This window comes from Oncorhynchus clarkii, chromosome 6 (genome assembly GCF_045791955.1).
Source record: "Oncorhynchus clarkii lewisi isolate Uvic-CL-2024 chromosome 6, UVic_Ocla_1.0, whole genome shotgun sequence".
NCBI classification, from domain to species: Eukaryota; Metazoa; Chordata; class Actinopteri; order Salmoniformes; family Salmonidae; genus Oncorhynchus; species Oncorhynchus clarkii.
The window spans coordinates 37,342,523-37,465,115 of NC_092152.1; the positions used below are offsets into that span (position 1 = coordinate 37,342,523).

The 122,593-nt window shown below is 42.4% G+C and overlaps 2 protein-coding genes across 4 annotated transcripts; one reads left to right on the top strand and one right to left on the bottom strand.

The window, feature by feature from the left end:
- Window positions 1-13,783: 13,783 nt before the first annotated feature.
- LOC139411088 (substance-P receptor-like) lies at window positions 13,784-48,684 on the bottom strand. The gene is made up of 5 exons (XM_071156933.1): window positions 47,981-48,684; window positions 36,829-37,023; window positions 24,631-24,781; window positions 21,712-21,908; window positions 13,784-19,938 (listed from the first exon to the last, which is right to left on the bottom strand). The coding sequence occupies exons 1-5, from the start codon at window positions 48,388-48,390 to the stop codon at window positions 19,569-19,571; spliced, it is 1,323 nt and encodes a 440-aa protein (XP_071013034.1). The 5' UTR covers window positions 48,391-48,684; the 3' UTR covers window positions 13,784-19,568.
- Window positions 36,106-93,932, top strand: LOC139411089 (tetraspanin-15-like). Of its 3 annotated transcripts, XM_071156934.1 has the most exons (9): window positions 68,760-69,064; window positions 71,858-71,893; window positions 81,606-81,791; window positions 82,161-82,235; window positions 82,451-82,546; window positions 85,374-85,490; window positions 87,142-87,192; window positions 87,923-88,039; window positions 89,991-90,812. In XM_071156934.1, the coding sequence occupies exons 1-9, from the start codon at window positions 68,978-68,980 to the stop codon at window positions 90,345-90,347; spliced, it is 1,122 nt and encodes a 373-aa protein (XP_071013035.1). In that variant the 5' UTR covers window positions 68,760-68,977; the 3' UTR covers window positions 90,348-90,812. The 3 variants fall into 3 exon arrangements, with proteins under 3 accessions (XP_071013037.1, XP_071013036.1, XP_071013035.1); XM_071156936.1 differs by lacking the exons at window positions 68,760-69,064; window positions 71,858-71,893 and adding an exon at window positions 36,106-36,267; XM_071156935.1 differs by lacking the exon at window positions 71,858-71,893 and having other exon boundaries at window positions 68,721-69,064; window positions 89,991-93,932.
- The last annotated feature ends 28,661 nt before the right edge of the window (window positions 93,933-122,593 follow it).

The window sequence follows — 122,593 nt, forward strand, 5'->3', positions numbered from 1 at the left end:
GCTCTGGTGCGGGACGATAAACTCGCTCATCCTGCGGATCCAGCCATGGACCCAAGCTGAACACTGTGCCTGGACTGGACCTAGATGCTGAGGAAGGCTCCTGCCTTGGAGCAGGACTGGACGCCGTGTCTGGACTGAACATTGGCGCAGGGGAAAGCTCCCACCATGGAGCGGGACTGGACGCTGTGCCTGGACTTGGCACCAACGCCGGAGAAGACTCTGGCCTTGGAGCTGGACTGGACGCCGTGCTTAGACTGGGCATCGGTGCAGGGGAAGGCTCCGGCCATGGAGTTGGAGGTTTCGGATCGTGGACCATCGCAGGAGATTCCGGACCGTGGACCGTCTCAGGAGGTTCCGGACCAGGGACCGTCACAGGAGGTTCCGGACCGGGGACAGTCTCAGGAGGTTCCGGACCGGGGACCGTCTCAGGAGGTTCAAGACTGGGAACCGTCACCGGAAGCTCTGGACTGGGAAGTGTCGCCGGAAGCTCTGGACTGGGAACTGCCGCCGGAAGCTCTGGACTGGGGAGGCCACTGGAGGCCTGTTGCGTGTGGCTGGCACAGGTGGTGCACCTGACTGGAAGCTCTAGACTGGAAGCTCTGGACTGGTGACACACACTTCAGGGCGAGTGCGAGGAGCAGGCACAGGACGCACCTGACTGGCAAAGCGCACTTGAGGGAGAGTGCGAGGAGCAGGCACAGGACATACCTGACTGGGAACACACACTCCAAGGAGAGTGCGAGAAGCAGGCACAGGACGCACCTGACTGGCAAAGCGCACTTGAGGGAGAGTGCGAGGAGCAGGCACAGGACATACCTGACTGGGAACACGCACTCCAAGGAGAGTGCGAGGAGCAGGCACAGGACGTACCTGACTGGGAAAGCGCACTTGAGGGAGAGTGCGAGGAGCAGGCACAGGACTACCGGGCTGTGGAGACGTACTGGAGACCTTGTGCGTATAGCTGGCATCAATAGTCCCGGATCATTAACACACTTCGCACAGAAAGTGCGAGGAGCTGGCACAGGACGTACTGGGCTGTGTTTGTATATTTCATTGTGTTCTCCTGTGTGCTCCTTGTCTTTTGACCAGGCTTAAAAGAGATAAGTCTGAGGTTTTGGCTAATGGTGGAGAAGGAGAAAATAAAACTTGTAAACTTGCAACCTGTTGTTGACTTCTTTATTTTTCCACTCAACCTAAACTTCAAGAAACTGTATGTATGTTAGGCAGAGTTCCTCATGCTCTTGTTTAAACCTGGGGTGGCGTAGGAGTTGCTACACTTATTTCTCTACTGCCTTACAATAACCACAAACCTCTAACTGAGAAAATGACTGATTACTGCTAGACACAACAGCAAATAATCCACCAACAAAATGATGATATTAATTCTATATAGTTATTGTCACTGCATGGGGCATAGCTTTAATCTATTTAGCTGCCATCCCGGAACCCGTATGTCATGTTGAGATAGAGATGGAAAATTGCTTTGCAAACAGACTTACAGTTCCTCTATTTATACAACACTGTGTGTATATGTGTGTGTGTATATGTTTGTGCGTGAGTTTACACAGTATGTTCTGACCTGTAGTTAGTTGGCATTGGAGATGTGGGGATGGACGTTTGTGGGGTTTGCAGAGTTTTCTTAGTAATAGGATTGTATAGATTGTTTTGAAATCATTTCTGTTTTTCAAAAATAGACAAGATAGGATTCCTGCAACATTATTTTGTTCAACTATAATTTGATCTCTGCGAAATTCAGCTAATTGATTGCACCCAAATTGGCCATTTTAATGTGTAGGATTCATATAATATTCAATAAATATAGCACCTAACATCTGATTTGGGAATTCTTTAAAAATAATCACCTAATAGCAGGAACAGCACCATCTACTGGTCAGAACCTGGTAATATCAGGATGCAGGATGGCACATAAACCTAACAACTTCAATCACTAATTTCTTTGACAGGGGGGGAAAAACATAACCAAATTCAATGAGAAGACATTACATAGGATAAGGAAACAACACTCCGAGCTCCATACAATTTCTGAAACATAGAGAACTGATATATACTTGTTGTTGGGGTTGGATTGTCGTGGGGTGTGGGAGGTTTGTGGATGGATTCTGACCCCTTCTTTGGATTCCTTGTGTCTTACTCATTGTTAGAAAAAAGTTTGGTCCAAATCGAATGTTAGGTACTATAATTATTGCATATTATATGAATCCTGTGAATTAAAATGGCCAATTTAGGGGCAGTCATTTCCCCAGATAATGTTTCCGGGAATGCTTATCTTATCTGTTTCTAACTACAGGAACTTTTTCATATTAATCTGAGATGGTGGTTGTAATGGCTTGCTGAAATGACATGGAATGACCTTCCTATGTCACTATCCATTAGATTTCGATGAGTCAGCACCGGGAGAAAACACATACAAAACATGACATTGACTTAGTGCTGCCCTGCCAATGCTGTGCCAGTGCCTTGCAGGGCAGAAATAAACTTCTTGGATAGAGCCTGCAGCAGCCATGAACACACAGCACAGCAGCACCAGGCCCTGTCGCTTTCAGGTTGCTCACTCAGACAGACAGACATATTGTAGCCCACCATGCTTTTGTGACTTAATGGATGCATCGCAAATTGCATCCTAATCCCTATTTAATGTAATACTTTTATCCAGGGCCTATATGGCACTGTGTAGGGAATAGGGTGCCATTTGTGAGGCATCCTTTGTGATTCTGATTCATAAGTCAATAGGTCTTTCTTGGGAGGGAGTGCAAAGAACGAACAGCTCTGCTCTGCAGCATGGCTGCTCTGCTCTGTAGCATGGCTGCTCTGTAGCATGACTGCTCTGCTCTGTAGCATGGCTGCTCTGTAGCATGGCTGTTCTGCTGAGCATGGCTGCTCTGTAGCATGGCTGCTCTGTAGCATGGCTGCTCTGTAGCATGGCTGTTCTGCTGAGCATGGCTGCTCTGTAGCATGGTTGCTCTGTAGCATGGCTGCTCTGTAGCATGGCTGCTCTGCTCTGTAGCATGGCTGCTCTGTAGCATGGCTGATCTGTAGCATGGCTGTTCTGCTGAGCATGGCTGCTCTGTAGCATGGTTGCTCTGTAGCATGGCTGCTCTGTAGCATGGCTGCTCTGCTCTGTAGCATGGCTGCTCTGTAGCATGGCTGTTCTGCTGAGCATGGCTGCTCTGTAGCATGGCTGTTCTGCTGAGCATGGCTGCTCTGTAGCACGGCTGCTCTGTAGCACGGCTGCTCTGTAGCATGGCTGCTCTGTAGCATGGCTGCTCTGTAGCATGGCTGCTCTGTAGCATGGCGGCTCTGCTCTGTAGCATGGCTGCTCTGCTCTGCTCTGTAGCATGGCTAATCTGCTCTGCTGTGCATGGCTGCTCTGCTATGTAGCATAGCTGCTCTGTAGCATGGCTGCTTTTCTCTGTAACATGAGCATGGCTACTCTGCTCTGCTGAGCCTGGCTGATCTGCTCTGTAGCATGAGCCAAGTCATCTAGTAGTTATCACTCTAGGTCCCTGAGGTAATTTATCTGGGGACAAGTATGAGGGGGTACTAGAGAAATGACTTTAAACAGAGAATAAAATGGTTGTAATAAGTAATAAGGAAAACTAGTCCCCGGCCTGAAAAGCTAGTTGCTGACAGTGATGCATGTAGATGGGGATAATAAGATACAATGATTCCTAATTAGAGGGTATTACCTTGTTGTAAAAATAGTTTGGAGTGAGGCTGGTGTATGGATACTGATTATGGATACTGACAGTCTCCAAGTTGATGTGGGATATGCTGTTATTTGTATACTGATCTCCATCTCTGTATGGACACTGATTGGTTGCATCCCAAATGGTACCCTATTCTCTATATAGAGGGCCCTGGTTAAAAGTAGTGCACTATATAGAGAATCAAGGTTGGGTAGATTGCTTTCTAAACGTTATCCGTTACTAAACTTTGGGACTACCCACAAGTTAACTTTCTGTTACTTTTGGATTACTTCCCCCTTATTAAGGGGGCATTAGAAGACAAAAGGGATCAATCAAACACATTTGGTGTGTCATCATAGTGTTCAGACTTGTTCAGACTTGCTCAGGCAGAACTCACTTAAGATTGTGCCTTTTTTCAATGCTGAATATTATGTCATTGAGAAAACAGAAAGGTGTTCATTAATTTTTCCTCAAAATCCTTCCTGAATTTAAAAGTAATCCAATAAGTAATCATCTAGTTGTTCAAGTGTCTGTACTCTGATTACAATATTTTTGCTGGTAATGTAACTAATTACAGTTACAGTTATAAAAAATAATATCTGATGAATCAGTTACTCCCTAACCCTGTAGGGAATAGGATGCCATTTTGGATGAACTCTATTTCTGTTTGGATAATGATCTGTCTCTGGGATGATGACTTGGAATATGCTAGACCGTTAGGATATTTTATGACGTCAACTTGCTCTGGCAAAACTCTGGCATTGCCATACTAGATTCCAGCAATCCAGTAATTTAATCATAACTATGACTAGTTGTGGCTCTTTGTGTAATATGTTGTGGCTCTTTGTGTCAAAATATTTTAAGGGAAGGTGGATTATTGGCAGCATGTGGACTCACTATGCTCATTGAATTATCCTCTCACCAGGGTATGTTTGTTTCTTTGTTTGTTTGCTTCATAGCTTTGATGAAGTTCTTTTGAATGGTTTGATTGAGATTCTGGTCACCGTTGGCTGAATGGAGGAAAACATTGGCTGATGGCTATTCTATGAAATGTTGATTGTGTTTACTTAGTCTGAAAGAAAGAACTTCACTTGACACAGGATTACAAAGCCCTACACACACCCAGAGAGAGAAGTCCAAGTTTAACTCTGAATAGTTAACTGCTGTATAATTTGTCTGTGTGAGTACATGCACGTGTGTGTGTGTGTGTGTGTGTGTGTGTGTGTGTGTGTGTGTGTGTGTGAGTACATGCACGTGTGTGTGCAAGCGACCCTGTTAGTTTTAATGGGATAGATGCTTCTGCTGGTATTTGCTTGTTCATAAAATTTGTGCAAGTTTACATGAAGGTATATTTACTTTGCTCTTTCTGCACTTATTGTGCATGCATGTGTTTGTTTAAACACATTTAAACTGCTTTTCTGTACTGAACAAAAACTATAAATGCAACATGCAACAATTTCAACGATTTTACTGAGTTACAGTTCATGTAAGGAAATCAGTCAATTTAAATGAATTCCTTAGGCCCTAATCTATGGATTTCACATGACTGTGTAGGGGCGCAGCCATGAGTGGGCCTGGGAGGGCATAGGCCCACCCACTGGGAAGCCAGGCCCAGCCAATCAGAATGAGTTTTCCCCCACAAAAGGGCTTTATTACAGACAGAAATACTCCTCAATTTCATCAGCTGTCCGGGTGGCTGTCCGAGTGGCGTGGTTACACGTGGTCTGTGGTTGTGAGGCCAAATTTTCTAAAATGACGTTGAAGGTGGCTTATGGTAGAGAAATGAACATACAATTATCTGGCAACAGCTCTGGTGGACATTCCTACAGTCTACATGCCAATTGCACACTCCCTCAAAACTTGAGACATCTGTGGCATTGTGCTGTGTGACAAAACTGCACATTTTAGAGTAGCCCTTTATTGTCCCCAGCACCTGTGTAATGATCATGCTGTTTAATTAGCTTCTTGTTATGCCACACCTATCAGGTGGATGGATTATCTTGGCAAAGGAGATATGTTCACTAACAGGGATGTAAACAAATTTGTGGACAACATTTGAGAGAAATAAGCTTTTTGTGCATATGGGATTTTTTATTTCAGCTCATTAAACATGGGACCAACACATTATATTTTTGTTCAGTATAAATATAGTAAATGACCTTGGCTGGCAGTGTTTGAACTCTCACTCCCATTTAACTTGAAGGAGCTGGTGGGCAGGAATAGTTGATTTTCCACATCTTAATTGAATGCTTTTGTTTTGAATTGGTAGAAGAAAATAAAGAATAGCTGAAGGGTGAAGGATGCCTACACTCAATTCCAATCCAGAAAGAGAAAAGGATCGATTTTCTAAATACAATTGTTTCAACGGCAGCTCCTAGCTTCACAGCCTTGTTTGTGTTCTACTAATACTGCCAGGTGTCTAGGTTTCTTTGTAACTCAAACTGTAGAAGTACCAGAGAGGCAAGAAATAGCGTTAACTAACATGATTAGGTTTACTTAACTCTAATATGAATTACATTTAAATAGAGTTGCTTGAAAAACACTTTCTCTTCCAACATAATGTGGGCGAGTTCTCCTGCAAATGTATCTTTAAAGTATGTAATCTGTCAAATTTGAGATGCAGTAGGTCTACACTGTCAGATGTATCAGGCAGACCATTAAGGCGGATAAAATCGTCCCACAGACATGCAGAGTAGCAAGTATCAAAATGTTTTATAGCACTAAAACACTAAATACAATTCTTAATTTCACCAGTGATGGTCGTTGTGAAAATTGGGGCCCTTCTCACGTATTTTACTCCCACTCTCTGCTGGTCAAGCTACGAGAATAGATATCTAACTTCATTAGAAAAGGAAGTAGAACTGAGAGAGAGAGAGAGAGAGAGAGAGAGAGAGAGAGAGAGAGAGAGAGAGAGAGAGAGAGAGAGAGAGAGAGAGAGAGAGAGAGAGAGAGAGAGAGAGAGAGAGAGAGAGAGAGAGAGAGAGAGAGAGAGAGAGAGAGAGAGGTGTGCAGAGAAAAAGAGAGGGGTGGACAGAGAGAGAAGAGGACAGGAAGAGAGAAAGAGGAAGCTTTTTTATCTTGGCCTGTTCATGGCGTGCTCATGAATTCTGTAATTACTTTGACTCAGTGTCTGCCTTTGTAGCCCACATTTGAACTATTTCTCTATCCAATGGGACGTGCCGCCACACTCAAATACTTGGTCTTATTTACCAAGCCACAGGCCCCAACTGAAGAGCCAGCCGCGTTCTGCTCTCTGCCTGGTGTGATGTGTTAAGCCCATGGTTTAACCCTCCCTCCTTCCCTGCCTCTGTGGCAAGAGCGCAATCGCATGTCCTTGCACAACTGACACCATCATCAACACCTGCCTGTGACTCGGAGAGAGAGAGAGAGATCCCTCATGGTATGGCTGGTATTGATCTGTTTCTCTCTCTCCTCCTGAGACAATCCCAGCTAACCACCACCATCGTAATCGGACATTTAGCTGACTCCACAGTATAGTTGTGGTCCCTCTGACTCCTCTACTCCTGGTTGCCAGATTGCGCATCGGTGAGGTCACTCACCTCCATAGCTTAAGACAGACTTTCGTTCTCTTGCTCGCTTTCTCTCTTGTCCTCTCTCTCTCTCTCTCCATAGTTCAAGTGACTGTCACAAGGAGGGAGCTCTAGATTTCGTTTCGATGACTGTTAGCAAGCTGGACAGAGTAATGAGACTATAAATGTGGGCCAATGTGGGCCAATTATAACATCTACAGATTATTTTTAGTCGGAAACAACAAAAAACAAAACAAATATATTGTCACGCCCTGACCTTAGAGAGCCTTTTTATGTCTCTATTTGGTTTGGTCAGGGTGTGATTTGGGGTGGGCATTCTCTGTTTTGTTTTTCTATGATTTTGTATTTCTATGTTTTGGCCGGGTATGGTTCTCAATCAGGGACAGCTGTCTATCGTTTTCTCCGATTGGAAACCATACTTAGGTATCCCTTTTCCCTCCTTTCTGTGTGGTAGGTTGTCTTTGTTTGTTGGCACTATAGCTTCACGGTTGGTTTTTGGATTGTTTATTGTTTTGTCGACATCATACAAATAAAGGAATATGTACGCTCATCCCTCATGACCTAAGGCTCATTCTGCTTCAAGATGTCTGTCTAAAACACTGCAACTCTGTTGGAATCTGAATATGGGGGAAACAGAGATGGAGTCACATAATATCAACAGACACAGACAGACAGAAACCCTCTAAGACAGAACAAAGAGAGGACAAAATTAGAAATTCAAGAAGAGTAGATCAAGGAGGATGTACAGATGTCGGATATTAATGTGACCCATTTCTTCGTCGTCGGGAAAATAATCCTGCAGCAGGAGGATTCTAATAAATATTTAATCGCCACCAGGGGGCAGCTGGAAGCGGTGTTTGTAGGCTATACAATGCAATACTGTACCTAGGGGGCTATGGTTTGGGCAAGGCTCTGCAAAACAACTGGCCTCATACCATCAAGCAGTGGCGACCCGTCATTCAGGGCCGGTGGGGCACCTGTTTTGAGCCCCACACTTTTAGGTTAATTTATATACTGTATATACATTTATTTATTAATAAAAAAATTGGGGGGGCTTGCCTGTTTTGCTTGTTATCTTGGCATTAATACATGTCACTCATATCAGTTTGCAAACAATGTAAAAAAATTAAATAAAGCCGCATACAAACATGGTCTCTTTTTTGCTTTCTTGAGTAAGGCAGCTCCAAAATGCAGGTGGTTCAGTGTTTCAGCCTAGCTCAGTGCTTTCTGTGGTGGTGGGGCCAGCCAACAGAAAATACGGAGCATTGCGCCTGATTGGCTAAGTTTTCTGTCATGAATGGCTCAGTTTTCTGTCACTCATGGGACAGTATGTCATCCCCAATTCTAAGGTTAAAGCTCTAAAATTTTAGCCCCTCGGGTTCTGCCATATAATTATTTTAGAAGTGCCCATCCAAGAAGGCACAAGGTCATTGGCCACATAGATAGAATGACATAAAATCACATTATATGTACAGTAGTTTTGATTGGACTGACATTGGTCAACATCATACTTCAAAATCTTAGCTAGCAAGCTAGCAATCAAATCCTTTTCAATCCTTGTCATATGAAGAGAAATTAGAGATAAAACGTCTCCGTGCTCATCGGCCATTGGACATAAACATTACACAACAAGTGTGAAATTCGCAAAATTCAACAATGAGTGGTTTGGGAAGGAATCAGTGGCTAACTGTGAGTTCAAGACAACTGGGAACGACTGGGAAAATATGTTTTGAGAGGTCATTCAATTTGGAATTGTAAATCCGGCATCTTTCTCTTTGATGACAAAATTTGCCCACGAAGAACCGCCACGCCACTTTTCTGTTCAAGCACATCACAACGTGAGTCCAAAAATGTCTTATGCTGCTTCACAAATTATATAGGATGCCAGAGAGATATGTATACTGCAGATGAAGTAATACTAGTGTATGTTGTGTAGTAAGCTGTTAGTTGCATGCCAAATGTTAGTTGCATGACACATGCCAAATCTTTTCAGTCTCCTGATTGGGAAAAGGTGTTGTCGTGCCCTCTTCACGACTGTCTTGGTGTGTTTGGACCATGATAGTTCGTTGGTGATGTGGACACCAACGAACGTGAAACTCTCGACCCACTCCACTACAGCCCTGTCGATGTTAATGGCGGCCTGTTCGGCCCGCCTTTTCCTGTAGTCCACGATCAGCTCCTTTGTCTTGCTCACATCGAGGGAGAGGTTGTTGTCCGGGCACCACACTGCCAGCTCTCTGACTTCCTCCCTATAGGCTGTCTCATAATTTTTGGTGATCACTGTTGTGTCATCAGCAAACTTAATGATGATGTTAGAGTTGTGTTTGGCCACAAAGTCATGGGTGAACAGGGAGTACAGGATGGGACTAAGCACACACCCCTGAGGGGCCCCAGTGTTGAGGATCAGCGTGGCAGACGTGTTGTTGCCTACCCTTACCACCTGGGGGCGGCCCGTCAGGAAGTCCAGGATCCAGTTCCAGAGGGAGGTGTTTAGTCCCAGAGTCCTTAGCTTAGTGATGAGCTTTGAGGGCACTATGGTGTTTAACGCTGAGCTGTAGTCAATGAACAGCATTCTCACATAGGTGTTCCTTTTGTCCAGGTGGGAAAGGACAGTGTGGAGTGCGATTGAGATTGCGTCATCTGTGGATCTGTTGGGGTGGTATGCGAATTGAAGTGGATCTAGAGTATCCGGGAGGATGTTGTTGATGTGAGCCATGACCAGCCTTTCAAAGCATTTCATTGTTACCGACGTGAGTGCTATGGGGCGGTAATCATTTAGGCAGGTTACCTTCGCTTCCTTGGGCACTGGGACTATGGTGTCTGCTTGAAACATGTTGGTATTGCAGACTCAGTCAGGGAGAAGTTGAGTACACGTCCTGGTAATGCTTTGAGTACCCGTCCCGGTACTTCGTCTAGCCCTGCGGTTTTGTGAATGTTGACCTGTTTAAAGGTCTTGCTCATATCGGCTACCGTGAGCGTTATCACACAGTTGTCCAGAACATCTGTTGCTCTCTTGCATGCTTCCGTGTTGCTTGCCTCGAAGTGAGTATAAAAGGCATTTAGCTCATCTGGTAGGCTTGGGTCACTGGGCAGGGGTGTTTCACGCTAATATTGCATTTGAAATGAGTTGGCTTGCATTGTGACTAATTCATAAAACTATCAACCCTGTGCATTTCTTATCAAGATCGGGGGTAAAATAACCCTGGACATATTTGAAATGGGTAACTACATCAAGTCTATTGGAGGATTTATTTGTGCCTGTTAGAATCAAACCCATGTCAACACAGTAGGCCTATATGTGCACACTGAAGGCAGCGGCCTTAACTGCTAGACCACGCCAGGCCATGATTGAACTACGAACTAAGGGTCGTAACCTTAGGATACACTAGAAACTTGTATGTCCTAGCCTAGTGCAGACCAATATCTATCTTGCATTATTAAGCTGTATGAAATGATGAGTGGTCAAGTTAAGAGCTGACATCTGTAGAGAGAGCCAAGGAAGGAGAGAGAGGGAGTGGAGTGAAATAAATAATGGTTGAAGAGACAAAGAAACAGACAGAGAAGCACCAGAGAGAGAGGAGAGTACACTTTATTATTCTGCGGGCTTTGCCTTCAAGAGGCAATTTAATCTGTCATGTTGAGCATGTTTGCTGTTGGCAGAGAAGAATGCATCATTGTTTTTATTATTCAAGCAGGTCTGCAGAGCTGCTGCTGTTGTTGGAGGAGTGTGTGTGTGCGTGTGTGTGTCTGTGTGTATGTGTGTGGGTGTGTGTGCGTATGAGTGCGTGTGCGTGCATATGTGTGTGTGTGTGTGTGTGTGTGAGTGAAGGAGCAGGGGGATGCACGCTCAGTTAAAAAAGAGCAACGGGAGGCTTCGCTTCCCATGCCTCTTCACACTTGGCTCCATCTTTGTTTCTGACATCCACTCTCCCTAGAGCAGAGTTTGGAGGACATTTCCCAAATAGACATTCTAAAACAGTCACTCTCTCTCTGCCACTCATGGGGTTACTTCCTTCCAACTTACTTCTGCTGATAACAACTCAGCACTCCTCTTTCTCTTTGCACTGTAGTAGCTAATTGTCTCCACTGCATAGTATATGTGACCCAACACCTCTATGTAAGCACATTGTCATTTTTTGATTTTATGTGAGAAGAATCTGACAGCGTAGGGAATGTTAAGTTTGTCAGTCCTTTACCCATTCAGAGGCAGGTGACTGATACATATAGTGTATTATTATGGTGTTACAAATAATAATGTAACCTTTATTTAACTAGGCAAGTCAGTTCAGAACAAATTCTTATTTACAATGACAGCCTACACCAACCAAACCCGGACGACGCTGGGCCAACTGAGTAGCGCCCTATGGGACTCCCAATCACGGCCAGTTGTGATACAGCCTGGATTCGAACCAGGGTGTCTGTAATGACGCCTCTAGCACTGAGACGCAGTGGTCTCTTGGGAGCCCAAATGGTAGTAGTGAATGTTATATATATAAAAAGTGTATTATTACGATAGCAGTGAATGGATATATGTCTCTGCATGTTCATGTGAGAGAGGGAGATCAAGAGTCCTTGTATCTGCTTCCTATGCATGCCCTTAGGACAGATGGACATGTGAGTTGGACCTTCTCAGACAACTGCCCGGTGTGACTCACCCTCTCTTTATTCTCCTCTATCCAAAACTGCACTGCCCACTAAGGAAGGGGGACATGTATCTCGGCGAGACCTTGTCAGAATGCTATGGTAATTTCAGTAATAGTGAAAGAGGAAGAGGAAATGCTAATGAACGCAGAAAGAAAGCAGAAAAAATAGTATAAATAAATCCTCAATATGATACAGTATATAAGATCAATAGTCATAGTTAATAACAGACACAGTTTCTCTCAACAAAAGGAGCCTTTATTGGTGGTTGTTTCATTTAAATACAGTTTGTACATTGTTTGAGTGAACCACAACAGCACAAACCTTTACGACAATCAGAGCAGAACATCTGAAGAGAGACATACGGTACCATCTAAGGGCCCTCAGATCAAGTCCCTTCTTATGCACATCAAGATGAGACAGAGAAAGAAAGGAAGAACACAGATACGAACATAGATCCACTTACACTGCATGATCACACGATAATGTATGATAATGAAAGATGTGCTTGATAAGGGAACGAGGGAAAGCGGAACCCCTACCGCTCTCCACCACCTGCCACTCAGGGCTCTAAAGTGAAACCATTTTAGTCGCATATGCTCCTAGATATTTTGCTTTGCGACCTGACATTTAGTTTGCGAGCACCAGTGTGACCACGAAAATAAATCACCCCAGATAATAATTGTTGTGCCCTCGAGAAAAAAGCAAGTGAATATTAGTTCAATCCAAAGCCTACATGTAAAGAATATTAAAGAATGCATCAGCGATTTGTATTTCTTGCAACTTTCTGAAGATGTTAACCGCAAACTAGGCACACCGACACTAATCACTGCACGGACGCTCAGGCCACTAGAGCCACACACACCTGTTCTCTGGGGAAGAATCTAGCTTCTAGTCTGTCTGTTGCCAGCCTCTCTCACATTTCTCTGTGAGTGGGGTGATAGGCTTCTGAGAAGAAGTGAGATAAGTGAATGAGGAAATCAGGATTTATTTACATGAGCTGCAGCTCAGTCGGGCTTTCAAACAGAGAGGGTGATCCAGACGTGATAATCAGTCTCAGTATGGGTTCCTTTATACTCCCCCGTCGCCTTCTCTCCTCGGTCAGTCTCTCTGTCTCCATCTTCTCTATCACTCTCTTCATGCTGTCAATATCATTTTTGTATCTCCTCATTGCCTATGCTGTTCATCTGTCAACTTCACTTCTGTCTCCTAATGCATTAGCAACTGAGGCAATTCAAGGATCGGGCTGCGGTTCGCTCGCTCTACAACCAACACATTCCTCACATTAACACCATACAATGCTGTAAAAAGTATCATCAGGAACATTCCGGTATATCATATTTTTTATATTTTCCTTGAAATAGGATAGATTGTTACGGTCAGATGATTCTTAAATAGACTGTCTGAGATTTGCACTCTATTCCCTTTATAGAGCTCTGCGTTTGACCAGAGCACATATGGCTGCCATTTGGAACGTATCCCAATTTACGGATAAAGTACATGGCCTGTGAGTCACTGCTGTTCTGGCAGGTCTACAGAGACATTGACAGACGCACTCTGTCCAGACCCATGCAGTTGGACTGGTGTTTAATATGCACAGACTGCCCTCTGCTCTCCTTTTACAGGCAAAAAACAAAGGTCCAGTCCAAACACAAACACGCTTCATCTGACACAGGGCTCTCCGCTCGCCGATCCCTCTCCTCTCCCTCTTCTCTCCTTTTATCTGTCTGGTGAGGTCTCCACTGGAGGTCAGGAATTATCATGAGACCATGCCAAACCCAGAGCGAACTGTTGTCTGTGTTGTTTTAGTAATTCCCCGGCATTATTTAGCACTATTTCTCTGCTGAGTTCTGCAGGGGTGCTCCTCCATTCACTCTATATATTTTAACATTGTTTAGATTCTTTGTTTGAAGTCATACTAAATACTATAGGCTACAATATTCTCGACAAACTGATGTTGGATTAAAATAGTAGCAACAATATGAGCAAACGTATTCAAAACATGAACACAATATTGAGAATTGCATGAAAACAACGAACAACATAGCAATGTGTTAAAAGGCAAAAGAAACCCCAGAAAACACCTGAATATGTACATCAGAGATAGTGGGTTAGTGTAAAGCAATACTAACACTGTAAATACCTTTGCTCTTTTTACATTTTTTTTTTTACTGATGAATCCTGCTAAAATAAATATCTTGACACGACTGCAATAAGTGCGTTCACAATGTCGACGTAAATCTCTCAACAAGAGTAACAAATACATATGAAATACACATGTCTGAAATAACACATAATAACACTTATGAAAGCATAACCCGAGAGAGTAAGTGGTGTAACAGAGGTGGTTTGGGATAGTTGCTGATAATGGCCAATGCAGGGGACTCAGTCAGGTAGAGGATGTAATGTGGAAACTGGACAGTAATACATGCTGCTCTGTTGAAAACAGAGATCTTCCACCAGGGATGCTGCATACTGGGCTAATAGTTCAGTCCTTCAGGGTAATTGTCTGACAGAGTGTTCAGAAATGTTCAACAGTGCCTCAGACAAGTCAGCAGCAGGACAAGTGAAGTCCATTTGATAGATCAGTGCAATACAAACAACAAAGTTGTTTTGTTCAATGGTTCATCTTACCATTTCTCCCATCCTGGTCTCATAGACTAGATGTAACATAGTGCATGTAAATCCAGGACACGAAAATTAGTATGATATGTAACGTTTGGTATGGTTCAGTGGAGGCTGGTGGGATGAGCTATAGGAGGATGAGCTCATTGCAATGGTTGGAATGGTATAAATGAAACGGAGTCTAACATGTTGTTTCCATATGTTTGATACCGTTCCATTAATTCCATTCCAGTCATTACAACCAGCCTGACCTCCTATAGCTCCTCCCTCAAGACTCCACTGGTATGGTTACATAAGACAAAAGGTTAATTAAGGCAAAAATAACGCAAATGTCTAGCAAACCAAAAGTTGCGTATTCGAATCTCATCATGGACAACGTAAGCATTTGAGCTAATTAGTAACTTTGCAACTACATCCTACTTTCAACTACTTAGCATGTTAGCTAACCCTTCTCCTAACCTTAACCCTTTAACCTAACTCCTAAACCGTAACCCTATAACCTAACTCCTAACCTTAACCCTAACCACTCACCCATAGCCTAGCAAACATTAGCCACCTAGCTAATGTTTGAATTAGCCACCTAGCCACCTAGCTAATGATAGCCACAACAAATTGGAAATCGTAACATATCATACATATTGCAAATTCTTAATATATTGTATGAATTGCAATGGGTAACTTATAACAATTGTAATTCATAACATATCACACGAAATGGATAATGGATGTCCACAAATGAATACATACATACGAACATACATACGTAACACATTATGCTAAATGGAGTGTCTCGTATAGAATAATATGAAATGCTCTGAGACCAAGTTGCAGCATTTCTCCCTCCAGCAGCTTGTAAACCACATCAGCTGCAATAGTTGGATATGTTCAATTGCTTTCATGTGCTGTTTAGCGTGACAGATGTATTCAAAACAAAATGTACAACAGAGACCAACACAGACCACACAAGCCAAGCCATGTGCAGTAGCAGTAAATGAGCAAGTGTTTGTAACGTTGCAACATGGCAGCGGTAGGCAACTAGATTCAGCCGTGGGACAATTTTTGCCGAAGCGTATGGTTGGAGGGCCAGAACCTAATAATAATAATCTGTATTCTGCAAATTGACCACAACTAAGCCCCAAAAGAGGTTGTATTTGAAAATAGCATTCATTTCATACCTTAATTGTGGGGGGAAATCACTTGTGGACAGGTTTTGGCCCGTGGCTCACCTGTTGCCGACCCTTGCAGTATGAGTTCATCTGGTATGCTTAACAATGACATTTCAAAGAAACAACAAAGTTATACAGAGAACCAACCAAACATAACTGTACTATGTACAAGGAGGTCCACACAAGAGATTAACTGATCCTTCAGCACTGTATCAGAGAGCATTGTGTGTGGCACCCTATTCCCTATGAGCCCTGGTCAAAAGAAATGCACTATATAGGGAATAGGGTGCCATTTGGGGCGCAACTGTGACTGTGGTAAACTACAAGCAGTGTGTGAGCTGCTGTCCAGCAGTACTGCTGTAATCTTTGCTAACCCAGAAGTAAAATCTCACGTGATTTGGTCAGCTGCTTTATAAACTTCTGTGTTCGTACGTGTCTCCACCCTCGCAAAAGCAAGCTCTCTGTCTTTGCCCAATCCTGATATGTCCAAATGACCAGTGACGAAAAACTGGAACTGATGCTGCTCGGCTCCCACCCATCCCATTCAGTCCTGGCAGATTCTCTCGATCTAAACGCATCAAAGCAGTAGCCACTCAGATCACTGTAGCAGAGATAAGCACATCTCATGGTGCGTTGCACCAGCCAGAATCCATCATGTAGATGGTAGGCTCATACATACAGGTAAGTGAAAAACACATCACATCATTAAGGCAAAGGAGAGATCTGCTCTTTTTACCCTGTGTGTGTGTATGTGTGTCTGTTTGTGTGCATTCGTGTGCATGGATGTGTCTATATGTGCCTATGTCTTTGTGTGTGCTTCTTTCTGTATGTGTGTGTACAGCTGTTCTGTCTCATTCCATTCCGTCTCTCTCCCCTTGTGGGTAATTAGTGTGATTGGAGAGAGATGGCGTTGATGAGGACATTCACCCAGTTGAGTAGACAGCATGGCGCCAGCTCTCTCCCAACCCACGGGAACAAGGCCAGCCTATTGTCTCCATCACTGCAGTGATCAAAACCAACACTGCTTTCTGAAATAAGCAACCACACATCCTGCAACATTGTCAATTAACAAATATTTTTTGAATGAGGTTGAGTACACATTCAGCTGCCTCTCTTTGGCATAATCTTCTCTTGAACCTGCCATCTGAAATGTAAAAACATTCTATTGAATTTAGACATTGAGTGTTTGGTCTATTTTTGGTTTCAGTATTCATTTCAACTGTATGGGAGCTACCGACCTTTTGGTTTAGGAGGGATGCCTTTTTGGCTAAACTAGTGTCTGCCTGAGAGGGTTTGTTAGGACAGAAAAATAGGCTATCTGGTTCCCCATGTTAAATGAATCAGTTGCAAGGCGTGTTTCTTGAGGAGAAATGCAATGTCTGAGTGAATCCTGTCCTCCTCCTTACAGACTGTATCCACTGAGACGTGTCTCACTCACTCACTCACTCACTCACTCACTCACTCACTCACTCACTCACACACACACACACACACACACACACACACACACACACACACACGCACGCACGCACGCACGCACGCACACACACACACACACACACACACACACACACACACACACACACACACACACACACACACACACACACACACACACACACACACACACACACACACACACACACACACACACACACACACCATTAACTCTGAATGAATCTTAGAAGTCTACCAGACACAGTAACATAGGAGTGGCAAGGCAGAAAGAATAGGTATCTAATTACAACGGGATAGGTAGATATTCTACACCTCTAATGATTTACGTTTTTGAATTCAGTACTCCCCAGATTCAGATTCAAAACAACATCCTGGTACTTTGCCAACCAGGAAAGGTAGAGGAGGACCGATAAAATCAAACTCTCTCTGTGGTGAACAGAAGCTAGCGGTATCAAAGGAGCAGATTCTGTTGGTTTCTGAAGCCATTGTGGTATGTTGAATTTATTGTCTTCCTAGAAATTTGGCTCTAGGGTTTTAATCGTGGGCAATACGCTTAGCCCATTTCTGAAAGCTAATACTCTCCGGAACATGCATGACAGAAGACTGTGTTAGCCCACATAGGCATATGTTCAGGAAGTTAACGTAAAGGATAAATGCAGTACTGTATCTACCATATTGACACTGAATATAAATATAGAATATGGAATTAAATTGAAATGTAATTTTAAAACTTAATGCAATATTCATTCAATTCCGTTTCAAATCATCAAATACAATTTGAATTGATGAATTCAATTATTCAATAAGGCATTACAAATGCAAAAATATTGATCTAAAATGTAAAATGTTAATACAAACGTAAAATTGGGGAATTTAAATACATGTGTGTGAACAGCTGTGGGTGTCTTTGGGTCTGTGTGAGAATGTGTGATTATGTGTGTGCTGAACATCATACATACATAAGTGTACTCGCTAGGTTTCAGATGGTTGCATGGCAAAGGGCACCCTCTGGTCAAAATGCACTATCTAGGCAATAGGGTTCCATCTGAGACCCAGAGGTTTTATACAGAGATAATTGCCTCAAAGCTGCCTCCCTTCCTCCCTCCCTCAGTGCCATTATGCTAAGTATCCAAACCCATGTTCCCTTCGCTAGTTACAAGAACTAACAAAAGCCTCGCAGTACAGTTTCTCTTTGTTTATGTAATCACACTACACTTCTCCACTGTCTGATGTCCTGCGAAGTACACAGCTGACTAGCACTCTGTTCAGGTCTATCCCACATTATTCCACTGAAGTCATGCTGAAAAGGCCACCAGCTAAACACACATCAGCCCCAGTAGTCTAATTTAGTTTCCCAGTAGTCTAGTTTCCCATGGAGTGCTGGCTTGTTAACCCCGGGCTTCGTTTCAGGGTCTTAGGCTATGCAACCGGAATACCAAGCTTATCATAAACATGTTCATGAGAACTGACTGTGCTCCCAGCAATCACACACTAATGCATCATTCAGAAGTACTGGTGGTAATATGAACATTAGAAGCAACTGATAATATGCTAGGTAAGTTTTAGGTAGATTCTGTTAATTGAAGCTTTGTGGACAGTGTAAAGGTTCTAGGGTTCAGTTAGGGCTGGGTAATGTATTAAGATTGGTTTCTGTATTGATCAAGTCTTGAACCCAGCCTTTAGCTCTGCGGGCTATAGACGGGTTGGCTGTTTAGCAACAAAACCGACACGTGTGCAACTAATGGGGCAAAACAGACAGGGTTGGTTTAAATTTCTGACAACATGTAAACTAAATTTTGTCTCCAATGTTTATTGAAAACATAAATAAAGTTGCACAATGAGTACATGTTGTCTCTCAAATACATCCTTACATTTCTTGGTTAGCTAGCAGGCGAATTTGAGCCATTTTAGCATAGACGTGACAGCAGTCAAAAACCTCAAAAAAGAAGGTAAAACTGGCTGAAACGAGCCACTCACGATTCCCCACTTGTCATTGTTGCTAGCTACCTGGCCATCCAGAATCCCAACAATACACGGCTTTCTGCCCCATTGAAGCGTGCGCATCGTTTTCGTGACGTTCTCAGCTAACTCGTGTACAGCAGGTACCAGGTAGTGTGGGCTAGGTATGCCTTATGGCCTTAGTGTCTACTGACTCCTGTTTAGTTTGAATCAGGGCACACTGGAAAGCCCTCTGAAGGGGAACCAAACCAAGCCTTAGTCACAGGCGGTAGACTTGATGCCCAACATTCAATGAAAGGACATCATCCACATACATGGACGGAACCCACGCACCAACTCAAATGTACACTCACACACAAACACGTTCACGGCCACAAACACACAAACACACATGCACACGGTCCCCATTGGCAGATATTGTGAGAGAGTGTTCAGCGGTGCTTGACTCTACTCTCCCCTCCCTACTCAGGCAGGTTGTTGTAGAAGCTGGAGGTCTCCGAAACGGTCTTGGAGATGCTGCGGGACGAAGAGCCATTGGAAGTCAGGTCCAGAGAGGAGCGCCTGGGTGCCGCCGCACACAACCCCACGCCCCCTACGCCAACCCCCCGCGCCCCGGCCTCACACCCGGCCCCAGATAGGGCCCCGAACCTGGGAGGCTCCAAGTCGTCGACCACGTGCGGCACGGCGGACACAGCGGTCTCCATGCGACTGGTCTTATACATGCTGGTCTGGGTCTGTAGGTAACGTGTGGACTTGAGCTCCAGACCCTCGTAAGAGCCAGCGGGAACACAGGGACAGCATCGGAACGCCTGCTTGAAGCCAGCTCGGAACCTAGGGAAGGACAGAGAGACAGATAGCACAGGACAGACAAACAGACAGACAGACAGACAGACAGACAGACAGACAGACAGACAGACAGACAGGACAGACAGACGAGAGACCAGGAGGACAGATTTTATTTTAAAGGGGAATGTGAAAAAGCTGAGGATATAGTAAGAAGAAGAGGAAAGAGTTTGATGGAAAATGAGTGGAGGCAGATGCGGAGAGGAGAGGGATGCTGCAGAATGTTTCATGACTTAGACCCTGGCAGTTCTCTAGCAGTGTAACTAACTCTCACATTTTTGTTTTGTACTTTAATGACACTCAGCCATAACCTAGTGTGAAATAGGCATCTTTCAGAGACACTAGACAGCCGGCAGGTGGTTGATAGGAAAACCAATGGGAGGTTGGTTCTTCATAAAATGTACCACCACAGTGAATTAAACATATTTACAATTGCAAGAAATGTAAGATACAGGTTTCAAAATTGCCATTTGAATTAAGTATGCTACAGTACTGTAAATTACAGCACATTACACTGTTTTCACATTTGGCAATACACTGGTGCTCTCGTGCATGCTTCAGTGTTGCTTGCCTCGAAGCGAGCATAAAAGGCATTTAGCTCGTCTGTTAGGCTCTTGTCTCTGGGCAGCTCACGTTTGGGTTACCCTTTGTAGTCCATAATAGTTTTCAAGCCCTGCCACATCCGACGAGCGTCAGAGCCATTGTAGTATGATTTAATCTCATGTGTGATCAAAGCTGTGATCATTGAAGACATCTTTCACAATGTAATCAAATGAAAGACACGAAATAAACAATGTTTAGATGCCACTAGTTTGCATCAAGCCTGTCTTGAGCATTTGGCCATAGGTTCTCCTTGAAATTGCAGTAAATATCTTCATTGTTCATGCACTTAGGGAAAAACCTTTTGGCATGGCGAATCCAAACCTGACATAGGTCTGGATTGAAATCTTTGTATGCCTCAGCGAATACTACAGTAAAGTCTGAAAAAACACTACAGTGAATATTATAGTATTCCTCCCACAGTACACACTATATTATTTTTTCATGTGGGCTTGTCAATATCAGATAAAATAAAAATCATAATAGTCATCATCATAGTATTACGTTCAAGCATATCATACTTTCATGTTTCTACTTTACAGACATACATATTCATGATCTAGCTCTCAAAATCTGCAGTAGACAAACCAGTTTACATCTATAGGTGTTACCAAATGTTTAAGTGATTGTCAGTCAAATGAAGTAATAGTAAAATGTTTTCAAAATAGAAGAGAATCATATCAAAAGTAATGTGAGCTTTGCATTGTGAAAGGCAATTACTTTATATGAAAATGTATTGCAACGTCAAACATATATTTCTAGATGAAACACTGATTAAGTTTGGTGAAAAACGTTTGGTGTGTTTAGAGTTTTGAAACAACTGCCTTTTTGATGACCTGTTTTGAGTTTTGTACCACACAATTGTGAAAATTGCACCAAAGCGATAAAAAAACTGAAACAAGTCACATTATAGCAAGCTGTTGTTTTTCATGCAGGAATTCATTATTTTTTTCATTTTCCCTTCACCACACAAGTAAAGGTTATGAGTAATATGTGATGAATGTTCCTCAACATATAAATAATGCAGTGAATAAATAATCTACCTAATAAAAAACAGGTAAGAGAATTGTAAACCATTTTGATTCACCCATTGTGTGTGTGTGTGTGTGTGCCTGCATGCGTGCCTAGGTGCCTGTGTGTGTTCCTCTGTAGTGTACCTACCTGTCGTTGAGACAGCAGTAGATGATTGGGTTGTACATGGTGGAGCTCATGGCCAGCCACATGACAGCCAGGTAGACTTGTTGGATGTAGAGCGTCTCAAACAGGAGGGGGAAGAACAGATGGAGCAGGAAGTACACGTGGTAGGGCAGCCAGCAGATAGCAAACGTGCACACCACCACGATCATCATCTTCACCACCTATCACAGACAGAGACACAGATCAACCGCAGGATTGGGGTTCATTCAAATTCTAATGACAGAGATCCTATTAAATTAGTTCTGTAATTCCGAGTTCGATTCAGTCATTTCAGGAGGCATTTCCATGGTATACATGGCACTTCTCCATTGTTGAATCAAAATGTAATTTTAGATTGTGGGGTCAAGACAACAGGAAATAAAGTGGAATAGGGTATGTGTGAGAGACATAAGAAAGTTCTCCCTGGCTGGACCTGGAGGTGATGAAGCCAAGTTCAAGTTTTTCTCCCAAATTACACCATGTTCTCTATAAAGTGCGCTGACTTTGACAAGGGCTCATACAATTGTGCTTTTTTTGAACATTGGGCAAACTATCAGAGTTGGGATGCCTCTGTAAATGCAGCCATAGAGGTATACAGCTAGCCCCATAAACTCCACATACTCTTACTGATAATTCACTTGGGTCATTTTGATGTACAGTAGCTAGCAGAGCATGTACACAATAGGTTACCATGGTGTAAACCCATGCATACTTACTGTACTCAATTCTGACATAGTCTAATCTTTCCCAGAGCCCCACAGTAAATATTTACCCTACAATACCCCTGATTTGTTAGTGTACAGATATATGATCTTAATTTGAGCCAGTTTGCTACAGCAGGAAAATAATCCTGCAGCAACAGGAAATGTGAATTATTATGTGGATTATAATTAATGGACATAAAAATTTAAAACTCAAATACACTACAAGTTTAAAATGTCCTGCAACAGGGTGATCAATGAAGATCCTACTGTACCTTGCATCCATGATATAATACTATGGTCAACGCTATTTCTTTAAACCTAGTGTTACTGTATGGTACCTTGTGGTTAGGGTTAGGTAGGGTTAGTGTTAGGGTTAGGGTGAGCTGGGCTGGTGTAACCCAGGGTTACTGTGCTGTACCTTTAATTATAGTGTGCTGCACCTTTTATTATGGTGTGCTGCACCTTTTATTATAGTGTGCTGTACCTTTTAATTATAGTGTGCTGTACCTTTTATTATAGTGTGCTGCACTTTTTATTATAGTGTGCTGCACCTTTTATTATGGTGTGCTGCACCTTTTATTATGGTGTGCTGTACCTTTTATTATAGTGTGCTGCACCTTTTATTATAGTGTGCTGCACCTTTTATTATAGTGTGCTGCACCTTTTATTATAGTGTGCTGTACCTTTTATTATAGTCTGCTGCACCTTTTATTATAGTGTGCTGCACCTTTTATTATAGTGTGCTGCACCTTTTATTATAGTGTGCTGCACCTTTTATTATAGTGTACTGTACCTTTTATTATAGTGTGCTGCACCTTTTATTATAGTGTGCTGCACCTTTTATTATAGTGTACTGCACCTTTTATTATAGTGTGCTGCACCTTTTATTATAGTGTGCTGCACCTTTTATTATAGTGTGCTGCACCTTTTATTATAGTGTGCTGTACCTTTTATTATAGTGTGCTGCACCTTTTATTATAGTGTGCTGCACCTTTTATTATAGTGTACTGCACCTTTTATTATAGTGTACTGCACCTTTTATTATAGTGTACTGCACATTTTATTATAGTGTGCTGCACCTTTTATTATAGTGTGCTGCACCTTTTATTATGGTGTGCTGCACCTTTTATTATAGTGTGCTGCACCTTTTATTATAGTGTGCTGCACCTTTTATTATAGTGTGCTGTACCTTTATTATAGTGTGCTGTACCTTTTATTATAGTGTGCTGTACCTTTTATTATGGTGTGCTGCAGCTTTTATTATAGTGTGCTGCACCTTTTATTATAGTGTGCTGTACCTTTTATTATAGTGTGCTGCACCTTTTATTATAGTGTGCTGCACCTTTTATTATAGTGTGCTGTACCTTTTATTATAGTGTGCTGCACCTTTTATTATAGTGTGCTGTACCTTTTATTATAGTGTGCTGCACCTTTTATTATACTGTGCTGTACCTTTTATTATAGTGTGCTGCACCTTTTATTATAGTGTGCTGCACCTTTTATTATAGTGTACTGCACCTTTTATTATAGTGTACTGCACCTTTTATTATAGTGTGCTGCACCTTTTATTATAGTGTGCTGCACATTTTATTATGGTGTGCTGCACCTTTTATTATAGTGTGCTGCACCTTTTATTATAGTGTGCTGCACCTTTTATTATAGTGTGCTGTACCTTTTATTATAGTGTGCTGCACCTTTTATTATACTGTGCTGTACCTTTTATTATAGTGTGCTGCACCTTTTATTATAGTGTGCTGTACCTTTTATTATAGTGTGCTGCACCTTTTATTATAGTGTCCTGCAACTTTTATTATAGTCTGCTGTACCTTTTATTATAGTGTGCTGTACCTTTTATTATAGTGTGCTGCACCTTTTATTATAGTGTGCTGCACCTTTTATTATAGTGTGCTGTACCTTTTATTATAGTGTGCTGCACCTTTTATTATAGTGTACTGCACCTTTTATTATAGTGTGCTGCACCTTTTATTATAGTGTGCTGCACCTTTTATTATAGTGTGCTGCACCTTTTATTATAGTGTGCTGCAACTTTTATTATAGTCTGCTGTACCTTTTATTATAGTGTGCTGCACCTTTTATTATAGTGTGCTGTACCTTTTATTATAGTGTGCTGCACCTTTTATTATAGTGTGCTGCACCTTTTATTATAGTGTGCTGCACCTTTTATTATAGTGTGCTGTACCTTGCGTTTGGCAGTGAGCTGCTCTTTGTAGCGATCAGAGGAGTCTCCAGGTATGTTACTGGCCCAGAGAGTGAGGCCCACCACCAGATAGGCACAGCCCATCACCAGTAGAGGCAGGAAGTAGATCAGCACTGTCACGCACATGTAGTACCTACAGGGCACGACAGGGAGGGGAAGACAAGATCAGCATGCAGCACTGCTACAATTGTACCTACAGGAAAGGGGAAGAAGATCGGCACAGTCACACACACATACAGATAACCTCATAAATATCTTGGAATTTTAATTGATGACGGCCTCTCTTTTAAATTGCATATTCAACAACTTACAAAACAATTGAAGCTGAATTTGGGATTTTATTTTAGGAATAAGGACTGTTTTTCTATTGAAGCCAGAAGGAGGCTAGTATCAGCTACATTTATGCCTTTACTAGACTATGGGGATATTTTATATACAGTGGGGCAAATAAGTATTTAGTCAGCCACCAATTGTGCAAGTTCTCCCACTTAAAAAGATGAGAGAGGCCTGTAATTTTCATCATAGGTACACTTCAACTATGACAGACAAAATTAGATTTTTTTCTACAGAAAATCACATTGTAGGATTTTTAATGAATTTATTTGCAAATTATGGTGGAAAATAAGTATTTGGTCACCTACAAACAAGCAAGATTTCTGGCTCTCACAGACCTGTAACTTATTCTTTAAGAGGCTCCTCTGTCTTCCACTCGTTACCTGTATTAATGGCACCTGTTTGAACTTGTTATCAGTATAAAAGACACCTGTCCACAACCTCAAACAGTCACACTCCAAACTCCACTATGGCCAAGACCAAAGAGCTGTCTAAGGACACCAGAAACAAAATTGTAGACCTGCACCAGGCTGGTAAGACTGAATCTGCAATAGGTAAGCAGCTTGGTTTGAAGAAATCAACTGTTGGAGCAATTATTAGGAAATGGAAGATATACAAGACCACTGATAATCTCCCTTGATCTGGGGCTCCACGCAAGATCTCACCCCGTGGGGTCAAAATGATCACAAGAACGGTGAGCAAAAATCCCAGAACCACACGGGGGGACCTAGTGAATGACCTGCAGAGAGCTGGGACCAAAGAAACAAAGCCTACCATCAGTAACACACTACGCCGTCAGGGACTCAAATCCTGCAGTGCAAGACGTGTCCCCCTGCTTAAGCCAGTACATGTCCAGGCCCGTCTGAAGTTTGCTAGAGAGCATTTGGATGATCCAGAAGAAGATTGGGAGAATGTCATATGGTCAGATGAAACCAAAATATAACTTTTTGGTAAAAGCTCTACTCGTCGTGTTTGGAGGACAAAGAATGCTGAGTTGCATCCAAAGAACACCATACCTACTGTGAAGCATGGGGGTGGAAATATCATGCTTTGGGGCTGTTTTTCTGCAAAGGGACCAGGACGACTGATCCGTGTAAAAGAAAGAATGAATGGGGCCATGTATCGTGAGATTTTGAGTGAAAACATTGAAGATTGAAGATGAAACGCATTGAAGATTGAAGATGAAGATGGCATTGAAGATGAAACGTGGCTGGGTCTTTCAGCATCACAATGATCCCAAACACACCGCCCGGGCAACGAAGGAGTGGCTTCGTAAGAAGCATTTCAAGGTCCTGGAGTGGCCTAGCCAGTCTCCAGATCTCAACCCAATAGAAAATCTTTGGAGGGAGTTGAAAGTCCGTGTTGCCCAGCAACAGCCCCAAAACATCACTGCTCTAGAGGACATCTGCATGGAGGAATGGGCCAAAATACCAGCAACAGTGTGTGAAAACCATGTGAAGACTTACAGAAAACATTTGACCTCTGTCATTGCCAAGAAAGGGTATATAACAAAGTATTGAGATAAACTTTTGTTATTGACCAAATACCAATTTTTCACCATAATCTGCAAATAAATTCATAAAAAATCCTACAATGTGATTTTCTTGATTTTTTTGCTAATTTTGTCTGTCATAGTTGAAGTGTACCTATGATGAAAATTGCAGGCCTCTCTCATCTTTTTACGTGGGAGAACTTGCACAATTGGTGGCTGACTAAATACTTTTTTGCCCCACTGTATGAATGCTTCCGCTCAGTGTTTGAGATCAATAGACACCCTTTACCATGGCACTTTGAGATTTATTTTAAACTGCAAAACCCTTACGCACAACTGCACTTTGTATACCAGGGTTGGCTGGCCTTCTCTAGTCACTCATAGACTCAGGCACTGGTATACTTTTATTTTCAAAGCCATTTTGGGTTTACTACCTTTTTATTTGGGCATTTTTATTGTTCAGAAATGTGGTGGGTACTCTCTTCGTTCACTGGACTTTATCCTGCTAACTGTTCCAAATGTCCGAACTGAATTTGGTAAAAGGGCTTTTATGTACTCTGCACCATCGTCTTGCAACGCCTTACAAAATACTTTTAAACTGGAAGAACTTGTCCCTATTGGTATTTTTAAATCACTGATGAATGGTCTTGAGACTGATTCCCTGACCTGGCAATGTTTTTAATTTGCTGTTTTTGATTTTGTTATAATCTTGTGAATTCTATGGTTTTTACTAGATTACTGGTAGTTTTTCATGTTGTTTGTCTGTAATTTTTGTAATGACTTGGTGCTGTCTATCTTGGCCAGCACGCTCTTGAAAAAGAGATTTTAAATCTCAATGAGCCCTTCCTGGTTAAATAAAGGTTCAATAAAAATAAAATAAAAAATAAAAACTGCCAAAATAATGGAAACACTTTACTAAATCATGAATAGAAAATATATTGAAAGCAGGTGCTTCCACACAGGTGTGGTTCCTGAGTTGATTCAGCAATTTGATGATTTGATGAGCATGATAGCGTTGTAAACCATATGCCATGGCCGTCTCAGTCACCAGATCTCAACCCAATTGAACACTTATGGGACATCCTGGAGGGGTGCCTGAGACAGCGTTTTCCACCACTATCATTAAAACACTAAATTATAGCACTTATCATGGAAGAATCCCTCCAATAGAGTTTCCCAAATGTGGTGCATGTTCTTGTTTAGGCCCTAGCAATACAAAGCTGATTCAAATAATCAACAAACCATCACTCTTTGATTATTTCAATCAGATGTGTGGTGCTAGGGTGAAAACCAAAACGTGCACCCCTTTGAGAAACACTGATCTATGCCAAGGTGCATTGAAGCTGTTCTGGGTCATGATGGCCCAATGCCATATTAATACACTTTGTGTTGATGTTTCCTTTATTTTGGATGTTACTTGTAAACAACAGGGAGCTGGAAGAAAAGCGGAGACAGGGAGGACATCAGTGAACGATGACATAGAGTCAAAAAAAAAAGGGATCAGGTAGGTGTGTGGGTTCGAATGGGATACTTATCAGGTCTTATCAGTATCTTTACGACAGGTGCAACAGTAATAGGGTATGAATAAGGGCCTCCTTATCGAGCAAACATGTCTAATACAACTATTCTGAGAACATTTTTCTATATTTACATGGCAAAGGAACTAACTCCCCCCATAATTAACTTTCCAATAATAAATAACAAATTAAGACAGCTAAGATTCAGTTAATATGAGCTAATGGCTTGGTTATCAGACACAGTAGCCGGTCTCTCCTCCCCAGAGACTTCCATGGAAGTCTGTGTGTTTTTTATTTATTTTTAAACAAGGAAAATTCTGACAATTATTATAATCAGATAGAATGCCCAGGAGGACAGAGACACAACACCAGCCTTCAGGCCCTCCTACCGGCCTACTGAGCAAAATGCAGGTGCACCAGAGGATCAAACCTGGCACACACAGTACACAAGGCATAAGAAATGAGTCCAAAGAGAGAGCAGCTGCAATTCAACCAATTGACTTGAAGGCTTATCTTTTTTTTGCATCAATGGTTTTCCTCCCCAAAAGCTCTGTTGTACCTTTTTGTTCTTTAGTGATGCATGCAGTGCTTTAGTTTTTTGGAAATAAAAGGTAAGACGACTGTGGAAAGCATCTGTTTGTGTTTGCTGAGGAACCAAATATTCAAGGTATACTTCTGAATTGTGTCAGTGAAGCCGTTTATCTACTTCCCTAGAGTCTGATAAACTCGTGGACACCATTTTTTTTGTCTCTGTGTCCAATATTAAGGAAGTTATAGGTAGTTTCGCGAATCAATGCTAACTAGCATTATCTCAATGACTGGAAGTCTACAGGAACAGCTAGCATGCTAGCTGTTCCAGTCAACAATAGTTAGCAATTGCGCTAACGCAACATAGCAACTTCCTCAGAGAGAGACATAAAAATGGTATCCATGAATTTATCTGACTCTGGGGAAGTAGATAAAGGGCACTGCCAACATCCTGAAATATCCCTTTAATGGCATTCACAGTCTGTTACCAGTGATTATTACAGTGAAATGTTTGGGAACTGCATGAGAGAGTACAGGCAGCAAATTGGTAATGGGTGGGCTCCTGTACAGACTTCCACTGACTTTTTTGTCTGAGATGTGTGAAATTAACGGTCACAGCTCCCTAATACTTGCTTTTTGTAAATAACATGATAGGAGGAGGGAAATGAATTAAATGCAAAGGAGAACACAGAGGAGCAACATCGCGAGACTGCTGGTAACACGTGTGAAACAGACCAAGCAGACCAGGGCAGGGTTTGGGGTTTGAGAATTATATGAGAGAAGTTAAACAAGCTTCCTTACTTGTTCATTTTCTTGGTTCGAGCAAATGTCTTAGTAAACAACCTTGTTAAAGAGGTAAACTGATGTTATTTTAGTCAAAAAACAACTTTATATTGAAGAAGTGCCTTCGATTTGATGGCCTGACCACACGCAGTTCGGCGCGAGACAACCGTTAGACCCGAAGATGTGTTTCTGCACATGAGCTTAGCAAGCTCGCAAGCTTAGCATGACATCGCCTACAAGTGTGATTGGGGATTTCTATTGGAGAAGCCGGGGAAGCCGTTTTCTGCCTATCTGCATACTGCACTGTCTTTGGAGAACAGGTAGGCAGTACTTCCTCAGATAAAGTCTTGTTTTATAGTAAAGAGAAATATAAAAGCAACATGTAAATTGTTGGTCCCTTGTTTCATGAGCTGAAATAAAAGATCCCTGAAATTGTGCACAAAAAGCTTGTTTCGCTCAAATTCTGTGAGCACATTTGTTTGCTTCCCTGTTAGTGATGAAATTGTGGGTTTGCACAACCAAATAATTTTGGCAGAAACCGTCTCAGAGAAGTTTATCTACGTGCTTGTCGTCCTCACCAGGGTCTTCACCTGACTGCAGTTCAGCGTTGTAAACAACTTTGATTTCCACTGCACAGAGCAGATAGCGTGTATGGTGTTGTGTGGGTGAGCAGTTTGCTGATGTCAACGTTGTGAACAAAGTGCCCCATGGTGGCGGTGGGGTTATGGTATGGGCAGGCATAAGCTACGGAGCACGAACAAATTGCATTTTATCTTTGGCAATCTGAGTGCACAGAGAGACCATGACACAATCCTGAGGCCCGTTGTCGTGCCATTCATCCTCCACCATCACCTTATGTTTCAGCATGAAAATGCACGGCCCTATGTCGCAAGGATCTGTACACAATTCCTGGAAGTTGAAAAGGTCCTAGTTCTTCCATGGCCTGAAAACTCACCAGGCATGTCACCCATTTCCCACCAATATCCAGCAACTTCACACAGCCATTAAAGAGGAGTGGAACAACATTCCACAGGCCACAATCAACAGCCTGATCAACCTTATGTGAAGGAGACTCTATGCATGTTGCACTGATCCATAGATTAGGGCCTAATGAATTTATTTCAATTGACTGATTTTATTATATGAACTGTAGTTCAGTAAAATCTTTGAAATTGTTGCATGTTGCGTTTATATCTTTGTTCAGTGTATTTGTAACAACAGATAAACCAATAACAACAGTGCCATATTTTCATCCCTCTCTCTCAACATGAAAGAATTCTCAAATCGCACCCTATTCCCTATATGGTGCACTACATAGGGAATAGGGTGCCATTTGCGACGCAATCTGAGGGACTTCCAAATACGGACACATAGAAAGAATGTGTATATCAGGCCAGCTTTTCCATTCTTACCTCCCTATGACTCTGTCAGCAAAGCATGTGTTTAATTTCTCTGACAGTTTTCAGGGTTGTTGTTGTCACTAGGATAACTATTTTCTTCAGGGGAATATTTCAAAAGGTAGCAGGGCTTGTCAGTGTGTTTTGGTTTGGCAGGCTGAGGATCTGACTGTTTGCAGGTCCTTATCAGGGTCACTTCACTTGGAGACTGTGAGTCAGACAGCATTTTAGTATTTTGCAACACCCATCACAAGCAGCTGAGGATATCATATGTCGTCGACGCACTCATGCAGACACACTCGCCAGGCAGACCCATGCATTTGACACACATACATGCCATAGACATACACAGAGAAACACACACAAATGCATGCACACAAACTGGCAAACACGTACAGTTACACACATACACTAGTAGAAAAAAAAGGTGCTATTTACAACCTAAAAGGTTTCTTCAGCTGTCCCAATTGGACAACACTTTGAAGAACCATTTTTGGTTCCAAGTAGAACCATATTGGTTCCAGGTAGAGCCCTTTTTGGTTCAATGTTGAACACAGGAGGTTGGTGGCACCTTAATTGGGAAGGACGGACTCGTGGTAATGGCTGGAGCGAAATAAATGTAATGGTATTAAACACATGGTTTCCATGTGTTCGATGCCATTCCATTTGCTCCATTCCAGCATTTATTATGAGCAGTTCTCCCCTCAGCAGCCTCCTCTGATGTAGAACCCTTTCGACATGGATCCCAAAAGGGTTCTATCTGGGTTCTACCTGGAAGTGTACAGATGTAAGATCTTTTAGCCAGTTTGCTACAGCAGGAAAATAGTCCTGCAGACACAGGAAATGTGAATTATTATGAGGCTTATAATTATTGGACATCTTTGTAGGGGTTGATACATATTTCATAAGGGAAAATTAAGTCTGAGATTTCAAAGTGGAAATTAGAAACTTCAGAAGGTCTCCTGCAACAAGGTGATCAAATTAAGATCTTAAGATGCTTAAACGCACACACACACACACACGCACAGTTTGGTGGGAGTTTGTAGAAAAATGTACATTTGGTTATAAAAACTATTGTCCGTCTAAAGAACTGTCAGTACTTCCAGGAGAGCCTGTTGTGGGTATAAGGCAATTTACAAAAATCAGTGCGGCCTTGAGCAAACTTCCCCGGAATACGTAATGAGCCCGGTGGCTGCCTGCATCCTGCCTCTCCTCTCCCATCTTCTCATCTCCTCTCCTCCTCTCGTCCCCTCTCCTCTCTCTCTCCCCCATCCTCTCGTCTCCCTTAAGCCTCCTGCCCCCTGCCTCCTGCTCGCTGGGCTAGCAGAAAAGAGAAGTGAGTGTCTGTCACCTAACTGTCACAGCACAGTTATCAATAAACATCCTGCCAAATAAAGTGACACTGGGAGGAATGATACATCAACTTTACAGTTTACAGTTACACCCAGCACATCAAGGTCCAATAGCCCATCCAGAAAATATTCACCATATACAGTACTTGCTGCTCATTATTTTTCTGTCTTCTCTTCCTGCCTGACTGTCCAGCCAAGCTCTAGACTGCATCTCAACGTTTGTCTGTGTTCTGTTGCGCCATGTGTGGGCCGCTGTTGCTGTTCTTTTGACATTGCTGGGAGAAGAGAATGAAGCCTGGGAGTCTGCAGAGGGAGATGAATGTAGTGGCTGAGGTAACATGACACCCTGCACAATGCTGCTGGTTTACTGGCATAGGTCAAAGACAAGCTCTTTAGGTACCCAATTTAGGAGACGGGGGGAACAGAGAGAACGGGGTGTGCTTGCGCAAGATGGTCTGTGTGTGTCACTTTGTGTGTGTCTTTTTCTATTTTTCTATTACTCACCCTCTCTTCCTCTCTCTCTCTCAATGTATGTGTGTGTGGGGGGGGGGGGGGGGTCACTGTGTGTCTAACTATCTGTGTATGTGTGTGTGTGGGGGGGGGGGGGGGGGGGTGGGAGGGGGTGTAACTGTGTGTCTATCGCTCTGTATATTAGTGTGTGTATAGAAAAGGTCTGTGCACAGCTGTGTATGCGGCTGTGCTCAAACCCGCACACGGGAGTGTGTGAAGGTCCAGCCTACTTGTCTGAGTGTGTGATCATACTGTTGGAAACTGAATCTTCGGTAAGTTTGTGACGTTGCTATTTATACCCTCCCCGTGGCCTTACTCCCTAATTCCTGCTCACTGAGAGGGGGCCATAGCGACGGTGGCAGAGGGGCAGCATACACACACACAACCACACACTCACACCATCCCACACATTGCTTGGACTGGAGGGTCAGCCATAATCAAATGTGTCAATTACAGCAGCGGACACGCTGGCTGAATTACAACCACACCAAAGCTCCGCTCACTTAGCCCTCATGTGTCAGTGATTACAGTTTCATTGAAAAAGTAATAAGTGCCACAGCGATTCCTACATGAACATTCTAATTGCCATCGTGCTATTCATGACAAATGGTCACAATGTAGAAGGGTGGGAGCCTGGACAGCCAGACTGAATGACAATGGCATTTGGAGACAAAGAGAGCAACCCTAAAATGCTGTGGTGTTGATGTGCTGAGAGCAGAGGGGCTGCTGTTGATCAGATCAGAGCTGGAGGCTGTGCGTTTATCAGCTCACTGGATGTCGGAAGGTAACGACTGCAGTCAAACAAATACATTAATGGCCACAGGGGTGGGGAGCACTTTCCCACTGTTAATAGTAAATGTGCCTTACGCGTGCTAGAATCATCCCTTGAATCTCCAGGTCTCAGGCCTCTCTCTTTGTCACTCTCTCTCTATCGCACTCTCTACAGTGTGGCCATCAGAGGATTTCAACCTCCAGCTGAAGCTGCCATACACCTTCATGGCTTTTACACACACACACACACACACACACACACACACACACACACACACACACACACACACACACACACACACACACACACACACACACACACACACACACACACACTGTAATACATTTTCACAGCAGTGGCGGTCGGTGACGTTTACAATTAGGGAGGACGATTCATTTTTGTTATGAGCATGGCCTTATTTCTATTACATTATATTGGATGACTGTCATTCATATTCCATTCACCCAGCTCAATGTTACATCGATGGGTTTAGGCTAGTACATTATACTCAAATGTTCCCTATACCCATCATGAGTTGCTACAACCTAGCCTATGAATGAAGGTTTACAACGTAGATGCACAGGTCGAAAGAACATTTTTAGTAATCAAGGTGACAGACAGTGACACATTCAATACTGCCTTGCACACTCTTGCCTGCATCTAGCTCATCTAGGATTTAATTATTAGTCCAACAGTTGCAAACAAGAGGTTCCATTGGACAAATGCAGGTATGTTTATCCCCGCTTTATTCCGTTTGCTTACGTTTTAGAAAGGTTTTTAAACAGAATCGGCAGAATTAACACACCTCTTATCACACACAAACACAGTTCACTTTAATAGCAGCCACATACAAACAGCATGATAATTTTGCTCGTTATATAATTCCTTCTCGCATCTACTCGCTCTCCTCCTCTAACTTTTGTGGACTTCAGTGCACAACACATCATCTGTCTGTGACCAGGCAAAAAAAACTTTCCAAGCCAAACCTTCATATCATAACCACTAACTGCTACACACAGCCTATATAATTGTCACCATATTAGCATATTAGCATATAACGTCATAGTCAACATAACTACTAGAACTAATGCATTAGTAAACCCGCTACAATCACACAGTACAGTCAGCAAGCAGTTTAGCAGTTATACCGGCGGGACCCGGTGGCAATAAATTAATAAAACCAAAAGCTTACCTTGACTTGGAAGAGTTCCAGTGTTGGATAGGAATAGCCAGCTAGCTAACATAGCATCCCTCTCTGTTTGAGCCGGGTGTTTGAGTAGGCTAAACTAGCAATTTGCATTCGCTAGCTTAGTGAAACTGAAAGTGAAAAAATAAATGCTACGAAATATCTCTCTCTCTCTCTTTCTCTCGCTCTCTCTCTTGCTTCTCCTTCATTTTTAAAGAAATGTAATTGTTCAAAACTATTGCCTATCTCTGAGTCACTTACTCACCACATTTTATGCACTGCAGTGCTAGCTAGCTGTAGCTTATGCTTTCAGTACTAAATTCATTCTCTGATCATCTGATTTGATTGACAAAATGTCAGTAAATACTGCAAGAGCTCGGAGGATGTCCTCTGAATGTTGACATAATTACTGTGTAAGTCTATGGAAGGGGGTGAGAACTATAAGTCTCCTAATTTTTCTATTGAAATCAACGTACCCAGAGGAGGACGGAAACTAGCTGTCCTCAGGCTACACCATGGTGCTACGCTATAGAGTGCTGTTGAGGCTGCTGTAGACCTTCATTGCAAAACAGTGTGTTTTAATCAATGATATGGTGATGTAAATATATTTAGCATAGTTTTATCTAATAAGGATAACTTTTAAAATTTCACAATTTTTATTTGTATGAAATTCACTGAGGAGGATGTGCCTCCCCTTCCTATTCTGAGGAGACTCCACTGCTTCACAGCTTTTAGTTTGCCGTACATTATGGGGTGAAGAGAACCAAGGAGAGCGTTGGGAAGCGGTCCCGGTGACAGACTTGCTATTCTATTCCCCACCGTACAAATCAAATACAGCATACAATTATAGGCGTGAAGTGCTAATATTATAGGTGTGAAGTGCTAACATTAACTCCTTATATATATAAAGCACTTCACGCCTATAATTGTATTGTTCATTGAAAAAGGGAAAGGGCATACCTAGTGAGTACAACTGAACGCATTCAACTGAAATGTGTCTTCCTCATTTAACCCAACCCTCTGAATCGGGGTATGACAACCGTAATCTTTCCGTTCTATTTTGGTAACGTAAGGAAGGAAGCAATGTAGAGGAAAGGTTGGGCAGAATATCACTCAGTCAGACACGTGTCTGATGGTGTCACTTTCCTGCTTCATGTTCAACTGTGAAGCACAGCAAAACAGTGTGAAAGATGAGAGTTGAGAGTGGGGCGAATGGAAGAATGATTGCGAGAGGCTCAGATCCAATGATTCAGCAATAACATCTAAACTGCCAAAGCCCCCTACAATACAAATAATAATCTGTTCAATATCTGGCTACCCATATTCACCTGATACTGCAGCTCAGAATGTGTCTACTGGCTTCGCAATCACACCAATAAATAATTCTCAGTTCCCTTCCAACAATGTTTTGTTAAGGTTAGACACAGGGTATGTAGTCTGCATGCACTCTCAGTCCAGTCTGTGTCTCAAATGGCACCCTCATTCCCTTTATGGTGCACGACTTTCGACCAGAGCTATATGGGCCCCAGTCAAAGGTAGTGGACTATAAAGGGAAAAGGGTGCCATTTGGGATGTTCTCTCAGTCCTTTCAGTTTGTTTATTGCTTTCGATGGATGGAGCTAAGAGGATAATATGAAATCTGCCCTGTGTTTGGACAGCTAGAAGATAATGGAATTGGGCTTTTTATGTTTAACCCAAGCTGCTCTTGAGTGGAGACACAATTCGAGGAATTTGGAATTGATAGTGAAGGTAAATAAAATATTTGATCTGTTAGGCAACAGAATAGTAAACAGCAGAATGTCTTGGTCTATCTTTTATATGCTCTGCTGAAGACATGCAGAAGTCGACACAGGGGGGCCTTAACTCTCCGCTGCTTTCGAAAACAGTCATCATTAGCATTGTATTTAAAACAGTCAAACTGCTGCTTTAATAAGCAGTGCGGGAATGGTAAAAGTTACATCGGCTTTAATAAATAGTGAGAGAAGAGTAAACTGTATAGTCATGTCTTCTACTGTTTACATCTGATATTTTCCCTGCACAGGTGTACTTGATAAAAAGCTTTTGGTGTTTTTTTTTCTTTCATCGAGAAACAGAAAAGAAACAAAGCATTTTTGTTCCATGCTGCTTTTATTTACTGGCTAGTGTATACCAACGACCCTCATGCATTTGTTCTCCATTCAAAGTAATCAGGAGTGTTTAGTTTAGTGATTAGTGGAAATGCCCACGCACACGCACACAAACACACACTCTCGCTCTCTCTCTCTCTTTTTCTCTCTCTCACACATACACACACTTATAAAGGAAACTCACATAATTCTGTAGTCGAAGCCAGAGTATTCGGGCCACTCAATGTAGCAGATGATTCGTCCAGGCAGCTCTTCTGTCACTGAGTAGTAGTACTGAGGGAAGGCCAGGAGCAGAGCCAGCACCCAGATCACTCCCACGATCACCTTGGTCTCTGTGGACGACATACGCTGCTGCAAGGGGTGGATGATGGCCATGTACCTAGGAAAAGAGGAGAGAAAGGAGGGTCAAACACATGTTCAGGAAGATACAAGGGGAAGATCTACACACATACACACACACACACACACAGTGGTGTAAAGTACTTCTTTAAAAATACCTTAAAGTACTATTTAAGCATTGTTTTCGGAGTATCTGTACTTTACATTACTATTTATATTTTTGACTACTTTTACTTTCACTTCACTACATTTCTAAAGAAAATAATGTACTTTTACCTCCATACAATTTCCCTGACACCCAAAAGTACAAGTTAAAATTTGAATGCTTAGCAGTACAGGAAAAAGGTCCAATTCACACACTTATCAAGAGAACGCCCCTGGTCATTCCTACTGCCTCTGATCTGGTGGACTCAATAAACATAAATGCTTCCTTTGTAAATTATGTCTGAGTGCTGGAGTTGCCCCTGGCTGTCAAAAAAAGTTATAAAAAAGGCAATTGTGCCATCTGGCTTGTTAAATATAAGCAATTTGATGTATAGTATTTACTTTAACTTTTTACTTTTACTCAAGTATGACAATTGAGTACTTTTTCCAGCACTGTACTTACTTTTAGACTTTTACTCTAGTACTATTTTACTGGGTTACTTTCACTTTTACTTGAGTCATTTCAGATTAAGGTATCTTTACTATTACTCAATTATGACAATTAAGTATTTTTTTCCACCTCTGCACACACACACACACACACACACACGCACACACACACACACACACACACACACACACACACACACACACACACACACACACACACACACACACACACACACACACACACACACACACACACACACACACACACACATTGACACTATTGATCAAACTAAAACACAAATGTTTTATTCTTCCCCTCTGAGCATCAGGGTCTACATCAATCAATGTGCATGTTGCAATCCTCCCCTGTCTCAATTTAGTTTGAGTCATAGACTGTATGCCTTTGAAAGAGTAAAAGCTTCTCCTCATCTTCTTAGAATTAAGGGTGACTCGAGGAACCCTGGAGATTCTCAAGAAACACTGGAGTTCCACAAGGAACCATTGCAGTCAATGGGTTTATATTTGAAACTTTGGTTAGTTAAGGGGTTATTTGAGGAACCGTCAGTGTTTCAATGTAGCAAGAGTTTTTTGAGCACTTTGAATGTATTTTTCCGTTGAAATTTGTTATGCTGCCAGACTCAGAAGAAGATGAAAAATATGTGGTATTCGGGATGGCTTTAGGGGATAGCTTGCAACTTGTAAACAATGACCCATTCCTACTATTGTAACACTAATGTCGAATTATACATTATATACTGTAATACAGTCGAAGTCAGAAGTTTACATGCACCTTAGCCAAATACATTTAAACTCAGTTTTTCACAATTCCTGACATTTAATCCTAGTAAATGTTCCCTGTCTTAGGTCAGTTAGGATCACCACTTTATTTTAAGAATGTGAAATGTCAGAATACAGTTTTTTTCGATTGCTAAACGACAGTGGACACAACTGGAGTCACATGTGCAAAACTCTAACTACAGTCTGCACAGCAGCAGTTCATGTGGACCAAACTCTAGTTCGTTTTTCATTGCTTGAACACAGTTTTCAAAACTCTACACACTTATCCCATGACTTTAACCACAACCTGCACAACACTGTGGATTTACAGCACTTTGTTCAAATGCTAACACACTGCTGTCAAAACTGTGAACCACACATTCAAAACGGAATAGATTTCAGCCTTGTGCCTTTCAAACACTGCTGATTGCAATTTCAGCTGAAAGGCTAAGCAGGTGTCTTGTTTTAGACTTGTTAGTGAACACACACACATATTACAGTATATATAGGTAGAGCTCAGAAAGACTCATTTTGGAAATGGAACAAGGAAGATGGGTTCGTGGAGGGAGAAGGGTGGCAGGGAGAGGGCGGATGCGTGGAGGAAGACAAAGAAGACAAAGAGCTGTTATTTCAGATGAAATAAGGGCTACACTTATAGACCATGTCGTGAACCATGGTCTCTCATTGAGAGAGGCAGGGTTGAGGGTGCAACCCAATCTGCAAAGATCCACAGTGGCATCTGTAATGCGAATTTTCCATCATGCAAACAGGTGAGAGTTACATCCTTACAGTAATTGAAAACATTACAGGAATCTATTTTGCATTGCAATTATAGAATATTTACACAGATATATATTACAGTAAGTTTGACTGTAAAATATATTTTTACAACAGGACCCAAAGGCTGCCCCCAACAGGGGGAAGAGGAAAAATATTTTCAGATGTGCAGGAAAATGCTATTGTTGACATGGTTGTTGTCAACAATGCAATAAAACTGCGGGAGATTCAAGATAGAGTGCTGGCTGATAATGATATATTTGAAAATGCTAATTCTGTCAGCACAACAACTATTGCTCGAGTCCTAAAGAAACACCAAGTTACAATGAAACAGTTATACACTGTACCGTTCGAGAGAAACAGTGAACGGGTAAAAGAGCAAAGATACCAATATGTCCAGGTAAGACGTCTGAGGTTACGTACACAGCTATACAAAATATTTACAGTAAAAAAAAACACTAGCATTTCTACAGTAAAACTGTGCACTTACTGTTTTTCAGAGAGTAATGGAGGTGGAAGCACTGGAAAGACCACATTCATTTGTATGTATCGATGAAGCTGGATTTAACCTTGCCAAAACACGGCGCAGAGGAAGGAATGTTATAGGTCAAAGGGGCACTGTGGAGGTTCCAGGCCAAAGGGGGGGAAATATCACCATGTGTGCTGCAATGGCCAATGATGGTTTGCTTCTCAACACACCACTCATTGGCCCATACAACACAGAAAGGCTTATAGCTTTCCTAGAACAGCTCTATGCTCAGCTAGTGACAGCAGAACAGGGGGAGCCAGTAAGAAACCCCCAAGTTTTTGTCATAGTTTGCGATAACGTTGCTTTTCACCACTCTGCAGCTGTCACAGATTGGTTTGCAGCACATCACAGATTTATGGTTTTGTACCTGCCTGCATATTCACCCTTCCTCAACCCAATAGAGGAGTTTTTCTCTGCCTGGAGGTGGAAAGTGTTTGGTCACCACCCACATGACCAAATGTCTCTTTTGGAAGCCATGCGTGCCGGATGTGAGGACACGAGTCCAGAGGACTGCCAGGGATGGATAAGGCACTCCAGAAGGTTCTTCCCCAGGTGCATGGCAAGAGAAAACATTAGATGTGATGTTGAAGAAAACCTGTGGCCTGATGCTAGAGAGAGGCAGGATTAGCCCCTCAATTATTTGTTTGAATTACAGTATGTACTTTTAGTTTCTACCTTTTTTTTTATCATTACTGTAATTCCGTAAATTACTACAGACTATTGAAGCAAACTGCTAATTTTCATTTACCTTAAAGAATTGTTATGTTCTAAAAATTGTAATAAATCATGTGAAAGAATGTCACTCTTTTCTTTGAAGAAAATATTACTTTGTATGAAGTCACTGAAATTGTTCAAACTGTAAAGATGAAAAGTTTGTATTTTCTGTATTGGTGTTTGATGCTAGTGTTTTTACTCTCAGTGTGTTCTGAGTGACCGTGTGTGTTATCTCAGTGAGGGTTGTGCATAGTGTTTGGCTGCACTGAGCGTGTTTTGAGCCATGTGTTAAGAGTTGTGTTGCTTGGAATGAGTTTTGCAGGTGATGTGAACTGTTTAGCTCAGGTGACTGTTGGTAGTGCAGACTGTAGTTAGAGTTTTGCACATGTGACTCCAGTTGTGCCCACTGTCGTTTAGCAATCGAAAAAAACTGTAATAGTAGAGATAATTATTTATTTCAGCTTTTATTTCTTGCATCACATTCCCAGTGGGTCAGAAGTTTACATTCACTCAATTATTATTTGGTAGCATTACCTTTAAATTGTTTAACTTGGGTCAAACGTTTCAGGTAGACAAGCTTCCCACAAAAGTTGGGTGAATTTTGGCCCATTCCTCATGACAGAGCTGGTGTAACTGAGTCAGGTTTGTAGGCCTCCTGGCTCGCACATGCTTTTTCAGTTCTGCCCACACATTTTCTATAGGATTTAGGTCAGGGCTTTGTGACGGCCACTCCAATACCTTGACTTTGTTGTCCTTAAGCCATTTTGCCACAACTTTGGAAGTATGCTTGGGGTCATTGTCCATTTGGAAGACCCATTTGCGATCAAGCTTTAACTGATGTTTTGAGATTTGAGATTTGAGATGTTGCTTCAATATATCCACATAATTTGCCTTCCTCAATATGCCATGTATTTTGTGAAGTGCACCAGTCCCTCCTGCAGCAAAGCAGCCCCAAACAAGTTTTAATGACTCCAACCTAAGTGTATGTAAACTTCTGACTTCAACTGTATGTACAGTTGAAGTCAAAGTTTACATACACTTAGGTTGGAGAATTAAAAACGTCTTACATTTTTGTAGTTAATAAATCCAATGTGAAATCCTATCCTTAACTTAACTAGCATTTAAAAAGTAAATCCATTCTTCTCTATGTAGCCCTTTCCTGCAGTCAAATTACCTAGTGGCTTCATGGGGGGAATGTTATTCATATGTTTCATAATTTCATCATTAATCAACGTTATATTATTTGTTATATTTGAGCTTTCTTTAATGTATATAAAGTGTAATATTGGGATGCAAACTCAAAATGCAATACATTTCAATTATATATTTGACATGGTGCAGGTGTCGTCTTTTTTAAGCCCATAAGCATGTGTGTGAGGAGTATACTTTTGTTTCAAAGTAGATTTGTTTAACACTACCAAGAAACACTCTGTGTGATCCTGATTTAGCCCATTGCAGTAAAAGGTCTCTCCCTAATTTCTGAATTATGCTTGTAACATAGTCAGTAGTCTACAGTATCCTATGCTTCAGAAGGGAGGGGCAGGCAGTCTACACACACAAACAGGCAGACGCTGGAATAAGTTTCTAAGTGACACAGTGAGGGCTTGCATGGGTGCTTTGTTGTGATTTTTGTGGGACTGGAAAAAAATGCCTTGAACGTAAAATAATGTTATTAACCAGTTCCCATGCTTTTAACATAACGTTCTGTTCCAGAACAGTATGGATCACTTTCGTTTTCAGTTCTTCTGTTCCTCAAAAATGTTCGTTATTTTCCCGTTTTCGGTTCTGTTCCCTGAACCGGTTCCAACCTTTTTATTTCTACTTCAAATATCAAAGGCACATATTTAGTGGAATAACCCTTTAGTCCTAGTCCCAAATTACATCCTAGTCCCTATATAGGACCAGTGACTGTTCAAAAGTAGTGCACTATATGGCATATTTGGCACTATATGGTTGCAATTTGGCATGCAACCCCAAGCAAGTCCCATTCCATCAATAGACTACTGACCTAACGATATCTAACACTGTGAAAGGATCGTGTCAAGCAGCACTTGAGAGTTCAATGTCTTTAACTTTCAGATTTAATCAACATCTTAATCCACCTAATAGCCCCATTTAATCTTCTATTTGGACATTCTCCCAATAATCTTTAATTTCAAACGTTCTCTGTAGTCCAACACAACTATCTGTCACATCTTGACTATCTGCTATACCTGGCTCATTCCATGAGCACATGGCTCTTGGAATCTCCTATCTTGTTTCAAGTGATACTCACATTGCTGCTTTTCCATGGTATGGGTTTAGTTTAGCTGTGTTTCTGACAACACTCTTTGAAAAGCATATAGAGGCCTGGCTTACAGGGCCACCTGCATACAAATGCATAGATTTACATACTGTATGTTCACATGAACACACAGCAAACACACAACCCCTGTATTTCTCTTTATTTTGTATAACCTTACAACAACAGCATGGAATTACAGTTTTGGGAATGCTTTAGTCATTTTTTAAACTAGAAATTCAGTCTGTTTTCTGGATCTACTGTTTTCCCGGAGTGTCGGCGGCAACCCTCTTTGTCTCACTTTCTTTCAAACCTGTTTTACACCTCACTTACTTTCTCGGTTTTCAACCTGGCTTTGTTGCGAATGTCTCTGGGCAATAGCAGGCCCCACTGGAAGATGGTATAAATCAGGTATGGGCAACTGGGGCCCGTGGCCCCTCTTTTGAAGAACCTCGGTTAAATCCCCCCCCCCCCCCCCCCCCCAAAAAAAACTCAGTCGGAGTCTAATTTTACTGTTGCGAGTTAGAATAGTAGAATACACAAGGTGCAATTTCAAAATGTGGTTTTGCATAAGCAGTTTTTCTTTTGTCATGTCAGTCGCTGATAGTCACTCAATTAGCCCATGTCAGCTAACATTTTTTTAGATTGGTAAATTAGTCAAGCCAGCTATCTAAACTCATAGTAATAATTTTCGAATTACCACCCAGGGGCCCCCATTGATTTTGTTAGTCACTCTCGCTCAGATATAATATGAAAAACTGCAAACATGTCTCTCCACCCTGTGGCAAAATGTATAGAATTGCAACAGTGGCCCCTCATGATGAGTTCAGATTTTGTGGCCCACACCCCCATCACAGTTGCCTGTCCCTGGTATAAATGAATGAGAGAGGCAAGGGTCTAATGATCCAGCAATGACATCTAAAACACCAAAACCACTTAATACATAAGGAATAACCCAATAAAGACAACAGGCAGATGCTCTGTCCGGGTGCTCTCTTGCTCTATAAGTCTCTCTACAGAGGTGCCAGCACAATATTTAACCTTCCCGCGTGCAGTGTTTTTTCTGTTTTGAATTGTTTTGGTTTGAAGGCTGAAATTTGATCAGGAATCTATTTCCCAGCTCATTGTGCTCTCCGGGGGTACTGTTGTTTTGCTGAAGATTACATAAAATCCCCATCAACATTTGGGAGGAAATGAGCCCGGTGGCAGACCTGGGTTGAAATACTATTTGAAATCTTTCAAATACGTAGAGTGTTTGTTGTTGCCTGTCTGGGGTTCCAAATAGGTGGGGTTTACAGTATTGGGACTATACAGTGGTCAATTAAGCGGCATGGTCAATTAAGCACAGATAAAGTAATTTAAATGATTTCAAATAGTATTTGAACCCAGGTCTGACGGGTGAGAGAGGTAATGCTGATTGATAGAGAAGACTTATATTCCTGCCGGAGACATATACTAAATATATATATATATATATATGCAGCAGTCCAACGTTGCCAAGCATTGTGTGTGCGTTTGTTTGTGTGCCCTACCCTGCGTTCATTGCTCCAGCAGTCAGCACTTCCCGCTGGACACCAGCCATAGACAACCTAAATCTAATGCTACCCACAGCCCACATCCCACAGCCCACAACCCACAACCTAAACCACTGAAGACAGAGATTTGAAGCAATATATCCTTAATTATTATAATCCAATACACATACACTACCGTTCAAAAGTTTGGGGTCACTTAGAAATGTCCTTGTTTTGAAAGAAAGGCACATTTTTTGTCCATTAAAATAACAATAAATTGATCAGAAATACAGTGTAGATATTGTTAATGTTGTAAATGACTATTTTAGCTGGAAACTGCAGTTTTTTAAATGGAATATTTACATAGGCGTACAGAGGCCCATTATCAGCAACCATCACTCCTGTGTCCAATGGCACATTGTGTTAGCTAATCCAAGTTTATCATTTTAAAAGGCTAATTGATCATTACAAAACTCTTTTTCAATTATGTTAGCACAGCTGAAAACTGGTGTTCTGATTAAAGAAGCAATAATACTGACCTTCTCTAGACTAGTTGAGTATCTGGAGCATCAGCATTTGTTGGTTCGATTACAGGCTCAAAATAGCTAGAAACAAACATTTTTTTTTCTGAAACTCATCAGTCTATTCTTGTTCTGAGAAATGAAGGCTATTCCATGCGAGAAATTGCCAAGAAACTGAAGATCTCGTACAACGCCGTGTACTACTCCCTTCACAGAAAAGCGCAAATTGGCTCTAACCAGAATAGAAAGAGGAGTGGGAGGCCCCGGTGCACAACTGAGCAAGAGGACAAGTACATTTGAGTGTCTAGTTTGAGAAACAGATGCCTTACAAGTCCTCAACTGGCAGCTTCATTAAATAGTACCTGCAAAACACCAGTCTCAATGTCAACAGTGAAGAGGCGACTCCGGGATGCTAGCCTTCCTATAGAACATTTGTGGGTAGAACTGAAAAAGCGTGTGCGAGCAAGGAGACCTACAAACCTGACTCAGTTACACCAGCTCTGCCAGGAGGAATGGGCCAAAATTCACCCAACTTATTGTGGAAAGCTACCTGAAACGTTGGACCCAAATTAAACAATATAAAGGCAATGCTACCAAATACTAATTGAGTGTATGTAAACTTCTGACCCACTGGGAATGTGATGAAAGAAATAAAAGCTGAAATAAATCATTCTCTCTACTATTATTCTGACATTTCACATTTTTAAAATATAGTGGTGATCCTAACTGACCTAAGACAGGGAACATTTACTAGGATTAAATGTCAGGAATTGTGAAAAACTGAGTTTAAATGTATTTGGCTAAGGTGTATGTAAACTTCCGACTTCAAGTGTATGTGTGTGTGTGTGTGCCCACGTGTGTTATGTGAGTGTGTCTCCGGACAGATCAGTTATAGACCTACAGTAAATATAGGCTTTATTTATCAACTCTGTATTGGCGTGTGTGACTGTGTGTGTGCAGTTCTCTTATAGGTGAAAGGTGGGAGACGGGGTATGATGGCCTAACATGACACAGTGCAAATAAATCCAAAGTGAATAGACGGTGTGCCAGAGTCTGGTCTGGATATAGCGCTGCCGTGTTGACCCCAGACTAAATACGTTTGACCCCCAACAGTTGGGGTTCATTTCCCGCATACTCCATACATCTCTTTCTTCACAACCCTCTATAACTCTCTCTTTTACTCCTTCACAACTAAATACAGAATTTTGTTCTGCTTTTTTATAAGAAGCAATCAGATGAAGATAGGAGAGAAATATACAGAGATTGGCTGAATCGCTGTGACATCCCCTGAGAGTCAGGAAGAAATTAGAGAAAATTGAATGAACAAAAACAGACACAGTAGTCTTGCTGCCACAGCTGGGAGAGAACGGCATGGCTGCATTAAGATGCTCTGCACTGCAGCAGCACAACGCTGCCAAGCACACACACAGGCATACACACAGTGTCACACACAGGCATGCTCTCTCTCTTTATCTCTCTCTCTCTCACACACACACACACACGCACACATACACACACACATACACACACACACATACACATAGCGTCACCCCACACGCACACACACAAACACACACACATACATTGACACGAGGGGGGGGTGACAGAGTCACTACAGGCTTGGTTTTGCGTCTGCCTTGCTGTGAATATGTGTACAGCATAGCATGGGAGTAACATGGAGGTGATGCCTCAAAGCATGAGATGCTGGAACTATGAGAGAGGGAATTAAGTGGAGACGCTCATCACAATCACCTGGCACGTAGCACACTCTACTGCTTTTCTATAGGGCATTAGAGAGACATTTCCCATACAAGGGGAATACATGGAAAGACGCATCATTTGATCTATATAATTGAAGGCATAAACACCTGTTGTTTGTGGTGTTTTTCCTCCATATGTTACACATTAGAGTCTCTGCGCCATGATTATTTCGCTCCCTCTGTTTACTGGAAATGTAGAATAAAAAGGATAGACCTTACCAATTACATCTTGCGTACACGATCACTGCTCATTGAGTATGTCAAAAGAATGTGATCATGAGGAGACAGGATTCATTAGGCAGGTTTATAAGAGTGGTTAGATAATGATGAGTGGAGAGATGACTAGAAGCTTAACCCGTTGATAAGTATGGGGTTGAATCAGATCAGTATGTGTTGTTTGAAGTATGTCTTTTAGCGCCTCACAGGATGCCTGTTCTCCCTGCTCTCCCTGCTCTCCCTACTCCAGGTTATCTCAAGGGTAATTAAATATCAAAACAATGCAAAGGTCAAGTACATGCAGACTCTGCTGGGAGAAAAGCAGAGCTATGCATGCATTACAGGTTATTACCTATGGAGTACCAAGTCAGGGGGTAAGAGGAGAAATCAGACAGCAGCTTTCACATGAGAATGGCTTTCTCACTAACAGAAACAGAGGTTAAAAAGAATAGCATTGTGGGGGTGAGTCTGCTTAAAACAACAGCCTGGATATAAACACAAGAGTGAGGTCGCACGCACACACACACACACACACACACACACACACACACACACACACACACACACACACACACACACACACACACACACACACACACACACACACACACACACGTTATTTATTGATTGGTTTGATGGTGGAGCAGCAACAGCAGCATCACCCCAGAACCAATTAAGTTGAATGAATACATTAGCTATATAACATGTCTATGTAGCCTTGGTAGAAATGTTCTTATCTTAAATGGGCAATCTGCAGTTCAAAGAACAACAAATTGGGCGCCCAGCCAGTGTTTTGGTAAACAGCTGAGGGATAGGGCTGGAGGAATGTAACCACTCTTAAATTCATAGACAGACCTATGGATTCAAGGACTGACCATCGACGATATCAACATTAGGGTAAAGTTTTAACAAGGTTTTGAGGATATACAATGTTTGTTTACAGCTACATTGTTTACAAACAACGGAGTAAAACGAACATATATTTTGACAGTAAGCGACAGTAAGCGATATTCTTCAAGAATCAATGGGTATATATAAGGAAAAAAATTCATCTATCAATTGCTGATTGCCGCTTTGAACCTGTACACTTAAAATCTCCACGGACACAGCCAGAAGAGGACTGGCCACCCCTCAAAGTCTGGTTCCTCTCTAGGTTCCTTCCTAGGTTCCTTTAATTTCATTGATATTACATATTTATTACAAATACATTTGTGACAGGATCCAATTGCATTATTGTTCTGTTTTGCTTATTGTGACCATAGGCAAACATTCTAGCCTATATCCATTGAAACGTCCCCCCAAAACTGAACTCACCTGTCCACCGCTATCGCAGTCATAGAGTAGATACTAGCGAAGACAGCAGCGACGGGGAAGAAGTTGTGAAAGCGGCAGTACATCAGCCCGAAGTACCACTCATTGTGGACGGAATAGACGAAGTTGATAACGGTATTGAAGGCTGACATAGACGCCTCTGCAAACGCCAGGTTCAACAGAAAATAGTTGGTCACAGTTCTCATTCGTTTATGCGCCATAATGATCCATATTACTACGACGTTCCCCACCAGAGACACAGTAACCATGCAACTGTAGGCGAAAGCCCATAGAACAATTCTCCAAACTGGTTGCACAAACTGGTTTCCGTCTAGATCAGTTCCATTGAGCCCTGAAGCGTTGGTCCAATTGCTTAGCAATGGCAAATCAGTCGTGGTGAACAAGGGATCCATTTTGGTGTTATCTTTTTTTTGTGACAAAAATAATGTTGGTCCATGCAATACCTATGACATGTACACTCAACCACTAACAACTGATTGAGTAAATGGTTAGAGATAATCTTGGTGTGTGTTGATGTCTTTCAATTTAAACTTTCTTCATCATTGCCATTCTTCTGATTCATTTGGCACTGCTAAATTAGAATGGCAAAATAATGGAATGATCACTGAAGGAGCAGCTCACACACAGAAAATTGAGAATTGTCGAAGTTATTAAAAATTGAATTTGGATAATACGATGAATATGCATTTAAGTTGACTCCACTCCGTGTGAAATTGAGATGGTCCTTGGTGTGTGGCTCTTCTCCACCGCAGCAAAAAGACATGGGGAACAGCGTCCTCGTCTCCAGCGCTGTACTCTGTACTCCGTACCCTATACTCTTGGCTCAGAGAGGTGCTCTCTCTCTCCTCTCACACAATCGACGTGCGCCAAAGGGAGCGCAGCCAAGAGCGCGCATACGCGAATATCATAGATGTTCTGCAATAGTGTGTGGTAACTTGAAACGTCCATGGACTGGACAACTTGTTCAGCAAGACCAGCATACTTAAAGTAATTAATGATTGTCCAAATGTAGACAATAGAGAAGTATTTAGCCGACGAATAAAAGGACTGGTCGGTTTCTGCTATAGCAGATAAGGACTCCTGTAGTGAATGGTGGGTGTATTTCAATGGTGTAATTTATTATAGGCTCTTTACCTAACCATTTCCAATAGCTCACATTTTCTGACAGCATTCTACAAACATTATACAGTTGAATTCGGAAGTTTACATACACTTAGGTTGGAGTCATTAAAACTTGTTTTTCAACCACTCCACAAATTTCTTGTTAACAAACTATAGTTTTGTCAAGTCGGCTACTTTGTGCATGACACAAGTCATTTTCCAGCAATTGTATGCAGACAGATTATTTCAGTTAGAATTCACTGTATCACAATTCCAGTGGGTCAGAAATGTACATACACTAAGTTGACTGTGCCTTTAAACAGCTTGGAAAATTCCAGAAAATGATGTCATTGCTTTAGAAGCTTCTGATAGGCTAATTGACATAATTTGAGTCAATTGGAGGTGTACCTGTGGATGTATTTCAAGGCCTACCTTCAAACTCAGTGCCTCTTTGCTTTACATCATGTGAAAATCAAAAGAAATCAGCCAAGAGCCAAAATTGGAGACCTTCACAAGTCTGGTTCATCCTTGGGAGCAATTTCCAAACGCATGAAGGTACCACATTCATCTGTACAAACAATAGTACACAAGTATAAACACTATGGGACCACGCAGCTGTCATACCGCTCGGGAAAGAGATGCATTCTGTCTCCTAGAGATGAACGTAATTTGGTGCGAAAAGTGAAAAGTGCAAATCAATCCCAGAACAATGGCAAAGAACCTTGTGAAGATGCAGGAGGAAACAGTTAAAACGAGTCCTATATCAACATAACTTGAAAGGCTGCTCAGCAAGGAAGAAGCCACTGCTCCAAAACCGCCATAAAAAGCCAGACTACGGTTTGCAACTGCACATGGGGACAAAGATGGTACTTTTTGGAGAAATGTCCTTTGGTCTGATGAAACAAAAATAGAACAGTTTGGCCATAATGACCATCGTTATGTTTGGAGGAAAGGGGGGAGGCTTGCAAGCCGAAGAACCCCATCCCAACCGTGAAGCACAGGGGCGGCAGCATCATGTTGTGGGGGGGGGTGACAAAAATGGGAAGGGGAGATGCAGTTTAGAGAGAGACTAAAATGATTGTTGCTCTGTTTTCCTCATTTTCCCCCAAATTGGTGTAAAAGCTTAAAATATTTTTATACTGAGGTGGACACCTTTGTGAAAGGATACATTTGGGTCGTTTTAGAGGCCTCTGGGAACTGACATGATGGGCTTCTGTATCATAAGCCATAAAGGGATATGTCAAAGTAAAACATGAATTTCCTAAGAATTGAAAGACAGCATGGGATACACAATTTAACAAGAAGTTGTATTACTCTCTTTGATCCTTATCACAACTGACTGTCTGCTACATGTTTCTGCACGATGTCCCCATCTAGTGGTACTTTCTGCCACAGCCACCTAATGCTCTGTGGTGAACTCTGCGCTATAATGGTCATAGCTAAATATCTGAATGAATGTTGTAGCCAAGGAATAGGGGACGGATAGAGAGAGAGAGAAAGAGAGAGACTACTGAATGCAAGACTGCTGAATATAGACTGTCAGGGACACATTATTGACTGTTAGCGAGAGCAGCTATAGGAGAAAAGGGAGGAAGCACTTGTCTGTTGCCGAACTGGACATTTGTATTCCTTTCGCAGTGTTTATGTGGCTGACAGGAGAGATCATATTATGTGCTTGCCACAGGCAGGGTTGGGTTGGTTCATTTTCTAAATGTAATCCGTTACAGTTACTAGTTACCTGCCCAAAGTTATAATCAGTAGTGTAACTTTTGGATTACCCAAACTCAGTAACTTAATCTGATTACTTTCAGTAACTTTTGGATTACTTACCCTTTAAGATGCATTAGAAAAATACAAAAAAGATCCATCGCATTTGGTGTGTCATCATAGTGGTCTCTGAGTTGATGTCATTGAGAAAACAGAAAGGTGTCTATGTATTTTTTTCACAAACATCCTTTCTGAATTTAAAAGTAATCAAAGAAGTAATCATCATTTTTTTCAAGTATCTTTCATCTGATTACAATATTGTTCCAGGTAACGTAACTGGCTACAGGTAAAGTTTTTTTTTGTAATCAGATTAAATGTAACCGATTACATGTAAAAGCTGAAAAATGAGAGGTTGCAGTAGGATTTGCTAATGACTCTTTACGCTGTTTACATCTATCCTTTGTGTTCCAGCAGTTAAATTGAAGCCACAGTGCCCTTTTGTAACAAGACAGCCAGATAATGTTTGGATAACTAATGTTGGGTGGCAGAAGTAGAGGCTTGAATGCCATCTTGCTGGTCTCATTTTTGCTCCATCAGTGAGTGTTTTTGGGATGACACCCAGGCTTTTTGGACTGAAGGCCAAGAGTTGGTCATGCAATATTTCCCCACTGTCTGCCATACCAGGATGGTTCTCCCAATAGCTCAGTGCTGCCTTGGCCAGAGCCGTACCTCCCAGCAAACGGAAGAAAGGAACGTTGTTGTTTGCCAATGTTGGTGGCCACTTAATAATCTGTGCCAAGAGCTGACAAAGTCAACCGTCAGCATCTGATACACTTCCATTATCTTTTATGTTCAATAGTTTAGTGTCATGACTCATGCGGCAATATGTTATTCTCAGAGGCACCTGAATTTTCCTGGATGCTGAAACAAAAAAGGTAAGCTTTTCACAGTAGCATGCCATGTTATTAGACATTTTCCGTGCTCTGTGTATTGAGATTAAATGTGTTGGGATGTTCTGTGCCAGGGAGTATTTTCTGACTGAAAATTAAGTGTGAGTGCTGCCCTTTGCAGAGCTAATATTGACAGTAATTCACAGTTCAACATGTCAATTGTGAACAACTTGCTTCTACATTTTTGTAATTCTCAGTGGAGTTCATGCCTATACCGCTGGTAGTAGTGATTTACTAGAGGTATTTATTGGCTCTTAAACCATGGATAAATGGCTTTTTTCATGTCTGTGTTGCTGGTTTGATACCATGGACAAATAACTTTGTAGCGTATTTGTGTTATCGTGTTATCGTATTACAGATTGCCTTGCTAGCTATTAAAAGGTGTGAAAAGTCTTGATGGATCTTTTCATTTTAAATTGAAGGTAAATGAGGCTCTGGTCTCTATTGCGTCAAAGACAATGCAACCTGGAAGAGAGGGGGCGGGGGGAGGAAGAGAGAGAGGGAGAGAGAGAGAGAGAAAGAGAGAATATTTATTTACTGTCAGAGAGAGCAGCCTATCTGGTATCAAGACAAGACCCAGATGCAGACCGTGTTGAAGTAACAATGTTTATTACAGCGACAAGGGCAAAGGTACAGGACGGCAGGCAGCCAGCGTGGTCAGGCATGTGGGTACAGGGTCAGGGCAGGCAAGGGTGAAAAACCAGGAGGACAAGAAAAGAGAGACTGGGGAAAAGCAGGCGCTGGCACAAAACCGCTGGTTGGCTTGACAAACTGGCAACAGACAGGCAGAGAACACAGGTATAAATACACAGGAGATAATGGGGGAGATGGGCGGCACCTGGAGGGGGGGTGGAGACAATCACAAAGACAGGTGAAACAGATCAGGTTGTGACGCAGCCAGGAAGTATGGGAGGAAGCACAGTGTCAATGTAGCTGACAGGAGAGGTCATATTACCTCAGGGAAATGTGCATAAAAGCTGGAACAGATGCACACCACTAATAAAGATGGCAGGAATAATAAATACATCTGACAAAAGAGTCACCATCATTACAAACCACGTATGAACATCAGGCCAACCCTGACTGAGGATAGTCCAGGTATACAACCACTACATTAAAGTAGTTTCATCAACAACAGCTTTTGATCTATCATCCACTTTATGAGGGAGAATCGGTAATTAACCAGGTCAGGCCCAGATATATATTGTTATGTGTCATGTTCTGTGTCTGAGTGCATCATAATATAATAAAGTATATGCAATTTAGCTGATGCTTTTATCCAAAGCGACTTACAGTCAGTCATGCATTCATAATAGTTTTGTGTGGCCCCAGCATTACTCAAATCCATGACCCTGGTGTTACAAGCGCCATGCTCTACCAACTGAGCCACAAAGGACAAATACATTTTTTGCATATTATTAAAAATATATATATTTTATTTTTTATTAATTTAACCAGGTAGGCTAGTTGAGAACAAGTTCTCATTTACAACATTTACAACTGCGACCTGGCCAAGATAAAGCAAAGCAGTGCAACACAAACAACAACACAGAGTTACACATGGAATAAACAAACATACAGTCAATAATACAATAGAGAAAAAGTCTATATACAGTGTGTGCAAATGAGGTATGATAAGGGAGGTAAGCAATAAATAGGCCATAGTGGCGAAATAATTACAATTTAGCAATTAAACACTTGGGTGATAGATGTGCAAAATATGAATGTTCAAATAGAGATACTGGGGTGCAAAGGAGCAAAAAATAAAAAATAAATAAAAAATAACAGTATGGGGATGAGGAAGTTGGATGAGGAAGTTTTTGCAATTCGTTCCAGCAGAGAACTGGCAGCAGAGAACTGGAAAGGAAGGCGGCCAAAGTAGGAATTGGCTTTGGGGGTGACCAGTAAAATGGGTAGGTGCTGCTATGGTGACCAGTGAGCTGAGATAAGGCGGGGCTTTACTTAGCAAAGACTTATAGATGTCCTGGAGCCATTGGGTTTAGCAACGAATATGAAGCAAGGGCCAGCCAACGAGAGCATACAGGTCGCAGTAGTGGGCTGTATATGGGGCTTTGGTGACAAAACGGATGGCACTGTGATAGACTGCATCCAATTTGCTGAGTAGAGTGTCGGAGGTTATTTTGTAAATGACATCGCTGAAGTCAAGAATCGGCAGGATAGTCAGTTTTACGAGGGCATATTTGGCAGCATGAGTGAAGGATGCTTTGAGGCGAAATAGATTTAATTTTAGATTGGAGATGCTTAATGTGATGTCTGGAGGGAGAGTTTACAGTCTAACCAGACACCTAGGTATTTGTAGTTGTCCACATATTCTAAGTCAGAACCGTCCAGACTAGTGATGCTAGACGGGCGCGCAGATGTGGAAAGCGATCGGTTGAAGAGCATGCATTTAGTTTTATTTGCATTTAAGAGCAGTTGGAGGCCACGAAAGGAGAGTTGTATGGCATTGAAGCTCATCTGGAGGTTAGTTAACACAGTGTCCAAAGAAGGGCCAGAAGTATACAGAATGGTGTCGTCTGCGTAGAGGTGGATCAGAGAATCACCAGCAGCAAGAGCGACATCATTGATGTATACAGAGAAAAGAGTCGTCCCCAGAATTGAACCCTGTGGCACCCCCATAGAGACTGCCAGAGGTCCGGACAACAGGCCCTCCGATTTGACACACTGATCTCTGTCTGAGAAGTAGTTGGTGAACAAGGCGAGGCAGTCATTTGAGAAACCAAGGCTGTTGAGTCTGCCAATTAAACTGTGGTAGATAGAGTCGAAAGCCTTGGCCAAGTTGATGAATACAGCTGCACAGTATTGTCTCTTATTGATGGCGGTTATGATACCATTTATGACCTTGAGCGTGGCTGAGGTGCACCCATGACCAGCTCGGAAACCAGATTGCACAGCGGAGAAGGTACGGTGGGATTCGAAATGGTTGGTGATCTTTTTGTTAACTTGGCTATCAAAGAACTTAGAAAGGCAGGGTAGTATAGATATAGGTCTGTAGCAGTTTGGGTCTAGAGTGTCTCCCCCTTTGAAGATGGGGATGACCGCGGCAGCTTTCCAATCTTTGGGGATCTCAGACGATACGAAAGAGAGGTTGAACAGGCTAGTAATAGGGATTGCAACAATTTCGGCTGATAATTTTAGAAAGAGAGGGTCCAGATTGTCTAGCCCTGCTGATTTGTAGGGGTCCAGATTTTGCAGCTCTTTCAGAACATCATCTATCTGGATTTGGGTGAAGGAGAAATGGGGGAGGCTTCGGCAAGTTTCTGTGGGGGGTGCAGGGGTGTTAACCAGGGTAGGGGTGGCCAGGTGGAAAGCATGGCCAGACGTAGAAAAATGCTTATTGAGATTCTCAATTATTGTGGATTTATCGGAGGTGACAGTGTTTCCTAGTCTCAGTGCAGTGGGCAGCTGGGAGGAAGTGCTCTAATTCTCCATGGATTTTACAGTGTCCCAGAACCTTTTGGAGTTTGTGCTGCAGGATGGAAATTTCTGTTTGAAAAAAGTAGCCTTTACTTTCCTAACTGCCTGTGTATATTGGTTCCTAACTTCCCTGAAAAGTTGCATATTGCGGGGGCTATTTGATGCTAATGCTGTATGCCACAGGATGTTTTTGTGCTGGTCAAGGGAAGTCAGGTCTGGAGTGAACCACGGGCTATATCTGTTCCTGGTTCTAATTTTTTGGAATGGATCATGCTTATTTAAGATTGTGAGGAAAGCACTTTTAAAGAATAACCAGGGATTTTCTACTGATTGAATGAGGTCAATATCCTTCCAGGATACCAGTTCGGTCAATTAGGAAGGCCTGCTCGCTGAAGTGCTTTAGGGAGCGTTTGACAGTGATGAGGGGTGGTCAGACCCATTACGGACGCAAGTAATGAGGCAGTGATCGCTTAGATCCTGGTTGAAGACAGCAGAGGTGTATTTGGAGGGCAGGTAGGTTAGGATGATATCTATGAGGGTGCCTGTGTTTACAGATTTGGGGTTGTGCCTGGTAGGTTCATTGATGATTTTGTGAGATTGAGGGTATCTAGCTTAGATTGTAGGATGGCCGGGGTGTTAAGCATGTCCCAGTTTAGGTCACTTAACAGCACAAGCTCTGAAGATAGATTGGGGGTAATCAATTCACATATGGTGTCCAGGGCACAGCTGGGGGCAGAAGGTGGTCTATAGCAAGCGGCAACGGTAAGAGATGTTGGTGTTTCTGGAAAGGTGGATTTTTAAAAGTAGAAGCTCAAATTGTTTGGGCACAGACCTGGATAGTAAGACAGAACTCTGCAGCCTATCTCTACAGTAGATTGCAACTCCGCCCCCTTTGGCAGTTCTATCTTCTCTGAAAATGTTATAGTTAGGGATGGAAATTTCAGGGTTTTTGGTGGCCTTCCTAAGCCAGGATTCAGACACAGCTAGGACATCCGGGTCGGCACAGTGTGCTAAAGCAGTGAATAAAACAGAACTTAGGGAGAAGGCTTCTATGGTTAACATGCATGAAACCAAAGCTTTTATGGTTACAGAAGTCAACAAATGAGAGGGCTTGGGGAATGGGAGTGGAGCTAGACACTGCAGGGCCTGGATTAACCTCTACATCACCAGGAGCAGAGGAGTAGGATAAGGGTACGACTAAGGGCTATAAGAACTGGTCGTCTAGTACGTTCAGAACAGAGAGTAAAAGGAGCAGGTTACTGGGCGCGGTAGAAAAGATTCAATGCATAATGTACAGACAAAGGTATGGTAGGATGTGAATACAGTTGAGGTAAACCTAGCCATTTCGTGACGATGAGAGAGGTATTGTCTCTCGAGACATCAATTAAACCAGGTGAGGTCACCACATGTGTGGGGGGTGGGACAAGAGGGTTAGCTGAGGCATATTGAGCAGGGCTGGAGGCTCTAAAGTGAAATAAGACAATAATCACTAACCAAAACAGCAATGGACAAGGCATATTAACATTATGGAGAGGCATGCGTAGCCGAGTGATCATAGGGTCCAATGAGTAGCTGGACGGGCTGTAGACACGGCAATTGAGACAGCTAGCGGGCCAGGGATAGCAGGCTAGCAGAAGGGCCTTAGAGGGATGTCGCGATGGAAGAAGTCAGTTGTTATAGTCCCTTCATGCGTTTACGTCTGTAGACCAGTTGTGCTGGATCAGCAGCTGTCCGTGTAGTAAAAGGGTCAAGGCCAGTTGGCAAAATAGGAGTAGTAGCCCAATAAATTGACTGATGGGCCACAACAGCTAACAGTCCGGTATGCTCTAGATAGCTAGCGGGCCCCGGCTAGCAGGCTAGCAGATGGGCATTCAGGGGACGTCGCAATGAAGGAGCCAGCTGAAAAAACCCCTCGGGCGGATTACGTTGGTAGTCCAGTCATGATGGGTCGGCGGGGCTCTGTATCGGCAATAAAAGGGGTCCAGGCCAATAGGCAAAATAGGTATTGTAGCCCAAGGAGTGGCTGATGGTCCTCTCAGCTAGACGGGAGATGGGCTTAGCATTGGCTAGCTCCAGGCTAATTGGTGCTTGCTTCGGGACAGGGATGTTAGCCAGGAGAAGCCAATTGAATAGCAGCTAGCTAGCTGCAGTGATCCAGGTGAAGAGGTTCAGAGCACATTGGGTGAGGCGGGTTGCAGGAGAGTGTGTTGCAAAAAAAAATATATAAAAAAATATATATAAAGATATATACATGGGACATGACAAGACAAATACAAAAGACGTCTGAATGCTACGCCATCTTGGATCTTGGAACATAATGCTGTGTTCATAACCAAGTTGGAAGGGGGTAATTACCAGTTGTGAAGTCATCAATACCAGTTGGATGCATTCACATGCTTTGAACTCGTTGAGAAAAGTTGATTGCCTAATGACCAACAAGCTGTGCCAACCATAAAATAAAACGATCATTTTTTTTGTTTAACATTTTTTAAATCTAGGCAAGTCAGTTAAGAACATATTCTTATTTACAATGGCGGCTTACCCCGGCCAAACCCTAACGGCGCCCAACTCCCGCCCTATGCGATTCCCAATCACAGCCAGTTGTGGTACATCCTGGAATTGAACAAGGGTCTGTAGTGATGCCTCTAGCACTGAGATGCAGTGACTTAAACCGCTGCGCTACTCGGGAGCCCCCAAATTATAGTGTTAAAAAAAAACATGCAAATAGTTTGCTTTTCATAAATACTGTTTTGTTGTTGGATTTAACTGCCGAAAATGCTGTTATCATTTTATCAGAGGTCAGCATGTGGGAGAATTCAGAGCTCAGGGATGATTTCCCACTAGTAATTACCAGTTGGAGAAGCGTATAAGTGTATTTTTCCCAGTTATATGTGGTAAATATCCCCTAGTCCCACTTGGTAAGGAACGCAGCAAAAGGGAATTGCTAGCCTCTATCACAGGCTTTCACCAATTGTGAGTGAAGCCTGGGAGGCTTTGCTGTTCTTGGAAAATCTTCTGGGGAATTGAGAAAAGACCACACAATGGTAGCCTGTTGTAGTACAACTAGAATCGTATATACTGTAGTAATCTCCTCACTGAAAATGGAGGTTGATTCATCAGCCTTTATGTACCTATAACATTAGAGAAGAATAATTTAAAATAGGATTCCACAAAGAGCCACCATTGACATCCCTGTAGCATAGTTATACATCACTACGCAGTTGGAAGGCCTTACAATGGGGACTGTCTGTATTGATGTTCATCAATAGGATTGCTTAAAATGCAGAGTATGCTTATCCCAACACAAGGCGAGACCCAGAAGCAGACACAGGAGGCAGATGGTTTGAGCTCTGGTATTTATTATAATCCAAGGGATAGACAAAAGCCAGGTTGGGGACAGGCAAGCGTTCATAGCCAGAGCAGAGTCCAAAATGGTACAGGGCAGCAGGCAGGCTTGAGGTCAGGGGCAGGCAGAGTGGTAAGGCAGGCGAGCTCAGTGTCTGGACAGGCAAGGGTCAAAACCAGGAGGACGAGAAAACGAGAGACTGGGAAAAACAGGAGCAGGAGAGAAAAACGCTGGTTGACTTGGCAAACAAGACAAACTGGCACAGACAGACAGAAAACACAGGTATAAATACCTAGGGGATAAGTGGGGAAGATGGGCGACACCTGTGGGGGTGGGGGGTGGAGACAAGCACAAGGACAGGGGAAACAGATCAGGGTGTGACAATGCTGCTGTGTAACTGCGGTACCTCCATACAGTACAGTATGTCATTATCTTGAACAATTGTAGGTTTCATGATAATGTGAGCTTCTTTTACTGTATCTCTAAGAGCTATAGACTAATTTATCATTTGAGAGAAAATATTGAATTCATCTAACTACTATGCATAATCTTGGGGACATAATGGTGGTCATGAAATTTGTGGTACATAATATTGCCTAGCCATTAGTAGAGAGTTCTATGGCCCTCTCCACGCTCACACACAGCCTTTATTTTCTGATCACTGTTCTCTCTACTCCCCTCATCCTCTTTTAGAAGATGGCAATCCTGAATTCCATTCTCTCTCAAACAAACATAGTTATTGACTGCTTAAATGACTACCTACCCGTAGCACTCGACTCTGTAGCCATGAAGTGCTTTGAAAAACTGGTCATGGCTCACATCAACACCATCATCCCAGAAACCCTAGACCCACTCCAATTCGCATACCGCCCAAACAGATCCACAGATGACACAAATCTCTATTAGACTCCACACTGCTCTTTCCCACCTTGACAAAAGGAACACCTACGTGAGAATGCTGTTCATTGACTACAGCTCAGCTTTCAACAGCATAGTGTCCTCAAAGCTCATCACTAAGCTAAGGACCCTGGGACTAAACACCTCCCTCTGCAACTAGATCCTGGACTTCCTGATAGGCCATCCCCAGGTGGTAAGGGTAGGCAACAACACATTTGTCACACAGATCCTCAACACGGGGGCCCCTCAGGGATGCATGCTTAGTTCCCTGCTGTACTCCCTGTTCACCAATGACTGCTTGGCCAAGCACGACTCCAACATCATTATTAAGTTTGCCGACGACACAACAGTGGTAGGCCTGATCACCGACAACGATGAGACAGCCTATAGGGAGGAGGTCAGATACCTGGCAGTGTGGTGCCAGGACAACAACCTCTCCCTCAATGTGATCTAGACAAAGGAGATGATCATGGACAACAGGAAAAGGAGGGCTGAGCACACCTCCATTCTCATCGACGGGGCTGTAGTGGAGCAGTTTGAGAGCGTCAAGTTCCATGGTGTCCACATCACCAATGAACTATCATGATCCAAACACACCAAGACAGTTGTGAAGAGGGCACGAAAACATCTATTCCCCTTCAGGAGACTAAAGAGATTTTGCATGGGTCCTCAGATCCTCAAAAAGTTAAACAGCTGCACCATCGAGAGCATCCTGACTGTTTGCATCATCAGCTGGTATGGCAACTGCTCAGCCTCCGACTGCAAAGCACTACAGAGGGCAGTGCGTAAGGCCCAGTACATCACTGGGGCCAAGCTTCCTGCCATCCAGGACCTCAATACCAAGTGGTGTCAGAGGAATTCCCTAAAAATTGCCAAAGATTCCAGCTACCCTAGTCATAGACTGTTCTCTCTGCTACTTCATGGCAAGCGGTACCGGAGCGCCAAGTCTAGGTCCAAAATGCTTCTTAACAGCTTCTACCCCCAAGCCATAAGACTGCTGAACAGCTAATCAAATGGCAACCCGGACTATTTGAATTGACCCCCCCCCCCCCCCCCCCCATTTTTTACACTGCTGCTTCTCGCTGCTTATTATCCATGCATAGTCACTTTACCCCTACCTACATGTACAGCACCAGTCAAAAGTTTGGACACACCTACTACATTTTAGAATAATTGAAAATACATCAAAACTGGTATAGAATGTATCTGGTATAGAATGTATAATGTAGCAGGTGAAAGAAGTAGAAGAATAACATTGTTAAGAGCAGTTAAGAAACAAGGCAGGAAGCTCAGCCAATAAGGGTGTAGTCAAAAAGTAATTATAGATGAAAATAAAACAACTATTCAGCATGTGAACCTATTCAACCTTAAACTATATTCAACCTGTGAAGACTTGTCAGCTCCATAATTGACTTGCCTATTCTTCAAACTCAATTTGAATCCTGAAAGGAATCAGTATGAGCATTTGGAAAAGTAAAAAGCTAAGTGAGACACCGCCAGGTTAGATTCCTCATAGATATTCAGCTCTCTTGTTTCATCATGGTCAGGCCTATACAGCTCAATCAGAGGCAAACCTCCATAGCCTGCAATCAGCTCCAAATTCCTCCAACTACCATCCAAATCATGGTAAGAATAATATCTACCCTGAGGGAAAGCACAAGTGTGCATCCCAAATTGCACTCTATTCCCTTTACAGTGCACTAATTCTGACCAGGGCTCTGGTCACAAGTAGTGCACGATATAGCATTAGGGAATAGGATGCCACAAGACAGGATATCCTAATTCTACAACGAGCCCATTTATCTCAGTTGATAACTTGACTCCTTTCTCAAGCCACTACCTCTCAATACAGGGGGAAATTAATTATGAATATCAGTGAATATTCTAATAAATAAATGGGAACTGGGTTTGGTGGTCAGCCCCTGTATCTCAGAGGAGATAATTAACTCTAGAGTCAAATTACTTATATATACATGTTTTTTTTTAATTAAACATTGAATTCGCTATTAGCCCATAGAAACGCAGTGTCTGTCCTATATCTGAGAGATATAAGAAAGCTAAGGATTGTTTATTATTTGTTCATTTGTTTTTACCGGGAATGACCTGTATACGTTTGACCTGGAAATGACCTATTCACTTCCATACATTTCTCATCCCGGTACTGGATTACCTTCAGACAAGTCTAGAGTAGAGTAAAACAACAAACATGGATTGTGGTGGTCATACAGCCCAAACCATTTGGACTCTGCAGACGTTTTCGTGAGAAGTCCGGTTTTCAGGATGTCTCCTGGTCTGACAAACACTGTAGCTCTGCCACCTTCCACCCCAGATGTGGAAGGCCGACATGGCCGGATACGGTGGATTGAGACGCAACCCATGCAAAAAAAAAAAACACATATCTCTAGCTTAAACATACAGATTTTGATGGGGATTTGTATATTATGCTAATTAGATTTCCACGAGGGTGCGGACATCGACTCTACGTTTTTTTAAATATGGTGAGGTGATGGAGGAGAGGGTGCTGACCTGCATTCCAAAAAGACCATATACGCATCCAAAATGGAACTCCATTCACTATATGGTGCACTAGGGCCCTGGTCAAAATTAGTGCACTAGGGAATAGGGTACCATTTCGGATGCAGGCCATGTCAATCTTCTGCCCACTCAGTAAATGTTGCAGCATCATTATATTGTGTGAGCAATTCTCTTCGAGGCAAATTAAATGTTCTTTAATGACACCTGTTGTGTTTTACAATGTAAAGTCATATTGGACGGCAATTAAGCATACCATTTTCATAGATTACAGACAACAAAGACACACAACAAGCAGTGGTGTAGTGGTGCCTGGAGAAGTGGGTATACTCAAATTTTGCCAAAACTTTACTGAATGGCCCGCCCGGCAAAGGAAATGTGCCCTGTGTGAAAAAGTCTATGACAAACAGTAACATACACTCTGAATAACCTAAAATGATCAAACGCATATTGTTCATTCAATCAAGCCAATCCAAGCTGCACTGTGCAAGTAGACTAATAGGAGGCCTACTATTGAAATAGATAAATGAGGCTGTCAACTGAGTCAGAGGTTTCAGATTTTTCCCAAAATGTTCAGGTTTTCCCTCTCAAAGTCACACTTTTGTAATATATTTTTAAAAAGTATGTTATAACTCCACAACAATGCCAGTATACCACTTTTGAGGTCTGGGAAAAATCAACGATAGATTAGATTTTTTTGTGTTGTTACCCTTTAATTCAACTGAGCAGGCACCTACCACTGTTCAAATCAAATTCAAATGAAATTGTATTGGTCACATACACATGGTTAGCAGATGTTAATACGAGTGTAGCGAAACGCTTGTGCTTCTTGTTCCGACAGTGCAATAAAATCTAACAAGTAATCTAACAATTTCACAACTACCTTATACACATAAGTGTAAAGGTGTCACGACTTCCGCCGAAGTCGGCTCCTCTCCTTGTTCGGACGGCGTTCGGCTTTCTAGCCATCGCCGCTCCATTTTTCATGTATCCATTTGCTTTGTCTTGTTGCCTGCACACCTGGTTTTCATTCCCCAATCAATCTACATGCATTTATTCCTTTGTTCCCCATCATGTCTTTGTGTAAGATTGTTTGTGTTACGTGTGTATTGTTGACGCGCCAGACTGGCTTGTTTTTTCCGTGTTATTTTTCATGAAGATGTTTATTGTTAATCATAATTCTTGTGACTGTTTTGTGCGTTTTGCACTTTTGTCTAAATAAAGTGTGCGCCTGTTCACAAATCTCTGCTCTACTGCACCTGACTTCGCTACCAGTACGCACACATTCTGACAAAAGGAATGAATAAGAATATGTACATATAAATATATGGATGAGCGATGGCCGAACGGCATAGGCAAGATGCAGCAGATGGTATAGAGTACAGTATATAAATATGAGATGAGTAATGTAGGGTATGTAAACATTATATGAAGTGCCATTGTTTAAAGTGATTAGTGATACATTTATTTCATAAAATGTTTTATTATTAAAGTGCCTAGAGATTTGAGTCAATATGTTGGCAGCAGCCACTCAATGTTTTTTTTGTGTGTTTTTTTTCAAGGGGTGTAACAGCTTAATATTGCGGACAGAATGTTGCTTCCAATGTAATTGTCTGCATCATTTCCAATGCCCCATATTTTTTTGGTAAATATATATATCCATACATGCATCCATACATACATATACACATATATACATACACATACCTATATAGACATACATGCTTTTTTTAAAGAATATACCTTTATTATTATTCCCCGCAAACCCTAACACCGATCCCCCAATTGGAGTAAACTAATAAACACTTCTGCTTTTACCTTCAATTTATACATCTTATACACATTTTACAGACACAGTCTACTTTACAATAGTTCTCTCTTGTTTGTTCTTATTTCTGATGTCCATCCAGTTTGATTTCTATTTGTAACTATGCTATTTCACAAAAGTTCCGAACCTATATACATTTTACAGATCCCCTATGCTTTACATTGTTTATCTTGTTATTAGTCCCACCCTTCAGCTCCATTCAACCCCTCCCATCTATTTCTCAATATCATCCATTTGGGATTTCTATTTGCCAAATATTTTTCAACTGTGCTGTGATGCGTCACAAAATAATTGAACCTTCCTATTCTCATAGCTTATACAGATTGTAAATTAAAAATAAACATTTATGCTAAAATATTTATTATATTATTGATTGATTGACTATGGCTTTTCAAAACACCCAGTGTTGCTATCTGTAGCGTTAGTTCTAGGCAAATGTTGCAATTCTTCAGCCATTCCTGGACCTGTGACCAAAAACGAGCTACATATGGACAATACCAAAATAAATGATCTAATGACTCTGCCTCCTCACAGCAGAATCTGCAGAGGTGGGAAGATTGTATCCCCCATATATATAACATTATATTAGTTGCAAGAATTTTGTATAGTAAATTATTTTGAAAAATGTGAAGTTTTGAATCCGGCGTTGTTTTGCGTATCAATTCATAAAAATGTTAGTGATGGCTGTTTAACAGTCTGATGGCAGTCTAACAGTCTAGTTGTCCTGGAGGGCAGGTAGTTTTCCCCCGGTGATGGGCTGTGCAGACCTCACTACCCTCTGGAGAGCCTTACGGTTGTGGGCGGAGCAGTTGCCGTACCAGGCGGTAAAAGTTTGTGAGTGTTTTTGGTGACAAGCCACACTGTCTGTGTGGGTGGAACATTTCAGTTTGTACGTGATGTGTACGCCGAAGAACTTAAAACTGTCCACCTTCTCCACTACTGTCCCGTCGATGTGGATAGGGGGGTGCTCCCTCTGCTGTTTCCTGAAGTACACGATCATCTTCTTTGTTTTGTTGAAGTTGAGTGTGAGGTTATTTTCCTGACTCCACACTCCGAGGGCCCTCACCTCCTCCCTGTAGTCCGTCTTGTCGTTGTTGGTAATCAAGCCTACCACTGTAGTGTCATCTGCAAACTTGATGATTGAGTTGGAGGTGTGCATGGCCATGCAGTCATGGGTGAACAGGGAGTACAGGAGAGGGCTGAGAATGCACCCTTGTGGGGCCCCAGTGTTGAGGATCAGCGGGGTGGAGATGTTGTTTCCTACCCTCACCACTTGGGGGCGGCCCGTCAGGAGGTCCAGGACCCTGTGCACAGGGCGGGGTCGAGACCCAGGGTCTCGAGCTTAATCACGAATTTGGAGGGTACTATGGTGTTAAATGCTGAGCTGTAATTGATGAACAGCATTCTTACATAGGTATTCCTCTTGTCCAGATGGGTTAGGGCAGTGTGATTGTGATTGCGTCGTCTGTGGACCTATTGGGGCGGTAAGCAAATTGGAGTGGGTCTAGGCTCTCAAGTAGGGTGGAGGTTATATGATCCTTGACTAGTCTCTCAAAGCACTTCATGATGACTGAAGTGAGTGCTACGGGGCGATAGTCGTTTAGCTCAGTTACCTGTTGTTTGGTTAGCTGTGTTTCAGTTCCACACATGAGATTAAGTTTGCATAACAAATGGCCACTGGATTGACGCAAATAATCTTGATATTATTCTGCCAGGTAGGCATAGGTCACTTTGTTGCTTGTTAACGTTTAATAGAGGTTTTTGGCAAAGCCTTTCCATCTATCAGAAGACGGTTTGTTCTATCATTAGCATCACTATATTTTTTCCTGTTTCTTAATCGTTTGAAACCTGGATATTTTACTTTATATTACAAAGCACGTCTTACCTTGCTTCAAAGTAACCTAGCCAAAATCCCAGCATAGAAATGTGGAGGAGATTTTTTTTTAAATCATAGACTTCTTCATATATACTCTCCTTGTTCTATTGGTTTCCAAATCAACTTTCTTTCATTGTTTAGCAGCCTATGGCATTATCCTAGTCATATTAGCAACCCATGATTGATAGTTGTTGCATCCTTTAGATCTTCCTTCTTTCTAAATTTCGAATGGATATGTCAATCTCTGTCCATGAAACCACTTGCATGTGTGGTGGGCATTTTAGAATGGTGCTTTCAGCTAATTGCATTTTGAAACATTAGCTCGTAGGCCTACCACCATGTGCACACTGATGCACTTAAAATGTGAAGAAATAATAGCTTATCAACATCTTAAGTGAAACATTCTGATCTTTCCATCAGCCTTATTAATTGATACGTTGTATACCTCCACTACACTACTTCGATACACATCATTGGGATTAAGAAGTGAGTATACGCAATGCCCACAAAAAAAGTGAGTATATGGTGTTTACCTGCATATATCCACTGCCAGTGGTGTAGTGGTGCCTGGAGAAGAGGGTAAACTCTAATTTTGGCAAAAATCTATAAAATCTTCAATTGTGCAAGTAGCAAGAGACCATAGTAGTGTTAATGTACAATGTATGCCTACAGTCAGGGGCAGACTGAAACCCAAAATCCCTAATGTAATTCAATCAATCAATCAATCAATCAATCAAATTTATTTTATATAGCCCTTCGTACATCAGCTGATATCTCAAAGTGCTGTACAGAAACCCAGCCTAAAACCCCAAACAGCAAGCAATGCAGGTGAAGAAGCACGGTGGCTAGGAAAAACTCCCTAGAAAGTGAGTAATTCATAACACACCGGCCCATTTTTGTCATGGAGGCACCCACACCAGCTTATTTTCTTCCCCTTGAGGCCCCCATAATTATCCAGATAATTATAATTTTGCTAAAGAAAACACTAAGTTAGACAAGTCCGCCAGGCAAAACAATTGACCAGCCCATCTGGCATTTCGGGCAGTCTGCCCCTGTGTGTTGGTAGAGTACAGTATACATGTGATGGAAAAACAATTGCCTTTCCGATTGATACAAATCATGATGATATCATTCTGCCAGGTAGACCTACTTTGCAGTCAACATTAAATTGGGAAGGTTTTGTGGAAAAGTCTTTAACATTTTCATTCAACCAGCACATGATGACTGAATTGCACATTACAAAGATTCAACCAAGACTTCGGACCAAACTTTTTCAATGTCTGGTTTGCATACCCATTGTTGCCTTAGTTAGCAATTACTGGTAGATATCATAAGTTGAAACGTCTTTCTTATCTACCCTACTGGCTACCGATGAGTTTCTCCATGAGACAGCCAGTTGAGAGCTGGGCCCTCTTGCTGCCTGATATTCCGCTGAAACTAGGCTGTGTACAGCATATACCTGCTGTTAAAAATCTATCTCAAACCCTCTCTATGACCCTGGGACACAGAGGCACAGAGAGAAACTCTCCAACCCAGCAGAACCTACCATCCCCCAGTTTCACACCTTCGGCCCTCTGTTGCTAGGGGCAATGCTTTCCTGACCTGTATCATGGTCAGACAATCATTGGCCTAGCCAGGGGCAGGGGAACCCCCAACACAATCTCTGAACTCTTCAGTTGCATTTTGGAGCCCAGGTTGAGCACAGCCTATGTAAACCCCTGGCTTCACACCAACTCATCAGTTGGACCTTTCTTCCACTAGTCTATTATCCTTCCTGTTCACTGTGTGTGTGCCTGTCTTGAGTGTGTCCATAAACGTGTGTTCTGTACATCTGTGTCTTACTGGTCATTTCCATCTTCTTACCGGGACGCTGGGACAGTTGCACCTATAATCTAAACTGGCACCTCTATCAGAGTCCACCACCAGTTGGTGGCGCTTTTTTTCACCTGCGTATAGCCCCCACTACACCACTACATACAGGTAGGTACGTTGCACCTTATCACAAATCTAAAGTCCAGGGAAAAGTGGATTGAGATGCCTGGGCGCTGTCCTTTTCTAGCAGCTGTGGTGCTGAATCAGGTCCGGGGCGCTGTCCATGGTGCTGAATGGTTGTGCTCTGGTATTAGGGCACAAGAGATTCCAACAGGCTCGTTAGATGTGTTCATTCTACCTGCGGCTTCCAATAGTGTGCAACTGCAGCCTACAATTTGGGGCGTTTCTGCATGTGGGCATTCCTGCATCTGCAGGAATCCCCCCCATCGAGCATCCCATTGGTCCTGCATGAATGCTCCCGCTAGCACAGCAGACCGGAGGCTAGGGCGACACCGTATACTAGCTATCTAGCTAGCTTGCTAGTTAGCGACACCATGTGCGAGCTTGCTAGTTAGCTAGCACAAGATTTCACCCCCGCCTCCCGCCTGCTGTGTCCCGCTAGAACAGCAGATGGGAGGTTAGAGCGACACTGTGTACTAGCTAGCTAAATAGTTAGCAACACCCTGTACTAGCTAGTGCATTAATGCCGCCTACTGTACTGATGAGTCTCCGCCTCCCGCCTGTCCTATCTTAAAAATTGACCAATATAAGTATAAAGAGGGGTTCCTGCAGATGCAGGAATGCCCACATGCTGGAATGCCCCAAATTGCAGGCAGCAATTAGACATCATTGCTTCTACACTTTAAGTTACAACAAAGATTAGTGACCTAGTAATAGCCTAGTATCCAGCTTCCACATCACGTGTGCCAAAAATATACCAACCAACAACTGATGCAACAAGGAGCAATAGCAGGGATTAATGCCAGTAACAGTGACACTTGTAGGGTAGTGACACAGACTCTTCAGTGGGCTGAGATGTGACCCATTTCCTTTAAGATGTAAAGGAAAGCAAGCATTAGTCTGGATAATGAGAGCCAGCTCATTTGTCTACTGTCTCAGCTATCGCACATGATGATACTGTAATCGAGTTTTACTGGATAATTACATATGAAATAGCTGAACGTATTTCACTACTCAGGCCCTTTAAATGACGTCGCCAAAACAGAGCGTGCATGGAACGTGGCCCGGAAGTTGCTATTGTTTGTGAGGGTACATTTAACCTGATTAAATAAGCTAAACGAAGGCGTTGACGTACTTGTGTAAAATCGAGATGTTTTGAAAATTCTATCGGATAATATAGTTAGCTAACTGTGGCTAGCTGAAATAGCTAATTAGGTCAGTGTTGGTATGCGTCTACTAGCATAGATAGCTAACGTTAGCTAAATTGGGTTCTTAGCTTGAAACTAGCTTGCTTCTTCAGCTACCAAGCAACATGCCTTCGTACAAAGCAGTGAGGAAAAGCAACCGTTTCTATTATTTCATCAAATTCACCTTAAATATCTACTCAATGCTCTTCTCGGTAAGTGTTTTAATATTGGCTTGTTGGCTTCAGGGACAAGGTTGGGGACTGGACCACAAACATGTTGGCTTGTGTGACTGTCAGAGAACCACCATCACCTTTGTTTACTACACAGCTAACGTTATATGTTACTAGCCAGCTGTCTAGCTAGCCAGTGCAACAGCTATCTAGTAGCTGCCAGGATCTTCTAAGTTGGCTAGCTAGCTAACTCTGGTGTCAAATTGCTTGCAAGAATAACAAATAATGAAAATACTGCTGTGCACACTTGTCGTTCATTTACTACACTAGGCTACACTGCTTTTGCTGCTTTGTAGTGCAGGGCGTGCCGTGCCGTGAGACTACTGTGATACAGTTAAAAGTGAAGTGGGAGATTTTCTTTGCCGACAGGAAATGGAATGCTAACTGTAGCCCATTAACACATTTGATTGTTTCAGACTATTCTAGGGCCTTCATATTGCAATATTTGGAAAGAGTAACTATCTATAGGCCTAAGCCTACCTATTACTCTACATTTGATTAAGCCTAATGAGTCTAATCAGTGTTATAGTCAAATTACCATTTAATGCAGCCTTGTGTTAATGCCTCTTCTTGGTGTTCTGAGACATGTGGGACATTTACTACAGTGTTATTACAGCTTTTCAGGGCAGGAGTGGGTTACACAGGTCTAATTCACTTAAAATCAATAACATGCTAGCATACATGACACACATACACTTATGTGTCATGTTGGCTTTAAAGTGGAACTGACAGCATTTTGTCAACATTCTTCAAATCTGTTCATATACACCCACAGGAGGATTGTGGCGTTTTTTTTTTATATTTCTGACAAGCAAGAATATAGATATGGTCATTTTCATACATTCATAGAATGTTTGGGAATGACTCATGCATTTGTGATAATGCTATAGCACTATAGAGTGGGAAAGTGTCTGTGCGTTTGGAAAATGAATAGACACTGCAGCGAACCTAATTAAAAGCTAATTAAAATATCTACACCGGCCGGTGAACCATAGCCAATCAGAGCTACAATAGGCTTATATGCAAATAAGCCAATTGCCACATGGGCCTGCCATCAATTACTTTAATCTGGACTGTGTGTTTACATGCAGTAGCAACATCAAGACTTTAGATCATTAGAAAGATTTGCCATGAGCCACAGAATACACCAGAATGGATTTCTATAAATATGTAAATACCATGGGAGTCCTCTTACATCAAATCAAATTTTATTGGTCACATACGCTTGGTTAGCAGATGTTAATGCGAGTGTATCGGAATGCTTGTGCTTCTAGTTCATTAATATCTAACAAGTATTCTAACAATTCCCCAACAACTACCTAATACACACAAATCTAAAGGGTTGAATGTGTATATGTACATATAAATATATGGATGGGCGATGGCCAAGCGACATAGGCAACGTGCAGTAGATGGTATAAAATACACTACATACATATGATATTAATAATGTAAGATATGTAAACATTATTAAAGTGTCATTATTTAAAATGGCATTGTTTAAAGTGACTAGTGATCCATTTATTAAAGTGGCCAGTGATTGGTACTCAATGTAGGCAGCAGACTCTCTGAGTTAGTGATTGCTGTTTAGCAGTCTGATGGCCTTGAGATAGAAGCTGTTTTTCAGTCTCTCGGTCCCGGCTTTGATGCACCTGTACTGACCTTGCCTTTTGGATAGTAGCGGTGTGAACAGGCAGTGGCTGGGATGGTTGTTGTCGTTGCTGATTTTTTTTGGACTTCTTGTGGCATCGGGTGCTGTAGTTGTCATGGAGGGCAGGTAGTTTGCCCCCGGTGATGCGTTGTGCAGACCGCACCACCCTCTGTAGAGCCTTACGGTTGTGGGCGGAGCAGTTGCCGTACCAGGCGGTGGTACAGCCCGACAGGATGCTCTCGATTGTGTATCTGTAAAAGTTTAAGTGCTTTTGGTGACAATCCAAATTTCTTCAGCCTCCTGAGGTTGAAGAGGCGCCGCTGCTCCTCCTTCACCACGCTGTCTGTGTGGGTGGGCCAATTCAGTTTGTGTACGCCGAGGAACTTAACTTACTACCCTCTTCACTACTGTCTCTTCGATGTGGATAGGGGGGCGCTCCCTCTGCTGTTTCCTGAAGTCCACGATCATCTCCTTTGTTTTGTTGATGTTGAGTGTGAGGTTATTTTCCTGACACCACACTCCGAGGGCCCTCACCTCCTCCCTGTAGCCCGTCTCGCCGTTGTTGGTAATCAATTCTACCACTGTAGTGTCGTCTGCAAACTTGATGATTGAGTTGGAGACGTGCATGGCCACGCAGTCGTGGGTGAACAGAGAGTACAGGAGAGGGCTCAGAACGCACCCTTGTGGGGCCCCAGTGTCAGCGGGGTGGAGATGTTGTTACCTTCCCTCACCACCTGGGGGCGGCCCGTCAGGAAGTCTGGGACCCAGTTGCACAGGGCGGGGTCGAGACTAGAGGTTGACCGATTCATCGGAATGGCCGATTAATTAGGGCCGATTTCAAGTTTTCATAACAATCGGAAATCGGTATTTTTGGATTTTATTTATTTAATTGTAATTTTTAATTAAAATGTTTTTGTTTTTTTTGACACCTTTTATTTAGGCAAGTCAGTTAAGAACATGCAACATTCTTATTTTCAATGACGGCCTAGGAACGGTGGGTTAACTGCCTTGTTCAGGTGCAGAATGACAGATTTTCACCTTGTCAGCTCTGGGATTCAATCTTGCAACCCTACGGTTAATTAGTCCAACGCTCTAACCACCTGCCTCTCATTGCACTCCACGAGGAGCCTGCCTGTTACGCGAATGCAGTAGAAGCCAAGGTAAGTTGCTAGCTAGCATTAAACTTATCTTATAAAAAACAATCAATCAATCAATCATAATCACTAGTTAACTACACATGGTTGATGATATTAATAGTTTATCTAGCGTGTCCTGCGTTGCATATAATCGATGCAACGCTGGGGGATGATTTAACTTCTCTAGGGTAGGGGCAGCATTCGGAATTTTGGATGAAAAGCATGCCCAAATTAAACAGCCTGCTACTCGGGCCCAGGAGATATGATATGCATATATATATTTGGATAGAAAACACTCTGTTTCCAAAACTGTTAAAATAGTGTCTGTGAGTATAACAGAACTGATTTGGCAGGGGAAAACCTGAGAAAAATCCATTCAGGAAGTAGTTTTTTGGGGGGGTTTTGTAGTTTTCTATTCAATGCCATTACAGTATCCATTGACTTAGGACTCAAATTGCAGTTCCTATGCCTTCCATTAGATGTCAACAGTCTTTAGAAATTGTCTTAGGCTTGTATTCTGATAAATAGAGACCAGTCTGAATGAGTGGACCCTGACGTGTTGCAGAGCTTTTTCATGTGCAATCCCGAGAGAGTGCCTTTCTTGTTTACTTTGTATATTGACAACGTTTTTGTCCAGTTGAAATATTACTGTTTCAAACGTCACTCGCTTTTAGATTTGGAGTTGTTATTCCCCTTGCGCTGCAAGGGCCGCGGCATTTGTGGAGTGATGGGTAACGATGCTTCGAGTGTGGCTGTTGTCGATGTGTTCCTGGTTCGAGCCCAGGCAGGGGTGAGGAGGGGGACGGAAGCTATACTGTTACACTGGCAATACTATAGTGCCTATAAGAACATCCAATAGTCAAAGGTGTTAGAAATACAAATCATATAGAGAGAAATAGTCCTATAAATACTATATTAACTACAACCTAAAACCTCTTACCTTTGCATATTGAAGTCTCATGTTAAAAGGAACCACCAACTTTCATATGTTCTCATGTTCTGAGCAAGGAACTTAAACGTTAGCTTTTTTACATGGCACACATTTTTCATGGCACATATGACTTTCTTCTCCAACAGTTTGTTTTTGCATTATTTAAACCAAATTGAACATGTTTCATTATTTATTTGAGGCTAAATTGATTTTATTGATGTTTTTATATTAAGTGTTAATTCAGTATAGTTGTAATTGTCATTATTACAAATAAAAAAATCGTCCCGATTAATCTGTATCGGCTTTTTTGGTCCTCCAATAATCGGTATTGGCGTTGAAAAATCATAATCGGTTGACCTCTAGTCGAGTCCCAGTGAGGACATGGCTGGGGATGCCGTCTGGGCCTGCAGCCTTGCGAGAGTTAACACTTTTAAATGTTTTACTCGCGTCGGCTGCAGTGAAGGAGAGTCCGCAGGTTTTGGTAGCGGACTGTGTCAGTGGCACTGTATTGTCCTCAAAGCAAGCAAAGAAGTTGTTTAGTCTGTCTGGGAACAAGACATCCTGGTCCGCGACGGGGCTGATTTTCTTTTTGTAATCCGTGATTGACTATAGACCCTGCCACATACCTCTTGTGTCTGAGCTGTTGAATTGCGACTCTACTTTGTCTCTATACTGACGCTTAGCTTGTTTGATTGCCTTGCGAAGGGAATAGCTACACTGTTTGTATTCGGTCATGTTTCCGGTCACCTTGCCATGATTAAAAGCAGTGGTTCGCGCTTTCAATTTCACACGAATGCTGCCATCAATCCACAGTTTCTGGTTTGGGAATGTTTTATTAGTTGCTGTGGGTACGACATCGCCGATGCATTTGCTAATTAACTCACTCATTGAATCAGCGTATTCGTCAATGTTGTTGTTTGACGCAATGCGGAACATATCCCAGTCCACATGATCGAAGCAATCTTGAAGCGTGGAATTTGATTGGTCGGACCAGCATTGAACAGACCTGAGCGCAGGAGCTTCCTGTTTTAGTTTCTGTCTATAGGCTTGAAGCAACAAAATGGAGTTGTTGTCAGCTTTTCCGAATGTAGGGCGGGGGAGGGCCTTATATGCATCGCGGAAGTTAGAATAACTATGATCCAGGGTTTTACCAGCCCTGGTTGCACAATCGATATGCTGATAGAATTTAGTGAGTCTTGTTTTCAGATTAGCCTTGTTAAAATCCCCTGCTACAATGAATGCAGCCTCAGGATATGTGGTTTCCAGTTTACATAGAGTCAAATGAAATTCGTTCAGGGCCATCAATGTGTCTGCTTGGGGGGGAATATAGGCGGCTGTGATTATAATCGAAGAGAATTCTCTTGGTAGATAATGCGGTCGACATTTGATTGTGAGGAATTCCAATTCAGGTGAACAGAAGGACTTGAGTTCCTGTATGTTGTTATGGTGGCAGGATCATGTTGTGGGGGTGCTTTGCTGCCGGAGGGACTGGTGCACTTCACAAAATACATGGCATATTGAGGAAGGGAAATGATGTGGATATTTTGAAGCAACATCTCAAGACATCAGTCAGGAAGTTAAAGCTTGGTCGCAAATGGGTCTTCCAAATGGACAATGACCCCAAGCATACTTCCAAAGTTGTGGCAAAATGGCTTAAGGACAACAAAGTCAAGGTATTGGAGTGGCCATCACAAAGCCCTGGCCTCAATCCTATAGAAAATTTGTGGGCAGAACTGAAAAAGCATGTGCGAGGAAGGAGGCCTTCAAACCTGACTCAGTTACACCAGCTCTGTCAGGAGGAAAGAGACAAAATGCACCCAACTTATTGTGGGAAGCTTGTGGATGGCTATCCGAAACGTTTGACCCAAGTTAAACAATTTAAAGGCAACGCTACCAAATACTAATTGAGTGTATGTAAACGTCTGACCCACTGGGAATGTGATGAAATAAATAAAAGCTGAAATGAATCATTCTCTCGACTATTATTTTGACATTTCACTTTCTTAAAATAAAGTGGTGATCCTAAGACAGGGAAATTTTACTAGGATTAAACGTCATGAATTGTGAAAAACTAAATTTAAATATATTTGGCTAAGGTGTATGTAAATTTCCGACTGGATGGCAGGAAGCATGGCCCCAGTGATGTACCGGGCCGTACGCACTACCCTCTAGCGCTTCTTTTCAGTCTCCTGAGGGGAAAAAGGTTTGGCGTCACAACTGTCTTGGTGTGTTTAGACTATGATAGTTCGTTGGTGATGTGGACACCAAGGAACTTGAATCTCTCGACCCGCAACGCTATAGCCCTATAAATCACATTGGCTACACCTGGCCTGTCTGCAATGAACTTGAAACATTGTATTAAATTGGGCCTGGCCAAAAGCATGCGCTAGCAAGCTTGAGACATTGTATAAAGTATTCTGGGCCCTCAGTTTCCCACGCCAGTGAGCTCGGGACAGACGCAGCTGTAGGCTATTTGCGCAAGGGATAATAAGCAGTACTTCACTTGGGCAGGAGCCCACCGAAGCTGACTACGAGCACCTCACATTTTCTACTGCTTGAGCTCCTGTTCCTCTTATGGAATATTAGATCAAAAGTATTGTGGAGCTCCTGCACCTAAATATAAACAGTACCAGCACTCACAATGAGTACTGGAACCTATTTCAATCAAAGTCAAGCACTGATAAGAGGTAGGCCTATTTTATGATGTTTCTACTGGATCAGAGCATGCCAGTTGAAATAGTGCATCCCGAATAGCTTGAGGAAGTAAACAATGTACCAGGTTGGCTGTGATTTGCAACCTGATAGCAATATTTGTTGGACTACCAAGACGTACTGTATATTGGTGAATTATATTAATCATGCATTGAACTGCATCTATCTATTCAGCCAAAAAAGCCTTACTCTACTTCTTACATTTACTTTACGGCTACTTTTGACAAGGGTCCATATGGCTGTGTTCAGTATGGGCCCTGGTCAAAAGTACTGCACTATATCAGGAATAAGGTGCCATTTCGGAAGCAACTGGTGTGTTGAGATGTATTTTGAGTCTCTTGAGACCAAGGCCTTGAGTGAGAGCAGTGGTCCTGAGAGGGATCAACTGTACACTCTGCTCGGTCTCTGCAGGTGATGCAATATTAACTATAACAGTCTCTACGGTCATCTCACCACCAGGCAGAGAGGAGTGATGCAGCCAGTAACTGTATATATGAATGGACAAAGCCATCGTTCACGTGACACTGTTCATTCCTATGTGAAGACTCAATAGCGCATTGAAGCCAAATGAAGTTGGTTAAGATAGAGACATAACATGCCCAGTTTAAGCTACTCCAGGAAGTGACATTGAAGGCTAGCTCAGTGCTGCGCCCTCTCACTGAGAGGCAAGTGTCTTCACTGACATTTTCAACCTCCCCCTGTCCGAGTCTGTAATGCCAACATGTTTTAAGCAGATCACCATAGTGCCGGTGCCCAAGAACACCAAGGTAACCTGCCTAAATGACTACCGACCCGTAGCACTCACGTCTGTAGCCATGAAGTGCTTTGAAAGGCTGGTCATGGCTCACAATCAACACCATTATCCTAGAAACCCTAGACCCACTCCAATTTGCATACTGCCCCAACAGATCCACAGATGATGCAATCTCTATTGCATTCTACACTGCCCTTTCCCATATGGACAAAAGGAACACCTATGTGAGAATGCTACTCATAGACTGCAGCTCAGCGTTCAACACCATAGTGCCCTCAAAGCTCATCAATAAGCTAAGGACCCTGGGACTAAACACCTCCCTCTGCAACTGGATCCTGGACTTCCTGACGGGCCGTCCCCAGGCAGTAAGGATGGGTAACAACACATCCGCCACGCTGATCCTCAACACAGGGGCCCCTCAGTGGTGCGTGCTCAGTCCCCTCCTGTACTCCTGTTCACTCATGACTGCACGACTCCAACACCATCATTCAATTTGCCGATGACACAACAGTGATCAGCGACGTCGCCTGAACAGCGACGAGACAGCCTATAGGAAGGAGGTCAGAGACCTGGCCGTGAGGTGCTAGGACAACAACCTCTTCCCTCAACGTGATCAAGACAAAGGAGATGATTGTAGACTACAGGAAAAAGAGGACCGAGCACACCCCCATTCTCATCGACGGAGCTGCAGTGGAGCAGGTTGAGAGCTTCAAGTTCCTTGGTGTCCACATCAACAACAAACTATCATGGTCCATGCACACCAAGACAGTCGTGAAGAGGGCATGACAAAACCTTTTCTCCCTCAGGAGACTGAAAAGATTTGGCATGGGTCCTCAGATCCAGGTGCTACAGCTGCACCGTCAAGAGCATCCTGACTGGTTGCATCACTGCTTGGTATGGCAACGGCTCGGCCTCCGACTGCAAGGCACTACAGAGGGTGGTGCGAACGGGCCAAGACATCACTGGGGCCAAGCTTCCTGCCATCCAGGAACTCTATACCAGGTGGTGTCAGTGGAAGGCGCTAAAAATTGTCAGACTCCAGCCACCCTAGTCATAGACTATTCTCTCTGCTACCGCACGGCAAGCGATACCGGAGTTCCAAGTCTAGGTCCAAGAGGCTTCTAAACAGCTTCTGCCTCCAAGCCATAAGACTCCTGAACATCTAGTCACACCCCCCCCCCCCCCACTGCTACTCTCTGTTGTCATCTATGCATAGTCACTTTAATATCTCTTCCTACATGTACATACTACCTCAACTAACCGGTGCCCCCGTACATTGATTCTGTATCGGTATCCCCCCTGTATATAGTCTTGCTATTGTAATTTTACTGCTGCTCTTTAATTGCTTGCTACTTTTATCTCTTCTTCTTATCCATATTTATTTGGAACTGCATTGTTGGTTAGGTGCTCGTAAGTAAGCATTTCACTGTAAGGTCTACCTACACCCGTTCTATTCGGCGCATGTGACTAATAACATTTGATTTGAACTCAAGTTGAAGGCCACCGGGGAACTGCAGGCTGAATTAGCAACTCAATTATCCTCATAACTTCTTCTTTGTGCCATTTTTTTTAAACAATTGGTTCAAGGACATACATCTGGTGTAATTAGAAGAAGTTACTGGTACCACGATTGTCTTTGAATTTTGTATTTATTTACTCAAATTGACCATGAAGATTGCCATTTTTCCATTCACTATAATAGAGGGGGGGGTCATGTTTTCTGCTAACAGTCGTTTCCCCCTGCATGCAGCTGAAAGAGAGGATGAAGGGAACTGGGGGAAGATTGTATGAGATATGGATGAGTGACTTTGGCCATGACTTTCAAGTGGTTTTCTTGGGTAGTGAGTAGTGACTCAGTGTTTAGGCATATGGTGACGTCTTTATACATTTATATGTGTGCCTATGGGAAAATCGCCAATATCTGACTCACCGTAGACAACCTTTGAGTGCCATTGAATAATTCCATTTTTTTTGTGTGTGTTCTTATGTAGTTATTAACCTAGGTGTTGGTGCGCTGCCTGGCAAGTGTTGAGACTAGAATGTCTAGTATAGGCTAGTGCTCTCTGACACTTTGTTTGTTGTTGTCATATTTGAATTGCAAACCCTATCCTAGGCTAATGGATGAGTCAGACAATTTTGATAGTGAGTATTTTACTCATCCATTTACTTTATCAGTTAAATGTAACCATGCCCCTTCCATCACTCTCTCTTTCCACCACCATTTTTTGTGAATACTCGTCTTCCTGGAATCAATCAGTGGGTATAATGAATCCCTCTCTCTCTCTCTCTCTCTCTCTCTCTCTCTCTCTCTGCTTTCACACCCTCTCTCTCAATCCATGACTCACTCCATGACTCTCCTTCTAACCTCAAAGGAAATTGCATTCGTTTTCATGTTCAATTTGCACACTCTTTTCTCTCACTCTCAAACTGTAACACCGCATTTCCACTGAGGATTTACCCCGGTGTTTTACCCAAAAGGCTCAGACTTTTCTGTTTCCATCTATGCAGGCCGGCACCCATGTCTCACTTGGCCATGGCTCCGGCGGACCTACTCGAATGTGGAGACTATTCTCATTGGCCAACATTTAAGGAGTGGCAGCCCGACGAGATTGCAATTGACATAATATGTACATAAACTTTTCAAATTATATTACATCCTTGCCTTACCTTTCATTGTGACTGACAAGTGACATTCTTGCTCTGCAAATTGCAAGACCGTAACACAGCTAGCCAGCTAACTGTGCTAGCTAGTAACGTTAGCATATCAAAGATGAATATAAAATCTATAACCCCTCCAATATAAATAGAAACGTACATTTTTTACTTATTCAAGTTATTTTTTTAAACATAGTAGGCTTCATTCGAACATTACCTTCGAATTCAGGTGATAAGGAGCCAAGGCAAGGCACAGCCCATGTTACTTTTCAGCTGGCATTTACATAACAATGGCTAACTTGAACACCTTCTCACAAACCAAAAGTCTTGAATGACGTGCAGGTTGTTGGTTCTGCTCACCACAAGTCTTTAGTGTCACACTCCTGACGGAAACACAATAACACTAGACCTACTTTAACATAAAACACTGGCGGCCCACTGGTCTGGGGGTGAGTCTCAATGGGAAAAGCACCATTAGTGACTTCATTTGCGTGGATTTTTATTTTATCTCCTTCTTTCCAGTCTTTCTTACTTCTCCTTTCTTCCTCTCACCTTCCTTTCAGCTCCCACTCTTCCGTGTTGAGATTTAGTGCCTTGGCTTGTGTTCCTCCCAGAGCGTCCCTGGCCCACAGCCAGCCATGCAGGGGCTCTCGTAGTTAATTAATGCTGTTTCTTCCCCTTGTCTCTTCAATCTGTTTAATGTAATTTCACACACAGTTTCTGCGGGAATCCGTATGATGTGCGTGCATAAGGTTGTGTGTGTGTAGGTTTTTTTTGGGGGGGGGGAGGAGAGAGTCAGGCAACTAATCCTTTAAGAGTGTGTACCCTATTTGCATAGCTTCTTATCCGTCTGAGGTTTGGTCATTTTAGGATATTTGTCTCTCGGTCTCAGTGTGTAGCCTACTTTTCAGTCCACTTCGGCTACACGACAGTGGGAGACAGAATAAATAAGAAAGGAACTCTGCTGTAAGAGACTTGAATTAGGCCTATAGCGTTGAAAAAAAGAGCCTTTAATACATTTTCCGATGTTGGGCGGGGTGGTGGTGGCTGTCCGTAGTGAATGGACTAAAGTAGGTAAAGAGCGAAGAGGCTTGCTCTCTTAGTGCAGAGTGCCTTTCTCTGTAATTGAGAATCAATAGGTAGGCCTAGGTGGTGGCAATTGTTGGTTGTTTTTCTTTTCTTTTTTTTGCGAGCGTTGCAGAAAGAATGAACTATCATTGAGTCAAAACTTGTGTTCCGAATGGCACCCTATTCCCTATGTTGCGTTTTTATAGTTCCTTTTAATTCATTATAAAGGGAATGGGGTGCCATTTGGGATGTTACCTAAGTGAACTAGCAGCCCACCCTGCCCAGGTTTTGAAAGCTCCCAAATGGCACTCTAGAAGCTAGTCAAGTGGGTTGTTTTATACTAACGAGGGTGATGTCGCAGCAAGACAGGAGCTAGGCCCACCATTTTCTGTCCTCTCCTGTCTCCGTCATCTTCTGTTCCCTATTTGCTAACTTTATTTTGGGCAGCGGGGTGTGCGTAGGAGCACTAGGGTCTTTAGGCTCTGGTCAAAAGTAGTGCACTATTGGGAATAGGGTACCATTTGGGGCTCATTGATGCTCTTTTAAAGATGTCCTTGTTATTTGAAATCGGCTATGGGTATACAATCCAATCCACGGTAGCTTTGAACATAACAGTTGGTGCTGAGCAATTAGTGCTTTTTGTGGTTGGTTTAATTTTTTACATTAAATGCTCTATGAATTATGTGGGTTTAATTATGTAACAGCAGAATAAAACAATGGATAAAAGTCCCATGAAGGCAGTGACTACCCATTACTGCTTATCACTTATTAACCATGATTTATTCACATTACTTTAATAAAATGTGTTTTATTTGAGGACATTATTATTTAATTCCAAGTCCTCATCTCTCTGCTATGCTGTCTGACAAAATCAGCATTTTTGTAGTTCTTCCAAGTAAATAAGGCATACTTTTATGACTGCTGAATACCAACTATCAATCACTTTGATCATGTATTTTCAGGTAGGGATACCTCGCGAAGAAACAGCTGTCCATCCCTCTCGATCGTGCGTTACTTATTCTTTTTGTGTCGTGTCTGCTCCACACAGAACGGACAAGTAGACAGACGCACGATGGATTATAAACTATTTAGAATATTAGCCTGTTGGAAACTCGCTACTACATCGCACAGTTCGGGCGTGATTGGATTTATCTCTACAGAAACTGCGCATCCAGCTCACAGGGAAAAAAACAACTACATGGAATTCAAATAATTGAACTGACGTTGGTCAAACACATCAAAAATGAAAATTAAGACATTTTGGTTAATCGCTCAGCACTAATGGCAAAAGCATTTAATGTTCCTCGCTTGGTTAGGCTATGCTCGCTGCTGTCATAAAATCCTGTTATTTGCAGTGATGCTAATTCATAAAGATGGCACTCTGCAGCGTTCTGACCTTCTCACCCCAACCCGCTCTCCCTCTCTCTCATCTCCTTTCTCTCCCCTACTGCCCTCTCTCTCCTCCCTATCTCTCTCTGTCTTCCTCCTTTCTCCCTGCCTTACCCCTCTTCTCTTACGACTCCCATCTCACTGGTCTCGCCGCTTCTACCCCCACCCACCCTCTCTCTTCCTTCCCCTCTCTCCCTGCCTCCCCTACCCCCTCTCCCCTCCTACAGCTCCTGGGCCTGTGTGTGCTGTGCGTGGGGGTGTACGCAGAGGTGGAGCGCCAGAATAACCGTACCCTGGAGGGGGTGTTCCTGGCCCCCGCTGTGGTGCTCATCCTGCTGGGCCTGGTGATGTTCACCGTCTCCCTGGTGGGCATGGTGGGCTCCCTCAGGGACAACAAGACCCTGCTACACATGGTGAGAGCGGGTAGGGATGGAGCGGTGGGGAGGAGAGGGAGAAAGGGAGGGAGGAGAAAGGAGATCCTGCTACACATGGTTAGAGAGGGGAGCGGGAGGAGGAAAGGAGAGGCAGATGAGAGCGGGAGGAAAGGAGGGAGGGGAAAGGTATGTAGGCGGAAGTACATGGTGAGATTAAAGGGATTGGGATGGAGGGGTAGATGAGAGAGGGAGGTCATGGAGAAGAGTAGGTAACTCCCCCTCCCCTTCAAAGGGCTTTATTGACATGGGAAACATATGTTTACATTGCCAAAGAAAATGGAATAGACAATAACCTAAAGGGAAATAAACAAGGGGAATTAACATCTCTTTTTCTCTCCTCTCCACCAGTTCTTGTGTGTTCTGTGTGTCCTACTGTTCCTGCAAGTTGTGGCTCTCATCGTTGCACTCATCTTTGAGAAGAAGGCCAGTTCTCTAATTTCTGGCACCTACACACATGCATGCACGCACATGTCATCTGTATCATGTTCACATGGTACAGCGGTGTCCCCTCTGGCATAGCCTCCAGCCACGAAAATATCACATCACAGCAGCATTCAATGTGATGGATGATGACTTCCATCGCTCATCATCCCCACCCCTCTCTCTTTACTCTTCCTCCTCTCTCGTTCTCCCTGTAGACATCAGCCTTGTTCCAAAGCAGCATACGAGAGGGAATTAAACACTATTACGGTGATCTGGACTTCAAAAACATCTTGGACTTTGTGCAACAGAAGGTAAGGGAGGACTCGCTTTACATTAACGGAAGCAACAGACAGGATATAGTGATGTAGGTCTGGGTGTGTGTGTGTGTGTGTGTTGAATGTAGGATACACTGAGATGGATAGAGTATGATTGATTGAAAAAACAACAGACTGAACCCATTATATATCATTATTAAATCCTCCCCCACTACACACACACTAGCCTTTTGAGAGGTTGGCTAATTTTGGAATTTTATCTCTGCCATTCATCCTGGTTAATTAATTAACCAGACCACACATATATATTTATTTATTTAACCTTTATTTAACTAGGCAACTAGACATTTAACTAGGCAACTAATAAGCCTCACTGCTGTAGGCATTCAATCCTTTCATTGGCCAACCATTGTTCCCACCTCTCAAAGCTTTAATTTCCACCTGTGTAACACTATTCTCTACACAGTCTGCTACTTTCGACAGAGCCATATGATTCCTGGTCAAAAGTAGTGCTCTATATAGGGAATAGGGTGTCATTTGGGAAACAGATGTTGTCATTTGCACACCTACTAGAGTGCCTCGATCTCAATCAGCAGTGGAGTACAAAGCTTTTGAGCCCCACAAAGAGAACCAAAACAATAACAAGCTGCTGCTGCCACTATAATACCAAAAGATACCAAAAGCGTTGACCTGCTGTCGTTTCTCTACTTTTCTCTCTACGCTGATATCAACATGCTAGGTTATCCATCTGATTTCCTACAGCCTGCACGAGTTTAAAGTGTAGTCTTTATTTGAGTGTCAAAAGTCCCGGTTTACCTGGGGCCCTCGCTCCCTATCTGGCAATCTCGATATCGATTTGCTGGGGGAAATGGGTTGTGAGATTAAAGTCAATGAATGAAGCCAGCCCTGCTCTGGGTTGAAAGGATAAAGATTGGGTGCTTTCCAAATGGCTATTATCTGCAGTTGAAGTCCGATGTTTACATACACTTAGGTTGGAGTCATTAAAACTAGTTTTTAAACCACTCCACAAATTTCTTGTTAACAAACTATATGGTTTTGGCAAGTCAGTTAGGACATCTACTTTGTGCATGACACAAGTCATTTTTCCAACAATTATTTCACTTATAATTCACTCTATAACAATTCCAGTGGGTCAGAAGTTTACATACACTAAGTTGACTGTGCCTTTAAACAGCTTGGAAAATTCCAGAAAATTGTGTCATGGCTTCTGATAGGCTAATTTACATAATTTGAGTCAATTGTGTTCCCGTGGATGTATTTCAAGACATACCTTCAAACTCTGTGCCTCTTTGATTTTCACATGATGTCAAGAAAAATAAATTGGCAGAGACCTCAGAAAAAATATTGTAGCCCTCCACAAGTCTGGTTCATCCTTGGGAGCAATTTCCAAATGCCTGAAGGTACCACGTTCTTCTGTACAAACAATAGTACGCAAGTATAAACACCATGGGACCACGCAGCCGTTATACCGCTCAGGAAGGAGATGCATTCTGTCTCCTAGAGATGAACGTACTTTGGTGCGAAAAGTACAAATCAATCCCAGAACAACAGCAAAGGACCTTGTGAAGATGCTGGAGGAAACCGGTACAAAAGTATCTATATCCACAGTAAAACAAGTCCTATATCGACATAACCTGAAATGCCACTCAGCAAGGAAGAAGCCACTGCTCCAAAACCGCCATAAAAAAGCCAGACTACGGTTTGCAACTGCACATGCGGACAAAGATCGTACTTTTTGGAAATGTCCTCTGGTCTGATAAGAAAGGGGAGGCTTGCAAGCCGAAGAACACCATCCCAACCGTGAAGCATGGGGGTGGCAGCATCATGTTGTGGGGTGCTTTGCTGCCGGAGGGACTGGTGCACTTCACAAAATAGATGGCATCATGAGGTGGGAAAATTATATGGAAATATTGAAGCAACTTCTCAAGACATCAGCCAGGAAGTTAAAGCTTGGTCGCAAATGGGTCTTCCAAATGGACAATGACCCCAAGCATACTTCCAAAGTTGTGGCAAAATGGCTTAAGGACAACAAAGTCAAGGTATTGGAGTGGCCGTCACAAAGCCCTGACCTCAATCCTATAGAAAATGTATGGGCAGAACTGAAAAAGCGTGTGCGAGCAAGGAGGCCGACAAACCTGACTCGGCTACTCCAGCTCTGCCAGGAGGAATGGGCCAAAATTCACCCAACTTATTGTGGGAAGCTTGTGGAAGGCTACCTGAAACATTTGACCCAAATTAAACAATTTAAAGACAATGCTATTAAATACCAATTGAGTGTATGTAAACTTCTGACCCACTGGGAATGTGATGAAAGAAATAAAAGCTTAAATAAATAATTTTCTCTTCTAGTATTCTGAAATTTCACATTCATAAAATAAAGTGGTGATCCTAACTGACAGGGAATATTTACTAGGATTAAATGTCAAGGAATTGTGAAAAATGTAGTTTTAAATGTATTTGACCTAGGTGTATGTAAACTTCCGACTTCAACTGTATGTGTGTGTGTGTGCACGTGTGTTATGTGAGTTAACTTACGACTTCAACTGTCTATAATCTATAAAATACCCTGTTAGGCTCTGGTCTAAAGTAGTGCACCATAGAGGGAATAGGGTGCCATTTGGTACTGAGGCAGAGTAGAGAATGTCCTCAGGGCTCCAGTCCAAGGTGACAGGGAGGTTCTGACCTGAGCAGGGAAGCAGTCACTCACTGGGGTTGTTCCCCCCCCCCCCCCCCTGACTTCATTAAGATACCTGCTGCCTGTGTTTGGTGCTGTTTCTCTCCCTCTCTCTCCCCTCGTTCTCTCTCTGTATCTCTCTTTTTCTCTGTTTCTTTTCCTCTCCAGTTCTCTTGTTGTGGTGGGGACGAGTACAAGGACTGGGGTGTCAATCAATACCATTTCTGCAATGGCACCGGGCCGCTGGCCTGTGGCGTTCCTTATACATGTTGTGTCCGCCACAAGGTGAATGCTGTCGTCGTCCACACACAAACAGTCATTTTTTTAAACATCCGCTGGCACCATTCTCCAGCTCCTCTGCCTGTCACCTGTTATCTAGACAGTTGTGTGTGTGTGTGTGTGTGTGTGTGTGTGTGTGTGTGTGTGTGTGTGTGTGTGTGTGTGTGTGTGTGTGTGTGTGTGTGTGTGTGTGTGTGTGTGTGTGTGTGTGTGTGTGTGTGTGTGTGTGTGTGTGTGTGTGTGTGTGTGTGTGTCAGGTAGGAACTGATAACACACTGAGAGGAGCCTGGTCAATACATTTGATTATTATTATTTCTTATTTTTATTTTATTTAACCAGGCAAGTCAGTTAAGAACAAATGGTTATTTACAATGACGGCCTACACTGGCCAAACCCGGACGACGCTGGGCCAATTGTGCGCCGCCCTATGGGACTCCCAATCACGGCCGGTTGTGATATAGCCTGGATTCAAACCAGTGTGTCTGTAGTGACGCTTCAAGCACTGAGATGCAGTGCCTTAGACCGCTGCGCCACTCGGTAGCCCACATAAACCTTAGCCAATATTATACCTGCCCTCCCTATCAGCCGCTCACATGTCTCTCTGGATCTCATTTAGTGCTCCTCCAGACCCACACACAGACCCACTGAGCACACTGAGCACACTGAGCCTTGCAGAGGTAGTGAGAAGCATCAGTGGCCTGTAGCAATAAGGGGTCCTCATTTATTTTAAACAAAGATCAGTTCTTGGAAACTGAAGAAGTCTCTAAACCCCAAAGCAATACTCTACTCTCTTCCCATTTAATCAGATACTAAGACAATGTTATTTGTAAAGCTGATCTTCACACACAGATGAAATGGGGGGGTGAATGTCATTCTACCACATGGAATCACAAACCCATCAGGGAGACCTTTCCTTGTGCTTCGATGAGTAAGCTAACCAGCGCTACTGTTCATCTTTGGTGTTTTACGTGCACAGGTCAGATATTGTGAGAGCAAAATTGAGAGACAAAGCCATATAGCCCTCTAGTCATGAGTTGAGTGAGTGACTGGAGGGATCCATGTTCTGCTCTCAGTACAGCCCCTCTCCACCTGCCTCTCATTCCCGGCCTCATGCTGCATTACTAGGCAATTAACGCTGGTTGAATTGGTTACAGTGAAATGTGTGGAGTCACTCAGGCACAGGAAGAGACCCCGAGACCTTGGCGTCAGTTGAGGGAGTGGGAGATAATTAAATCCATTTACTGAACTCATGATTCATTTTCTCTCTCCCTGTCTAACTCACCCTCTCGCTATCTCTCTCTTGTTCCTTTATCACTTCATCTTTTTCTCTCTCTCTCTCGCGCTCTCTCGCTCTCTCGCTCTCGCTCTCTTTCTCTCTCGTCTGTTTGTCTTTCTTCTCTCTTCTTCTTTGCCTCTTCCTCTGGTCTGTACCCACACAGGGTAACTCCAAAGCACCACAGTTATAAACTGAATAAGGAATGTCCCGCTCTCTGCTATGTGCTCCACAACATGTGTCTGTCGGTGTCCGACGTGCATAAATGTACTTTTTAACAACAAGCATACTTACTTGACTTCAAAAAACAAAACAAATAATTGTTAGTTATTTGCACATGACTCATCTTCATAATCATACTCTCTCCCTGTCTCATTTTCCCAGGTGGGAGAGGTTGTCAACACTCTTTGTGGTTACAAGACTCTCAGCCAGCAGGTAAGGGGTTATATCCCAGTTCTAATAGGCTGTGAAATCTTTAACCCCCCCCCCCCCTCCATTTCCCCTCAGTGTGCTGCTTGTTTGTTGGCCTTCTTTAGCCTGTGGAGCTTGTCATTCTGCACAGAGACCGAAGCTATATTTCAAATGGCACCATATTCCCTATAAAGTGCACTACTTTTGACCAGGGTTTTCATAGGTAGTGCACTATATCGGGTGCCATTTGGGACGCATCCGAAGATGGCAACAGGGAAAAGAGCAGCAACAGGAGAATTGTATTTTTATGGCCCCAAAATGGTTCTTCTCTCTAGCTGCAGTATGCGGCAAATAAGGTAATTGGGTATCACTGTATTGTGCCTGCTGGTAGTGGCTGGTGGTGTTGTGATATTGATTCAGCTGTTTCTGTTTTCTGTCCTTGAGCCATATTGTCTTTGGTACCGTATATTGGAAAATCACAGTAGTTTTTTGGGAGTAGTTGAACAGTTATTTTTTTTAAAGGCACACTATTAGATTGTCGTAGTAGAATATATGTTTCTGCTGTTTTTCTATCGTTCATGTTAGCATTGTAGTGACTCATCGTTGTGAAATGACTGTCTTGTTTTTGCCTTAACGCCATGCATACAAACTGAATTACACTCAGTCAAATGCATTTCATTTAGTCTCTCTCTCTTCCTCTGTCTTCTCCTCCCTCTCTCCTTCATTCTGCCTGTTTGCTTGCTTTCTCTGTCAGCGTGAGGTCCTAGATGAGGTGATTCATGTGCGAGGCTGTATCCATGCTGTCAACCTGTGGATGGGCGACAATGTGGGAGCAACTATTGGGCTCTGCTGTGCCTTAGGTCTGCCACAGGTCAGTCACAGACTCACACACGCGCTTGCACCAGGTGAGAGCGTGCGTGTGTATTTATTCACTCAGTCTTTCCATGCCCGGGAGGTTTCTCCTAGCACATTTACATTTTGATTGCCTCCTAACCAGTTTTTGTCGGTCTGCTCACCACTTCATTATATTGTGTCTGCCTCACACACAGAACTAAACCATTGCTGTGTTCCAAATGGCATACTATCCCCAATATAGTGCACTACTTTTGAGCAGGGCCCTATAGGGGGGAGTCAGGTAGCCTAGTGGTTAGAGCGTTGGACTAGTAACCGAGAGGTTGCAAGATCGAATCCCCGAGCTGACAAGGTAAAAAATCTGTCGTTCTGCCCCTGAACAAGGCAGATATTACTTAATTGAAAAGTTGGATATGTGTATGCCTCTGCAACTTTTATGGTGTCAGGTACATGCAAGCACATTAAACACGAACATGACAGTGCATTATATTTAAATACATAGTTACATGGTCTAAACTGGTTTCTATGCGGTGGTCCTTGAATATCCAGCTGGAATATTTTCCCCTGGCCGTGGGTACCAGTCTCTATGGGCCCTTGTCAAAACTATATAGGGAATAAGGGTGTCAGAGTTCGATCCCCAGCTGAGTGATATCAAAGACTGTAAAAATGGGACCCAATGCGTCTCTGCTTGGCACTGTTCCTAGGCCATCATTGAAAATAATAAGTTGTTCTTAACTGACTTAAAGTTAAATAAAGGTAAAATACATGTTTAAAAAAAAAATAGGGAATAGGGTGCCATTTGGAACACGAACAAAGCACTCCCCCCAAAGAGCTGTACATTTGGGCTTAGCTAGGCAACCCTCTCCCTCTGTTGGCAACATGGCCTAGCCTAAATGTACTGTAGCTTAGCCAGTTTACACTGCATGATAGTGTCTCTGTAACATTTAACGCTTTCATAACCAACAAGGGGCTGGATGATTTTTATTGTGTTATAAACTCCATTTGAATAAATCTGAGTTTGTTGTTTACTATTATCCATTCACTTAGTTTTTAGTTCTAGTTTAGAGCGTTCGTCTGTCTGCCTCTCACTTCTTCTGTCTCCCCCACCCTATCAGCCTCTTTTTACTTTTATCCTCGCTCTCCTGTGCTGTGTCAATTTTGCAGCCAGACTTCTATGCGAGCCCCCTTGGAGATGTGTAATTACACCACATACGGATTCTGCAGCAGCTGCACTATTATAAAATGTGCCTATTCTTTGGGGATGAGGTGCAATCCAGACAGTCCAGTCCAGTAGCAGACGGACTGAAAAGGAAACTGAGGGTTCTTATCAGGCAAGCTCAGTTGGGAACTAGTTAATTTCAAAGCACTGGGGGAGTGGACAGCTGCACACTCAAGTTGGCTTGCCCAGGCATTAACCACCTTGGGACCAAAGTAAGATATTACTTAATTGAAAAGTTGGATATGTGTATGCCTCTGCAACTTAAATGGTGTCCGGTACATGCAAGCACATTAAACAGGAACATGACAGTGCATTATATTTAAATACATAGTTACATGGTCTAAACTGGTTTCTATGCGGTGGTCCTTGAATATCCAGCTGGAATATTTTCCCCTGGCCGTGGGTACCAGTCTCTATGGGCCCTTGTCAAAACTATATAGGGAATAAGGGTGTCAGAGTTCGATCCCCATCCGAGTGATATCAAAGACTGTAAAAATGGGACCCAATGCGTCTCTGCTTGGCACAGCATTATGGAGACAGATTAGTGGTAAGGCCCTGCAATGGCGTCCTGTCCAGGAGGTGAACTTGTACATCAAGCTGACTCACGCTACAGAACCAGGAGATGGGCTCCTGCAAGGCTACTTACATCTCTGCTGTGTTCCCTGCCTCTCTCTCCAGCCTGCTGAGCTGTGTGTACTAGTCCCAGTGTCAGAGTAAATGTAATGGGTCTCTCTGCTGTGTGTCTCTCCAGCTAATGGGCATCGTGCTGAGCTGTATGTTCTGGAACCTGCTGGTGGAGATGAATGAGTCCATGGACATGGTGGACTTCAAGATCCTCAAGAGAGCTGGCTTTGAGTACAGCGAGCTGGACCTGGCTGGTGCTGGCTGCTGCCTGTGTCTGCCCAGAGACGGAGGCTACCTCCCCCTGCCAGCTTTAGACCCCATCTTGTCTGACCCTGACCTAAAGCCCATCCCCATCCGAGTCCAGCGACCCCTGCCCGTCCAGGTCCATAGGCCCCTGGCCCAATCCCTCCAAGACCTCAAGCTATCTGGGCTTAGACTGGACGAGGTAGACATTGGGCGGAAGCAGAAAAGAAGGGAATATTAATTTTTGAATTATTTTTTTATTTAATTTATTTTTTGGTCTCTGTGTTTGTTGAAGGACAGGTTAGACCTGTTGCACTATTTGGTGGTCAAACCAATCAATGGTCATTAACTGACATGATCACAGGTTATAATGGCCACGTTCCTAGCTGGCTACGTTGCATAGGCATTCCAGATCTCAATGCCTGGATAGGTGTTTAACATATCAGCTAACCACATTATATGATATAGCAATCTGATGCCTGACTGCGCAGTTGATGACGTGGCACACATCCATTGGTTGATGCAATGCATGCAGTTGGCCTGGAACCCAACCAGAGGTTGGGCACTTTGGAAAGGCATTATTGGAGCAATTGTTATCCTGTTTTTTAAATATTTGTTAGTCTTTCAAAGAACAAGATGCTGCAGTGGTTTTTAGACACTAATTTAACAGTTGTTTTTACCTTTTTCTAAATGGAGCTTTCAAATGGATCTGCGGTCTTATTTTGACATTTCCTCCAATTTGTTGCAGGTATTTTATAAATCTTTTATTTTGAACTGTGTCTCATGTGCTAAAGCATACCTCAGGCTGTATTCAAATGGCCCAATAGTCAGAAGACAATTCACATCATGTTTATTTACTATACCGACTTGACATTTTTTGGTTTGAGATGATCATTCTAGTCAGAGCAGAGGAATAGGAGTAGCCAATCTTATCTTGCTTCGAGTGCAATGTCTGTGAAGGATGTGTAGCCTGTTTCTTTTTTGTATGAACTCTTTGCTTCCATTTGTACCGGTTTGTACATTGCCTTCGGGAAGTATTCAGACCCTTTGACCTTTTCCACAATTTTGTTAAACTACAGCCTTGTTCTAAATTAGAATTAGATTTTTTTTTAAATAATCCCTCAGCAATCTACAAACAATACCCCATAATTACAAAGTGAAAACCCGTTTTTAGAAATGATTGCTCATTTATTAAAAATTAAAAACAGAAATACCTTATTTACACTACTGTTCAAAAGTTTGGGGTCACTTAGAAATGTCCTTGTTTTTGAAATATATATATATTTTTTAAAGTCCATTAAAATAACATAAAATTGATCAGAAATACAGTGTAGACATTGTTAATGTTGTAAATGACTATTGTAGCTTGAAATTGCTGATTTAATAAAATGGGATATCTACATAGGCGTACAGAGACCCATTATCAGCAACCCTCACTCCTGTGTTCCAATGGCATGTTGTGTTAGCTAATCCAAGTTTATCATTTTAAAAGGCTAATTGATAATTAGAAAACCCTTTTGCAATTATGTTAGCACAGCTGAAAACTGTTGACCTGATTTAAAGAAGCAATACAACTGGCCTTCTTCAGACTAGTTGAGTATCTGGAGCATCAGCATTTGTCGTTTGAGAAACAGACGCCTCATAAGTCCTCAACTGGCAGCTCTATTAAATAGTACTCGCAAAACACCAGTCTCAACATCAACTGTGAAGAGGCGACTCCCGGATGCTGGCCTTCTAGGCAGAGTTGCAAAGAAAAAGCCATATCTCAGACCGGCCAATAAAAAGAAAAGATTAAGATGGGCAAAATAACACAGACACTGGACAGAGGAACTCTGCCTAAAGGCCAGCATCCCGGAGTTGCCTCTTCACTGTTAACGTTGATAGGTAGTTAATGTACTTGTTCAGCTGTGCACCGGGGCCTTCCACTCCTCTTTTTATCCTGGTTAGAGCCAGTTTGCACTGTTCTGTGAAGAGAGTAGTACACAGTGTTGTATGAGATCTTCAGTTCTTGGCATTTTCTCGCATGGAATAGCCTTCATTTCTCAGAACAAGAATAGACTGATGAGTTTCAGAAGAAAGTTATTTGTTTCTGGACATTTTGAGCCTGTCATCAAACCCATAATTGCTAATGCTCCAGATACTCAACTAGTCTAAAGAAGGACAGTTTTATTGCTTTAATCAGGTAAACAGTTTTCAGCTGTGCTAACATAATTGCAAAAGGGTTTTCGAATTATCAATATTTGCCTTTTTAAAATGATAAACTTGGATTAGCTAACACAACATGCCATTGGAACACAGGAGTGATGGTTGCTGATAATGGGCCTCTGTATGCCTATGAAGATATTCCATTAAACATCAGTTGTTTCCAGCTACAATAGTCATTTACAACATTAACAATGTCTACACTGTATTTTTGATAAATTTGATATTTTAATGGACAAAATGAGCTTTTATTTAAAAAACAAGGACATTTCTAAGTGACCCCAAACTTTTGAACAGTAGTGTACTTACGGTAAGTATTGAAACCCTTTGCTATGAGACTCGAAATTGAGCTCAGGTGCATCCTGTTTCCATTGATCATCCTTGAGATGTTTCTACGACTTGATTGGAGTCCACCTGTGGTAAATTCAATTTATTGGACATGATTTAGAAAGGCACACACAGTCTATATAAGGTCCCACAGTTGGCAGTGCATGTCAGAGCAAAAACCAAGCCATGGGGTTGAAGGAATTGTCCGTAAAGCTCAGACAGGATTGTGTGTAGGCACAGATCTGGGGAAGGGTACCAAAACATTTCTGTAGCATTGAAGGTCCCCAAGAACACAGTGGCCTCCATCATTCTTAAATGAAAGATGCTTGGAACCACCAAGTCTTCCTAAAGCTGGCTTCTCAGCCAAACTGAGCAATCAGGGGAGAAGGGCCTTGGTCAGGCAGGTGACCAAGAACCTGATGGTCACTGACAGAGCTCCAGAGTTCCTCTATGGAGATGGGAGAACCTTTCAGAGGGACAACCATCTCTGCAGCACTTCATCAATCACACTTTTATGGTAGAGTTGCCAGACAGAAGCCACTCCTCAGTAAAACAAACATGACAGCCCGCTTGGATTTTGCCAAAAGGCACCTTAAGGACTCTCAGACCATGAGAAACAAGATTCTCTGGTCTGATGAAACCAAGATTGAACACTTTGGCCTGAATGCCAAGTCTGGAGGAAACCTGGCACAATCTCAACGGTGAAGGTTCACCTTCCAACAGGACAACGACCCTAAGCACACTGCCAAGACAACTCAGGAGTGGCTTCGGGACAAGTCTCTGAATGTCCTTGAGTGACCCAGCCAGTGCCCGGACAACCCAATCCGACATCTCTGGAGAGACCTAAAAATAGCTGTGCTGCAATGCTCCCCATCTAACCTGACAGAGCTTGAGGACCTGCGGTAAAAAATGGGAGAAACTCCCAAAATGCAGGTGTGCCAAGCTTGTAGCGTCATACTCAAGAAGACTCGAGGCTGTACTCGCTGCCAAAGGTGCTTCAATAAGTACTGAGTAATGGGTCTGAATACTTATGTAAATGTGTTATTTCAGTTTTGAATTTTCTATAAATGAGCAAAAATGGCTAAAAACCTGTTTTTGCTTTGTCATTATGGGGTATTGTGTATAGATTGAGGGGGGGGGGGGGATGATTTAATCAATTTTAGAATAAGGCTGTAACGTAACAAATTGCGGAAAAAGTCAAGGGGTCTGAATACTTTTCGACGGCACTATATGTTTGTATGTATGAACTGCCTATTCAGGAACAAAGTGATAAGTGTGTGTGTGTTGTATTTTAATTAAGTTAAAAAAGGAAACTGTTTACAGATCTTTTAGGGTCTCATCAGGGGGTTTTCAGTCTCTTCCATTTTTTGATATACTTAGCTTTTTTGAAACAAAACCAATGTTATAAGGGATACAACAAATCCAGTCCAAATTATATCAATCCATGTAAAGCTAGGATCTTTTTCATATCTAATCTGATTTATTGCACTGTTTGAGCTTCATCTTAGCTCTGGCATTGTATAAACACTACTGTCATTGTCAATAAAGCTGTTTTGAATTTGATTTTTTTGCTCTGTCATCTATATTCTGCCTGTAAATGTTTTTTTTTTACAGGCATCTCCCATGTAAAGTGTGGCTGCTATGGGCTCTGATCAAAAGTAGTGTACTACTATATAGAGAATAGGGTGCCATTTCAGACACGGCCTGTCTTATAACGATGTTGTAATGGTCACACAGTTTGTGGTGGATTTCCTGGGTGTGCTTGCCAAATGGCACCCTATTCCCTATATCGTGCAATACCTTTGACCAGGGCCCATACGGTTGCTCTTCAAAAGTGGTAGAAATTTGGGGTTGAAAAAATATGCAAATGTGTATCCTATTTTTACAAAACTTTCAGTACACGTCTTCAAATGTGTCAAGTAGACATATATATAATGTGAGTACCAGTCAAAAGTTTGGAATGGCATCAAACACCTGGAAACAATTTGTTTGATGTATTTGATACCATTCTAGTCATTACCACAAGCCCGTTATCCCCAATTAAGGTGCCACCAATCTCCTGTGGTTCATATACAGTACCAGTCAAAAGTTTGGACACCTACTGATTCAAGGGTTTTTCTTTATTTTCTACATTGTAGAATGATAGTGAAGACATCAAAATTATGAAATAACACATATGGAATCATGTAGTAACCAAAAGAGTGTTAAACAAATCAAAATATATTTTATATTTGAGATTCTTCAAAGTAGCCACGCTTTGCCTTGACAGCTTTGCACACTCTTGGCATTCTCTCAACCAGCTTCATGAGATAGTCACCTGGAATGCATTTCCATTAACAGGTATGCCTTGTTAAAAGTACTATTTGGGAATTTATTTCCTTAATGCATTTGACCCAATCAGTTGTTGTGACATGGTAGGGGTGGTATGCAGAAGATAGCCCTATTTATTTGGTAAAATACCATGTCCATATGTCAAGAACAGCTCAAATAAGCAAAGAGAAATGACAGTCCATTACTTTTAAGACATTTTATTTTAATTAACCTTTATTTAACCAGGAAGGGCTTATTCAGATTTGATATCTCTTTTTCAAGAGCATCCTGGCCAAGATAGGCAGCACCAAGTCATTACACAATTACAGACAGACAACATGAAAAACTAGTAATCTAGTAAAAACCATAGAAATCTCAGGAGTGTAACAAAATCATGAAACAGCAAATCAAAAACATTGACAGGTCAAGGAATTAGCCTCAAAATCCTTCATCAATTACTTAAAAATACCAATCGGGACAAGTTATTCCAGTTTGAAAGTATTTTGTAAGGTGCTCCAACCCGATTGCGCAGAGTACATTTAAAGCCCTTTTACCAAATTTTTGTTCTGACATTTGGAACAGTTAGCAGGATGAAGTCCTGCAAACGAAGAGAGTATCCACCACATTTCTTAAGTATAAAAATGCCCAAATAGTAGGTAGTAAACCGAAAGTGGCTTTGTAAATAAAAGTATACCAGTGACTGAGCCTATGACTGATTAGAGAAAGCCAGCCAACCCTGCTATATAAAGTGCAGTGGTGCGTAAGGGTTTTGCAGTTTAAAATTAAACTCAATGCTCCATGGTAAAGGGTGTCAATTGACCTCAAACACTGAGTGGAAGCATTCATATATAAAACATCACCAAAGTCTAGTATAGGCATAAATGTAGCTGATACCAGCCATCTTCTGGCTTCAAAAGAAAAACGGGTCTTATTCCTAAAATAAAATCCCAACTTCAGCTTCAATTGTTTTGTAAGTTGTTGAATATGCAATTTAAAATAGAGGCTGTCATCCATTAAAATTCAAAGATACTTATATGAGGTTACAGCCTTAATCTCATTGCCCTGACAGGTAGTAATAGGTGAAAGTTTCAGAGGTGTATTTCTTGCTTTAGAAAACACCATTAGTTTAGTTTTGTCAGCATTGAGGATAAGCTTCAATTGACACAAGGTATGTTGAACAGTATAAAAAGCGGTTTGCAAGTTCTGGAAAGCTTTTGTGAGAGACGAGGCACAACAGTAAATAACAGTATAATTTAGTACATTTTTGTCTAAATTATTTATATAAATAGTGAATAAGAGGGGACCAAGTCAGGAGCCCTGGGGCATACCATTACAGACAGTCAATTTAACAGACTTGAGCCCATCAAATTGAGTGCACTGAGTTTTATTAGACAGATAGTTAGCAAACCATGCAACTACATGCTCCAAAAGACCTACGCTCGACAATCTCTGCCACATTATAGTACGATCAACTGTATCAAAAGCTTTAGAGAGCTCAATAAAAAGTGAGACACTGTGCTGTTTTTTGTCAAGGGCTTCAGTGATATAATTTAAAACCTTAATGGCTGCTGTAGTTGTGCTATGCTTCTTCCTGAAGCCTGATTAGTACATTGATAAAATAGAGTTAGTATATAAAAACTATTAGCTGTTCATTATCAAGGGTTTCAAGTATTTTCGCCAGGGGTGACAGCTTTGAGATTGGCCTATAATTATTTAAAAGAGTTGGATCTCCCCGTTTTAAAAGTGGTAGGACAAATGCTGATTTCCATATCCTTGGAATTCCTTTACATCCCAGGGTTAGATAGAACAGATATGTAAGTGGTTCAGCTATGAAATCAGCTGCCAGTTTTGAAAAAAGCGGGGATCAAGCGGGGAATTTCAGGGCTTTATGTGCCTCCTGCACAGAGAATGGCAAAAAGCTCAAAGTTTGACCAGCTCTCACTGGTTTATCCACACAGGGTTGTTCTGAGACAGAGGGTACTGAATCAAATAGCCTACCAGATGATCCAAAGTGCCCATTGAAACAATTCAGCATTTCAGTTTTGTCATATACAGCAACAGAGTCCTTCAATACACAATAACGGTAATGAATTAACATTAATTTTATCAGACATAAGAGTTAATAGGTTATCAGTGGTAAAAGATAACATATTCAGACTTGGCCTTCCTGAGAAGAGAAGAACACTTGTTTCGTAGCTGCCTAAAAAGAAGCCAATCAGCATCAGAACATGTCCTTGCGATACACATTGTAACCATTTATACAAATATCCTTATCAAGATCAGACTTGCTGAGCCAGGTTTCAGAAAACACAATTACATCAGCATCAGTTGATTTAACCCAAATCCTAACCCAATCAATATTTGACAACAGACTGCGTACATTTAAATGAAACATACCAAAACCAGATCATGATGATCAGTCAATCTGGAAAATTTCAAGAACTTTGAAAGACTCTTCAAGTGCAGTTGCAAAAACCATCAAGTGCTATGATGAAACTGGTTTCGTGAGGACCGCCACAAGAAAGGAAGATATGCAGCCCAAATAAATGCTTCCCAGAGTTCAAGTAACAGACACATCTAAACATCAACTGTTCAGAGGAGACTGCGTGAATCAGGTCTTCCTGTTAAAATTGTTGCAAAAACCAATAAGAAGAAGAGACTTGCTTGGGCCAAGATACACGAGCAATGGACATTAGACGGGTGGAAATCTGTCCTTTGGTCTGATGAGTCCAAATTTTAGATTTTTAGTTCCAACCGCCGTGTCTTTGTGAGACGCAGAGTAGGTGAACGGATGATCTCCGCATGTATTGTTCCCAACGTAAAGCATAGAGGACTTGTGATGGTGTGGGGGTGCTTTGCTGGTGACACTATCAGTGATTTATTTAGAATTCAAGGCACACTTAACCAGCATGGCTACCACAGCATTCTGCAGAGATATCCCATCCCACTTTGTTTGTATTGCAGGGAAACACAGTAGTGATCATTTTGATTAACCTTCTATTACAGATACATTTTTGAAAATCTTGTCAAAACCTTTAAATTTAACTTAGAGAAATATCATCTCTATTGATCACTGTAAAATGTTCAAGGTTGATTGAATGAATCTGAAACTTTTTGGTTGATTGAATTACTTATGCATCTAATTATTATGTTGTTAGATGTTTTAAATGATCACTTTACCTGTCTTTTGGTAAAATACCAGATGTTTCAGTGTCAATCATAAAGAATTTATGTAACTCATATTAGTATAGACATTGCCATTGAGGACTGGGCTTTCACCATTTTAAAGTAGTCAACTGGGTGGGGATTCCAATTTTATCTTTATTTAACTAGGCAAGTCAGTTAAGAACAAATTATTATTTACAACTACGGCTTACCCCTGCCAAACCCTCCCCTAACCTGGACGACACTGGCCCTATGGGACTCCTGATAACTGCCGGTTGTGATACGGCCCAGGATTGAACCCGGGTCTGTAGTGATGACTCTAGCACTACAATGCATTGCCTTAGACCACTGCGCCACTCGGGATCCCAATGGGTTGGGAGTGATCAGCCAATGATCCGATTGGGTTGCCTATGGTTTGAAAACAAAAGACTAAGGTACATTTCCAGGAGCCAAGACCAAGATTTATACTAGGACTAGAGTCCCAAGATGAAGACCCAGTGAGTTGTGACCAAATTTAAAGACCACATTTATGTAGTTTTGACTGGTCTCAAGACCACTAGATCAAGAGGCCATGGGCCCTTGCTTCAATAGTATGAAACTCAAGTAGAGAAGTGGAGTACAGTAGTACAGTACAGTGGGACTGCAGTTTGCACCACTTCTGTAGAATCACCTATATAGGGAATAGGGTGGCATTTTAGACACACCCTGGGTCTGCACAGCAGAGATTTGTTTGTGGTTGGCACGCAGGGCACATTGCAGCAGATGCATTGGCACAGGCCAGAGATTAATGCTGCGTCTGTCTTACTTCCAGGGTTGGGTTTGATAGCACCACCACAAATAGCCTATGCTGCTGTGTGCTTTGAGTTAATATAAGGCCAATGCACTTTGCATTCACTAAAAAGGAAAATGTAATTTCACTGATACCTTTCTGAAAAGGTGAACTACTAATGGACTATCCTATAGTCGATTTGTTGGTGTTAATTGTCTGTCTTAGGCTGTCCGTCATAGGTTTCGAAATGGCACCATATTCAAGGGGTTCAGGATCCACCTCATAACTCAAGTGAGAGAAATATTTTACAAGGAGTTTAAAAGGACTTCGGCACTGGGAAAGAACATTTTAAAGGCCCACCTCTTGGCATCGGAGAGAACATTTCGCAGTTTTCAAACTAATTTCCTGCAATTTTACACGCCTCTGTTTTGGTAAAAGCTGAGGGATAGGCCTGGAGAAATGTAACCACTCATAGACAGAGCTATGGATGCAAGGACTGACCATCCTTGATATCAAAATTATAGTTTTACTAATGTTTTGAGGCTATACAGTGTTTGTTTACATTTACATTGTTTAAAATGTTTTGAGTAAAATAAACTTATATTTTGAATTAAGCACATTAGGTATTTATAAGTTACAGTGCATTCGGGAAAGTATTCAGATTCCATGACTTTTTCCTAATTTTGTTACATTACAGCCTTATTTTAAAATGGACTAAATAAATAAAAAATCCTCATCAATCTAAACAGAATACCCCATAATTACAAAGTGAAAACAGATTGTTTGAATTTTTTTCAAATGTACTAAACATAAACAACTGAAATACCTTATTTACATAAGTATTCAGACCCTTTGAACACAGTTGCCTCCATCATTCTAAAATGAAATAAGTTTGGAACCACCAAGACTCTTCCTAGAGCTGGCCACCCGACCAAACTGAGCAATCAGGGGAGAAGGGCCTTGGTCAGGGAGGTGACCAAGAACCCGATGGTCACTCTGACAGAGCTCCAGAGTTCCTCTGTGGAGATGGGAGAACCTTCCAAAAGGACAACCATCTCTGCAACACTCAACCATTCACACCTTTATGGTAGAGTGGCCAGACGGAAGACACTCCTCAGTAAAAGGCACGACAAACCGCTTGGAGTTTGCCAAAAGGCACCTAAAGACTCTCAGACCATGAAAAACAAGTTTCTCTGGTCTGATGAAACCAAGAGTAAACTGTTTGGCCTGAATGCCAAGTGCCACAACTGGAGGAAACCTGGCAGCATCTCTACAGTGAAGCATGGTGGGGGCAGCATCATGCTTTGGGGATGTTTTTCAGCGGCAGGGACTGGGAACCAGTCAGGACCGAGGCAAAGATGAACAGAGCAAAGTACAGAGAGATCCTTGGTGAAAACCTGCTCCAGAGCGCTCAGGGCCCTCATACCACCCTCTTGGAGTCTGTTTCTGACCGTTTGAGCAGACACATGCACATTTGTGGCCTGCTGGAGGTCATTTTGCAGGGCTCCTTGCACAAAGGCGGAGGTAGCGGTCCTGCTGCTGGGTTGTTGCCCTCCTACGGACTCCTCCACGTCTCCTGATGTACTGGCCTGTCTCCTGGTAGCGCCTCCATGCTCTGGACACTACGCTGACAGACACAGCAAACCTTCTTGCCACAGCTCGCATTGATGTTCCATCCTGGATGAGTTGCACTACCTGAGCCACTTGTGTGGGTTGTAGACTCCGTCTCATGCTACCACTAGAGTGAAAGCACCGCCAGCATTCAAAAGTGACCAAAACATCGGCCAGGAAGCATAGGAACTGAAAAGTGATCTGTGGTCCCCACCTGCAGAACCACTCCTTTATTGGGGGTGTCTTGCTAATTGCCTATAATTTCCACCTGTTGTCTATTCCATTTGCACAACAGTATGTGAAATGTATTGTCAATCAGTGTTGCTTCCTAAGTTACGTTGTGTTGTTTAAGTGTTCTCTTTATTTTTGAGAGCAGTGTAGTCAGTATTTGGTGTGGCCACCAGCTGCATTAAGTATTGCAGTACATCTCCTCCTCATGTACTGCACCAGATTTGCCAGTTCTTGCTGTGAGATGTTACCCCGCTCTTCCACCAAGGCACCTGCAAGTTCCCAGACATTTCTGGGGGGAATGGCCCTAGCCCTCACCCTCCGATCCAACAGCTTCCAGACGTGCTCAATGAGATTGGGATCCGGGCTCTTCCCTGGCCATGGCAGAACACTGACATTCCTGTCTTGCATGAAATCACACACAGGTCGAGCAGTATGGCTGGTGGCATTGTAACTCACAGCGTTGAGATTGCCTGCAATGACAACAAGCTCAGTCCGATGATGCTGTGACACACCGCCCCAGACCATGACGGACGCCGCACCTCCAAATTGATCCTGCTCCAGAGGACAGGCCTCGGTGTAACGCTCATTCCTTTGACGATAAACGCGAATCCGACCATCACCCCTGGTGAGACTGAACCACGACTCGTCAGTGAAGAGCACTTTTTGCCAGTCCTGGTGTGATGTTCGGATGTACTGATCCTGTGCAGGTGTTGTTACACGTGGTCTGCCACTGCGAGGATGATCAGCTGTCTGTCCTGTCTCGCTGTAGCGTTGTCTTAGGCGTCTCACAGTAGGGACATTGCAATTCATTGCCCTGGCCACATCTGCAGTCCTCATGCCTCCTTACAGCATGCCTAAGGCACGTTCACGCAGATGAGCAGGGACCCTGGGCATCTTTCTTTTGGTGTTTTTCAGTCAGTAGAAAGTCCTCTTTAGTGTCCTAAGTTTTCATAACTGTGACCTTAATTGCTTACCGTCTGTAAGCTGTTAGTGTCTTAAGTGTCTTAACGACCGTTCCACAGGTGCATGTTAATTAATTGTTTATGGTTCATGGTAAACAGTGTTTAAACCCTTGACATTGAAGATCTGTGAAGTTATTTGGATTTTTACGAATTATCTTTGAAAAACAGGGTCCTGAAAAAGGGACGTTTCTTTTTTTGCTGAGTTTATATATACATTTATATATATAATTCAGATTTTCCTTCCGTACCAAACTGGCTCAAATTAAGATCCTACATCTGTAGTGCACTACTTTCGACCAAGGCCCATAGTGCTGTGGTCAAACGTAGTGCACTATGTAGAGCAGGGTTTCTCAAACTGGGGTCCAGGGTCCACGAGGTATATATATTGAGATCTGCTCGCGGAACACCTGCAGCACCTCGTGGAGTTCTGCTCGCTGAACGCCTGCTGTACCTGTTGGACCCTGGACCCCAGTTTGAGAAACCCTGCCCTACATAGTGCACTACGTTTGACCACAGCCCTATGGGCCTTGGTCTAAAGTAGTGCACTACAGATGTAGGATCTTAATTTGAGTCCGTTTGGTACAGAAGAATAATGTGAATTATTATGTGTATTATAATTAAAATAAATGTTTTTTAGGGGTTGATAAATTTTTCTTCAGAAGAAATCAAATCTGACATTTTAAAGCTGAAATTACAAACATTGTTTTTTTCAACCTTGAATACACTAAGTTTGGTTTTCCTAATTTGCAGGAAAATTCTCACCAACAAAAGAGTGATCAAATTAAGATCCTACATCTGTATATTGGGATTGGGATGCCATTTGGAACTTAGCCATATAGTGTTTGTTTTCTTCTTTGACATTTCTGAATGTCTCCTGAGCTGCTGTTTATCACTTTACACTTTACTCTCATGATAGATTTCTGATAAACAGACTCCTTCAATTAAATACACATGGGTCGTTCCACGAAAAGAGTGCCATATGTGTCTCTTTGATATTTTATGTAGAAATTAAAGCCTGTTATATTAAATGAAGTCCCCTTTAATATAGACCACATGGAGAATTCAATCAATCAGATTTTTTTATATGAATAAAGGCTAGCTAAGTGCCAAAATGCAGCATTTTTACATGTTCCTTCGTCAACATTTCCAGGAAGGTTTTAACCCACTTAATCCAAACATTTATCCAAGTTTCACCATCATTGTAAAGCCCTAGTTATTTTGTTGCTTTGACAGTCATTTTGGAAGATTATTTATTTAATGTGATTAGTGATTCATTTACTTCTGTCCCTCATTTTAAGGTCAAAACTGTAACATGAACTGAACTCTTGTTTAATATGCAAAACGATTTTTTATTAAAATGAAATTAAACATTGAACATAATATTGTAAAAGCAGGTGAGCTGGGTCTACTCTTCGTGGAAAACTGAACGGGTCGAGCATAACACCCATAGATAGACAGGCTATAAATGTTGTAACAATTTTGTGTTTTTTTGGGGTGAAGCTTGCCTTCAATTGCCACTCCCTGTTGCACACAACAAGCTTTCATTCCTCTTATCACAAGGGGATGTATGGCTGATTTAAGAATAAATCCTCAACCCTGTTATGGTCAACCCTGTTACTTTATTTGGCACTTAATATGCACTTACTATAGTTATTGTTTTATTTATTTAAACTCTTGAGATGGGAAAACATGTTTTTTAATGTTAAAATTAGGTGAAATCGCCTCCCGAGTGGCACAGTGGTCTAAGGCACTGCATTGCAGTGCTAGCTGTGCCCCTAGAGATTCTGGGTTTGAGCTCAGGCTCTGTCACAGCCGGCTGCGACCGGGAGGCACATAGAGCGGCGCACAATTGGACCAGCGTCGTCCGGGTTAGGGAGGGTTTGGCTGGCAGAGACATCCTTGTCTCATCGCGCACTAGCGACTCCTGTGGCTGGCCGGGCGCAGTGCACACTGACATGGTCGCCAGGTGCATGGTGTTTCCTCCGACACATTGGTGCAGGCTGGCTTCTGGGTTGGATGGGCATTGTGTCAAGAAGCAGTGCGGCTTGGTTGGGTTGTGTTTCTGAGGACGCATGGCTCTCGAACTTCGCCTCTCCATACGGGAGTTGCAGTGACGAGACAAGACTGTAACTACTACCAATTAAATACCACGAATTTGGGGAGAAAAAATGGGGTAAAAAAAGGGGGTGAAATCAAATGTTTTTTTTTTACCAAGTTACACTTCTCAAAAGGCACCGAATTGGTGGAATGACCCACATACAGGTACACAATAATTCATTTCCACAAACAGAACATGGTGAAGCATCTCTTGGACGCCCCCATCTCTCTCTCTCACTGTCTTTCTTCCCTTCCTTCAATGTCTACCGCCCCTCTCTCTGTCTCTCTCTCTCTTCTAACCTCTCTACCGCCTTTGTGATGGCGATCAACAGCAGGAATGGAATAATTACATAGAGGCGAGAAGCACAACGGGAGGAAATTAACTGCGTCGCCAAAATAACACACAGTGACCTGAGTGCAGGAATGGGACACATCCAAACAGCCATGATTATGATAATAATGACATGAATGCTGCTGTTGGTAATTATCAATAGCAGACAGGGAGCCTCTCAAGGACAACCCCCCCCCCCTGTCCCCCTCCCTCCACTCAGACTCACAGGCAGGCAGGGACAGAGTTGTCTACTGAACTTTGGGATTAAGATGTAACACAGATGCTAAATCAATGGCTGGTACAGATAGTGTCTGTTCAGACTCACATGGTGGTTGGAAAGAAGGGTTTTGTGTCTATGGTAGTTATGAAGAGAAGACTATAAGAAAATGGGAAGAAAGATGTCAGATGGGATAATCAAATTAAACAATAATGAAAGGCTAACATCACTTGTTTTCTCTTTTCTTACATGATTTGGGAATTGATGACATTGTTGGCCATGATCATCACAGTGTGAACAGGTCTATCTGCCTCATGCTGGGCCCGATTTCCCAATAGCGATGGAATTTAGGCTTACAATTGTTTTAACATGGATCTTGCCTACAACGGCTGAAGATGTACCATGCATTTCCCAAAACACCAAAACAAACAACAACAACAAAACAGCGGTCGCTAAATGCGTCGTTGGAGCATGTGTCAATATTGATAGGATCGATAGTAAGGGAGGTCTTCTCTCGAATCAGCTTTCTCCATTCAAATCTTTCCTTTACATTAGAATTATTCCACAAGAGTTCTATCCCTACCCCAGAGTGTAATGTGGATTTTAGCAAACAAAAACAAAAAGCTAACACATGCTAACACATCAAACTCTGGAATGACAGCTAACTAGCTCCTTTTTAATTTGTTTTAGCTATTTTTAATTAACATTTATATCCATATTAATGATACTGCTGGATGATTTCCCGTTCATGAAAATGGTTAGCTGACCTCCGACACTATTAACTCTCTATGACAGGCGGGAGATTGAATTAGCATATTGCAACATCGTTGCTGAGATCTGAGTGGAAAACAGCAAGGTTCATACAAACCTGTGCTGTTGCAATCTAAATGCTAGCTAGAAGCAATAGGAAATACTGTGTTTAACCAAAGCATACACTATAGTCTGCGTGTAATGTGTTGTCCAATTTCTATAGGGTTATCCTAAAGTGGGTGTAATATGTATGAATATGCCTATATAAATTATTCTCTATCTCCTTTCAATATGTGTTAAACAACAGTGGGTGATACTGTAATCCTAATTCTACTCACTTAATCCAGGCTATGGTAAATGGTTCTACTCAACTCAAATATATTTCACATATGGGCCTCACATAGACAACCTCATTCTAGACTTCAATGAACCTTTTATTCAAATAACTTCTGTCCTATTCCTAACTTTTTATTCCACAATTGGGCCATTACCTAATAAAAAAACCTTTACAAGCCTTTGCAGACATGGTGAGCATCAGTTTGGATTTATTTGACAGTCAGCCGTGTAATGATAATGGTGTAGGTGCCCTATGTTAGTCTTTCCTACCTATTATCTAACTTTCAATCATATCAATAGTGGATGTTGTATCAGTTTGAACTCTATTTCCTCCACTGTCTTCTCACATGCCCATAAAACACAACCTCCTCTCCACCAATTCCACTTAAAAGTCTACTTATCTATCCTCCTACAAGTAATTATAGGTCGTATTTCAACTAATACAAAATATGTTGAGGGTATTACTAGTTCCTCAGGATGTAGAGTAATATACGTCTTATATTTCACATTTTCAAGTGTCAAATTTCAAATGTATTTCTAAAACCCTTCTTACATTAGCTGATATCTCAAAGTGTTGAACAGAAACCCAGCCTAAAACCCCAACCAGCAATCAATGCACGGTGGCTAGGAAAAACTCCCTAGAAAGGTCAGAACCTAGGAAGAAACCTAGAGAGGAACCAGGCTATGAGGGGTGGCCAGTCCTCTTCTGGCTGTGCCGGGTGGAGATTATAACAGAACATGGCCAAGATGTTCAAATGTTCATAGATGACCAGCAGGGTCAAATCATAATAATCACAGTGGATGTTGAGGGTGCAACAGGTCAGCACCCCAGGAGTAAATCAAATCAAATTTCAAATTAAATAAATTTATATAGCCCTTTGTACATCAGTTGATATCTCAAAGTGCTGTACAGAAACCCAGCCTAAAACCCCAAACAGCAAGCATTGCAGGTGTAGAAGCACGGTGGCTAGGAAAAACTCCCTAGAAAGGCCAAAACCTAGGAGGAAACCTAGAGAGGAACCAGGCTATGTGGGGTGGCCAGTCCTCTTCTGGCTGTGCCGGGTGGAGATTATAACAGAACATGGCCAAGATGTTCAAATGTTCACAAATGACCAGCATGGTGAAATAATAATAATCACAGGCAGAACAGTTGAAACTGGAGCAGCAGCACGGCCAGGTGGACTGGGGACAGCAAGGAGCCATCATGTCAGGTAGTCCTGAGGCATGGTCCGAGGGCTCAGGTCCTCCGAGAGAGAGAAAGAAAGAAAGGGAGAAAGAGAAAATTAGAGAGAGCAAACTTAAATTCACACAGGACACCGGGTAGGACAGGAGAAGTACTCCAGATATAACAAACTGACCCTAGCCCCCCGGGTCAGGAGACACAGTGGCCCCATCCGATGGCATTAGGCTGCATAGATTTCATGACTAGAAGCTCAAAAGATGAAAACATTGTTGATTTTTTGGTAAATTGAAATTTGCTATCATAAATGTTAGCAACACCTCCGCCTTTGAGGGATGCGCGGGGGATATGGTCCCTATTGTAACCAGAAGGTGAGGCCTCATTTAACACAGTAAATTCATTAGGCTTAAGCCATGTTTCAGTCAGGCCAATCACATCAAGATTATGATCAGTGATTAGTTCATTGACATTAACTGCCTTGGAAGTGAGGGATTTAACAATAAGTAGCCATATTTTGAGATGTGAGGTATCACAATCTCTTTCAATAATGGCAGGAATGGAGGAGGCCTTTATTCTAGTGAGATTGGTAAGGAGAACACCGCCATGTTTAGTTTGGCCCAACCTAGGTCGAGGCACAGACACGGTCTCAATGGAGATAGCTGAGCTGACGACACTGACTGTGCTAGTGGCAGACTCCACTAAGCTTGCAGGCTGGCTAACAGCCTGCTGCCTGGCCTGCACCCTTTTTCATTGTGGAGCTAGGGGAGTTAGAGCCCTGTCTATGTTCATAGATAAGATGAGAGCACCCCTCTAGCTAGGATGGAGTCTGTCACTCCTCAACAGGCCAGGCTTGGTCCTGTTTGTGGGTGAGTCCCAGAAAGAGGGCCAATTATCTACAAATTCTATCTTTTGGGAGGGGCAGAAAACAGTTTTCAACCAGCGATTGAGTTGCGAGACTGCTGTTGAGCTCATCACTCCCCCTAACTGGGAGGGGGCCAGAGACAATTACTCGATGCCGACACATCTTTCTAGCTGACTTACATGCTGAAGCTATGTTGCGCTTGGTGACCTCTGACTGTTTCATCCTAACATCATTGGTGCCGACATGGATAACAATATCCCTATACTCTCTACACTCGCCAGTTTTAGCTTTAGCCAGCACCATCTTCAGATTAACCTTAACGTCGGTAGCCCTGCCCCCTGGTAAACAGTGTATGATCGCTGGATGATTCGTTTTAAGTCTAATACTGCGGGTAATGGAGTCACCAATGACTAGGGTTTTCAATTTGTCAGATCTAATGGTTGGGAGGCTTCTGCATCTCAGACCCCGTAACGGGAGGAGTAGAGACCAGAGAAGGCTCAACCTCTGACTCCGACCTGCTGGGGAGAACCGGTGGAAAGTTTCTGTCGACTGAATGAGCGACACCGGTTGAGCATTCCTACAGCATTTCCCTCCAGAAACCATGAGAAAGTTGTCGGCGAGGGGATTTATTCTACTATCCTTACTTGCTGGTGGCACAGACGCTGTTTCATCCTTTCCTACACTGAAATTACCCTTGTCTAACAATTACGTCTGAAGCTGGGCTTGCAGCACAGCTATCCTCGCCGTAAGGTGATTGTTCTCCTGTATATTATGAGTACAGCGACTGCAATTAGAAGGCATCAGGTTAATGTTAATGTTACTGCTTCGGCTGGTGGAGGTCCTGACGAACCACATCCAGATAAAGTTTTCGGAGTGAAAAAGTTGAATGAAAAAAAGTTGAGTGAGGGAAAAACAAAAAATATAAACGGTAATTAAAAAGTAAAAACCGTCGTAAACAAGTCTGCAAGTTGTGACTGGAAATTATAGGTATTATCTTTATCAAACCCGCCTTTTCTTATACAATGACAGAACTCCTTCCTGCTCTCCTCACTTCCAAAAATCCCTTTCTTATATTATTCAAATTGACTGCCTTAATCTATATACTGTTCTTCGTCCTCCTCCTTATCAAAAATCCACTTATAAACGGCTCTCAGTCCTCAGACCAAATAACCAATTCTCAATTTGTTTATCTCCTCACCCACTGCGCTTTTCACTCACACCAAACAAACATATGGACAGACAACATATCATTTCTATCTTCCAGGTGCCCCATAGGTTATCGTCTGTGTCAAAACTGTTCTCTCAGATACAGCTTCTGTCCCTAACTAAAAACTTATCTCAGGTGTCCCATAGGTTATGGCCTGTTTCAGAACTCTCACTCAGATACAGCTTCTGCTCCTAACTACTCTTGAGTACCCTTCCGGAAGACACCCCAGCACCCACAACACGCTAGAAGGCAAGCTACTGTTCTTAATACATATAACATATAACACACATTGACATACATCAATTACCACATATTCATTGACTTACACATGCACATTTTAGGTTCCTTTGTTTTTACAATTACAAGAGGGAGGCGGCGCTTTTACATACCAGCGAAACACTGAACACCCACTTCTTTTAAATTACAGACTTCGATATAACAGGTGTCTGCTTACCTTACAATTTGGTGATCAGAGAAGGGGGTTCAGGTTCCGTCCAGTAGCGTTGCAGTCACTCCCTCCTGGCAAGCTCGCCAAATGTTGGTTCTGTTTTTCTGTGTTCCATTTTATTTACTTAACAAATAAGCAACACTCTATGTTTATCTTTGAAGTGCTTTTTCACAGACCCCACGCAATAATTCACACATTTCTCAGACCATTTCTTTATAAGAAGCAGAGACTGAGAAAATTGTAAATTTTAAAACCTTATAATGAATATATATATTGTTAATCTGTAGTCTAGGATCATATAAATGTAGAGGAGGTGGGGTCCCATAGCCCCTCCCCTTCTATTAATACAACATAAGCATAATAAATTATTATAATACATCAAACATTTGGTGTAGCCCCTATCATGTCCCCAATTTGAACCCATCAGGTCATTGGCCAGCCTGTCCTCCGGGTTTCATCCTCAATCCAATGGACCAGTCGGAGCGAGCCAATCAAAACATGGAGACGGCATTCCGGTGTCTCGTTGCCAGTAACCCCAGCATCTGGTCTGGGTGGAATATGCCAGGAATACTCTAAACTGCTCGGCAACTGGACTCTCCCCCTTCGAATGTTCCATGCGGTATCAGCCTCCGCTCTTCCCAGAGCAAGAAGTTGAGGTCAACATACCTTCAGGCCAGATGTTCGTTGTAGCATTGTGTTATTATGAATTCATTAGATTGACAGTAACAATTGTCATTACAGGTCAAAAAATAAAAATAAAACACTGGCTGTTGTTGACAAACATATTTAGTTCATATCACAGGAGGCTTCTGAGAGGATAACGGCTCATAATAATGGCCGGAATTCAGCAAATGGAATGGCATTAAGCACATGGAAACAATTTTTTTGGTGTATTTGATACCAATGCAGACATTATCACAAGCCTGTTCTCCCCAATTAAGGTGCCACCAACATGCTGTGGTTCATATACAGTACCAGTCAAAAGTTTGGACACACCTACTCATTCAAGGGTTTTTCTGTATTTTTACTATTTTCTACATTGTAGAATAATAGTGAAGACAACAAAACTATGAAATAACACATATGGAATCATGTAGTAACCAAAAAAGTGTTAAACAAATCAAAATAGATTTTAGATTTTAGATTCTTCAAAGTAGCCACCCTTTGCCTTTGCACACGCTTGGCATTCTTTCAACCAGCTTCACCGGGAATGCTTTTCCAACAGTCTTGAAGGAGTTCCCTCATATGCTGAGCACTTGTTGGCTGCATTTCCTTCACTCTGTGGTCCAACTCATCCCAAACCGTCTCAATTGGGTTGAGGTTGGATGAATGTGGAGGCCAGGTCATCTGATGCAGCACTCATCACTCTCCTTATTGGTCAAATAGCCCTTACACAATCTGGAGGTGTGTTGGGTCATTGTCCTGTTGAAAACAAAAGATAGTCCCACTAAGCGCAAACCAGATGGGATGGTGTATCACTGCAGAATGCTGTGGTAGACATGCTGGTTAAGTGTTTCTTGAATTCTAAATACACCACAGACAGTGTCACCAGCAAAGCACCCCACACCATCACACCTCCTCCATGCTTCACGGTGGCAACTACACATGCGGAGATCATCAGTTCATCTACTCTGCTTCTCACAAAGACATGGCGGTTGCAACCAAAAATCTGAAATTTGGACTCATCATACTAAAGGACAGATTTCCACTGGTCTAATTGTTGTGTTTCTTGGCCCAAGCAAGGCTCTTCTTATTAGTATTGTTATATAGTAGTGCTTTATTTGCAGAAATAAATTCACCATGAAGTCCTGATTCACACAGACTATTCTGAACAGTTAATATATGTCTGTTACTTGAACACTGGCTGTTGTTGATGATTGCAGACTTCAGGGAACAGCAGAGGGACCCCCCCCCCCCCCCCCTATCCACATCGACGGGACAGCAGTGGAAAAGGTGGAAAGTTTTAAGATCCTCGGCATACACATCATGGACAAACTGAAATGGTCCACCCACACAGACAGTGTGGTGAAGAAGACGCAACAGCGCCTCTTCAGCCTAAGGAGGCTGAAGAGTTGCCAGGTACGGCATCTGCACCGCCCACAACCGCAGGGCTTTCCAGACGGTGGTGCGCAATGCATTCCTCTGTCCAGTGTCTGTGTTCTTTTGCCCATCTTAATCTTTCCTTTTTATTGGCCCGTCTGAGATATGGCTTTTTCTTTGCAATTGTACCTAGAAGGCCAGCATCCCGGAGTCGCCTCTTCACTGGTTACGTTGAGACTGGTGTTGTGTTGGTACTATTTCATGAAACTACCAGTTGAGGTCTTGTGAGGCGTCTGTTTCTCAAAATAGACACTCTAATGTACTTGTCCTCTTGCTCAGTTGTGCACAACACAACTGATTGGCTCAAATGCATTAAGAAGGAAAGAAATTCCACAAATGAACTTTTAACAAGGCACACCTGTTAACTGAAATGCATTCCAGGTGACTACCTCGCAGAGTGAAGGAAAAGCAGCCAACAAGTGCTCAGCATATGTGGGAACTCCTTCAAGACTGTTGGAAAAGCATTCCTAATGAAGCTGGTTGAGAGAATGCCAAGCGTGTGCAAAGCTGTCATTAAGGCAAAGGGTGGCTACTTTGAAGAATCTAAAATCTAAAATCAATTTTGATTTGTTTAACACATTTTTTGTTACTACACGATTCCATATGTGTTATTTCATAGTTTTGATGTCTTCACTATTATTCAATAATGTAGAAAATAGTACAAATAAAGAAAAACCCTTGAATGAGTAGGTGTGTCCACACTTTTGACTGGTTGTTTACATCACAGAAGACTGAAATATAACAAAACAGTATGACATAGAAACCAGATTTTCATCAGTTAAAATGATAATAATATGAAATTATGAAAAATATTAATAACATTCCACCCATGAAGCCAAAGAGGGTGCTTTTGGTCATTGACTGCAGGTAAGGGCTATGCAATGTGCAAGGACAAACATTGAATGCAACAACAAATAGTTCTAGTGACGGGTGCAGTGGAGGCCACTAACAATGTCAAGCATTCCAGGGTGAGGAGTGTGGTGGAGCAGTCCTTTCGGGATAATGAAGAAATATACATCTAAAAGAAGGATACAGTTGATATTAACTTTATGAACCAAATTGCAGAGGTGTGATCAAGTCACCGCTGTCACGAGGCATGAGGTCCAAAGTCCCAAGTCAAGTCGTAAATCAAACTGGTCATGTCTCAAATCCCACTCCTAAGTCTCAAAGTGGCAAGTCCCGTCAAGTCACGTCACATGTCAAGTCACTAATAGAAAAGTAGTAAAGGTATCTAGAGAGTTGAAAGTCAACAGACAAGAACAAGCTTTGACTAAAATATAATATAAACAATTCCACTATTTGTGTATTCCGGAAAAACCTTATAGGATCTTAAGCAGCCTATCTTCCCTCCCTCTATTCTCTTCCTCTCTACACTTGTTTTCTTCATCCCTCCACTGCTTTAATTTATTCCTCTGCTCTCTCTTTAGGTTTTCCTCCTCTCACCTGTCCTTCCTCTTCCGGCTCTCCTTCTTTTGCTCATCCTTCTCTCTCTGTTCCTTTTCTCTCTGCAGTGCATCTTGCTCCCTTTTTCCATCTTCTTGGTTGACAAAATCTCTGTCTCCTCATCCGTCTTGCATATCATTTAGCAGAACGACTCACTTCGGCTCCCTCTTCCTCTTTCAAGACAGGTCATCTCTCTCTCTCACGCTCTCCCTCTGCACCTTCAACTTCTCAGAGACCACTACTACCTACCTCCTGGCTGGCCGAGGCAAAGACGACATGCTGTGTAATGGAGGGCCTGCCGTCAATCACCTCGTCCATTTTAGCATACCATTTCCAGGAGGCAGCAGTGGTCTCTCCTCCCTCTGTTTGGGGACATTTCAAATGGAACTCATACATGTTATGTGTTGCTCCCATGTTTCATGAGCTGAAATAAAAGATCCCAGAATGTTTCCATATGCACAGAAATCTTATTTCTCTCAGATGTGCATAAATTTGTTTACATCCCTTATAGTGAAAATTTCTCATTTGCCAAGATAATCCATCCACCTGATAGGTGTGGCATATCAAGAAGCTGATTAAACAGCATGATCATTACACAGGTGCACCTTGTGCTGGGGACAATTTAAAAAAGCAAGTTTTCTCAGTTTCACTGTTGGCGTGGTTACTGCGTTTTGCATTTGTAGGGCAGCATAGAGATGAGGTTACTTTATTATTACATTCAAATTCATCTCATAAAACAAATTTAATACACAACAACTGAAGTATTTGATTGATTAAATGATGGTTAATAAGTGATAAGCAGCAATGGGTAGTCACTACCAACAAGGGACTTTTATTATTTGTTTTATTTTGTGTTACAGCATTCAACCCACATAATGCATTTATTGTAAAGAAAAATCATTGAAAACAAAATCGAAAACCGTGATTATTTTTAATAATTGAACTGAATCCGACAACAAAAAGCATCAAAAAGCATTAATGATGTACTGGGTGAAGTTGGAATCCTGTGTTGGCATCATGTACTACAGTAGATGATGAGTTGAGTAGTTCAATATCAGGTATGAAGGTAAGACCCAGATGCAGACAACGTTGAATTAACAATGGTTTGGTTTAATAATCCAACAGGGGCAGGCAAGACAGGTCAAAGCAGGGAGGTGTCAGTAAACCAGAGGTGGGGCAACGGTACCGGATGTCAGGCAGGCTCAGGGTAGGCAGAGGTCAATAATCCAGAGGTGGGGCAATGGCACAGGTCGCAGGCAGGCTCAGGGGCAGGCAGAGTGGTCAGGCAGGCGGGCTCAGTGTCAGGACAGGCAAGGGTCAAAACCAGGCGGTTGAGAAAAGAGAGACTGGGAAAAGCGGGAGCTGAGAACAAAAACGCTGGTTGACTTGACAAGCAAGACGAACTGGGAACTGTGACAGTACACCCCCCCCCCCCCCCCCCCCCTCTCTCTAGGGGCGCCACCTGGCGTCCTACCTGGGCGCATACCTGGTTGACCGGGGTGCTGGCAGTGGAAGTCGGCAATGAGGACTGGGTCCAGGATGTCTATAGCGGAGACCATGTTGGAGACCATGTCCACCCGGGGTCCATGGATGTGCTGCATCATATGCAGGGCTGTCTCCTTGGCTGTGGGTAGTTTGGAGAGAGGAATGAAGTGGGCGGCTTTGGAAAACCATTTGACCACAGTCAGGATGGCACCAAAAGCGACGTCGCACAAAGGCCAGGGTACGACGAAAGCCTGGGTGACAGGCAAGCCTGGAGGAATGGTTCCACTCCAGGACCCCGGAGCGGACAGCGTCAGGCACAACATCCAGTTATCTGCCCCCCCAGCAGTCGGCTGGGGCTGCTGTGCCTCCCAGACCTGTTTCCCTATACCCCAGCTGAGTGCCATTGCCAGGCACGAGGTCGGAAGGAGTGGTAACCGCGCAAGACAGGGAACCGGCTTGACGTTCTTGGACCCCGGCCGGTAGGAGAGAGTGAAGTTGAACCGGGTAAACAGCAGGGCCCATCTCACTTGCCTGGAGTTGAGGCGCTTGGCGGTGCGGAGATACTCCAGGTTTTTGTGGTCGGTCCACACAATGAACGGATGTTCCGCCCCTTCTAGCCAGTGCGTCCATTCATCCAACGCCGTCTTCACCGCGAGAAGCTCCCGATTCCCCACATCATAATTCCTCTCTGTGGCATTGAGGTGGTGGGAGAAGAAGGTGCAGGGACGCAGCTTAAGGTCCAGGGCTGAACGTTGGGACAGGACAGCCCCACTACGACATCCGAAGAATCGGAATCCACCACAAACTTACGGGAAGGGTCAGGATGAACCAGGATAGGAGCAGTGGTGAAGTGGTATTTAAGATCCCAGAATGCCCAGTCAGAGGCAGAGGACCATGTGAACGGAACCTTGGTAGAGGTGAGTGCAGACATGGGGAGGCCAGGGGGATGTAAGCGATAAAAGTTGGCGAACCCTTGCAGCTGCACCCTGGACTTAGGCGGAGGCTCCCGAACAGCAAGCTCTTCCTTAACCTGTCTAGGACGGGGGAAACCTGATACCCCAAATTCAAAATCAACAGAAATCTTATAAATCTAATTTCTCAAACATACAAGTATTAGGCACCATTTTAAAGATAACTTTCTCGTTAATCCAGCCACAGTGTCTGATTTCAAAAATGCTTCCCACGAAAGCTCCACAAACGATTATGTTAAGTCACCACCAAGCCACAGAAAAACCCTGCCATTTTTCCAGCCAAAGAGAGGAGTCACAAAAAGAGATAAAATGAATCACTATCTTTTGATGATCTTCATCAGATGACACTCATAGGACTTCATGTTACACAATACATGTATGTTTTGTTCGATAAAGTGCTTATTAATATCCAAAAATCGCATTTTACATTGGTGTTTTATGTTCAGTAGTTCAAAAACATGCTATGATTTTGCAGAGAGCCACATGAATTCACAGAAATACTCATATATGTTGATGAAAATTCAAGTGTTATGCATGGAACTTTAGATACACTTCTCTTTAATGCAACCGCTGTGTCAGATTTAAAAAAAACTTTACGGAAAAAGCATAATCTGAGTATGGCGCTCAGAGCCCAAACCAGCCAAAATAAATATCCGCCATGTTGCGCAGTCAACATTAGTCATAAATAGCATTATAAATATTCACTTACCTTTCATGATCTTCATCAGAATGCACTCTCAGGAATCACAGTTCCACAATAAATGTTTGTTTTGTTCGATAATGTCCATCATTTATGTCAATTTATGTCCAAATAGCTTCTTTTGTTAGGGCTTTTGGTAAACAAATCCAAATGCGCGTCCAGGTCCAGTCGGACGAAAAGTTCAAAAAGGTATATTACAGGTCGAAGAAACTTGTCAAACTAAGTATAGAATCAATCTTTAAGATGTTTTTATCATAAATGTTCAATAATGTTCCAACCGGAGAATTCCATTGTCTGTAGAAAAGCAATGGAACGAGAGATACCTCTCATGTGAACAAGGCTGCTGCCAGACCCCTTAGTCAAACAGCTTTCCTTCGCTCCCCCTTCACAGTAGAAGCCTGAAACAACGTTCTAAAGACGGTTGACATCTAGTGGAAGCATTAGGAAGTGCAAAATCACCCACATCCCACTGTGAATTCGATAAGGGCTGAGTTCAAAAACTACAAACCTCAGATTTCCCACTTCCTGTTTGGATTTTCTCTCAGGTTCTTGCCTGCCATATGAGTTCTGTTATACTCACAGACATCATTCAAATAGTTTTAGAAACTTCAGAGTGTTTTCTATCAAAACTAATAATAATATGCATATATTAGCATCTGGGACTGAGTAGGAGGCAGTTTACTCTGGGCACGCCATTCATCCAAAAGTGAAAATGCTGCCCCCTATCCCAAAGAAGTTAACCTCCTCAGATATGCTGTGCAGGAACATGTCGAACAGTGCTTCCTGGTTCCACGCGTTCTCTGCTGCCAACGTGCGGAAATCCACCGCATAGTTGGCCGCTCTGCGGGCGGGCTCAGAGTCTGGACAGGTCAGGGTCAAAACCAGAAGGGCGAGAAAAGAGAGACTGGGAAAAGCTGGCGCTGAGAACAAAAACGCTGGTTAACTTGACGAACAAGACGAACTGGCAACAGACAAAAAGAAAACAGGTATAAATACACGGGATAATGGGGAAGATGGGTGACACATGGAGGGGGGTGGAGACAATCACAAAGACAGGTGAAACAGATCAGGGTGTGACAGTTCAGTGCACCCAGCCCAGGAATAATTCTCTCCCTCCCTATGTCTTGTAGTATAGATTTTTCTGAATTACAAAAAACTGTCATTTGTTAACACATCCATAGACAACATTCTGAAAATATCCTGACAATGTTGTTTCAACCTCCTGATGTGGGGAGGATGTCATAAAAGTCAACATGATGTAGGCTATTAGGCTAATTCGCTATAATTGAATCAAAAACATTGGACTACTTTAGTTTAGCGATGATATGGTTGCCATAGTGCAGTGAGGTAGCCTAGGCAGAATATATTGTAAATATTTCATTATTATTATTTTTTTTTAAATTATTTTTTGCATTTTTCAACTTTTTTTTGTTTTTGATAACTTCTTGATAGAGTTACTGTAATATCTGGTGGTGACTCACAGAATTGCAGGACTGATTATTGCAAGTCAGTTTATATTTGATTATATGATTTGAATGATGCAGCAACACCAGATCGACATCATCTCCTTTTTGGCCCCCTGCCCCAGTTCCTAGAGGGAAGTGGACTGCGGTGTGAGTGGATACAGAGGCTCGCTTCGTAGGGGGCTTTTCTGGACCACTGCTGAGATGTGGTGCTCTAACTGGTTCTTTTACAGTCGCCGAAGCATCACAGAGGTGGGTGCTATATTTTAGTAGTGGATGATCCAGCCTACCTACGGAGTAGGGGCTGCAACTATCGAAGATAACAAGGTGCCCTGTCACACCCTGACCTGAGAGAGCCTTTTTTATGTCTCTAATTTGGTTTGGTCAGGGTGTGATTTGGGTGGGCATTCTATGTTCTGATTTTCTATTTTTTCTATTTTTTTGTGTGTGGCCGGGTATGGTTCTCAATCAGGGACAGCTGTCTTTCGTTGTCTCTGATTGGGAATCATACTTAGGCCGCCTTTTCCCCTGTTGGTTTTGTGGGAAGTTGACTTTTGTTAGTGGCACTATAACCCTGTAAGCTTCACGGTTGTTTCTTCGTTTGTTGTTTTGTTGGCGACATTTTAAATAAAAGGAAAATGTACGCTCACCACGCTGCACTTTGGTCCACTTCTTTCGACGGCCGTGACATGCCCGACAACAAGCTCCATGGCCTGTCTGTCACATGTCTCTACCTCCCTGCCTGGCTGTACCATATATGTTCCCTCCTCTCATCATCTAAAGCTGTGGAGGACTAAGAACAGACAGATCTCTATGTTTGTTTTGTTTAATCGTTTAGGTAATTTTGTTTTTAAAGGAATTTAGAAATTGTACTTGTAATGAAAAGTGCTATATAAAATACCTCTATTATTATTATTATTATTATTATTGTTATAACTGATGATTTATTTGTGTGTGCATGGCCCAAGGGCAATTAGTGTTAGAAGTACATCTCAATCATTGATGGTGGAATTGGCATCCAGTGTTCAATTAAATGTTCTAGATGTATAACTGATGATATACATTTGGTGCATTCGGAAAGTATTCAGACCCCTTGACTTTTTCCACATTTTGTTACGTTACAGCCTGAAATTGATTAATTCCCCCCCCCCCCCCCCCCCTCATCAATCTACACACATTACCCCATAATGATAAAGCAAACCAAGAATTGCAGAAAGTTTTGCAAATGTGTTAAAATAAAAAAACATATTAAGTTTGCATAAGTTTTCAGACCCTTCACTCAGCACTTTGTTGAAGCACCTTTGGCAGGGATTACAGTCTCGAGTCTTCTTGGGTATGACACTACAAAATTGGCACACCTGTATTTGGGGAGTTTCTCCCATTCTTCTCTGGAGATCCTCTCAAGCTCTGTCAGGTTTGATGGGAAGCGTCGCTCCACAGCTATTGGGTTCAAGTCCGGGCTCTGGCTGGGCTACTCAAGAACATTCAGAGACTTTTACCGAAGCCACTCCTGCATTGTATTGGCTGTTTTCTTAGGGTTGATGTCCTGTTGCAAGGTGAACCTTCGCCCCAGTCTGAGGTCCTGAGTGCTCTGGAGCAGGTTTTTAATCAAGGATCTCTCTGTACTGTCTCTCTGTTCATCTTTGTCCCGATCCTGACTAGTCTACCAGTCCCTGCCGCTGAAAAACATCCTTCACCGTAGGGATGGTGCCAGGTTTCCTCCAAACGTGACACTTGGCATTCAGGCCAAAGAGTTCAATCTTGGTTTCATCAGACCAGAAAATTTTGGTCTGAGAGTCTTTAGGTTCCTTTTGACAAACTCCAAGCATCCTGTTATGTGCCTTTTACTGAGGAGTGGCTTCCGTCTGGCCACTCTACCATAAAGGCCTGACTCCCCCTTCCCCAGATCTGTGCCTCGACACAATCCTGTCTTGGAGCTCTACAGACAACTCCTTCGACCTCATGGCTTGGTTTTTGCTCTGACATGCACTGTCAACTGTGGGACTTTACATTGACAGGTGTGTGCTTTTCCAAATAATGTCAAAATCAATTGAATTCACCACAGGTGGACTCCAATCAAAGTGTAGAAATATCTCAAGGATGATCAATGGAAACGGGATGCACCTGAGCTCAATTTTGAGTCTCATAGCGAAGAGAATGAATAATGATATTTTTATTCTTTATGAATTTGCGGCAATTTTTTTTAACCTGTTTTTGCTTTGTCATTATGGGGTGTTGCGTGTAGATTGAGGACATTTTTTTTTATTTAATCCAATTTAGAATAAGGCTGTAACGTAACAAAATGTAGAAAAAGGGGTCTGAATTATTTCCAAAGGCACTATATGTTATGCCCTGGTCAGCAAAAAGGTACAGTATGTGTGTGAGTGAGGAAATTCCCATGGTCACATGTAGAATAGTCATATAACTCATGAATGTTGATCAGTCAACCCTATCACCACCCAAACCAGCCCCAATACCAGTTGTCCTGTTATTGAGCCATCAGAGGGGGAGAGGGCAAGGTTTCAAAGAGAGAGAAGGGGTTAGGAAGAGAGGGTCAGAGAGAGAGAGAGAGAGAGGGTGCGAACTGAGAACAACTTTTCCCCATTGTTCGGTTTGGTGTTGTCAATAGTTCATTCGAGATCCAGTGATCGGCTATGTTATCATTGATGCATTCCTGCAATTAACAGAAGACCTCTCTTTCTCTCCATTTGCTCATTTCAGGCCAGGAAACTACGCCAGGTAAGACATCTTATTGTACATATATTAACCTGTGTTCCAGGTGTAGTTTAGTATGATTCCATTTGCAGAATCAAGACTCCCCTGCTGGAGATGGCAAATTAGAAACAAACGCAACTCGGGCTGTTACTACTTGCTGAAGTATAGACAAGTGATGATTTTCTGAAGTCTGTATAAATTGTTGAAACTTGATGATTTATGAAATGCATTTTGGAATAATGTTTTACTTGTAGACTTTGATTTCCCATTACATAAATATACACTGGCGTCTGTCATTGGATCATATCTTTTTAATGTTCTTTGGGAAATAATGTTTGAACAGAAAATTGTTCTGAAGCAAAACATCTAAAGTAATTTGGTTTAATGGAATTGAATTGCTGCTAACTGATTAAGAATGTACTCAAAACCGTTTTCATCTCAATTACTATATATTATAATATTGTAAGCACTTCTCATGATACTTTTATTTTAATATTGTAAGCACTTCTCATGATACTTTCTCAACAGAATATTTTTGGGGTGATAGGTTTGTGATTGTTTCAGAAACAGACATTGTAGTCTGTTAGGCAGATGTGACAATTGAATGTACGCCAGAGAGAGGTGGGGTGAGATAGGAGGGGGGAACTGTGCATGACAGGACTGTTGTGTGTGTGGTGCACGTGTGTGAGAGAGAGAGAGAGAGAGGAATGATAGAGAGACAACGATAGACAGAGAGCAGGAGGACGATAAAGAGAGAGCGAGAGAGAGAGAAAAAGAGGGGGAGAGAGAGAAAGACACATCGTTACAACATTGTACATATACATACTGACATTTGAAATGTCTTTATTCTTTTGGAACTTCTGTGAGTGTAATGTTTATTGTTCATTTTATTTTATGTTTATTTCACTTTTGTATATTATCTACTTCACTTGCTTTGGCAATGTTAACATATGTTTCCCATGCCAATAAAGCCCCGCGAATTGAATTGAAAGAGACGAAGGGAAAGAGAGGCAGAGGGATCGAGAGAGAAACATAGAGAGAAGGGGGGGGAGGGTGAGTGAGAGAGAGACCAAAGACCTATTGTTTGTATCTATCAGTGTGGCTGCATGTCCACATTAAGTGGGTTTTCAGGCCCATCGATCAGGCTGGCAGAGCAGAGAGGTGATGGCCTGTAGGTCCCACTCATCCTGCCCACTGGGTGTGAAGGACACTGATGTGACAGAACTAATTACACACACAGGAAGCCAGCAATAACAAGAGCCACACAAGCTCAACACGGCCTCAACACAGCCTTAACCACCTACGGCCATAACAAACCTATTCCCCTAATCCACTTAAAAATTATATTTGGTATTTTTTTAATTCGTCCACTGTTGTAACATTCCCAAACTGTTTTGCATGACAGCAATCAAGTTTAAGATATAGGACTTTAAAAAAGCTAAATGTAACTTGCCTTATCATTGTGATAATGCAAAACACATCATCATAATGATGTGGCATCATGATGATGTGTTCTCTGGGAATACTATGCCACAGTAACATGAGTAGCCTAAGTATTGCAAATAGCTTTCCCAGTTTAAGAAAATATCTAGTGGTATGTCATGTGCTGAAGTACTCTGCTTATCTGTTTTAATTATGCATCTTTCCATTGAGTTAGCCTCCAATTTAATTATTTCCTCATTGATCTGTGATCATCAGAAGTCAATGCAGCTGGGTCTCTCTCTCTCTCTCACACACACGTGCACGGGGACACACACAGACACAATAGCAGTATGCACATGCACACAAACACAATAATTGTACACACACACACAAACACACACACAAACACAAAAGTTGTACACACACACAGACACACAAACACAATAGTAGTATATAGTCAGTGACAACCGGACACTCTTCTACATATACAGTATCTACACTCCCCTCCATATGTAATTGGACAGTGAAAATATATATTTTTCAATTGTCTCTATACTCGTTGGATGCATTTTCAGTTTATTGTGGGTGACTGAAGTAAAAAAAAAAAAAAATAAGTAAGTAGATACGATGTTTCTGAGACACTTCTAAATGAATCCTGAGAATGCCATGATTAAGAAAAATCATGAATTAATAATGATGTGTGAGAAGGTTACAGAGGCTACAACAAAACATGCTAACCTCTCACCATTACCAATAACAGGGGAGGTTAGCATTTTTGTGGGATATGATCTTTGTGCCTCTAACATTCTCATCTATCATTAATCACTATTCATTCTTGGTAATCCAAAATGTTCCAAAATATATTATATTCTTACTTCGAATAAAGGTCACTCCAAATTAAACATTATTCACCATTCAGTCGCTATTGGGAAAAATATAATCTGAAACACAACCAAAACAAAATGCAAATGCATCCAACAAGTTTGTCGGGTCACAAGCTTGATGTAGTCATTGAGTGCAAGGAATATGGGACCAAATACTAAACGTTTGACTACTGTAATGCACTATAAGTGAATTTGTCCAAATACCTTCGACTTCACATGGGGGGACTAGATACAAGTGCATTAATTTCTAAACAGGACCACAGATCAAAAGAACTTGAAATAAAAGGTGACATTTTGTA

Coding starts and splice junctions, on each gene's coding strand:
- LOC139411088 (XM_071156933.1), bottom strand. CDS start 48,390: ATGGATCCCTTGTTCACCACGACTGATTTGCCATTGCTAAGCAATTGG. Junction 37,024..47,980: donor ACTGCGATAGCGGTGGACAG/GTGAGTTCAGTT, acceptor CTCTTTTCCTAG/GTACATGGCCATCATCCACC. Junction 21,909..24,630: donor AGCTCACTGCCAAACGCAAG/GTACAGCACACT, acceptor TGTCTGTGATAG/GTGGTGAAGATGATGATCGT.
- LOC139411089 (XM_071156934.1), top strand. CDS start 68,978: ATGCCTTCGTACAAAGCAGTGAGGAAAAGCAACCGTTTCTATTATTTC. Junction 69,065..71,857: donor TCTACTCAATGCTCTTCTCG/GTAAGTGTTTTA, acceptor GCACTCCACGAG/GAGCCTGCCTGTTACGCGAA. Junction 87,193..87,922: donor ACAAGACTCTCAGCCAGCAG/GTAAGGGGTTAT, acceptor TTTCTCTGTCAG/CGTGAGGTCCTAGATGAGGT.